This window comes from Octopus bimaculoides, chromosome 13, assembly GCF_046866305.1.
Source record: "Octopus bimaculoides isolate indiv1 chromosome 13, ASM4686630v1, whole genome shotgun sequence".
Taxonomy (NCBI): Eukaryota; Metazoa; Mollusca; class Cephalopoda; order Octopoda; family Octopodidae; genus Octopus; species Octopus bimaculoides.
This window is the reverse complement of record NC_142940.1, coordinates 55,849,761-55,992,260: the sequence shown is the minus strand read 5'-3', so window position 1 is coordinate 55,992,260 and position 142,500 is coordinate 55,849,761. Positions and strand designations below refer to the sequence as shown.

The 142,500-nt window shown below is 36.6% G+C and overlaps 5 protein-coding genes and 1 pseudogene across 9 annotated transcripts in view; 5 read left to right on the top strand and 1 right to left on the bottom strand.

Moving 5' to 3' along the window:
* The window catches only part of LOC128249303 (uncharacterized), a 16,830-nt gene extending 4,439 nt beyond the window's left edge, over positions 1-12,391 (top strand). The window contains exons 4-6 of the mRNA XM_052972494.2: positions 1-1,019; positions 8,326-8,425; positions 10,029-12,391. The exon at positions 1-1,019 is cut by the window's left edge and continues 756 nt beyond it. Of these exons, the coding sequence (XP_052828454.2) occupies positions 597-1,019; positions 8,326-8,425; positions 10,029-10,063 (558 nt within the window). The 5' untranslated portion in view covers positions 1-596 and the 3' untranslated portion in view covers positions 10,064-12,391. The remainder of the gene's footprint in view (positions 1,020-8,325; positions 8,426-10,028) is intronic.
* A 27,796-nt stretch (positions 12,392-40,187) lies between these two features.
* On the bottom strand, positions 40,188-42,225 carry LOC106881554 (14-3-3 protein epsilon pseudogene; annotated as a pseudogene). Its single transcript, XR_016244089.1, has one exon. The product of XR_016244089.1 is annotated as a 14-3-3 protein epsilon pseudogene (transcript).
* Positions 42,226-42,307: 82 nt separating this feature from the next.
* Positions 42,308-80,944, top strand: LOC106881553 (uncharacterized). Of its 2 annotated transcripts, XM_014931986.3 has the most exons (8): positions 42,308-43,412; positions 52,291-52,476; positions 53,610-53,696; positions 54,766-54,894; positions 55,834-55,988; positions 56,471-56,859; positions 57,850-58,093; positions 78,673-80,944. In XM_014931986.3, the coding sequence occupies exons 1-8, from the start codon at positions 42,408-42,410 to the stop codon at positions 79,076-79,078; spliced, it is 2,601 nt and encodes an 866-aa protein (XP_014787472.1). In that variant the 5' UTR covers positions 42,308-42,407; the 3' UTR covers positions 79,079-80,944. The 2 variants fall into 2 exon arrangements, with proteins under 2 accessions (XP_014787472.1, XP_089218163.1); XM_089362037.1 differs by lacking the exon at positions 52,291-52,476 and having other exon boundaries at positions 42,345-43,412.
* A 19,681-nt stretch (positions 80,945-100,625) lies between these two features.
* LOC106881559 (cyclin-I) lies at positions 100,626-126,355 on the top strand. Of its 3 annotated transcripts, XM_089362044.1 has the most exons (8): positions 112,842-113,031; positions 116,076-116,458; positions 117,977-118,129; positions 120,498-120,626; positions 122,241-122,315; positions 122,451-122,591; positions 122,733-122,963; positions 123,512-125,036. In XM_089362044.1, exons 3-8 carry the CDS (start codon positions 118,016-118,018, stop codon positions 123,806-123,808), a joined length of 987 nt encoding a protein of 328 aa, XP_089218170.1. In that variant the 5' UTR covers positions 112,842-113,031; positions 116,076-116,458; positions 117,977-118,015; the 3' UTR covers positions 123,809-125,036. The 3 variants fall into 3 exon arrangements, with proteins under 3 accessions (XP_014787489.1, XP_089218170.1, XP_014787491.1); XM_014932003.3 differs by lacking the exons at positions 112,842-113,031; positions 116,076-116,458 and adding an exon at positions 100,626-100,871 and having other exon boundaries at positions 123,512-126,355; XM_014932005.3 differs by lacking the exon at positions 116,076-116,458.
* An 8,654-nt stretch (positions 126,356-135,009) lies between these two features.
* Positions 135,010-142,500, top strand: part of LOC106881556 (NTF2-related export protein 2) — a 42,317-nt gene continuing 34,826 nt past the window's right edge. The window contains exons 1-2 of the mRNA XM_014931997.3: positions 135,010-135,053; positions 140,466-140,552. Coding sequence (XP_014787483.1) covers positions 135,030-135,053; positions 140,466-140,552 — 111 coding nt within the window. The 5' untranslated portion in view covers positions 135,010-135,029. The remainder of the gene's footprint in view (positions 135,054-140,465; positions 140,553-142,500) is intronic.
* The window catches only part of LOC149132918 (uncharacterized), an 18,374-nt gene continuing 10,883 nt past the window's right edge, over positions 135,010-142,500 (top strand). Inside the window, exons 1-2 of the mRNA XM_014931996.3 lie at positions 135,010-135,053; positions 140,466-140,552. The gene's annotated coding sequence lies outside the window, so the exon portion shown is untranslated. The remainder of the gene's footprint in view (positions 135,054-140,465; positions 140,553-142,500) is intronic.

Genomic DNA, 142,500 nt, shown 5'->3' with positions numbered 1-142,500 from the left:
ATCAAAGTGACACTGGGGTAAAATATACAAAGCCCAATATACCCATCATGACTACCCATCTGGCAAGAGTACACCAGGCAAGAGTACACTGGCAAGAGTACACCAGGCACATGCATCACAACCATATGTGCGCAATATGGTGATCTCATATCAAGATAAACAGCACATGAACTTGCAGGTGAGGCCCAGTTAGAATTTTCTTCACGTCGAGTAGCCCATCCCGCTCAAAAGGTCCCTGAATAAGGGTTGTTTAAGGTCGATGAACAAAACACCCTTGTTTCAAAAGGTGAATCATTCAAACCCTAAAGAATTCCTCTCAACACATGGCTCCCCTACTACTTCTGCTCGTGATCAGAGATGCACACATCATCAGCCACTAAGGGACATGCTCAACTGGTCAAGCAACTGACAAGCAAATCTGTGGTATTGAGCAGAATATTTAGAGTGTGCAGTATGGTCCTTAGCTAAGCAGTGTCTCAGTGGGAAGATGGATATGCAGGGCATGTGTTATCATTCAGCTTCATGCTGTAGGACTGGTTGATTTGAGGTGATGGGGAGGAGGGAAGTTATACAACAACAGTAATGATAATAGCACCATGAACAACAACAACAACAACAACATGACCACCACTACTAGCACCAGTGTTGCCTACAACAAAAACAACAACAGTAATGAGACCACCATAATCATGGCAACTGTAATCAACACCACCACCACCACCACCACCAATAACAACCACAACAACAACAACAACAACAGCAGCAGCAGTAGCAGCAGCAATAGTACCAGTACCACCATCAACAACAGCAACAGCAGTAAGACTACCACCACCAAGAACAACAACACCAGCAGCATCAGGAGCAAGACTACCATCCCCACTAACTCTAACTGCAGTAGCAAAATCAACATCACCACCACCACCACCAACAACAACAACAACAACAACAGTAGTAGCAGCAGTGGCAGCAGCAGCAAGTCTACCATCCCACCATTAACAACAACAACAACAACAACAACGGTTTATATATTTTCAATATTAGTTCTTTATTGATTTATCTGTGACCTTTTTCTTCATGTATTCCGGAAGAGTCTAAAATATACATCATTTACTCTTCTTTCGTTTAGCACATCAATAAATTTCCCCATTTTCACTTGATTCAAGCTGATTGGTTGTGACAATGGATGCCTTTCCCATGCAATGTCCTCATATTCCACCAAAAATGTTTAAAAATTTCTTTTTTATTATTTTTATTTTCTTTAAACTTAACAATTTAGCAGAAATTATTGTCAAGAACATGGTATGACAATATCCAAATACATAATCTTCAGCAGTTTAACAGTGTAAAATGGTGCTTTTTTTCACCTCCCACATTGGCCCAAGGAAATAAGTTTGTAGACTGTATTGCCGGTATTAACCTTATTCTTCGTTAGGTAAAACAGTGGCCCCAGAATTCAGGACAGTGGCTCTCGCAGAATATATTCCAGAGTTGCATACTCCACTGCAGACTTGTCTAATCTAGGACAGAATAGAGAAATAGATGTTAAAACATTGATGATAATAATGATGGATGATGATGATGATGATGATGATGAAAGGTATGAAAGGCAAAGTCAATTTTGGTTGGATTTGAATACAGAGAGTGGGCTAAATCATTGTATCCTCCCCAGTACATGACTGGTACTATATTTTATCGACCCCAAAGGGATGAATGACAAAATCAACTTTAGCTCTTACCTCGCATTTAGATAAAAGGAGTGCATGGCAGATATTGATGATGATGATGATGATGATGATGATGACGATGACAATGATAAAAATGGTGATCTCTTTATAGGTCGCAGGGACCCATATATACATTCGAATAAAATGTTAAATACAGGGTTACAAAAACATTTAATGCTGGACAAGACAAAGTTTTTAAAAAAACATGGATGGTTAGGATAATGTACAATGAGTACATTTAGAATTTGATACAGATTAAAACACAGAATAATATAAGATTACAGAAAAAACTCAATAATTAAAACTAGATACAATTTAAATTTAAAACATAAACTGAAACACAGATCGGGCAATTCACTCACACATGAGTAAGGAACCTACAACTGGCTTAAAACAGGACTTTCTACGACTCTGATCCTTTCTCTCTACCACCACTTTTCTGGTCTTGTCTACATAATTGCTCTTTTCAAAGATTCCTGTGAGCAATTTTGGGGTCAGGAAGATTCCTGTGAGCAATTTTGGGGTTAAGAAGATCCCTGTGAGCAATTTTGGGTGTGAGCCAAGAAAGGCTCACATCATGGTGATGGTAAAGTTCTTTGAAGAATTGTTGAAGAGATTTTTTTATTAACACCGAGTTTTTCTCAGGTTCCACAGCCTATTTCTTCTCCAATCCGTACTAAATTTGTCTGGAGAAGGTCATGTAGATCCTGTATATCTGCCATCAGTTCTTTGTTGAGTACAAAACTATGGATTTCCTCATGATGCAGAAGAGATAAGCTCTTCCTCATTCTCTTGGAAGAAACTTGGTGTGGGGGTGCAGCATTTTCTTTCTCTTGGGTTTTCTGGCTGTCTCTAGCAGTCTACCACTCTTGTTCATTTTCTATCTCTTCTTCATTGTCATTCACTAAAGGGGTGATGCTGCTGGTTGTAACTGGGGAAGAGAAGGCCTCGCAGCTTTCTAATTGGCTCTTGGACCTGAGAACAAGGTGTTTTCATTCAATGTTTCCAGATCTTCCCCCAGGGATGGCCCAGGAATAACAAGCCATACGGTCTGCTATTAATGTTGCTGTTTTTCCCTCTTTTAACTTTCCTATCTTTCCTGCACAAAAAGCCCTTAAATGATCTTTATTGCCATATATGTAGCCCTTAAGCTTTCTACTATGAAAGATCTGTCATAAAGCCTTTGTCTGACCACTCACTACAGACATAATTTCAGGAACATTTTGGAGTTTTATGGTGTCGTGCGAATTTGTATATCAACAGAGGCCCTTTTCAGCCTAAAAATCACCAAACTTCACATCAACACTGACCACCTGTCCATATTCTGCTTCAAAAGTAACCTTATGTTTCCTTATTCCAAGTAGTGCAATAAACTGACTCAGCTTATCTCCTCGCACTCTCATTAAAGTGCAAAGCACTAACTCATCTTATCTAAAGTGAATCAGTGCTTTTTCTATTTTCAGTTTTAAAAAACGACATATTTAAAAGCAACAAACAACATATTACCCTGCGTAGGAGATTTCCCCATATTGATAAGGGTGGGCTTCCACCATTTTTTGGAAAGCCCTTGTGCTTTTCTGATGGCTTCATATTGGAAAACACCTTTTTTATTTCAGATGGCATAATGCTACTATGCACTCCTTCCTTTATCTAAATGCCCTTTATCTAAAGTTTATCAATTGCAAGGCAAAAGCTAAAGTTGATATGCAGCTCAAATTTCTTTCATTAAGAAATAGACTCTGTCTGTGTGTGTGTGTGTGTGTGTGTGAGTATTGTTTTGTTGTTTTTGTTGCTTTAGCTAAATATATCACTAAAACTACTCTCAACAGCATTATTTTCTTGTAAAACAAGCATTTTGGAAGGAGAAAATATTGATAGTTCTCATCATCATCATCATCATCGTTTAGCGGACGTTAAACGATGATGATGATGATGATGATGAGAACTATCAATATTTTCTCCTTCCAAAATGCTTGTTTTACAGTGAAAACTACTGTCGTTAGTGTGTGTGTGTGTCTGCAATTTGTGTGTGGGAGTAAGTATGTGTATGTGCACATGTGTGTGTGTGTGCATGTGCACATGTGCGTGTATGCTCTTGTGTGTGTGTGCTTAAACTTTGTGAAAAAGCATTCGCCTTCTTGACTTTTGTTTTGGTGGGCATTATGTGTCATTTGTTATATATGAATGTAGAAAAGACAGAAGGCAAGAGGCCCATTGACAGCATTGGAATCGTGTCTAACCCTTTGGCATTCAGTTTACTCTGTCAAATGTATTGCTTGTTAATCATATCATTTTGAATTAATCATGCAATATCTTGTAGCTTTGAGACTTTGATGATGTGATTGGTTATTTTAGAATGACATTGTAGGTTAGGTGTGGGAGGCTGGATCTGGTTGGTTTGAACATAAAATAAGAATATTTGGGTCAGATATGGCCAGTTTAAATGTTAAAGGGTTAAATGTAAATTAACGCTCTCTCTATTATAGGCCCAAATCCTGAAGTTTGATGAGGAAGAGGCTAGTTGATTACATATTACACTGAATTCAGTGCTAGACTGATACTTATTTTAGTCAACCGTGACAGAATTTGAACTCAGAACACAAAGCCAGAATAAAAGCCACTAAGCATTTTGTCCAGGGTGCTAAGAATTCTGCCAGCTCACCACCTTTAAGTGTAAATTAATATTCTTTCTGCAATTGGCTCAAGGCCTGAAAAAATGCTTGGGGAGGAGGCTAGTCAGCTTCAATCCCAGTGCTTGACAAGTACTTATTTTATCAACCCCGTAAAGATGAAAGGTAAAGTCAACCTCGACAGAATTTGAACTCAGGACACAAAGCTGCCAATAAATGCTGCTAAACACTTTGTCCACCTAACGATTCTGCAAGCTTGTTGCCTTTAAATGTAAATTAATATCAACCCTTAAGCATTCAGATTTCTTTGTCACATGTGTTGTTCTGTTGGCACTCCGTCGCTTACGATGTCAAGGGTTCCAGTTGATCCGATCAACAGAACAGCCTGCTCGTGAAATTAACGTGCAAGTGGCTGAGCACTCCACAGACACGTGTACCCTTAACATAGTTCTCGGAGATATTCAGCGTGACACAGTGTGACAAGGCTGACCCTTTGAATTACAGGTACAACAGAAACAGGAAGTAAGAGTGAGAGAAAGTTGTGGTGAAAGAGTACAGCAGGGTTCGCCACCATCCCCTGCCGGAGCCTCGTGGAGCTTTTAGGTGTTTTCGCTCAATAAACACTCACAACACCCGGTCTGGGAATCGAAACCGCGATCCCATGACCGCAAGTCCGCTGCCCTAACCACTGGGCCATTGCGCCTCCACTTGTCACTTGTAGAGCTTATTTATTCACTTAATTTTGAAATAATCATGCATTATCTTTGAGATTTTGATAATATGATTGTTTATTTTTAGAATGACATTGTAGGGTAGGTGTAAAAGCCCAAACCTAGCCATTTTGAACACAAAACAGACAGAAGATTTGGGCCGGATGTGGCTGGTTTAAATGCTAAAGAGTTAAAAAGAAAATCCTTGTGCTTATAGACACAATAAAATACATGATTTCTCTCACACTGTGGTCTGTAATGTTTTATGACTACGAGATTTAGAATGCCTTGATTGAATCTTATAATGTATATATAACTAAAAAAAAAAAAAAGCAATTACAGAATGCCATTCTTAAGAATGGAAACGACATAATAATGAAACTTTATTACTCCACTCGCTATAATCTGCCTATTCTCGTTTTAGGAAACAAATTCAGCAGCAACTGCTTTCAGATTAATTTTGCCAACCCATTTTTTTTTTTTTTTTATGATCTGAAAATATAGCCAGATAATTTAATCTACTTTTATCATTATTGACTGAAGTTATGTCATTAATCATTTTGTTAGAGAAAATGCTCGTTCAACTGCAGCAGATATTTCAGGATTTACCAGTAAAAGTTGGCAGATTTTATAAATCTCTAATATTAAATGCTTGCTTTCAGATTTTTTTTTTTTTTTTTTCATTTATACATTCTATGAAGTCAGTTAGACAACTAACAAAAGCCTCTCTTATAAGATACCTGAAATGCAGGAAGTTGAACTATCAATGAATTAATGTCAATGTCGTCAGTGTATTTACTTCTGATGAATTATTCTCTTTATTGATTACCTTTCAAAGCGATGTCCTCAACCTTAAATATATCTTGCAACATGCTTGATCAAAGTGTTGGTTGACAGAAAAGTTATTGATCCTATGCATGGCAGAAATGATCCTACGCAGACGCAGGTGTGGCTGCAGTAAGAAGCTTGCTTCCCTACCACATGATTGTGGGTTCAGTCCCACTGCATGGCACATTGGGCAAGTGTCTTCTATTACAGTCTTGGGCCAACCAAAGCCTTATGAGCAGATTTGGTTGACAGAAATTGAAAAGGCGGCGAGCTAGCAGAAACGTTAGCATGTAGGGCGAAATGCTTAGTGGTATTTTGTCTGCATTACGTTCTGAGTTCAAATTCTGCCAAGGTCAACTTTGCCTTTCATCCTTTCAGGGTCGATAAATTAAGTACCAGTTACACACTGGGGTTGATTTAATTGACTTAATCCCTTTGTCTGTCCTTGTTTGTCCCCTCTATGTTTAGCCCCTTGTGGGCAATAAAGAAATAAGAAGGCAGGCATGTGTGTGTGTGTGTGTGTGTGTGTGTGTGGACACACACACATATGTTGAAGAAGAATAATGGACAAAATGTATTTGTATAAAGTCGCTGTTGTTGTTGTCGTCTACCATAGCAGCATTGATAAAACACTATAATATACTTATGACATCTGATGACACAGCCTGCCAACGACACAATGCAACAGGTCTAAAGCACTGATTTTTCTGAAAGATGATGACTTCAGTTCATGTATTTGGAAAGGTGTATTAGCTGATTTGTGTGAAGAATAGTGACATTTACACTCGTTTGTGGATACCAGCCTACCTGGTATTAAATGGTTGTTAATAAATGCCAACTGATAAATTAAGGAACTCTGTTTAAGTCACCAGTGTAATACAAATATAACATAAATATATCAACATAAGTTGTAATCTACTAAATTTTGAATCTATTATGGTTTTTAAAATTTAATTTTGTTTTAAAATTTATATCTTAGGGGTAAAATATCTTAGTAAAATTGTCCTTTTGTGCATTTTTTTATCCAGATGAACATTTCTTCTCAAAATTGAAAAAATTATTTTTTCTGTTATTCCCTTTTTATTTTAAGTTACAGATCAATGGAAATCATTAAAGAGAAGAACATTTACAGTCTTGTGTTCACAGACAAAGAGATAGACAGATTTTTGTCTTTTAGCTAATATCTGATTAGATATAGTAAGGATATAATGTGTATATTTAGTATATACATACAGTATATGGGTTATTATACCTGCCAGTTGAGAGGAAGCAGTGTAGATAGTTACTTCACCAACCAGGTGCTGATGTAATACTGACCAATAAACTATACATAGATAACTAGCAGCTAAAAATAGTATACTCCTCCATCTATTTTGGGTCTGTCATAAACAGCTGCATCACCTTTCATGATTAGATATTGGTACATGTAATTAAAGCTTGACCTGGTTTACGGGTTGGATCTTACATTTCTTGCTTTTCCTGGCATAGATGGAGAAGATTGAAAGCCTTCTAATCAATGTTCTCACCCAGTCTCATAGTCTGCATAAAATAATTATAAATTCCCAAACAAATTCTGAGAAAAAACTGGTGGCTCCACATTTGAAGAACCATTCACAGTACCATAAAAAAGGTAAGCCACACTTTATAGTGTGCTGTAGCTAAGCCATTAAGGACATTGCGTTCATAATCATAAGATTGTGGTTTTGATTCTTGGACTAGATGATGTGTTGTGTTCTTGAGCAAAAAACATCATTTCACGTTGATCCAGTTCACTAAGTTGACAAAAGCGAGTAACCCTGTGATGGAGTGGCATCCCATCCAGGGGAAAATAAATAAATGCCACAGAAACCAGAAAACTGACCCTATGAATCTATATTACTCAGGAATGATTTTTATCTTTATCCTAATGCTGGCCTTCTCCAGGACATGTGGAGTCAAAACCTGGGTTATGAAGAAGAAGTTTCAAGATCTCCTTGGTAATATGTACACTAGGTTTCTCATGTGGGCTCATAATAGCGCATAGAATGAGGATGAGATCAAAGATGATATTTATGAACATATCCTGGTTTAGTACACTGCATGGCATCATAATGAGAGTGACAGGAGATAAACAGGGTGTGATGAAAGAGAGGGTAAGGGAAGAGAGTTCAGATGAAGAGGAGGAGAGAGACAGAGTGATGGATGATAGTAAGAGAGAGAGAGAGAATGGGAGAGAGAGAAAGAAAGAAAATATTGGCTGTCAATGAGAGGGAGGAGGGACTAATAGGAAAGAGAGAGAGAGAGAAAGAAAGGAGAGTGAAAAAGTGTGTGTCTGGTGTGTAATAAAGAGCATAATGAGGAGGGGGGACCCAAATGAAGATATTATACATACCAACCCCCAATCAAAAGTTTATTTTCCATGCTTGCATGGTTCTCCTATTCTCTCCTGTACAGAATTCCACAGTGACTGATCAACACCTTTGTGAGGTTCAGCCTTTTGAGACCAGCCTTCATTTGAGCACCAGGCCCTTCATTATAAGGCTGACGCAGCTACGTGAGTCACATACCTGTACCGATATATGATTTATACATGATTTATACAGCCTTTATGTCTTGCACACCACATCTCATTTCTTTTATGTTCGTTTTTTCTCACGGCTCACTTTTACTTTTCATTACACAATTCTAACATTACACATCCGGTGGAGCATGTTCACCTCGTTTCCTCCCACTCTTCAAGAAACCATCTGCATTCAAGGCTTATGTGTTGCTACTATGTAACTTCATACCTCATACTCAAGTGACATACAATCTGTCCTTCACTTGGAGGACATAAGCCTTTGTTACCAGTAGAGGTAACAGTTAACTGAACGTGGTTTTTTCCAACATATTTTTAGTCTAGCGACTAAGCTTCAGGAGAGTGGGGGGGGGGGGTAGACATTCACTGCAATTAAGTCATCTAGGTAACAAAAGCTATGAAATACTTCTTGGGGAGCATTTTTGAGCATTTGAGGGAATTTATTTTTTATATAGGAACACTATATTATAATGTCCACCACACCCTGTTTTCATACAATACACAGTACTCCATTGTGTATTAAAATGTTCGTTTTTACCACACCCTGTGTCACAACTATTCACATTTTACCACTGCATAACAACATCCACCACACCCTCTACCACTTTATCTACATGACATATGTAAGAAATCTGCAGTTGGTGTATATATATATATATATATATATATATATATATATATATATATATATATACACACACACACATATAAAATATATACACATATATATAAATATATATATATATATATGTATGTATGTATGTATGTATGTATGTATGAGATATCAGGAGGTGCTGAAAAGTTCCTGGCTTTAAGGGTATCAGGAAAGCCTGGCTGGAGGCCCCACTTTACAAGTTCTTTTACAAGGCTTAGAAAAACTGAAGGACCGCTGCAATAAGCGTGTGACTCTGAAAGGGGAATATGTTGAATAAAATCATAATTGACTGATCCTCTGGTATATGTATATACGGCTTAGTGTGGGTGGGGCATCAATTGTGGATATGAGAGGGTGTTAAATACATACATACATACACACCCACACACATATATATATGTGTATGAATGTATATGTATATGTTTCTACTATATGTGCGTATATGTATGCACTTGCTATGTATATGCATTTATGTGTGTATTCAGTACATATCACACTTGCATATTGCTTCACTGAACAGATTACAAATGGAAATTTGCTCTGAAGTGTATAAATTTAGAGATTACGTCCATATTATTAAGAAAATTTTCTGCGAAGTAAAGTCTTGTTTGAAACTCACTTTTTAACTTGTCTATACAACTTCAGAGATGTAACAAGCTAGAAAATATTTCTATTTGTATAAGACTTCTGTAAATTTGTTTTTGTTTCATAATGAGGTGACATTCCTCTGCTGTACTCATTGTATTAAGGAGTGGGCAAAGGTTAAATGAGTTTACTTTCCATGAGAATGACTGAGATGTTGGTACTCCTCCTCCTACTACTACAACTACTTAATGATGTGGAGGAGGAGTTTTTAATGTCACAAAAGATAAATCCACCACCTCCACACATAAATGTAATGATAATAATTCTTTCTACTTATAGGTACAAGGCCTGAAATTTTGAGGGGAAGGTGTTAGTCAGTTACACTACCCCCAGTTCTCGATTGGTACTTTATGCACACTGAAAGGCAGAAAGATAAAGTTGGTGTTGACATCCTTTGGACTCGGAATATAAAGCTACATGAAACGTCACTAAGCATCTTGTCCAACATGCTATACTAATAATAATGTTTTCTTTATCAAGTCCAATGGTTGTTAAAAGAAACGACGAGGATGGTGCAGGACAATACAGTGTGGCATTACATAAAAAGCATGTAAAAAAAAAAAGGGGGGGGTAACAAAATTAAAGGAAAAAATGTTCAAAGAAAATTTATCTGAAAGGGGAAAAGAACAATACCAAGGACCACTTGTGAAAACCCCTCAAAGCCACTGTCTCTCTGATCACTCAAGCAATGCTTTCTCCTAGCTGTCCTTCTCCATTTGATAGTTACATGCTCAGAGCAGCCATGTTCACCTGCACCAAGCTCAACATTCTCATCAACCTTTCAACAAATTTGCTTGGAAGTAGAATTTTTCGCTTTCCACCTTCATCTTGAAAAAGTTGATGATGGCTTGACCATAAAAGAACAAGCTTGTCTTTAGCCCTCTCAGTTTTGTTCATCACACAATCTCTTTTATCAAAGCACCAGACAGATAAAAACCTGCCAAAAGCAGATGGCAGAACAATCTTCACAATGGACTCAGCAGATAGATGGATTCATCCTACATGAGATGGCAACTGATTGACATAACTCCACAAGTTAGCAATGCTTGAGGATTAGAAAAGTGCATGCAGAATGGCTTCATTTCTCTGTATGCATTTTGGATAGGCCCAGCTGATGATACCGCTGTCTCTGTAGAGTTTATCTCAAACTGGCAACCCCCAACTCCCTGTAGCACTGCTTGGCCAGGGATTTCAGGAAACTATTTGTGAGCCCAACCTGAAATTTCTCTGGAACAGACCAGCTAGTTGATTTTTATTATCACTGGCATACTTAAAATAATTGGGGAAGTAGGATATGGCCTAATCATATGTACAATCTGTATCAAGTTGTACAGGAAGATGTCATACACAACAACTGGCATAGCAGCATTATAGTCAATTTTATAGTTGCAAGGGTAAAGGAAATGCCTTGGATGGTCGTAATCATAGAGATACTAAAATGCTGGATCAGGTCATAAAAAGTTGTGGAATTATAAGAGTTATAATCCAATCAGTTATGAGGAGAATTAATCTAGATGAGATGTAGTTTAATTTTGTATCAAGGAGAAGTACTATGGCAGGGGGAGAAGTGTTTAGTGAAAAGCAAGCAATTTTTACTTGGTTTTTGTCAAATCCCTTGCTCTATAATCTGGTGGTTTCTGAAGAAGCTAAGAGTAAATGGATGGCTTGTGAGAGCCATGTACAGGGGCACTATCAGAATAATGAGAGTTAGTAACAGATACAGCAGCAAGTTTAGTGTGCAGGTAGAAGTTTACCAGAGCTCGGTTGCCTGTCCCCTCTAACCCTTATAGACCTCAAGGTCATAAAAAAGGAATCTAAGATTAGTTGCCCTAGGGAACTATTCATTTTTATTGTGGAGTCTGTAGTAGAACTAGAAAAATTCCAGGTGTAGATGATTCAAGACCTGGAATCAAAGACCCTTAAAGTTAACTTAGTAAAAGTGTAAGTTCTAGTAAGCAAGAAAACAGAGTGAACTTTACTCTCTTCAGAAAAATGACTCTGCTCAGTAGGAAGCAAAAAGTGTTGGTAGAAATTTCATACAGTGTGCCCAGTGGAAGCCATGGACACACAAGAGATATAGTGGAATTGCAGGAAGGTTAATAGATAAAGTAAACTTTGCATGTGGCAAATGTGCCATGACAATAAACATTAAGTGCACACGGGAAATAGATTCTCTCAAATGTCTAAGAGGTTCTCTAGAGGAAGTAGATAGTTTATCTGGGTGACCTAGTTTGTAGTGGAGAAGGATATTCCAAAAGTAATAGTTGCTAGAATAAGAAATAGGATGGTGGAAGTTCAAGGAGCTATTACCTACGCTGGTAACAAAAATTCCCTCTCTCTCTCTCTTTCTTTGAGTGAAAGATGGGTCCTACAATGCTTCTGTATAAAGAGCAATGTTACATGGTAGTGAGCCATGGACCCTGAATGTAGAGGACATGAAAAGATTAGAAACGAATGAAACTAGTCTGCTCCTATGAATGTGCAACATGAGTATGCTTGTATGACACTGTGCAAATGTATTAAGAGAATAACTGGGCATAAGAGGAATCAGGTGTAATGTGCAAGAGAGGCAGCTGCACTGATATGGTCATGTGATGTGTAACAATGATGACAACTGTATAAAGAAGTGTTAATTGCTTAAAGTGGATGGAATTTGTGGGAAAGGGGGACTGAGGAAGACATCAAAATGAAATAGCAAAGGCTGATCTCAAGATGTTGAGCCTCACAGAGATGACAAAGGACTGACATGATTGGCATTTTGCTGTGCTCAATAAAACCTGTTTGTTATAGAAAAAAGGAAGGCTCTAAAAGCAAAAGTTTATATTTATACATTCACTGGGCTCTGCTCTAGCACCTAATTTGTCGCCATCAAACCTTCTTTGCCTCTTATCTTCCTAACCCAGATGTACACACTCTCATAAGCAATGTTACACACAATGCAAAGATACTTTATATACAGATAAGAAGTAATAATAAATAGTCCTCATCCAATTAGAATCCAAGAAAGTTAGGGGTTATGAATCCAACCCATTAAGGGATAATATCTATCCAATATACTGCCGGAAGGATACCCAATTACTATTACACTAGTGTTTTTACCAAGTGCAATAAATGGGTGCAGGTAAAAGGAAATTTTACCCTTAATTTATATAGCAATAAGAAAATGTATTTCAAAGGGCCAGCTTCATCACATTCTGTGTCACACTGAACCTCCATGTGAACTACATTAAGAATATGCATGTCATGTTACTTTCATGAGCAAAGTGACCCATTGATTGGATTAACTGAAACCCTTCATCATCTTAATCAACAGAAAGCCAGTTTTTTTATTTAATAATATATATATATATATATATATATATATATATATATATATATATATATATATATGAATGTGTGTATTTGAGTGTGTGTGTGTGTAAGTACCAATGCTTGCTTAAATACATACAGGTTAATATATATCTCACACAATATCTATCTCTATACAACATGATTTAGCCTATCAAGGCCTAGGAAAGATATAACTTACTGTAAATATTTAAATGAAGATCGAAAGTATTTCTAGATAAAAAAAATTCCCCAATAAAAGGGAAACAAAATTGTTTTATTTTTGAGTCTCTACATGTTTCTCATACTTTCTTTTGTGATATATTCCATTCTGAATAAAGGTGTTGTCCTGTAGTTAGAGACATTGTATAGTCAAGTATAAACATGTAAATCACAGCACCTAATTGGGAAATATTGTATGATTTTGTATGTGAGTGTCAACTCCATGTTGCATTCAAACAGAAGGTTGTCATGGTGGAGATGTGTCCTTGTATGTGGGGGAATGTCTGAGTTTGTTTTGAGGAATTTGTCAAGAAGGTATTATAAAGCTCTGAGATTGCTTATCACTTTGATCCTTTGGCGATAGTGTTATATTATAAAACCAGACAGATTGAGGCCATACAGTTACAGCATGTAATATATTAATGTTTTGCTGGTGTGATTTTATTAAGAAGAGAAGTTTTGCTTCTAATAGCATAGTCAAGGGTGGTGAAAGAGTGGTGGTGTCCTTGGTCTTTGCAGGCCCCCTCAGGCTGGTAATACTGATGTGTAGGCTAATGCTTCCAGGAAAATACAAGGTAGGGAGGAAAATGACAACTAATCAAAATGCTTTCTAAAGTCACTCAAAGGACAAGGTGATATTAAACCAGACAAATAGTGTAGCAAGCTGGTTGAACTGTTACCATGCTGGGTAAAACGCTTAGCGGCATTTCATCCATCTTTACATTCTGGGTTCAAATTCTACTGCAGTCTACTTTGCCTTTCATCCTTTCAGGGTCAATAAAATAAGGACCAATTGATTATTGGAGGTCAATGTAATCAACTTACCTACTCCCTTAAAGTTGCTGTCCTTGTGCCAACATTTGAAACTGGTATTAAACCAGACAATGTATTAGGTCTCCCACATTTTGAGTGTTGTGTCTTACTCAAGCACAAATTCGTTTTTCTTTGCTACCATGAATGAGATAGGTTTTCAAAGTGAGCCCCAGAATACTGTTGGTATTTTTACTGATGTTTTTACACATCAGCAAACATGTGCCTCTCATTGTTATCTCTCTTTTTTATCCCTCCCTCCACCAGCTCTTCCACTCTTCTATCACAAGATTGTGGTTTCAATACCCTGACTGGCATTGCATTGTGTTCTTGAGTAACACACTTCTTTTTATGTTGCTCCATTGTACTCAACTGTAAATGAATAACCCTACAATGGACTGGCATCTGTTGAGGTGGGAGAGATATTGTGATTTTGGTTACTTATACACTATGGTAGTGGGTAGGTAGTGGGTAGTGATTTTCTTCACTACTTCAGGGAGTGACGACCCTGCCTGACACAAGTCCCGGGCTCAGCTGACAGTACCCGGTATGGGCCCCTATCCAGGGTTACGGAAAGGAGACAACCTTCAAAGAAATCCAGAGTGGAGCCCCGTAGGCAGTTTAGTGTTCAACTCGACACTCTTCCAGCAGCTCCTGCAACCAAGCTGGTGCCAAATGTAATGCTCTGCACTCCTTTGGACTACATCAGCAAGGTCGAGAGAGGGGTCCTGACGATTGGGCTACCCAGGATTTTCTTACATCCAGCCCAGGCCTGCGCAAAACTGGAGAGGACAGGAAATGTAAAAACCAGACTGGATTAGTTTATGCGCAACTCCATTGTCTCCCGAGACAAAAGGATGCCAACAATACACTATGGGATTTGGGAAACTGGTTCTATGAGTCCAAGGATTCAAGACAGTAGTGTCCAAGGGACTTTTACTTACTTTATAGTGTTCTGAGTTCAAATTCTACTGAGGTCAACTTTGCTTTTCATACCTTCAATGTTGATAAAATATATAACCAGTTGTGCATAGGTTGACATAAGCAAATCATGTGTAAGAGCATATAAAAACTGCACCCCTCTGCAAAGACATGTCAAGCCAGTGTGGCAGAATAGACTTATCAAACCAATTTGATCTCAAGCTCAAATTCATGACTTCCACATCAGACTGGTCGGTTTAAAGGCCATGCTGAGACCGTCTTGCAGTGGCCTGAAGAACAAAGCCAATCCAATTCAAAAATATCTTCATTGGACTCATAGAACCAGTTTCCCAATTCCCATCAGTTTAATCTCCAGCCCTCATTTGGCTGAATACGAATTACGAATTTTTATGTCTAATTTAAGGACAATTAAGTTCTTATTCGCTAAATTACTGACACATCCACATGCAAAAAATCATAATCTTGTGATATATTTTTTTTTAATGTTTCTAGGAAAATACATATTTCATGTGTATTTTAGCCGTGTAAATTATGTTATCAAATAAAAGGTTACCTATTTAAATCTAGTTTCCAACTTTTTTTTTTATTGTGAATTTCTTTGCAAAATTAGGCCAAAATAATCAGCATATGTAATATGTATAATATATATGTACGTATGTATGTATGTATGTATGTATACACTCTGATATGCGTGCGTGGGTAGGTGGGTGGATGTAAGAAAAAAGCAGTGACAGAATTTGAAATGAGAGCGAGAAAGAGAGAGAAAAGGGAAGGAGAGCTAATAATGAAATGCAGTAGAAAACTCTACTCCCCCTTCCCCTATCTCTGTCAGCAGCATGATAATGAGATATCCAAGGAAGATAACTTACAATGTTGTAACGTCTATGAAGTGCTTCCTAGCAAATTGAAACTTTGCTGTCATATTTCAAATGGGAGGCATAATATCTGGCGATATCTGACGTCGGTAATAGGGGGGAATGTGTGATAGTTAGTTATACATTTTCTCGTGAGTAATATAATAAACCACAACGACAACAATTAATAATGATACGTGTTTTAAATTTTAGTACGTGGCCATCCATTTCGGGGGAGGGGCTGAGTCGATTACATAGACTCCGCTGTTCAACTGGTACTTAAATTTTATCGGCCTGGAGAGGAGGAAAGGCAAAGTCGACATCGACAAAATTTGAACGTAATTACGGACAAAATAAATAAAAAATAAATACTAATAATGATGATGACAGAAAAAAAAAATAGTGATTTCTGATCGAAGTCAAGGTCATACACATTTATTATAGAGAAAGAGATTATGCGACATTAATACTTTCCCTAAATTTATTTTGTGTATTTTAAAGACGTGTTTTTGTTGTATGAAAGAAACCTCAGTATATAACTGGTATTTTAGTTGCTTGATTAACCCTCGGTCAACACGTACTGTAACAGGAACTGCAGTCAAATTTCTTCCTTTCCCCGTTACCTTAACGATTTTGAGAAAGTCGTGAATCACATGAATATTGTCTCCTTTGTTGTTCTTTAAAACCTAAGGCTTAAAGAAATTATTATTTTATTTTCAATTTAAAATAGAAAATAGTAATTTTTAAAAGAACTACAAAAATCTAGCCTTATTTTTTGGCTTAGGATAGTCATAGTCATGAGCGGGAAATGTGAATGATTGCTGTAGGCATATATATATAGAGAGAGAGAGAGAGAGAGACAGACAGAGAGATAGGTATATGTATATATATACATATAGATAGATAGGTATATGTATATATACATATATATAATCGTTTGAAGAAAACATAAATCCGGAGAAGCACACTCTTAGATGTAGAGCAGTATATGTCATTTATATTGTCTTCCTTCTTGAGAGATGAGAGTACGTTATGACATTATGATTTTTTTTTTAAAGGCCTGTTTCGTCTATATTGAATGCAAGTTAGGTGTGGTCGCACACCACAAAGTTTAAAGAAATATAGACATTAAAATTAAAGTATGGATTGACTATTATACACTGGTATCTGTAAAAACCGGTATTTTAAAACCACACACACATACCGCTGATTGCCATAACTCTCCCTTGTTTTAAGGCAATTATAACTTTTTAAATTTATGCCTATATATATATATATATATATATATATATATATATATATATATAGGCATACATACATACATTGTATATATATATATATATATATATATATATATACATATATACACATACATACATACATACATACACACACATACATACATAATACTCTTTTTTTATCTTTTACTCGTTTCACACACACACACGCTTTTAAATTTAATGTTTTACTCGAAACTCACGCGCTTATTCGCAGTGACTGCCGTCTGTAAGCGGCAGACAATAGTTATTTCAATGATCATCACTCCTCACACCTTAAAACAAATTGAGCGGAATTTTAATTCGTTTTCCTTATTTGGTTGGGAAGAGACTTGAAAAAAAAAATGACAGTTTATTCATATATTATTATAACTGTTCTGGTTGGGCGCCGGTGTTGATAGAGTCGGTGCGCGTCAATATTTCGCTTCCCGCTCAGAACTACAGAACATCCTTTATGATACTAATGTCTTTGGGAAAGGCATGAAAGCCACATCATGTCGTATATCATGCGTTTTCCCCACTCCCTGCTATGAATCGAATGTTGTGAGAAGTACATTTTTTAAAATGGCTTGAAAGAAATTTTAGAAAGAAATGTTTGAATTTGAGTCAGATTTGGCATTCTGTGGATTCACTTCCGTTATTGAAATTAAATATACCTGGGAAAGGCATAAATGTCTCAGAATCCTCTCTGCAGGAACCTAGATTTAATTAATTTCTACCAAATCAAAAATCATATATATAACATATGCGTTTGTGTGTATAGATATATAATGTATGGTGCGTGTAGATATATAATGTATATGTGTGTATATATATATATATATATATATACATATATGTGTGTGTGTACATAGTATATGTGGGTAATATATATATATATGTGTGTGTGTGTGTGTATGTATGTATGTTTCAATCCAAGACTGCGCTAATAGATATAATGATCTCAAATGTATTCCAATCATATCGACCCAGTTCCCCCCCCCCCTGATATTATGTATCCTGGACGACATGATCAAATATGTGCTTTTTTTTTTTTCCTTTCCTTGATAGAAGGATGTGCTTTGATGGAAATTTGGCTGCTGTATCTAGCATGTCAAGCAACCATAAAAGCGTCTTCGTGCGCCCGAACGTGTATGATACATACGATATATAATATACTGATAATATATTCATGTATATCCATGAGTGTATATGTATATATATATATATATAACATTATATATATAATATATATAATGTATATATATAATATATATATATATATATATATATATATATATATAATATATTATATATAATATAATATATATATATATATATATATATATATATATATATATATATATATATCATGTATATATATATATATATATCGTGTACTTCAGCGTAGTGGTGGAAGTAGCGGCACCACAGAGAACCGGATCGATGACATCAACCCACCCAACCGCTCATTGCAAGAATAGAAGAGGAAAAAAATACGGAATCAGGCAGCAACATAAAGAAGTAAGCGTGCAAATATTGGAAACAAAGATAAAAGCGAAAGTGACACACAACATGGCGCTTCTTGGCGGTTGGTTTATTAATCTGATTAGTGCAGTAGAATAGTATAATAAGCGGACATCTACTGTGTAATATATTAAATAGATAGGTGGACGGAAAGATAGATAGATCATTAAAAATTTGATATTAATAATATATCCTTCTCCATACACATACATATGTTTATAGTACAGTCATACATTTTTAATATATCGATCCATCCATAATCTTCGAAATAATATCCATTTACATACATACACACACTGTCAATTTCTTTTAAAAACACACATACATTACATATTTATAATATATATATATATATATATATATATACATACACACACACATACATATTACGTGTGTGTATATATACATATGTGTGTGTGTACGTATGCGTATTGAGGAAGAGTGCGGCTTCATATATTGGAACGAAACTCTAAACTCTTGAGTCACTAGAATCTCAAGTAATGTATGAACGTGTGTTTTGGTTATTTCTGTGAATGATAAAAATATCCCAAGGAAATGATCGACTGCAACAGGGTTCTTCCTTAAATTTTTTTGTTCTCTCACTCAGTTAGTTAAATTGACACAAATATACAAATATCTACAGGATAAGGGATGGGAGGGGATTAGCATTTATATATATTATATATATATATGTATGTATTATGCATACATATATGAGATTAGCTCATATATATAACCGCCGCCAACCCCCTTAATTATATTAAAGCAATGTATTTATTTTTTGTTAATTTAATAAATAATTGATATACAAAATGTCTACATAATGGGAATACTGGGAAAATGCGACAGGTTATCATACACACGCACATACATACATAATTGCATATGTACACACGTACATAATTACATGCATACACTTACATAATTACATACATAATTCATACATAATTACATACATACACATATATACACACACGCTTTCAACGATGTGTATCTCTCTATGCATTAATATACACTCTAGTACATATTTCTTTTACATACACGCTCTCATTTTTATACACACAATTAGAAATATATTCTTTAATAAACATACACATTATGAATTAAATGGTAAAGACGATTTCTTTATTCCTCTTCGTCATTTTAACATACAGAAATAACGAGATACTGTGGCGTTAATATGTCTCGCCAACACAAACACTCGATGGCTTGACTTATTAGAAAGAGCAGCCGAATCACCTTACGTCATACCCTGTCATCTTAAAACAAGGAAGGACGAATATGAAAGAAAAGGGGGAGGGTTACATAGTAGGCGACTGACCATATGTCTGGCCAGAGGTTAACAAATATTTAAACGTCAAAGTAAGAATCTGATGCAACAGATACATTCTAATCATCATCAATTTCATGGTTATCGTTGTGGTCATCGTCATCATTGTTATATTCTTCACTTTTTATGGCGAAGTCTTCAGATTGACAGATTGCTAGAGACAGCGAAAAGAGCGTGATGTTATGGGATTCATTCACTTTCCGTTGTTGGTAACAACGTCAACACTGAAGAACTTTCCACTCAGTTCAAGAATTATGCTTCTACTTGCACTTTACACACACACACACACACATACATATGTGTATATATACAACAAGGTATAAATAATGGTCATTACATATTTTTCTTTATTGCAATAAATTTGACTTACAGATGTTTCCAGTAATTATTATAGGTTTACTCAATCAGTTCATCGATCAGTTAAGAAAAAGTGTGGGCATGTGTGTATAAATATACATCTACATGTACGATCATACATACATACATACATCTATATGCATGCATTTGTATGTACAGATCTGGAATTAAAAGGAAAATTTTTAATCAGAATTCAACATGGCTAGACACAATGAAACAAGAATAGTGTACCAACATCAACAGAAAAACCTACATGATTAATGCTGAAACTGTCACCAAAGCATAATGGGAAGGCACCAGGACAGAGCCTCATTGTTCGTTACTGGTACAAGATGTTGACTTTTTATTAAAACTAATTTTTATATCTCAACCAAGTGCTTGAAAACAAAATGAATAACATCCTGTCGGGTGGCAGCAAACTCCTTAAGAAACACTTGCTTCCGACTGACCTCCCGAGTGAACCCAGAAGTGCCAGACTTGCATACTTCAACAAAGAGTAATACTCTGCATACCACAAAAAAGTGATGCAAGGGTGTTTCCCTTAAACTTAAGGAGATTGATAATATTATTATGAAGTGTAGTCTCTCTTGGACTTGTGACCATTACATCACATCAACATCTTGAAGACTATGTTTTTGAAATCTGAAATTAGGAAATAGCTACAAAATATCTAATGAACAAATGAGGCATTGAAATGTTTAAGCTCTTGTGATGCAAATGAAGATGTCAATCATGCCACTTTTCTGTGGAGGATATAACACATGCTATCAGCAGCTGCCCCAAAAATGTCATTGAGGTACTTTTGGCCATTATGTCATGATGTTGTTTCTAAGACTGGGCAAAACACATCATTCCATGTTGCTCGAATCCACTCAGCTGGTAAAAATGAGTGACCCTGCAACAGACTTGAGTCCTGTCCAGGGATGAATATATATGCCAGAGAAACCAAGAAACCAGCTCGATGTTCCTCATAGAGTAATGTGAACTAACTTAACTTTCAAAGCTACAGTTTTTCTTCAATGAATGCAAATTTACATTTATATCATTAACTATCAGTACACTTGGTTGTGTTAGTAAATGAATGTCAGTGCATGTGTGTGTGTGTGTGTGTGTATATATATATATATATGTATATATATATATATATATATATATATATATATATATATATATAAAATCTGACTGGAGTCTGGTGCAGCCTTCCAACTTACCAGCCCCGGTCAAACCAGCCAACCGATGCCAGCATGGACAATGGATGTTCTTTTAACATCTCCCTCTCACATACACGCACACACATAGCTATATAACTATCATCATCATCATTGGGTCAAGCTTACTCAGGTTGAATTTTTTGGGTTTTTCAAACACTGTGGTCAGTGAACGCCACAGCAGAACGCAGTCATTGTTTGACTCCATGATGAATGATGTAGGTATAACTGTCTAGGTAGTAGTAGTAGTAGTAGTAGTAGTAGTTGTTGTTGTGATAAGATCATGCTAAATCTTCTATAACTGAATGACATCTATGACGATCAGTTCTGTAGATGCTAGCTGTGGTTTACTTTCAGAACTAGGTGACCCTGGTCAATATCATCAATACGATTACATCTCCCAATATCTTGTGAGTTTCACCATTGATCATTGCTTAATTGATTCCTCATTCAGAACTGTTCTTTGGTCATACGGCTTCCCAATGCATCTGATGGTAATTCATGTTTAATCTGATCCAACACTTCAGGCCTTTCCAGCTTGGTTGGACTGGTTGGATGTAAAATTCTCATTGGTATAGTACTTTGGGTCCATAGGATATGCAAACCCTACTACAGCAATCAAGGCACCGGCTTGGGTAATTTAAAGCATCTACACACATACATACATGTATGTATGTCATGGAAAAAATAATTAGAATGTACTGTTACCTAATAAGAAGAGAGAAATCAACATCTTTAGAGTAAACAGGAATTTTAACCCTTAAGCATTCAGATTACCCTGTCAAATGTAATGCTTGTTTTCCCACATTGTTTGGAATTATTCACGCATTGTCTTGTAGGTTTGAGATTTTGATGATGTGTGTTTATTTCTTAGAATGATATTGTGTAAGACAGGTGTGATAGGCTAGAGCTGGCCTTGTTTTTAATTTCAGTCATGCATTATCTTGCAGCTTCAATATCTCCATGATGTAATAGTAAAATTTTAGAATGACATCACGTAAGGTAAGTGTGAGAGGCTAGATCTGGCCAGTTTGAACATAAATATATGCAGAACATTTGGGATAGACATGGCCAGTTTAAATGCTAGAGAGTTAAATTAAAAAGGAATTGGAAGGTTCAATGTTTCAAAATAATGTGTGCTTTTGTCCCATATGGCCAATCTTTAGACAGGTGAAGGATTAAAAGATAGATAGTCTATTAATAGGTTGTGGGTTTTGTCTTGGAGATGATTGGGTTGGGTGTACTAGGGAATAGGTGCATTCCTTAAATGTGTGTGTGTGTGTGTTCTATAATTTGTTTGTATTTGTTAATGTATGTTTGTATGTGCATTTGTGTCGTATGGAACTGAATATTATCTTAGATGACAAATTTTTGGTCATGGAAGAGATATATATAGATAAATTAGGTTTTTGAGCCAGTTTTGTGGTGGGTAACTAAGAATGGTAATTTGGCTATTAATAGGAAAGAGAGGAAAACATTCCTCTTATGCCAGATAGAATTCAAGGTGTGGCAGAATAAAAATTATTAATTTAATTATTTTTTGAAGATCAATAGAATGATTGAATGGTGTGTTGCTGTAGTGAGGTAAGTGGTTGGTTAATAAAGTAGTTTTATTGTGAGAGGGGGTTTGTGGTGGGGTGTGATGAACATCGTGTTTCACTGAAAAGCAGATGTTTTTTTGTTGTTGGGTGCACGTGTATAAGTGGTGGTAGTGGTTGGGGGAGTGGATATGAGTAATGGTTTCATATAGAAGAACTTTCATAAAACAAAAACAAAACAAAATGTGCATAAAGTATGCAGAGAGAAAGCACTTATCTCGATACAGATGCACAGGGAGTTACATAGTTTGCATTTAAGCACATACATAAATATATGAACGTAGTATGTAAGAGTATGTATGCATATGCATTCACATATTAAGTGCTCATATGCAAGTATAGAAACCATGTTGTGAGCACACACACACATGTATATATATATATATATATATATATATATATACACACACATTATATATGCATATATATACATGCATGCATGTTCATATATATTATTTATATGTATGCAGGTATGTATGCACACATCTATATACATACATATGAATATATATATATATATATATATATATATATATATATACTTGCTTGTTCCTGTTTGAATTGACTATATATAGATGTATATATATGCATATATATATATATATATATATATATATATATATATATATATATATACGTGGCACTCCGTCGCTTATGACGGTGAGGGTTCCAGTTGATCCGATCAACAGAACAGCCTGCTCGTGAAATTAATGTGCAAGTGGCTGAGCACTCCACAGACACGTGTACCCTGTAATCGCAAATTTTACAACTTGTGAAGTAGACACAGCAATGTCACTTGGTACACTACCTCATGAAGGTTACTGCTAGCTCTCACTGTGCATGCAACTGTATGCTGCCATCTGTTGGCGCTCTACAGAACTAGTCCAGGAATCTTTTGATACCACCTCATAAGAATGCACAGTAGGACAGTGGCAATTGTCTGTGTCTATGTACAACAGTCTGTCAGATGAAGAGAAGTACTGATTTTTAGAAGATTGTTTTATAGGCTACTTTGCTTATGAATGATAATGACTTCATTATCAGAATTGGCAATTTTAATGGAAATGTTGAGCTACAATATGATGGATTCCCTGACACACATAAAAGCTATCCTTATAGTACAGAGTATGAAGGGCAAACTAGGTTCCTATTGCTCACTGGTGTAAATTTCAGGAAAGCAGCAAGACACTTAATAACAGACCAATCAGGTGAACAGATAGGCCAGATAAGCTATATACTCACCAAGAAATGGAACAATCATGAATACTAAATCTCTTCCTGATGAATAATCTACCAGATAACAAGATAGAACAGTAGTTAGTGATTTTTCAGGTAAGAGCTAGGTAGACTTAAAGACACAAGAAAGTCTGATGAAAGAAGATATGGAAGCTGAAAGGGGACATCTATGAGTTATAAGTGCAAAGAAATAATAATTAATGCATTGGAAAAGTCATTAGAGATTCAAACAGAACATTTTGTGGCATTTGTTCTTACTCATTATGTTCTGAGCTCAAGTCCCACTGAGGTTAACTTTGCCTTTCATTCCTTTTGGATTCGATAAAAAGCCAGGTAGTGAATTAGTGGGGGCTCAAAGAATATCAGATTGAATGGGTTGCAATATTTGTGCCAGTACTTTGCATTCTGAGTTCAAATCCTGCTGCAGCTTACTTGCGTGGTAGACTTGTCACCTGGTTTAATACCACCACCACCTGGCACCTGCACATCTTAGGTGCCTTTAGCAGAATCTATTCTGTGGTGAGCTTTCAGGCCAGGTTCCTGCTTTGGAATGCCTCCTTCCCTCCCTCCATCCAGTCTCACAGACCCTACAGTAACCTCATAGATACTGCCTTCTTTACTGACTAAAAGATGAAAATAAAGAAAGAGTAGATGGAGACATTGAGGACAACTGGTAGTTCTTGTAAGACAACCTGCCAAAGGCTACAGATAGGATCTGAGGCCAAAGAGAAGGTAATGGTGCAACACTGTAGACAGAGTCAAAAGTTAAGAGACAAACCTGGAAAAAATGCATAGGAAAGAGTAAAGTGTGTAGCTAGAAGAGAAGCTACAGGTCAGGTATAAAGTAAAAGGCTTGCATCTGCTTGGTAATATGAAGATCAGAAGAGTGGAATATTCTGGATTGCAAGGTTGTATGTGAAAGAAAATCCAGATGTCATGAGAGAGAAGTGTGGATAGAAGGTTAAACAGCACACTTGCCCTCACTATACGAAAAGGAAATGCTATTATGAAATGTTTTTGAGAGGGGAGACTGCATACGAAACAGAAGTTGTACCTGAAATAGACCCAACAAAAGAATCAGTCACTGAAATTGACAATAGTCTGGTTGCAAGCCCAGTTTAGGATATGAAGGCAGGGGATACAACTGGGTGATCAGATAGAGTCACTGAAATGCTGAAAACATCTGGGGAAGTAGGTCACTCACAAAATCAATCAGGTGGTATAGGAATGTATCATAACCAATGATATATTTTGCACACATCATCACATATATATGTCTGTGTGTATGTTTGAGTGTACCCATGGTTGTAAGTAAGCATTACCATTATACAAGCAATGTTGTTAGTTTCCTGTCATCTGTGGAAAACATGTCTAGCCATGGCGAAATATTACCTTGCTTGGGAAATAGATGAGGGTTTTCCATAGGAAGGGCATGTGCCTGTAGAAAATTTGCCTCAACAAATTCCCTCTGCTTTATGCAAACATGGAAAAGTGGACATCAAATGATGATGATGATGATGATGATGACAATGATGACTACAACGACAAAGATGATGATAATGATGACAGTGCACCCCTTAAAAGGGGAGCTAGGGAAATGATCACTTCCTCCAAGCACATTTTTCAAAATTGGTGCCTCTTCAACAATTTTTTAAAAACTCGTTAGTCACTAATATCAGTAGTTGTGACTTTCATATATAACGACATTGTTACTGAAACTTGAAATTAATGAATGTAAAATACATTTACGCATATTACAACAAATTAAATATTTGGTGTAATATAAGAGAAATGTGTTAAAAATTGGTATGTGTGACAGCACCTTTTTTTTTCATGTGCTTGCTCACCCTAATTTTAGAACCTGGCCACACCTCTGCTCCCTATCTGAAAACCACTCTAGAGTGTGAACTAAGTGCATTTATCAAGCTATCATACTAAACAGATAGTTTTCCAGGGCTGAAGCGTTTTCTGTATGTGTAGAGAGAGTTGTAGCAATAATAATAAATATGAATGGAAATAGAGATGTTATGGAGACAGTCGAAGAATGAAGCTGTCACTATGGTGCTAGTTACCATGGGAGCACATGATGATAGGCTTTATGAGAACTAGTGGTGGTTTTGCACAAGCAAGAAACTACTCATTGTTGTTTCTGCCTATCTCCATATACATGTGCATTTTTGTAAAATATTATCAAAATGTTTTCTACAAGAAGTAATCAATATATTGTTTGATGAGTGTCGTTATTTTCTGGTATTATTCAGACAAATAAATGAATATTTGTCATTGTTAGGATCCCATCTCACCAGAAAATCAAATGAAGCTCATGAGAGCGGCTGGCTGTTCCAGCACTTCACCCTGTAAAAAAAGAGCTTGAGTGTGTGTGGGTGTGGGTGCATGCATGCATGTGTGTTTATATATATATATGTATATATATATATATTTATATATATATATATATACATACATATATATATTGCTTTTTTCAGTCATTAGACTGTGGCCATGCTGGAGCACTGCCTCGAGAGATTTAATCAAGCTAAGCAACCCCAGTACTCATTTTTTCTTTATATTTATGTAGGCATAGGCAATGGCATGGCTGGCTGGTAAGAAATTTGCTTCCCAACCACATGGCTCCTGGTTCAGTCCCAACGTGTAGCACCTTGGGCAAGTGTCTTCTGCTATAACCCTTAGCTGACCAAAGCCTTGTGAGTGGATTTGGTAGACGGAAACTGGAAAGAAGCCCATTGTATGTATGCACGCGTGTGTGTTTGTATATCTTTAGTCACAGCAAAAATGGTGAGTCAAGAAAAAAAAGGCAAAATCAAAATCTGATGACCAATGAAATTAAATGTTTGTAGATAAGTCACCCCAAAAAGAAACAAGGCAAGCATGTTTATAGATGTCATTTAATCAAACAAGGACAACATGTAGAGGGGTCGGTGAGGTAGAAAGAACTAAAGAGAATAAGAGTCTAAGGAAGGGCAATGAAATTCCTTTGGACATTGGTATTGAGGTGATAACAACAACAAAACCAATTGTGCATTAAGTTGACCAATAATTTTTGACATCTAACACAGGTAAGTTATTGGAGCATCCTTAACACAGGAGTAATAAACCAAACAAGGAGTAATAAATGCCATGTATAGAATTTAGGTGGCAAAAATATATATAAAAGCATAAATAAACGAAGACGAAAAAAATGAGAAATGAAACATAGTAAAATAGGATAATAAGATTAAAAATAAAGGAATTTCAGCTAAAAGCAAATAACTATGTCACGTAAAAAACCCCGCTCACATATATATATACAGGTGGGGTAGGCATATTGAATATACATGCCAGGGGCTTACTAATTTCAAATACCAGGATCTTTGGATCATACTAACCTATTACTATATATATACACACACACACACATACATATATATATATATATATATATATATGTTTATATATAAAACAATTATATATTTCTCTATGCATGCACGCACACTCACACACACACACACATATATATAATTTGCCCCATAGCAAAAGACTATGATGGAGATTTATTGTCTTTCTTTCCCTCTCCTTTTATCTTTATTTCTTGTACCCTCTTACTGTTCATATATATATATATATATATATATATATACATGCAAGTTAAGCTACTCTTTGATGTATATATATATATATATATATATATATATATACATATACACACACACGCACGCACACATCAAAGAATATTCTAATTTGCATGAAGCATTGCAGTGTATGGTATATGTAATTTATGATGTCAATGTTTGAAAAACCTATGAGCAATGCAGGTGAGAATTTAGACAAAACATACACAGCTATGTCAAAAAAATGGAAACAAAGGTAAAAGATATTGTGTTACCTTACGTAGTTATTTAATGATCCTATACTATTTTAAGATCATTAAACAATGTACATCAGGTAACACAATACCTTTTGTCTTTCTATTCATGTATCGACATTAACTAAAGTATTTTGTCTAACGCTTCACCTGCGTTGCTTGGTGTTTTGGTTTCAAATATTTATATTATATTCTTTTATTTGTTTCAGTCATTTGACAGTCGCCATGCTGGAGCACTGCCTTTAGTCGAGCACTTATTCTTTGTAAGCCTAATACTTATTCTATCGGTTCTTTTGCCGAACTGCAAAGTTACTGGGTCGTAAACACACCAACATCAGTTGTCAAGCAATGGTGGGGGGACAAACACAGACATACACACACACACATATATATATTTATATATATGATGGGCTTCGTTCAGTTTCTGTTTACCAAATCCACTCATATGGCCTTTGTCAGCCCAAAGCTATAGAAGACTTGCCCAAGGTGCCATGCAGTGGTACTGAACCTGGAACCATGTGGTTGGTAAGCAAGCTACCAACCACACAGCCACTCCTGTGTCAATATAATATGTATGTATATGTTTGCATGTGTGTGTGTGTGTGTGTGTGTGTGTGCATGTGTGTGTGTATGTATCCATCTATGTATCTATGTATGCTGGGTGTGATATTAAACTGCATGTAATGTTGAATGTGGCGACACCTTTTAATTACAATTACAGACTCTCAGGTCTGTTCTGACCTAGAATAGCAGTTAGTACCTGCTAGGGTTTTGTCTATGGATTAAATAGATTTCCCAGAGTCCAGGAGGCTCCCATTAATTTTTAGAAAACCGTGAGAAAGGTAGCTCAGACATAAAGCTTACTGTCAAAATAGTACCAGTTATTTTGTAATGCTTGTCACTGGAACCTATTATGGCAACCAAGAGTGTACAAGCTTTTGTCACTTAAATCCAATGACATACAGATGAATCACTATCATTTCTTTTCTTGATCTATTCTGTATAAATCAGAACAATCAGGCTGGATGTGAGTCGGCTACCATCTGACAAAATGAGGCAATCATTGGGTATCAAATTTAATATATATGCACTGTTGACAGGCAAGTTGCTGCAGATTTTGTCTGAGATAAAATTTTTTTATGGACATCCATTCTCACCACCCACAAAGTCCCTCAAAGGCATGTTCCGACACATCTTTGTCGTATCATTCTCCCTAACACTCTCCTTTCCCTTCCAACTGAGTAATCCATGTATCTCCTGTCTGTCGCTCTACCCTTTAAATCTCTCAAATGGCACACAACTCTATCCCCAATACTTCTCCCCACTACTGTTTATTTATTTTCTTTCACTGCCTTCAAATTATAAATATTACTGACAGAAAATGGTAATATCAAATATAACAACAGAATACAGTGAGTTGAGGAAAGTGATAAGGGATTAGCATGAAAGAGAAAAAGTTCTTTAGCTTTCTGTTTCAACAAACTGCAGAAGACGAGCAAGATTATGGATTAAACTCAAGACATCATTATATTGTTCACAGGAATTAGTGTAAATACACACACATACATTATATATATATGTATAATATTTTGAAAAATAGAAGTTGAAAATGCACTGAGAATAGTTAAAATATTTTTTATTAATATATTTAAAGCTTTAACTGGTTTCACAGACATGGCTTATGTTGCAGCTGTCTTGCTTCTGACTGGTGTTTGAAGCTTGCCTTATTTCTATAGGGAGTTCATGGCTCAAATTAGTATATGTTTCGAATAGGATTCAATTGGTAGAGGATAGCCACATGACTGGTTTTAGAAATTTTTGTAGGTACCCCCACTACATCCATGTATTAGTATCAAGTGATAATGTTTGGTGTTGTAAGTTAAGGTTGACACGGTTGACTGAACATGTCCAAACAATCAATACTCCGAATGTTTTCTGTTAAGTGCTTGTAGAGAATGAACACATGATTAAGTTTATAACCTTTTGTATGTTTCCCGCTATGTTTGTGCATTAGTGACAGTATATTTTGCGCCTAAAAAGAAGGCCGACGGTTGAGTGAACTTGTTTAGTTACAATCAAAGCACTCCAAATTTAATCCGTTTGTATGTAGTCCAGTGGCTAAAGTTTAGGTTGTTAGCTGTGTAGCTTCCTCATGATAAGTGACAGAATGAATTTTGTGTGTGGATAGTTATTTGTGTATGTACTCTGCTAAAGTTTTCTAAGTCTTGGTTTGTACTTTTGTATGAAAGTATTTTCTTTGTTTATCCATGCCTTAACTTATGACACCAAACATTGTCACTTGATACTAACACACAGACGTATCAGGGTACCTACAAAAATTTCTAAGACCAGTCATGTGACTATCCACTACCAATCGAATCCTATTGAAAATATATACTAATTTCAGCCTTGAACTCCCTATAAAAATAGGGAAAGCTTCAAACACTAGTCAGAAGCAAGACAGCCATGTTTTTCTATTTGAACTTTTTGAAAATCAGTATCAACTGTGAAACCGGTTAAGGCTTTAAATATATTAATAAAAATATATTTTAACTAATCTCAGTGCATATTCAACTATCTATCTATCTGTCTATCTGTCTGTCTGTCTGCCTGCCTGCCTGCCTGTCTGTCTATCTATCTATATATACACACATATATATATATATACATATGCACAAACATATTTCATGCGTTAGGAAGGGTGGATTCGCGCAGCAGTGGTTCGTATTTTCCTTGCATATAAATATACTCATACATATAAACATGTGATATGTTTACAGTTGAGGGCTTGAGATTATGGTCCCTCAAGCCCTCAACTGGAAACATATCGTATGTTTATATGTGTATTTATATGCTAGGAAAATATGAACCACTGCAAGAATCCGCCCTTCCTAACGCATGAAATATGTGTGTGTCTATGTATATGTGTGCGCACACACACACACATATAGATATATATATGTATATATATATATATATATATATTTCTCCTTTCATTTCTACAAAACTGTATTCCTCTCAAACCTTATTGCTTACTTGTATATATATATATATGTGTGTGTGTGTGTGTGTGTATGTATGTATGTTTGTCCCCCCACCATCGCTTGACAACCAATGCTGGTGTGTTTACGCCTCTGTAACTTAGCGGTTCAGCAAAAAAAAAAGCCTATAGAGTAAGTACTAGGCCTACAAAGAATAAGTCCTGCGGTTGATCTGCTTGACTAAAGGCGGTGTTCCAGCATGGCCACAGTCAAATGACTGAAATAAGTAAAACAATAAAAGAATATATACGTGCACATGTATGGCTCAGTGGTTAGAGTGTCAGGCTCACAATCATGAGGTAGTGAGTTCAATTCCTGACTGGGTTGTGTGTTGTGTTCTTGAGTAAGACACTTTATTTCATGTGGTTCCAGTTCACTCAGCTGTAGAAATGAGTTGCAACATCACTGATGCCAAGTTATATCTGCATTTGCCTTTCCCTTGGATAACATTATACTAGAAATTAGATTCTGGTATGCATGGGTGACTGCTGGTCTTCCATAGACAACCTTGCCCAGACTTGTGCTTTGGAGAGGAACTTTCTAGGAGCAAATTCACGGTCATTCACGACTGAAAGGGCACTTTTACATATATACATCATCATCAGTATTTTGCAGCCATGGTTTGGACAGCTCGTCACATTTTGAGTCGCTTCCTGATGGGAGTTATTGCTCCCAAGAACTTAATGCTAATACATGTCATTTGGTTTGGTTTCTTCCTAATGCTAAGCACTTGATTGAGTATACTGGGTGCATTTCCTAGTTGCCTCCGCACTAGAGAGGTTGGATAGGTTGACTTCATAACCACGAACATTTTCTGCTCATAGAGTCAACCACTTCCCAGTGTAAACAGTGTGTGTGGTGGTGGTGATGGTAGTAGTAGAGTACTTGTATACAGGAAATTCGAATTTGTAGAGTGGAACAATGGTGACAGTATTTGAGATGTGGAGATGGGGACTTAAACTGGTACTGTGGCAGTTATGACAATAAGGGTTTCAGTCAATCTGATTAATGGAATAGCTTGCTAGTGAAATTAATGTGCAAGTTGCTGAGCACTCCACAGTTCTCAGGGAGATTCAATGTAACTCAGAATGTGACAAGGCTGGCCCTTTTTAATTACTGGTACAACTCATTTTTGCCAGCTGAGTGGACTGGGGTAACATAAAATAAAGTATCTTGCTCAAGGCTACAGTCAAATGACTGAAAGAAGTAAAAGAATAAATGAATATATATGGATACTTCACTCAATCAAGGAAAACCCTCCCCCCACCACTGCTCCTTGATATCACTTTCCTTTCTTGCTGTTTGGAGCCATTTCACTTGTTCGTTGTTCTTCAATTTTTCATCAATTAATATTGCTGTATATTAATGTATATATCATTGAATATATATATTGGGTTGGTGCATAATTATTGCGGCTTTTTTTCAACAAAAACAATAACAATATTTAACAAAAACATTTGTAAATGACAGTCTGACTGTCCACCAAGCAAATGGGAAGCAGTAACTGAAATAGATGGTGAATATGCTCCAGAATAATCATTTAAAGATGATTTGTTGAAAAAAGCCTCAATGATTATGCACCAATATATATATATATATATATGTTTATGTGAGGTTACTCTTAGTGCTAGTGGTAAAATGTCATCTAGTTCAGCTTGTAGTATAGTAGGGCTGTTGGTGACTACAACACCAACCCTATGAATGCCACTTTGTAAGGAGAGTGGTTTTTATTGGATAGCTTAGAGAACTTAAAACTAACATGTCAAAGAGTAGACTGTAGAATCAACCGCCATCTAATAGCTGTGAGTGAGATTCCTTTAGGACATCTCTTTAGAAGGAGAACTCTCTTATAATACTTGCAACTTCATCTGCACCCAATGATGTAGACCAGTTATTATTTCTGAACAAAGGCATATATTGTAGTAAAGATTGTTTGCCAGCATAACATGGCAGTCCCAGTCTAGGACGAATGTTGCTGTAATTTAGCCCTAGGAGACAAAGTACTGTTGCTGAATATTTCACGTTGTGAGATTTAAAAATAGTAATTTTCCAAAGGCATATATTGTTTGGAGACTGGCCCTTGTCAAGGTGCGTCACTTAATGACCAGAATATTTGGTTACCGATCATGAGTTCGATTCTTGGTAACAAGACATTTTATTTCCCCTTACTCCAGTCCATTCAGAAGGCAAAAATGAGTTGTACCTGTAATTAAAAAGGGTCAGCCTTCTCACATTCTGTATCATGCTAAATCTGCCCGGGAGCTACATTAATGGTATGCATTTCTGTGGAGTGCTCAGCCACTTGCACATCAATTTCATGAGCTGGCCCTTCTGGTGATGAAATCAACTGGAACCCTCTTGTCATAACTGATGGACAGCAAGGCAAGGCTTTTCCTCTCTCAAAAAAGCTTCTTGCACAGCTATCACTTGATTTTAACATCAATATGTGTTGTATTCTAGTCTGGCCATAGCTGAGAAAGGTAAAACACTCAACAAGAAATTCCATGATAAACTGAAAGCATGTGTCAGTATGTGTTGCAAAGTCTCTGGACATCTATTGCAAGAAGCACCCATTGTTGTAACATCTGTGCAAAAGAATGTAAGTCTCTAGCAGGACTAAAAAACTACATCCAAGCTGCTCATGTTTAGGAAAACAATCAAGCAACAACATAGCTTGAAATTGAATTGCAGCCATCATGTGTAAATATTATATATACACACACATACACGTCTGTATATATGTGAGTCCAAATCAAGCAGGCAGAGTTCAGGTTACATGGTTCCCAGCCAGCAGAACCTCACAAGTAATAATTACAATGAGTAACTTATCAGGCTGAAGACACCCTAGTTAAATGAAGGTAACATTGTTGTTAAGGGACCTTAAGTTAACTTGCCGGAGTTAGGATCCCTTGATGACAATGTAACTTTCATTTAACTAGGGTATCTTTGGCCTGATGAGTAATAGAGTACCCCTTGTTGAGTAATTATTACTTCTGAGGTTCTGCTAGACAGAAAATAAATGTAACCTGGATTTTAACTGCTCCATCCCCTCAATTTGGACTTTTATTCGCATTCATAGCAACCCTAAACTATGAAAAAAACCTACAACCTTTTACGCCAATAAATTATTGTTCCTGAAAGCTGTTTTTTATACCTTCTACAGACTGCTCAAAGCTTACTAACTTCTTACACCTAAATCCTTGGATCTTACAATTGCATATCATTATATATATATATATATATATGGCAAATTCAGCTATTTCATCATAGATTGAAAATATGAACAGGTTTAATCAATTTGCAAACCTTATTGGGTTTCACCAGGTGTCTACATCAATTAGACCAATCCCAGAGAAACAAGCAGCCAATGTTTGTATTGAGTATATATATATATATATCATTTAGTTGTTTCAGTCATGCTAAGGTGGCCATAACTTTTTTACCAACTGACTTTAGATATTCAAATTCCACACGTTGATAGAATGCTTCTTCTACACACTCCGCATAATCTCCATAGCAAATGATATATTTGCTCCTTTGTTGAACCCAACTCTCACATTGTCTTTGAAAATATTCAGGCATGTACTGCTGTACCCATTTCTTTGCTGCTACTTGCACTTACAAATCTTTCACAATGGCTGGCTGTTTTTCCACTGGACCCCACAGATTTCAATCTGTGGGGTTCCAGACTGTATGGTGCACCACCGACAAGCACAACTTGCTGACTGATTTGTTGTTGCACATTGTGATAGTTAATGCAGATCATTTACAGCTTATTTGTTTTCTTCTTTGTAATGGCTTAGCCTCTTCCCGACCATCTTTTCTTTTTCTGGGGCTGCCATGTAACTTCCAGATAGCAAAGACACCTGTTCCTGTCCTATTAATCAAGCAACTCATCACCTGGCACATGGTCACTTCCTCTGTCAAATGGTGCTGTCTTATAAGTTACTTGGTAACCTAACCTCACTAGTGCTAATACTACCAAAAAGACAATTACCCAGTACACTCTGTAAAGTGATTGGTATCCAACAGGAAAAAAAAAAAAACTCTGCCAAAGCTGACACTGGAGTGCAACATAGCCTTCAGGTTTGGTGGAACCCTTTCCACACACATGGTTCCAGCTTCAGTCTTCTACTATATATAGCCTCAGGACAAAGTCATGTGAGTGGATTTGGTAGACAGAAACTGAAAGAAGCCGGTTTGTGTTTGTGTAGTTCCACATCACTGCTGGACAATTGTGCTGGGGTCAAATTCATTAGACTAAAACTTCAAGGGGGGGGGGGGGGTCCCGAACATGACTACAGTTTAATAAGTATATATATATACACACACACATAGGTGTAGATGTGTTAAGTTTGCCTCCCAACCATGACTTTGGGTTCAGTCCCTCCATGTGGCACCTTGGGCAAATATCTACTATAATCCTAGGCCAATGAAAACCTTATGACTTGGTAGATAGTAACTGAAAAAGGTTCACATATATAACCAGACACAGATACTTATACATTTATATATACACACACACGTGTATACTTATATATAAGTATATTATGCATATTTTTGGATATGTGTATATACACCTACATACATCATTATACATATTTACATACATCTTTAGATATTTATATCAATACATATATGCACACATCTATTAATACATAAATAGCTGTATATAAACACACCCATGTATATGTTCATACATATCTATGCACCTGCACATCTGAGGAATTACATATGCACAGACATGTACAGATACACAAGCTTATCACGGAAATCACTAAGTGAAGTAACCCAATATATTATATATACACCCATATATTACATGTATGCATATTATATAGTTATAGGTTATTTGAACAATACAGTAAAATTTGGGGGTCACCAATGTAGCCTGGGAAGGGGAGTCAAATTAATTCCATCAGGACAGCCACATATAAAACAGATGGTTGAAAGTAACGCAGGGTCAATATTTACATATGTGTTCCAGTGTCTTAATCATACTGCTAGTCCATTTGTGCAAGTTAGCCATTTCTTGAAATGATGTCTTGGATGTTACTCTCATATAACATCAACTCTTCTGGGGAAAAGTTTCTGTTCCTTCGAAACTCTTCAGCATTTAAACCAGCCATAACTGACCTAAATATTTTAGAGTGTTTTATGCTCGAACCAGCCAGATTTGGCCTCTCGTACATACCCTACAATGTCATTCTAAAAATAAACAATCACATCATCAAAACCTTGAAGCTATTAGATACTGCATGATCCAATTCAAAACTGAATAAATAAGCATTACATTTGACAGAGTAATCTGAATGGTAGAAGGGTTAAGTATCAAGAGATTGCAACACTTATTAACACCAGATAACTTGTTCATGCTTGCCCGTGGATTATGCTAGTAGGGTAGCGTATCTATGAGGTGTTGAACAAGCCTTTTTGGATCCAAAATTCTTCTTGGGTATTATTGACTTTGTTCCCTAGTTTTTTTTAATTAATTTTTTTATATATATATATGTTACGTCCTACGTTTATAGGAAAATTAACAACACATAGCAACTAATTTGAATACTGGTGGCTTATATAAGGTGTCAGTCTTCTGCGAAAGCCAGTGAACAGCCATCATGTAATATATACAAATTTTTAAAGAAATGTGTGGCCGTGTGGTAAGAGGTTTGCTTCACAATCACATGGTTCTGGGTTCAGTGCACTGCGAGTATCTTGGGCAAGTGTCTTCAATTATAGCCGTGAGGGTAGACGGAAACTGATTGAAGTCTGTCGTGTGTGTGTGTATGTATGTATGTGTGTGTATATATATATATCTGTGCGTTGTCCCCAACACTGTGTACAATCGGTGTTGGTTTATTTACGTCCCCGTAACATAGCGGTTCGGCAAAAGAGACCGATAGAAAAAAGTACCAGGCTTATAAAAATAGGACCTGGAGTCGATTCGTTCAACTAAAATTCTTGAAGGCAGTAGCCCTGCATGACCGCAGTCGAAAATGATTGAAGCAAGATATATATATATATAATAGTATACACAAAATTAAACATTTCTATACATACAATCTTAAGTACACATATACATAATTATACACAATCGCAAATACTCGTACACAGAGAAATACATATTTCTGACATTTAGGATTTAATGATTTTCAACACTGGTGCAAGGCGACAATTGTTTGCGTGTGTGGAGGGGGAAACAGACATTAAAATCGATCACAATGTTTGAACAGTGCTTATGGTATAAATGTTGGAAAGATGACGATAAAGTGAACCCCAGCAGGAATTGAACTCAGAGGTGACGTAAATAGCAATATTAAAAATACATTATTATTTAGCTACAATGACAAATTTAAACCACAGCCAAGCAGATATAAGACGGAGACGACTAAACATTCGATGATGTGACGGTCATACGTCTTTATAATTATTACTTAGATAATTTCTTGGCAAGTCCGATATTGTAACCTAATTTCCATTCTGAAATGACGTAAATTTGGTCTTGATTGATACCGTAAGACCTCAGAGAAGGCATTATCATCACCACATCCTGTCTTCACTAAACTACAAGGATTATAAATTATTTAAGCTCGATATGGTTAAGATTCTTATAGATGTCACCATCCACCAGTACATTCGGAACCTATGAGTGTATTTTGAGGTCCATTTAGCTACTATTTATAGCCGATCGGGAGACCACATAGACGCTTCCTAATTATTATTCAATTCTAAATTCATTTATGCTCGTTTTACTTGTTGCGCGTGCGTTCAGAAATCCAACGCATTCGCTGTCCCCACCCTAGAACAGACGCCTTTGTGCCTGGTATAAATAAAGAAAGCATTATTACATTTTTAGAGTTCAAATTCCATCGAAATCGACCTTGCCTATTTTTTTTCTTTCTCCATTCGATAATGACGATATCAGTGTTAAAAGATGGTTGTTCCAATGAAATATATCCACTCCCACTAAAAAACCCAGTTACCTCACCTAGTCAAAAGAAATCGTTTATTAAAGTAGCGCTAGTAAAAAAGGGATAACGAGGACTTAGATTTTTTTTTTAAACAAACGGGGTTAGTTCTTGGCTTCTTTCTCAGCAGTGATGTAGTTTGGAGCGACAATGGAAACCTAATTACTGATTCTCAACAGAAAGCTGCACCTTATTTCTTTGGAATTTCTAATTGCTGTTAGAATCTTCCAAAGCTTGGATTTAGTCCATCTCTCGTAGATATTGGAATCGTCTCGAAAAATAAGCGTATTATTTTATTCACTAGGTAAATCTGGAATCAATGCGGTATTGTAAGGGAAAATGAGCCACAGAAAGCCGCCACAACGACCAGTTCTATTCTTGGCCGAAACTATATCACTTCACGTGCACTACTAACAACCTTAAACAAAGAAGAAACGTCACAAAATCTTATTTTCCCCACCTGTAACTGAGCTCTTGGAAATTATAATTATTCTAGTTAAAACTGTTGATACGAGACATCGTAGGACCAAACAATGTATTTCGGTCCTATCTACGTCTTGATTTCCAACGGCAATAACGGACAACTGTCATCCGACCGAAGGCTAATAATTTATCAGTTATGTATTGAGGTCCATTTAATAGACTAATATATCACCCATCGCCACCATACTCCAATAATTGATCTCATGCCGAATACACCATCATCGTGTGTTATCAATTAACGGTGGTGGTGGCGATTACTAATCATCATCGTAATCATCATCACGTGTTGCTTTGCTTTACTGTAATTTCCGAGCGAGAAAATGACCAACAGAGAAGGGGAGGCGGACTAAACGATGAAATATACTATCATTATCATTACACACACACACACACACATTATACATATATGTGTGTGTGTGTGTGGATTTCCATGAATATATCCAAAAATAGTGGACGGGGAAGGAAGAAAGAAATGGTTAACGAAAAAGATCGTTAAGACGATCATTATAATTCCAATATATGTGAGGAATACATTTTGTAATTTCCAATACAATGACCGCACAATTAGAAATAAAAAAACGGGTAACCGTAAAAATGGCCACTATATATATATATATGTATGTATATATATATATATATATATACACACATACACATACATATTTAAATGCTAAATTATCCTCACATCACTGAATAGTATTAGCAGCAGTAGCAGCAGAATGAATACTACTGCTCCTACTATACTAGTATTACTACTAGCGAGGGAAAACAAAAATCCCACAGGTGATGGTGGTGACGATGACGAAAGTGGCGGCAGCATTAATTAAAATAACATCTCTACTCAACATATCTCGCTGGATTTGCTACTACAATCAACACACGCACATACACACTAGCGAGATCAACACCTATCCATTATATATAACACACGAAGCGGAACATTTAATTTTTAAAAAATGATCGCTTTAAATTAAATGATTCAACATATTGTAATATTTATATATATATATGTACTTTGTATAAATAATGCTTATTACACACATTATATATGAACATAAGTAAGGCATCTATCATTCGGATTGCATGCAATAGACATTCATTATGTAGTGTTGCTTCACATGGTGTGGGCGGCACAAGAACCTGAAAATTCTATCTTCATAATAAATCATTTTTTAAGTGTATTTCTCAACAGAATTATAAACAATAAGACAAAATTAACAAGGCAATTTCTCCCTTCAATTGAATTAAATAAAATAATCCTAAGATCTTGCCACGCCCTTTTTGACCCCCTCCCCTCCTTATTAGCTTAGTTCTTTAATTAAACAATCAAAAAAAATAATAAAATCTCACCTTATATTGTCAATCTGAAGTAAAAAAAGTGGCTTAGTTAACAAATAAGAAAAAATTACAAATAAAATACGGTTTGAAAATACCATTTTATGCAAGTAATAAATTCTAAGCACTAAAAAATATTCAATTATTTAAATTAATTTTTCTTGAACAATTGTTATAATAAACTAAATTATTGATCCTTACCGTTGTCTTAAAAATATTTAACAAATCGTTAAACAAGTATTGTTCGAAAAATTCTATTTAATCACTTTTAGTCTAAGTCAAGACTTAGTGTCTACCAGCAATCTTTGTCCTGCCTTGTAAAAATGTCCCTCAGTCGTCGTCCTTGTGGCTATTAAGACACCTATTAATTATTATTGCTAGTAATATCATAGTAATCACGACTTAATTTGACATTCAATAAAAATCAAATGAAATGGATGGTAGCAAATATGAGAGGAGGACATTACTGTGAATGTGTGTGTGTGTGTCTGTGTGTGTGTATATGTGGTTATGTTGGAAATGAAAAGAAGGAGAAATGATGAACGGCAGACACAACTAGGTAGTTTGGTCACTTTTATACCGATAATATTATATATATATATATATGTATATATATATATAGATGTATATATATATATGTATATATATATTCAATACAGAAACAATACAGCAAAAAAGATTTATATATATATATATATATATATATATAGACATATATATATAGATATATGACAGAGAAGAGAAAGATAAATGATGAAATTATGTTTCAAAGACGAGACTACATCGATCCTTGCGTTTTCTTCTTCTTTCTGGAAATTGAATTATCTTTTTTTTTGTTTTTTTTTCCTTCGACTTTTTAAAATTTTTTTTTTTGTCTTCTTTTCTCTGATATTTTGTGTTGTTGTTGTTGTTTTGTTACTGTTTCTGCTCGGTTTACTGCTGCAACAGCCGACTATTACGGTGTTAAGTGGGGTATAGAAGGTACGGCCCCAGCAGCAGCAAGGGACAGAGAGAGACAGAGACAGACAGACATAGTAGAGAAAGAAAGATGTTAAAGAGATGTAATGAGGAAAGAGAAGAAACAGCTAGACTACTACTTAATGTGTGTATATATATATGTGAGTGTCTGTGTGTGTATGTATATAATTAGTTCAAAGTAGACTACTAGTAGTAGTTATCGTAGTAGTAGTAGTAAGGGGGACCTTGGCTGTTGCTGTTCTTATAAAGCTGTTTCGTTTTTTTCTTTCTTTTTTTTTTTCTTAACAACGAAAGAAACTTTATGACAAATTTCTTTTTTTTTTTTTTTTTTCCTTAAGCTTCTGGCGCAGGATCACCTCCATCCTGTGGCTGTTCCCCTTTCGGGTCAGCCTTCTGGTCACATTCCTCGGTCTGCATGTCCGATGTCCACAAGGTGAGATTATCCCGAAGGAGCTGCATGATGAGCGTGGAATCTTTGTAGCTTTCTTCGCTGAGTGTGTCCAGCTCAGCGATAGCTTCATCGAAGGCGCTTTTAGCCAAGGCGCAGGCTCTCACGGGGTTACTAAGAGTTTCATAGTAGAACACAGAGAAATTGAGCGCCAAACCAAGTCGGATCGGATGCGTAGAGGTGAGCTCGCTTGAGGCAATTTCGCTTGCACGTTTGTAAGCTTTGAGACTTTCTTCGGCAGTTTCTTTTCTATCATCACCAACTGCGAATTCCGCCAGATAACGATGATAATCGCCTTTCATTTTAAAGTAAAATACATTCGACTCTCCAGAACTGGCTATTGGCAGCAATTGATTGTCGAGAACATCGAGAACATCCTTGCAGATTCGTTTCAGTTCAACTTCAATATTTTCCCGGTAACTGCAAATCAAACGGAGACGTTGTTCGTTGCCTTTCGAATCTTCCTTTTGCTCCAAGCTACTTATGATTCGCCAAGAGGCCCGCCGAGCTCCTATAACATTTTTATAAGCAACAGACAAAAGGTTACGTTCTTCTACCGACAGCTCTGTACCTTGGTTCGCAACACTTTTCATATTGCTCACCATTTCATCGTACCTTTCAGCTTGTTCAGCCAGTTTGGCCATATAAACTAGTTCCTCCCTGTCCGCCATTTCTGATCACTAATTTCAGGAATAAAAAAGCGCTGCGACCTTTTTTATCTTCATACTAGTCGCTCTTCACCAATTATCTCCCCTTACATCCGGTAACGTGAATTTACGCGCAAAATTCAGATTGTCCTAATTGTGCGACACTTTTCATTCGTCTTCACCCGTTGTGCATCATAATTCATTCTTTATTTATTCTAATATCATTTCGATGACTTCCTGTCAAAATATCGTTGCTTCAGAAGAGGGAATTATCCATAATTTTACCATTGATACATTTAGTTCTACTTTAAACGATGAAAGTTATCGTTTTGAATACTGCAAATCCACTTCTAACAGCTGCCAACAATTGTCATTATCAAGACATCGTCTTTGTAATTTATTCTTACCTTCCATCGGAGAATGGACGATAATTAGCACAGAAAATATTAAAGAGATCTCTACGGGTAAAACTATTACATGTGCATTTTTGCAGTGCTTAAAAGAGCAGCAAGTAACTTTTATTATCGTGTCTTACTGCTCTGATAAACTGCTTCCGTTAAGACGTTATGTTATTGACACTAAACAACCTGAATTGGCTGTCACATCTAAAATCAAGTCGATGTATCAGAATGTACAGCTTGTGGATGGGCCTAGTTTAATGTGGATTTCAGACTCCGAACTACAACTAGCTCTTTCATCTGATGGGAGTTACGAGTTAGAGTTGAAAACAGTCCGCCTGGATCGTTTGTCATACCCAGAACGTTCTTATAACAACTTTAAATTACTTTGTTGTTATGATTTAATTAACATGTCACTTATAATCGGTCATGTTTTCGACAAACACAAAAACAGAGAGAAATCAGAATATTTCGGTGTGATGTTCAATCAAAGCTTTAATTCGTTTCAAACAATCGACATTTCTCGAATCTTACCTTTGGCCCACTCAACGACCATTCAACACCTTTTTATCACTCACTGTTCAATATCAATTAAAGCTAAACAACAAGGATCGAACGAGTGGGCCGATACATTACAGGTTCGAATGTTTGTATTTACCGAAGAAAGATATTTGATGGAAGTTCACAACGGGAAGCTTTTGAGGTGTTTCAACATTCCTCAGCAACAAACCAGTTTTTCTAGTCTAACCACTCTTTACAAAGGTTATGAATGTTCCTCACCTATTCTACACACTTCAGATTACGAAGCCCACGTGGTAGCTGCACAACTTGACAAGGTATAATAAAAATTTATTTGCGACAAATATGTGGGTGTGTTTGTGTGCATGTATGATCCTATGCATAATTATAAAACCACATTCTGCAATTCTTTTTGTGACGAGTTTCGCATTTAGTAGCCAAGGCTAGAATAGCTATTTGGATCGATCAAATTATGAATCTACCTCAGATGGGTGACCACCATCAGAACGGATATAGAATGTCATGCGTTAACATTTATATCCCTGGAGAATCATATCGATTCTCTAAAGATGTGTTCTAGCAAATAACGACATGGCATATGTACAAGTGCACGAACACACGCACATACATGTGCATATACATATATAGACGTGTATGTAGATATAAATTTATGTGTATGCGTATATATATGCGTACGTAGATTTATATATGTGTATACGCATATATATATATATATATATATATATATATATATATATATATATATATATATATATATATATATAAATAAGCGCAGTGGTAGCTATGTGGTAAGAAACTTGCTTTCCAACCACATAGTTCCGGGTTCAGTCCCACTGCTTGATACCTGGGGCAAGTGTCTTCTACTATAGCCTCGGGCCAATCAAAGCCTTGTGAGTGGATTTGGTAGACGGAAACTGAAAGAAGCCCGTCGTATATATATATGTATGTGTTTGTGTGTTTGTCTCCCCTCCCCAATCATTTCTCGACACCGATGTTGGTGTGTTTATTTCCCTGTAACTTAGCAGTTCGGCAAAAGAGACCGATAGTATAAGTACTAGGCTTACAAAGAATAAGTCCTGGGTCGATTTGTTCAACTAAAGGCGGTGCTCCAGCATGGCTGCAGCCAAAGGATTGAAACAAATAAAAGAATATATATATAAAAAAACATTTAACGTCCACTTTCCTAACTGGCATGGGTTTGACAGGATCTGATGTGTTTCAAGTCTGCATCATGCAACAGCTTCGGCTTGGCTTTTACGGCTGGATGCCCTTCCGAATGTGTATCGCTTTACAGCACAGACTGGGTAATTTTTTCATCCTGCCTGCACCATTGAGGTCGTCATGCAGTTCGCAGGTCTGCAAGCCCTGGAGAAGGTGCAGGGGGGTGGGGGTTCAACTTCATGCTAGGGAACGAGGGGGGTGTACGCAGAGCATTTCCTGTAGAGGGATGTGCATGGCTGTTCATGTCTAGTAAGGGAAAACAGGAAGAATGAGAAAATGGTTAGTAGGCGCTGCAAGATATAGATAATGGAGATAAGGTGCTTAGGTAGCCCCCTGAAAGCAGAAGCTGTGTAGAAGTGGATGGTTTGCAGGATTGCATGGAAAGTGAATGAAAGGCAGGGAGGCAGGCTGTTGAAATGGGTTGGGTTGAAGGGTGGATGAAAGAAGAATCATGGGTTGTGGAAGGTAGAGGGTGGGAGAAGAGTGGGGAATACAAGCAACAGGGGTAGTGAAGATGATAGAGATGCTAGGGTGAGGAGGACAGGAGAGATATAATGTTGGCTAGTCTACGAGGGGGTGCTGAAAAGTTCTTGGCTTTAAGGGTATCACAAAAGTCTTGGTTGGAGGGCCAACTTTCTGAGTTCTTTTACAAGGCTTAGAAAAACTGAAGGACCACTGCAATAAGTGTGTGAATCTAAGAAGGGAATAGGGAATATGTTAAATAAAATCATAATTAACTGATCTTCCTGTGTTTTCTTTTGCACAAAGCCGGGAACTTTTCAGCACACCCTCATACAATCGGATGCACTTCCACCTATTTTCAAGCACGGTAACGATCTCCTCCTTTGTTGGACAACAATAGCTACGTGATGAACTGGGAACATACAATGCTGTTTGAATGAACCTTTTGTCTACAAAGACCATGCAACATATCAAAAAACCTGGACAGGCTTTCTGTGGTTACTGCAAAGCAAGGACATTATCTATATTGTTGCATAGAGTCAGCAAATTCATGTGAAGTTGAGAGAAATTATAAACTCATTCACAAAAATAAAATCAACACATGCATGTTTATATACATACATACACACACACACACATATATATATATATATATATATATATAAATTCAATAATAGGATGAATTCTTTTACAAGAATTTATCAAGTAGCTAGCGTGAAAAAAAACATAAGAGGAAAAAAATCCATCATTTATTCCCAAAATATATATTTATTTATATAAGGGCATTGCTATACAATAATGCCTCACGCTATGAGGGACTCTAAGGTCAGACTACCATAAAAAACACATTTTTACCAAACGAGGGAATGCAACTCTCCAAACCAGCCTCTTAAAAACAGCGTGAGGCATTATTGTATAGTAATGCCCTTATATAAATAAATATAAATATATATATATATATATATATATATGCACACATACATATTGTTGTGTCTTGGGAGAGTTATTACACCAATAATACTAGCACAAGCATTGGTATGGTGGCATGTCATATTGTTGGTGTAATGACTCTCTCAAGACCCAACAAAATTTGTTTCAACACACAAATTCACCTCAAGAATTTTGCAAACCAAATACAAAAACAAAGTATATATATATATATATATATATATATATATAATGGTAGTACCAGAATAGCCATAACCTTTGACTAAAAGTGATAATAGAAAAGCATATGCACATGTAAAATAGCCATCTCTGTATCATACTTAATGTATGCCCAGAGTTGATAGACCAGTATTTTTCCTAAGATTGCATTTCTTATGGACTTGATATGTTAAAAAACACAATATCAGAGAGAGGGACAAAAATTCATCCCAGCATTGACGAGCAAGAGCACCAGATTCACTTTGGCCTGTTTTAGACCTTTTCAATAGTGCTTAATTGCAGCCAGCCACAGGCTCAGACACTCATTTTTTATTTCTGGTGTGTATGTGTAAGATATCCATCCCTATATCATACTTAATGTATACCCATGAGAAACGAACCTCCACCAACTATTCTGCCTATATATATGTGCATACCTTTCAATGCTGTGTTTGCCATAAGGTCTGCAAATCTAATGCAGGTCTCAACAGACATTTTAAACTCCACAAAGATCAGAACTTAACTGCAGCTCTTGGTGGTCCAAATCAAATATGCAATTTATATGGGTGTCTTTTCAATACATTGGCTTAAAAAACCACATTAAACGCCATAATAGATCTAAGGTGTAGGTACAGAAGGTGGCCACACTCTACGTAAGGAGTAGACAACCACCATATGTATGTATATATATATATATATATATATATATATATATATATATATATATATATATGTGTGTGTGTGTATGCAAAGGTGGGCACTGTTAATCTGTTAACTTTCATAACCATTAATCAGTTAATTCTTTAAAAATGTAACGGAAGTTATCAATAAACTGTTATCTTTCTTTCTTTTCTTTCATTCATTTCAGTCATTTTGACTGTGGCCATGCTGGAGCAGTGCCTTTAGTCGAAGTCGTCCTCAGGACGTATTCCTTGTAAGTCTAGTATTTATTCTATCGGCCTCTTATGCCGAACCACTAAGCTACGGGAATGTAAATACACCAGCATCGGTTGTCAAGCGATGTAGGGACACACACACACACATATATATATATATATATATATATATATTTATATATATATATATATACGACAGGCTTCTTTCAGTTTCCGTCTACCAAATCCACTCACAAGGATTTGGTCAGCCCAAGGCTATAGAAGAAGACACTTGCCCAAGGTGCCATGCAGTGGGAATGAACCTGGAACCATGTGGTTTGTAAGCAAGCTTCTTACCACAGCCACTCCTATGCTACTCCTACGTTAATTTTTATTATAGAAAAAAACAAAAAAAAATCAGTTTTTGCTCTAAAAAACACCTTTAAAAAGCGCCAAAACTATAAAATCAGCCTTTTTTTAAGGGCTTTAGAACCCCAAAACTATAGTTTTCTTTTTACCTTAGAGTTAAAAAGTGTTGATTTTTTTAAGACCTAAAAAGGGCTGTTTGTTTGTTTGTCCATGGACAAGATATCTCAAGAATCATTGGATGGATTCGGATGAAACTTTCAGGGATGTTAACTGGCATGAACTGATTAGATTTTGGGATCAATCTGGTCCTGGACAAGGATTCTGGATTATTTTTCCAGATTTGGTCCTGGACAAGGATTCTGGATTATTTTTCCAGATTTTCTACTTAATTTTTGAGAGCGGTCAGGTTCATTTTTAGTATTCTTGTTTGTGAGAGCAATTAAGTTTATTTCAGATATTCTCATTTTAAAAATCATCTCTGGCTAATCGTTGAGAAGACGCTGTTGCCTTGACGGAGGTTTGTGCTCGGTGAGTGCTCTTGTTTCAAATTGTTATAATGCAGAGTTAAACGTCAGGGTTTATGAATGTTAAGGCATTAGTTAAGCATTATGAAACAATGGAGGTAGCAGAATGAACTCTTGAATACAAAAATAAAGACAATGATTCCAGCAAGTAAGTGGAAACCCTTGTTTGACCGTTTAGAGAGAAAGATTTTTATTAGTCTTGGAAAAAAAGATCAAATCAAACGTGTCATCAATCTATAGTGCCAGCAACTTACCTCAAAAGAACTGTTTGGCTATAATAATGATGAAGAAATCTCTTAGAGATATTGCGATGCATGGTGAATCATCAGAATTTATGAACATTGAAACAGTTAAGTATTATGGGTCAAAGAAGACAGCAGAATGAACTAAAACTCCAGCTCCTGTCAAATGACTTAGAAAGTTCTACTGTCTGCTTTGGTATAGTTTTTACAGTCCGATGTCCTTCCTAATGCCAACTACTTTACACAATGTACACAATGCTTTCTATGTGGCACCAGCATTAGTGAGGTCTCCAAGTAACTTGCAAGATGAAGCCCTGTCAGCTGATTGGGGAGTAGTATTGAGGAAAGTAGCTTTGAGTTTGCTGATGAAAATAGCAGATTATGAATAGAGGAACAGAAATGTGTGTGTTGCTGTAGAAGAGATACATGGCTCTCTCAGTTGGAGGGGGAGAGAGATAAGTTCAAGATGTGATAGGGTGTATACCTAAATTACAGGGAGATGTATATAATAAAAGGGACTAAAGATTCGATAGGAGCAGAGGGTAACTTTGCAAGGGAAAGTGGGAGATGAACACGGCCAGGGGAGGTGTTGGGAAGATGGGATGTGAGGGCAAAGGTTCTGCACATGTGTGTAAGTGCATATATTCTTTTACTTGTTTTAGTAATTTGACTGCAGTCATGCAGGAGCACCACCTTTAGTCAAAGAAATCGATCCTAGGACTTGTTCTTTGTACTTATTCTATCACTAAGTTATGGGAACATAAACATGCCAACATCGGTTGTCAAGCGATGGTGGGAGAACAAACAGACACACACAAATACACACACACATTTATATATATATATATATATATATATGATGGGCTTCTTTCAGTTTCCGTCTACCAAATCCACTCACAAGGCTTTGGTTGGCCTGAGGCTCTAGTAGAAGACATTTTCCCAAGGTGCCACACAGTGAGACTGAACCTAGAACCATGTAGTTGGGAAGCAAGCATCTTACCACAGCTGCACCTGTGCCTATGTATATATATAATCAAAGTAATTAGATGGAAGAATGAATTTAGCACATCTTTATTTCTAATTAGAATTTTTTCAGTATCTCTCCATTTCTAAAGCCATTGTCTGTGAACCATCATGCAATATGTGTAATTGATTGTATTGGGGGGATGCTTCATCAGACTTGCATCAAAAGTGTACTCATACAATGTGCAATGGTCAAGTGTTTTATGTTGCTTGTATAGGGAGGGAACAATAAGTAAAAAATACAAATAAAAATGGTAAAATAGCAAACAAAACCAAAACTATAATAATACTAAATATAAGAGGAAGAAGAAAAGAGGAGGAGGTATACATAAGGTACATGGCAGGCTGTGGCGATCATATAATAATAATAATATATGCGCACACACACGTGTACATATATGCATATATATTTATACATATGTATATATATCTATACATATACATGTATATGCATATATTTGTGTGTGTGTATGTATGTATATATTTATACATATGTATATATGTATGTTTTTGTATATATATATATATATATACACACACACAAACATATACATATACACACACACATATAAATATGTATATATTCTAACATTCTATTATCAGTTTCAACCAGAGGTCATGCCCATGCTAGGGCACCACCATGTGTGAGTACTTGCTTATCTTAGACTCACTTCCTGACCATTTCTCCAGAATCAGTCTTGGTAAAGTAGTGAGTTGAACACTGGTCACCTTCTTTGCATTTCTTGCTTGGATACTGTTTCATCCGATACATCTGATAAAAAATTTAATCCACATCTATACCTCAGGCCTCTGAGGCCTTTTGACAAGATATTGAAAGGTTGCAGACCTTTGAACCCTAAGTTGTTACAGTGTAGGTTCCTTTGGACAGAGAGGGCAGGATCTTTGGTGCTATGGAGTCGCATCCAGTCCAGTGACTGGTATGGCTTTCAACCCCAAAGTTGGCTGCTAGATGTTTCAAGATCCTTCACATATATTTCACTGCATGTCTTTTTACATTTTCTCTTCAGAGAGTGGAGCCTCAGCCCTTTTTTACCACTTCCTGTAGTTTATCTATTGCACTGAGGCAATCTTCTTGGTACAGTGACATTAGAATGTCTCATTCTGCTGTTAATTTGCCATTTTTGGGAGCAGTAATCCAAGTGACTGAACATCAATGTTCTCCATAGGAGCGGTTTCCTTTCCTCATGTTCTAAATGTGTCAGAATTCAACCAGTGTTTTACTTGCTACTTATTCTATCAGTTTCTTTTGCTAAACTGCTAAGTTATGGGGATGTAAATACACCAATACCAGTTGTCAAGCAGTGGTACTGACACACATACAACAAGGCTTCTTTCAGTTTCTGCCTACCAAATCCACACACAAGACTTTGGAAGTTTGCTTATATATATAAGGGTGGGCAACGAGTGCAGCAAAGAATTCAGGGTACAAATAGGGGTTCACCAAGGATCAGTGCTCAGGCCCCTCTTGTTCATCATAGTCATCCAGGCAATAATGGAGGAATTCAAGACAGGATGCCCCTGGGAGCTCCTCTATGCTGATGACCTTGCTCTTATAGCTGAATCACTACCTGAGCTAGAGAAGTTCCAGGTATGGAAACAAGATCTAGAATCAAAGGGCCTTAGAGTTAACCTAGCAAAAACCAAAGTCATAGTAAACAGAAAGGCAAACAAGTCACAAATCTCCTCAGGTAGATGGTCCTGCTCAATCTGTAGAAAAGGTGTAAGTAGAAACTCCATAAAATGCATCCAGTGTAAGCTTTGGACACACAAAAGGTGCAGCAATATCAAAGGAAGGTTAACAGAAATTAACTTTTGTATGTAGAAGATACACAGGCATAATAAATGCTGAACATGTGCAGAAAATAGACTCCATCAACTGCCAGGAGGTGCAAGGTAGAGGTAGTAGATAGCTTCTGGTAACTAAGCGACCAGGTTAGTAGTGGAGGTGGTTGTTCCAAGAGCGTAGCTGTGAGAATAAGCTTAGGCTGGGCAAAGTTCAGAGAGCTACCCCTGCAACATAAAGAAGAGACGAGACATGCAACATAAAGAATATTTCCCTTCATCAGTTGTTCCTGCTCCATCTACTCCGTGTTTCGAAGGCTATTCTTTATGTTGCATGTCTCTACTCCCTGGTGAGAAGGTAGGAGAGGTATGCAGTAATATATATCTGGAAGATCCTGGAAAGAATTGTGCCAAATTTTGGCATTGAAAGCTACACCAATGCCAGAACGGGACGACACTGCATTGTGCCAAAAATCCCAGTAACGCCATCGTGCTTCAGGACCAGTTACTGCAACAGCCTGATTTTCAGGGGCCCACAGCTTTTTAATATTCTCCCAAAAAGCCTATGGAACCTGCACAAAATAGATGTAGGCGTTTTTAAATCAAAGCTAAACCTCTTCCTGTCGAGAATCCCAGATGAACTTACCTCACGGCAAGAGGTGCAAATAAGGGTAGCTACATCAAACCCCATTTTTCACCAAGTACCACATATTAGAGGAGGCTCTCAGTAATAACAGTGTAGCAAAACAGCAGAGCATCAGATGACCACAGCTCTGAGCTGAAACTGCAGAAAAAAAAATTCTATATATATATATATGTTTATATAGATATATATATATGCAGCACAGAATTTTGTCAGTGAACAGGTCGCGGTCTCAAAGCGATGAAAATATTTTGACAAATTAAATTTAAATGTTGAAGTGAATCTAACGGATTTTGTGTGTTATTTTAAATGGCTTATAAACACCTTCCACGCTGCAATTATATGTATATATATATATATATATATATATATATATATGTATGTATGTATGTATATATATAGTTATGTATATATATTTATATGTATGTGTATATATATATGTTTATGTATTTCTATATATATATATTTATGTATTTTTATATATATATATATTTATGTATATATATATATTTATGTATATATATGTATGTATATATATATTTATATATATATATGTATTTATATATATATATATATTTATGTATATATATATTTATATATATGTATTTATATATATATAATAAATCTCTGAACAAGGTATAAACAGTAGCTGCACTGAGCAAATAACTTTAAAATTGTCATAGAATTTTACTTATATTAACACTGGCATCCACTCTAGTGACTTTTGGTTAGATATAACTCCTTATCTCTGACAAAACTGACTACTTGAGCAAGTCCTTGCTTTATTAGTTTTTTTTTATTACATTTACAATATTTCATGGAGTCATTTTATTATATCTAATATATTTCATTACCTAACTTTTCAGGTAAAATTTGTTATCAAAGATGTTAACAAGATTTTTGTGCAAGATTTTCTTCAGTGTGGAACACAGCAGGTATTGTTTCTGGGTCTTCATAGCAATGAGGAAACAGAGGGTTCAGAGTTGGTTAAATTCTGGCTGCTTACTGATTTGGAATGCCATCACTTTCAGGATGGTAATGCTGATGTGATGGTAAGACTTCCCTTTTTACTTTCTTCCCCTTCTTTTCTTTTTTGAGGGGCTGAGGGAGAGGGGAAGAAATATAGGGTCAGTGATGTCACGCGAAATTTATGGGCACATTCATCGTTATTACTGCTCAATGCTGAGTAGGCCGTTTTGATCACTGATCTCATGCTAAGCAATAAACAATATCAGTTGCATTATTTTGGAGACTTCCCCACTAATAGTCGATGATGACCACTCAATTACATTGATGTGATTGGCAGACACATATGACATGAAGTTGAGGATCTATGAAAGTTAATGGGGCACAGCTTGTGGGTGCAAGCAGCACATAAAATGGTGCCAAGTAAACGCACCCATGCTCGTGCTGCATAAAAAGCACCCAGTATACTCTGTAAAGTGGTTGGTATTAGGAATGGCATTCAGCCGCAGAAACCATGCGAAAAATAGTCATGTAGCCTGAGCAGCTTTTCTGCTGGCCAGCTCCTGTCAAACCATCCGACCCATGCCAGCATGGAAAATGGATGTTAAACGATGATAATGATGAAGATGTGTGTATATATATATATATTCATACATACAAAAATTTGTAGTAGTAACACCTTCAATAAAGCTGCATAGATACATATACCCTGGTTGAAGTTATAACGCAATTGAACCAGCAGGATGTAATTGAATGCCACATCTTAGGATATCTATGCACTAGAAACACGTGCCGGACAGAGATTTAAAGTGAATGTATTGTATATGATACTGTAATAAAATAATTTTCGAGTATGTATAATGACTCCATTCTCATTTTTAATGTCTTGTATATCTATCTGCCTGTCTGTTTGTCTGTATATATGATATATATCATCATCATCATTTAACATCTGCTTTCCATGCTGGCATGGGTTGAACAGTTTGACTGAAGACTGCACCATGCTCCAGTCTGATTTGGCAAAGTTCCTACAGCTGGATGCCTTTCCTAATGCCAAATATATATATATATATATATAAATTTTAGACTGTTGTGAATCATTCAGAAGATTAGCACACTTGTATGTATAAGTGTACACATGCATATATATTCATATGTAAACCAAAGAATCGTATAATTTTTTTTATCCTCCTTTCAACATTTTTTTGGTTATTTCCAGAAACTTGTACAGGATGAAAATACAGCATTTAATGATGGAGATTTTTGTCCACCTGCTGTTGGTGAGGTTCTCTTACAGCAAATACAGGCAAGTATTTTTTTTTATAGTTCGTGACACCACTTTTAATTCAAACTTGAGTGCTAGTCACATATCTGAGGCATTTCACTAAGTGATATTTCATTTTTTCATTCACTACTACAGTAATCTTTTCTTCAAGGCTGGCTGCACTTTGATCACTTCCATATACTCCCACTCAGGCACTCCTAATTCACTTGTTCTCGTTAACTCAGAATGAGACAATTGGGCATAACTGTTTGGATACTGATAAACTCGACACAGCTAACTGGACATTCAGTGTATTTTGTCAACAATACTTTTTGGCACTGGAGGCAACACCCTTCTCTCTCTCTCTCTCTCATGTGCACACATGGACATACATGCATTCACAGTAACCATTAATTAATTGAAGGAGATTGAAATAAACACTTTCCACCTCATGCGTAAAGAGAAATATATTCACACACAGAAACAAAGAATGAGAGAGAAAACAAAAGAAATATTAAAACATGTTATGTCAAGTAAATTAGCATCGAATCAGCGATGCCAAAACAGCTGTGCCAAAATGTCTCATACCCTCATTACCAATAATTGTATGTTTTACCTGCAACTATTAACTTGCAGCTGTTCAGGAGGGACATTTACTGCACTGATCTCAAAAAGCTCCAGGAACCCGCATAAGTCATGGGCACAGCCTTTTCCTCAAGGTCAACCCAATAACAAAAAAAAAGCAAAAACAAATTAGGTCCCTTTATATTATAGACTGGATATATCCTAGACCACACCCAATGAAAACCCACCTAATATACTTTCACACACCATAGGATTTTCTGAATGGCGTGCTTAACAAAAGTTTGCCTTGATTTCCTTTAGTAGTTTGGGCAGCCTGCTGAGTCATGTCTCGTGCAGCCCAATTCTCGGAAAAGATTGCTGACCCATGACTGCACTATATGTTCTCTTTTAACTTTCATCTGTTCTCCTCTCCTCTCCCCCTCTCTCTCACACACACACACCTGTTTTTGTTTTATTAGCTACAATGAAATGTCAGTCTTTAACCAAATTCCAACTAATGTTTTCTTTTGATATATATTTTCTTCAGCAAGATGTTCTGACCCTTGAAGAGAAAAAAAGGCTCATCGATGAACAAAATCAATTTATATCAGACGTATGTCACTTGTTGAATGGTGAAGGCAACAGAAATCTGCTCTCTCCAGATTCTGTGAATCCTGTAAGTATAGATTAGTTACCAATATCATCATGCACAGGGATCTTGAAAGCATTCTTCAACGTGGTAATATAGCAGCACCAAAATACAGTAATTGTATTCAATATGTATCAAGGAAGCACACAACACTGCATTACGTCCTGTTAATGAGCAACGTTCAGCTAATGTCTTCAAACACCCCAGACTTGCTATGTCTCTCAGTCTCTAACGATATGTCATGTCAGTCACTCACCCATATTGTTTTTCTCAGTGATGACTTATATACATAAGTTCATCATCATCACCGTCATCATTTACTGTCTGCTTTTCCGTGATTGCATGGGTCAGACAGTAAATTTGTTGAGGCAGATTTTCTACAGACAGATGCTCTTCTTGCCACCAATCCTTACCTATTTCAAAATAAGGTAATATTTCCACATGGCCAGACATGTTTTTCATGGAAGACTGGAAATGAACAACACCACTTGTATGACAGTGATGCTTGTTTACAGCCATCAAACGATGTCTAGACAAGGACACACACACGCATGCACAGAGAGAGAGAGAGAGAGGCTTCTTTCAGTTTCTGTCTCTGAAATCCTCTCACAAGGCTTTGGTAAGCCTGGAGTTATAGCCCAATGTGCCACACTGTGGGGCTGAACCCAAAACCTTGAACAAGTATCTTCTATTATAGCCAAAATTTTTGGGAAGGGGGCCAGTCGATTAGATCGACCCCAGTACACAACTGATACTTATCGACCCCGAAAGGATGAAAGGCAGAATTTGAAATGAGAATGTAAAGACAGACGAAATACTGTTAAGCATTTCGCCCGGCATGCTAACGATCCTTCCAGCTCACCGCCTGACTTCGAGATCCATATTAAACGATTTATTTATTATTAGTATTATTTTTCTTTATGGTTGTTGTTGTTAATATACATGACTTTGTTGTCTTTCTGTCAGTTTAGAATGATGACCTTCATCAAAGGATCTCCAAGTGTAGTTGAAACGAAGAGAACCAAACCTGCAGAAGTGGATGTTGAAATTGTTGATGTTTGGCAGAAAATCGTTGGAGAGCAGTGGATCGTTGGTGTGGATTTTAAACCTACAGTTTCTAGGTAGGAATAATTCTTTTTCTTTCATTTTTTAACCTCATATTTGGTGTTCCATGGCTAGAAGAAGTGATTATGATTCATCCCTTAAAGATAAAATATCAGGCAACTTCATTAATATAAGGTGAGATCTGAATGAGATTTAGCTGCTATTTCTACTAATTAAGTGGCTGCATAGAGACTGCCTTGTTGTTAACATAACGTTTCGGCTGATATACCCTCCAGCCTTGATCAGGAGTCTTGGGGAAATTTCGAACCTGGGTTCTCATTCCTAAGGTATTTTTTCGATGATATTATTATTATTATTATTATTCCGGTCATTGCCTGAAATCGAACTCGGAATCTTAGGGTTAGTAGTAAATAATGTAAATAATGTATTCAAATTAAGTACTCAAAATGCTGACCTCATGCCTAAATTATAAACCATTATTTAATGTCCTTTTTTGTTTATTTTATTTACTTTTGTGTTAATTTTTTTTTTTATATAGAAAGTTCCGAAATGTCTCCCTGTTGGTTATGTCAGATCAAGAACATAACGACATTTTGGCTTCTGGTAACTGTCTGTTGAATCACTTGCACACAACAGGAAAGAGATCTCCTACAATGACCACCACCACCACCACTAGTGATAAAGCTGATGTAAAACATCTCTCTGGTACCGAAACCATTACATGTGCCTTAGACACCTTACCAAAGATTGGAGTAAAACCAACATCAAAATTTCTTGTATTCTTGCATTGCTGTGATTCGAGCTATGAGACAGAGTCATCTGTGAGTTACTTAGTTCCATGTGGGGCTGTCAGTTTTGACCCGGAAACATTACTAAACACGATGTCACCTTACCAGCAGCTTCTTGCTCTGACAGAATCCATATCTTGTAAGAATGTGTTGATAATCATCATCATCATTGTTATCATTTATATGTCTAAATGTCTAAGATGAGTTATTGTTAATACAATTATAATTGTGTTATTTTTTTGGTGGGTCAGGAAGGACAATTAACCTCATCTTCAGAAATGAAGCATCTTTTAAATACTACACCTGTGCAAGACGGCAAGCTGGTAGATTAGTTAGAAGACTGGGAAAAACGCTTAACGGCATTCCATCCATTTTTATGTCCTGAATTCAATATCCGGTGAGGTCAAGTTTGCCTTCCATTCTTTTGAGGGTCAATAAAATAAGTACCAGTTGAGTACTGGGGCTGATGTAATCAATTTACCCTCTCCCTGAAATTGCTGGCATTGTGCCAAAATTTGAAGCCAGTATTGCATCCGTGTTTTTAAATGTATTAAGTAAGTGGTTGTTGTGAAGTTACTTCTAATTAGGACATCTATGGCAATTGTTTTTCTTTGGGTGCGTAGCCTTAAGTCAGCCTTGATTAAAGTAAATATGGATGTGGTTGTGTGGTTAAGAAGTTTGCTTTCCAACCATGTGGTTTTGGGTTCAGTCCCACTGTGTGGCACCTTAGATAAGTGTCTTCTACAATTGTCTCAGGCCAACCAAAGCCTCATGAGTGGAATTGGTAGACAGAAACTGAAAAACGCTTGCTCTGTGTGTGTGTGTGTGTGTCCTTGTTCTGACATTGTGATTGTTGTAAATGAATGTCACTCATTTCCAACATTCTGCAGAAACATGTCTTGTTATGGGGAAATGTTGCCTTGCTTGGAAATAGTAAGAGTTGGCAACAGGAAAGGCATCTAGCCATAGTAAAATCTGCCTCAGTAAAGTGAGGAAAAGTGGACTTTAAACACTGATAACAGCGATGATAAAATGGTGTTCCAACCACTGTCAGTAACAAGTAAGCCTTTTCTTCCAGATTTTCCTTCCTTCTTTTCTATTTTATAACCTTATTTTTTTCCTTTTTCAGCTGAAGACATGAAAAGGTCACTGATTGCCTTCAATTCTGTCCAAAACTGTTGGAAATTTCTCATAAAATCTCGTCTGACAAATCTAACTTCAATGAACGACTGGTTTCAGTCACAGCAAGAACTTTCATGGTCATTCCATCTTGAACGGTTTGCTTTTCTTTTACCTGAAGGACCATTTAACCAAGTTCAAATTGCAGTGTCTTACTCTCATCTTCATGAGTGTTCCATTCATATTTATGCTCAGTAAGTATCAGTTTCTTGCTAACATGTTGAGACATATTTTCAGTTTCTTGGAGCAAATCTCTTTACACACCAATGTCACATAAAAAACACCCTGCACCCGCAGTAAAGTGGTTGGCATTAGGACCAGCATCCAGCTGTAGAAACCAAGCCAAATCACGACTGGAACCTGGTGTAGCTCTCTCCTGCTTGCCAGCTTGGGTCAAACTGTCCAACCCATATCAGCATGGAAAAGAGACATTAAATGATGATCATGATTATGATGATTTGAATCATCCTTTTGGTTACTTCCCACTCAACAATGAGGGCTAGCCACAGCTGAGTGGTTTTCCCAATAATTTTCTCTTGATTTTTACATTTTGGATTGTAGATGGGTGGTGCAGGCCTGTTAGCTTTCGCAGGCCCTGTTAGTGTGGCTTACAGGTTAACGTCTGAAGGGAGTTCAAGGAGTAAAGGTAAGAGGTTACTCATAGCTTGTGCACTGTGGCTGAAGTCACTTTTTGGTTCCAAGAAAGAAGTTAAATCCTTGACATGCAGTTTTGGTTATATTGTAGACATGTAATTGTCATGAGATAAAATCAGACACAATGATACCAGCCAGTGCCCAGTGTTTGATTTGTGTGGAGGGCGAAGGTGTTGAAAGAGACAACATTGTTTTGTCCCCCAAAGAATTAGTGCACGTTTGGTATGTTATGAAAATGTGTGTGCATGTATAGAAATGTTATTAGGAAATAAAGGAGGATTCCATTTCTGAAGGAGCATGCTTGATTGAGTGTAACAGAGAGTAGACTCATTGTGATTAGCAGTCCGTAACCTTAATATCATAGCTATTTGTACATCACTTCAATAGACTAACCCACTTATACATTGGTTCTCTCTGTGCCACGAGGCACATAAGGCTGCAACATGATCTCTCCAACCAGCTCTGTTTTCTGCCAGAGTTCTGGCCTCATTCCAGCTTCTCCACACTTCTCATTTCCTTTCCTTGTCAATGGTCCTTTTGCCATGTGGTTTTAGAGTACCCTGCTGCTCTTTCCCTCTCAGGCTGTCACTTTTAGTGTCACCATACAATCATTTTCTCGATCCTATCTGAGGACGTATCCAGTCAAGTTCCAACATATGCATCTTATTTCATCATGATACTGTTGACACTTGTCACCTCATTTGTGATACTTAGCACTCTTTGCAACCACTTGATATTGAGTATTCTCCTTAAGAATGTGAATTAGAAGCTGTCCAGTTTTTCGTTCCATTTTTGTCACTGGTCTCTAAGCTCACTCCCAAAAATCTCTCCAGACTATTTGTTTTATACTAAACTCATTGAGGAAGATGGAAACATTTTATAAACATATTCACTTGCTATAGATTTTTACACACTACTTTTAATTTCAGCATCTTCATCTTATGTCTGTTGTCCATCCTAGCTTATATTGAACAGATCTTTATGGTCCAAGTCAATTCTTGGTCGAAATTACTGCCAACATCTCCATCCCTGATAGACCTATTGACAAGATGTTGGGGACCACATCTTGCATATACATTATCATTCTGGTGTGGTTTTCAACAGCTTAATGATCTTAACACCAACAACTTTACAGAGTGTACTGAACACATTCTGTCATGAAACTGCTTCTTGTGAAGTTGTCTTGTCTTTGGCAACACTAAAATGTCCTCTCAATTCTTCATGAGTGATGTAGGAAAGAGAAAGTAATAAGATGGAGATGGTTCTGGAAAAAAAAAAGAACAAATAGTACCGAAAGTGAGAATGATGTATGTCGAAACAAGTGGTGTATATAGCAATAAAGATGAGTGATAGTAAGAGAGAGAGAGATAGAGTGATGGCTATAAGTGTTCAAGGACAGAGGAAAGGCAGAGAGAAAGAGTGATGGTAGGAGGATTGAACATGGACAGATTCTACACTTTCCTTCATTACTTTAATCCATAATATAGGCAAAGCTGACAATGGAGCCCTGCTAAATATTGTGCTTAAATCTCCTTCAAATTATACCCTAATCTTAAAAAAACAGGAATACATTAGTTAACAGAGTCCTTGATACACACTGTCTGGAATAAAGATGGGGCAGTCATCGCTAAACCCGTTAATCGTAGGCTGCTTGGACAGACTCTGGTGCTAATTGGCCACAGCATATTGGTTTCAAATTTTGGATCAAGGCCAGCAATTTTGGAGAGGTGGTTAGTCAATTACATTGACCCCAGTGCTCAACTAGTACTTATTTTATCGACCCCCAAAAGGATGAAAGGCAAAGTTGACCTCGGTGGAATTTAAACTCAGAATGTAAAAATGGATGAAATGTTGCTAAGCGTTTTTTGTAGCATGCTCATGATTCTGCCAGCTAATAGTGACAAAATATTGAGCTGAAAGTTTGTGCATCACCTTATAATTTCCTTGGAGCTTCTTATTCTGAAGCATATGTTTATGGTGTTTTAACACCTGGTATTAGTATTGCCATGCCTTAGCAAAATCTTAAAATATATATCTGTATATATCAGTAATATATAGGTTCAGCCCCACTGTGTGGCACCTTGGGCAAGCGTCCTCTTCTATAGCCCTGGGCCAACCAAAGCCTTATAAATGGATCTGGTTGCTGGAAACTGAAAGAAGCCCAATTATATATGTATTTGTGTCTCCTTGTTTTGACATCACGTAATACGTCATACAAGGTGTGTCATTCATTTCCAGTATTGTGTGAGAACATGTCTGGCCATAGGAAAAATTGTTGCCTTCCTTGGAGACACGTGAGGATTGGCAACAAGAAAGATATCTGGCCATGAAAATCTGCCTCAAATAAACTACTTCCAACCCTTGCAAGCATGGAAAAGCAGATGTTAAATGGTGATGATCTCTATCTGTCTGTCTGTCTGTCTCTCTCTCTCTCTCTCACACACATTCAGACATAATCTATTTGTTTCAAAACTAATATGATGTAAGACATTAAAAGCCGTAGTATAGTTATTTCCTTCTTAAATTCCGGCTGAATGAGTTAAGTCTCAGCTTAAGACGGCATTGAACTGTGTCAGCCTTTGTTTACTTACCCGTTTCAGTTGCTAACTGGCTGATTTATGAGGCTGCAGGAAGGCGTTCAGTATTACATATAGGGAGGGCAAAATGCTGCCCTGGAGTATGATATCACAGTTGCTGTCTAATCTATTTCCATTTGTCATACATTATAGTAACAAATTAATTAATCTGGACACCTTCTAAGCCTCTGGATATTATCCGTCTTATTCTTTCTCTCCCTTTCTTTCACTTTCTTTTTCCCTCTTTCCTCATTCTCTTCACCTACTGTTATATAAATAGAGGGAGGCGGGGGTTTAGGTATTAATACCCTCTCCAGATCGTTCCAACGTGTCTGTGCAAGAATGTGAACCCAGAAATCTTTATTTATCTTTCCATTTAATCTTCACGACCAACAAACAATGGAATCTCTTTCTAACTGGTCGCCCAACCTGCTAGAAATAACAGCCAAATATCCCTCAAATCTGCCCGACTGTCTTTAAAAAAAAAAAAAGAATATGCTGAATAATGTAATCTCGGCTAGATTATGTCGATAAAGACGGGATGGCCACAACTGGAATGCCTTTTAATCATAGGTGTGCTGCATCACGTTTCAACAACCACAGCAACAACTACAGCATTTCTGACTCGTTTAAAAGCGATTAATTCACTTCAAATACAATTTACCTTTCACTAAATAAAATAAAAACGAAGATAAGATCTGAAAAGCTAATATAATGAGAAAGGAAAATGTCATAGCTAGAGTTGTGACTAGATTTTCATAGTAGGGGCGGCATAGATGAAAGGACAATGACGTCATAGCGATGTCGTCACGTCCATTGATGGTCGAGTCATGTGGAAAACTGCTCTCTCTTTCTCCCATAGCTAGTGTTATATATTATGTATTTAATGTATGCCGCGTGTACGGTTGTGCGTGTGTGTATATATATATATATATATATATATATACATATATGTATGTATGTAAATGTATATATGTATGTGTAATTATGCGTGTATATATCTAATACACATACACACACACACAGATAATTAATGTGTATGATAATGTTAATCATGTGAGAACTGTTCTAAGGGAGACAACTCGTTACACGGCCTAATGTCGACGTCACCTGTGGTAGAGGTGGGTGTGTGAATGAATGCGCGAATGTGGCTATGTTAATGAGGTTTGGTTGATAAGTATGTGCGTGAATATATGTACAATGGAGCCAGTACTCCGGCGTAGCGTTGGCATCGATAGAGGGATAAAACGTGCTAAGGAAGAATTTAAAAAAAAAAAAAAATGGGTGTGTGGAAAGGAAAATATGCGGTCGGAATTAGAAATTTGTAAAATGTGTATTCATGCGCGCATTCGTTTTGAAGCTTGTTTTTCTTTTTCTTCTTTTTTTTCCATTTTATTTTTAAGGTTCGATAGACAAGGACTCAAAAATAAAAGAAATGAAATATATAGGAAGGGGACGTGCTTGTGTTAGAGAGAGAGGGGGGGTAGAAAACGTACGTGTGCAATGTGTATCTTAGAATATTTTAGTATACTGTTCACAGCATATATAATACAGTTGAAAGCCTTCTAATCTACAGTTTTCGTCTCGAGAAACCATGTCTTATAGACGCATAGCGTTAAAAAAAAATGTCAGCAGAGAGAGAGAGAGAGACTGAGACCGTATGCGTGCATATTTTAATTCTTATTCTCGTTGAAAATGAAATTAGAATATTTTCTCTGTATCATGAAATAATTTGGAAAAATATAATCCTTTCCCTGCAAACAAGATATCTTTTTTTTTATTATGAAAATTTCTTTCTCACTCTGTCAGTCTATCTTTAATTCCTTCTCTCTCTCTCTCGTTCTCTTTGTCTGTTTCTCTCCCGTTCTCTCCCCCTCCCTCTGCATGTCTTTCTCAATGCCTTCTGCTTCGTTTCTCCAGCCACCCATGTCTACATCGATTACTTCCCCTTGTCTAACTACTACATTATACATGAATGAAAGCCGACACGAAACTCCAGAACCTTGAGTCACTTCTGTAGCAATTTCTTTTAATAAAAGTCTAATGACAGAAACAAATCAAAGATAAAAGATAGAGTTATATAGACTCCCTTTTACGTATTTAGTCGGGATCGCCTGTTTGTAAAACCAAACACACACTTGAATTTTTTTTGTGTTCTACGGTATTACCTATCGTATTATTATAGCATATTTACTATTCAATTTTCATATTTTTCAAATTTTACTGATGATTCTTGTTTTAAAATATCTCAGAATATTTTCGTTATATTTCTGTAACCTTGTCATACGTTTTCTTCATGTTCAAGGAGTAGTGGCGTGTAATGTGTATGTATATTAGGCTGTATCGCATGATAGAGGAATATTTAACCAATTATCGACTTCAACATTCGAGTCAAAATGAACTGAAATAATTCCAACTTGGGAAGAAAATGGATTCTGAACTCTCCATCTCCTGTGTTGCAATAATAATAATTATTATTATAATGATAATCTTGTTGTTTTGATATAAAAGATGGGCTATAGTAAATATTCTGCTCAATACCACAGATTTGCTTGTCACTTGCATGACCTTAACTAGTTGAGCATGTCCTTAACTAGTTGAGCATGTCCCTTAGTGCCTGACAATATGTGCATCTCTGATCACGAGCAGAAGTAGTGGGAGAGCATCATAGTCATGTGTTGAGAGGAATTCTTTGGGGTTTGGATAATTCACCTTTGAAAACATGGGTGTTTTATTCATCATCCTTAAACAACACTCATTCAAGACCTTTTGAGTGGGATGCACTACTCGACCTGAAGAAAATTCTGAGTCCCACCTGCGAGGTCATGCGCTGTTTATCTTGATATGAAATCACTATGTCGCGCACATGGTTGTGATGCATGTGCCTGGTGTACCCTTAGCAGACGGGTAGTCATGATGGGTATATTGGGCTTTGTATATTTTACCCGTGTCACTTTGATGGCATGCACTGCTATGATACTCTCCCACTACTTCTGCTCGTGATCAGAGATGCACATATTGTCAGCCACCAAGGGACATGCTCAACTGGTTAAGGTCAAACAACTGACAAGCAAATCTGTGGTATTAAGCAGAATATTTGCTGTAGCCCATCTTTTATACCAAGACAAAACAATGTACATGATAGCACTTCCAATCAGTTATGGTCAGAATCCATGAGAGCCACTGCTTGGTACTGCATTATTATTATTATTATTATCATTCAGTAGTTTTATTTTTATAACGTGCTTTCACTTCACTACCCGAGCGCAGCTCTGTGCGCCTTGGGTATGTGCTGTGGTTTGCTGTGGTGCTCTTATGTTTACTGTATTGAAAGTGTTTTGCGTAGAATGTGTGCAGTACCCAGTAGTGCAATTTTCTGTATGTTATATATATTTGTAAGTCCTGCTATTTTTGTTATGTATTTGTCTGAATATTTTTTTATTATACCTAAGGCACCTACTATGATAGGAATTGTTTCTGTTTTTAGATTCCACATTCGAGTTATCTCTATTTCCAGGTCTTTGTATTTTGAAAGTTTTTCCATTTCTTTTAGAGAAACGTTGTCATCTGCTGGTATTGATACATCAATTAGAAAGCATTTTTTTTCTTCATGATCTTTGACAACTATATCTGGTCTATTTGCCTTAATTTCTCTATCTGTGTGTATTGGCATATCCCAGAGTATGGTTGCTTTCTCGTTTTCTGTGACCTTTTCTGGCGTGTGTTTATACCATCTTTTTTCTGTTGCTATTCCATAATGTTGGCATAGCTTCCAGTGTATATAGGTCCCAGCTCTGTCGTGTCTGTGAATATATTCCTTCTTAGCCAGGACTGGGCAGCCAGAGATAATATGATTTATTGTTTCTTGTCGATCTCCACATATTCTACAGTTACTTGTTATATTTCTTTTCATTATGTGTTTTTGGTAATTTCTGGTGGGGAGGCTTTGGTCTTGTGCAGCAATTAAAAATCCTTCAGTCTCTGCTTTGAGTCCTGAGCTTCTCAGCCATTGCTGGGATTTTTCTCTGTCTATTTCTTTCGCATTTAGTTTAGCCCAGTATTTACCATGTAGGGGCTTTTCTTGCCATCGTTTTATCATGGTCCGTTGCTGTTCTAGTTTTAGTTTGGATTTCATTTGTTTTATAGCTTTTGTTGTTTCTTCTTCTTCTTCTTCGTATTTGTTAGGTAGATTGATTTCTTGTTTGTATTTGTCAGCTTCCTTAAATACTGAAAACAGTTTTTTGTTTTGCTCGTGTTTTGTGGCTATTTGTATTAGTTTCCCTTGCTTCTGGAGTAGGTATTTTTGCAGTCCTATGGTGGTTATTTTATAATAGTTTTCTAGCTGTATAAGACCCCTGCCACCTTCTGTGCGTTGTATATATAGCCTGTCTATGTCAGATTTTGGGTGGTGCATCCTATATCCTGTCATTATTTTTTTTTGTTTTCCTGTCTATTTTACATAGTTCGTTTAGTGTCCAGTTAAGGATGTTGTAGCTGTATTATTATTATTATTATTATTATTATTATTATTATTATTATTATTATTATTATTATTATTATCACTATTATTATGGTTTCAAATTTTGGCACACGGCCACCAATTTCAGGTTGAGGGGTAAGTTGATTGCATCAACTCCAATGAATAACTGGTACTTTATTTTATTGACCCCGAAAGGATGACTGGTAAAGTTGACCTTGGTGGAATTTGAACTCAGAATGTAAAGACGAGCAAAATGCCACTAAGCATTTTGCCTGGAATGATAACTATTCTGTCAGCTTGCAATAATAATGATGATGATGGTTCCAAATTTTCGCACAAGGCCAGCAATTTCAAGGGAGGCTTATTAAGTTGGTTACATCGACCTCAGTGCTCAACTGGTTACTCATTTTATAGTGTAATTATTTCTACTCTAGGCATAAGGCCTTGAAAAGTTTGGGAGAAGGGGGCTAGTCCATTACATCGACCCCAGTGCATAACTGGTACTTATTTTATAATATTATTTCTACTCTAGGCACTAAAAGCATAAACAGGCCAAATGTAACCTAATACCACAAAGTAGTTTGTTCTATGTTCTACCAGTTGTGTTATTTTGTACCCTTTCTTACTGATTCTTCCATTTTGTCTTCTGCTACTCTTCCAGTTTCATCCATTCAGAGCCCTGTTGTATTGATTCAACTGTTTTGTCTGTTGCTCTTCTGATTCAACCATTCATCAGTCTCTCTTCATAATGATAAGAGTAATTTCTAATTTTGGCACAAGGTCAGGGTGCCAGGAATTAGGACTCGTGTGTGTATTGTTAGTTGCAGGTAGAGATGGTTAGGAAGTTGGTTGTGAGGTTTCTCCTTGGAAACAAATGTTCTTTTCAGCTTGGGTGAGTTTGTCTATAGATATATAGGTGTATATAAAACGTGTATGTTTGTCAATAGATATATAGGTGTATATACATACACACACAGAGGATAAGTTGTACAAATGGGAAAATGAAACATAATACATAGTCTTTTTCTTCTTTTATTTATAGCCAAGAAGCCACATCAGTGACTCAAAGAGCCGAGAGTTCCATGCCAAAGCACTTATGAAGTTAGTTAAGTGCCTTTGTACGTGTGTGTGTGCGTGCATGTGCACTCTTATATTATTAGTATAAGCTTCTTTAATGTATAAAAATAACAAACACAAACTGAACTGAGTAGAATCATATTATAAAAAAAAAGAAAAATTGCTATCTGTATAGCAAGATACTTGTACTTGTTCCTTTATCATATTATTTTAACTTCCATTGAACACCTGGCATAAAACTACCTGTCCCTGTCTCTTAAATACTCCCCACCTCACCTTATTCAAAGGAGCTTTTTTTTTTCCCTTGTTTTTTTCCTTGCTTGCAGTAGATCTCCTTTATTATCGTTTGGTTTGGGTTTAAAAGTTCAAGATGGAATAAACCTTTCATATCCCACCAAACAGATAACAACACCTTATGTAGGTGAAGACCTTTTTTAGTCTGGGGTGGCAGTGTTTTTCCTTTCCCTACCCACTGTCTTCAGTGCTTGACATTTTTTAGAGAGAACCCATTTCTCGTCACCAGTCACTATTCAGTCCAAAAGGGTTCATTCGTAAGACGTGACACACAGAACCTGAGGACAGCTGATATCTTGAGTATTGAGGCAATGGTGCACAAGCACCGGTTACGTTGGACTGGACACCTTATTAGAATGAAGGATAGCAGGATTCCTAAGCAGATGCTCTATGGAGAACTTGTGAATGGAAGGAGACTCTTGCAGAAACCAAGGCTGCGCTTTAAGGACTGTGTCAAGTCCTCATTAAAGGCCTGTGATATGCAGGACACTGACTGGGAGAACAATGCCTGTCATCGCCATGGATGGAGGAAACAGGTTAAGGAGGGGATCGACACTTTTGAGAGAGCACGTATCCAGCATGAAGAACTTAAGCGAGCTGCGCGAAAGCGCACGGCTCATATAGTGAATGGGGAAAGCTTGGTCTGCAATGTTTGCAGTCGTGTATACTTATCAAGAGCAGGTCTCATTAGCCACCAACGGAGCCACAAATGCAAAATATAAGTTAGTCCTAGAGCGCACAATGTTCCTGAAGGTCGGCAATGGTCTTCCTCGGTCACGAGCGGATGGCCATCATGTATGTATGTATGTATTTTGAATTTATTAAAAAACAAAAGACAAAAACAGGTGTAGGAATAACAAACAAGTGAATTAGTTGGATGCTGGGAAAAATGGGAAAGTCTTTTACGTTTCGAGCCTACGCTCTTCAACAGAAAGGAATAAGAGGAAATGAATAGAGAGAGAATGAAAAAAGAACATGTAGAGTTCAGTGGTCCAACATGGTGAATGGTTTATATATATATATATATATATATATATATATATATATATATGTATGTATGTATATGTATATAAAAACAATGGGCTTCTTTCAGTTTCTGTCTACCAAATACTCTCACAATGTGTTTTTTGGCCCAGGAACTATAATAGAAGACACCCAAGGTACCACAAAGTTGACATGAACTTGGAACCATGTGGTTGGGAAGCAAACTTTTTTTTTACCACTCACCCACATCTGTGCCTATATATATATATATATATATATATATATATATATATATACATACATGTGTGTGTATGTGGTTTATTGTCATAGCAACATTTTTGCCTACATTTTTTTCACTACTTCTTACTTTTCCTTCTCTTCCTCTCTCTCTCTCTCTCTCTCTCTCTCTTTCTTTCTCTCTCTCTCTCTTTCTTTCTCTCTATCTCTCTCAAACACTCACAACTATTTTAAAATTACATCCTACCCACCACTGTCACCACCTTCCCCACTGTCTCTCCACTCCCCTCCATTCACCCCAATGCACATGTCCACCAAGTACCATGCCTCACCATTGCAGTGTACCCTAATCCTACACCACAACCACTACCACTACCTGCACTAGAAACACTAACACTACCACCCTGTTCACCATCATCACCATTATCACCACCACCATCTCCGTTACTATTACAACCACTACTACTACTACTACTACTACTACTACTACTACTATCACAACATCAACACCACCTACGACATTTCAACCACTACTATTACTACTACTACTGCTGCTGCTGTTGCTTATACTGCAACCACCTCTTCTGTCACCAGCACTACCATAACCATTGCCTGCATCAGCACCACTACCACTACTACAACCAGTACATCAATCTGGCATTACATTGTTTCCTACTCTTATCTCCCCCCATCACCTCCCACTCTAGTTCTGTGTGTGTGTTAGTAGTTCATGTCATACGCGTGCGCACGCACACACACACACACACACAACTTTACATGCAAATATACACTTAACCATACACACACACGCGCATACAAATGAGTAGAAACACTAACACTAATGAACACACATAAATACATGCATTCATACACATATTGCACACACACACACAAACACATACAAACACATTCCTACACACACACACACACACACAAACACATACACATACCTACACACATAACTACACACATTGCACACACACATACACATATACTGACATATAACTACACACATTGCACATATGCACACAAACACATACCTACACACACACACACACACACTCACAAATACACATATCTACACACACTGCACACACATATACATATATACACACATATACAGATACCGTCATGTAACTACACACATTGCACACTCACACACGTACACAAATACACATAACTAAATGCATTGCACACACACACACACACACACACACACACACACACACACACACACACATCGAATTCAACCCCTGAAGGAAGTACACCAAACCAAACCAACCACAACATATTACAAACAAGAGTCATGAGACACAACACACTACTTATTCACAGCCATCATTATGACACTTCACCATTCTACAATATGCCACACACACAGCGCTTATCACCATACAACACACTATAAACAGCACATGCGCACACGCACACATATAATGTATATGTAATACATATAATACATACATATATATGCATATATATATATATATATATATATATATATATATATATATATATATATATATATATATATAAATACATATACAAGAATAAGGGCAGGGAATCGTCAATTAATAATAGAATTAATAATTAACAATTTTGCCAAGTAGTTCAGTATGAAAAAACCTTTATCGGTAAAACCATTTATCATCATAAATATACAGGGATTAGCATTGAGTTGCTTCTCCAACATACTGAAAATTTAGAAATAGCAGTCAAAGAACTACTGGTTCTAAACTACAAATTTTTCTCTAAATGGATGGCCATCCATTTAGAGAAAAATTTGTAGTTTAGAACCAGTAGTTCTTTGACTGCTATTTCTAAATTTTCAGTATGTTGGAGAAGCAACTCAATGCTAATCCCTGTATATTTATGATTATATATATAAATAGATAGATAGATAAATAGATAGATAGATAGATAGAAAAATAGATATAGTATTAATATATATATATATATTTATGATACATATATATCTATAATACATACATACATACATACATGCATGCATATATACTGGGGTCAATTCATTCAGCTAAAAATTCTTCAAGGCATTGCCCCAGCATGGCCACAGTCTAATGACTGAAACAAGTAAAAGATAAAGGAGAAAAAAATTAATAATACATATACATATATAATACAACAAGCCTTACACAGCAGCCACAACACATAGAATATGACAACACAACACACTATATGATGATACATTTATGCTACTATCACAACGCCATGCCATATCATGTATTCATAATATCACGCCAGCATTCCATAATACAACATGGTATTAAAACCATACCGCATCACCATACATTATACACAGCAGTTATAATCCTTTCTGCCTTAGGCAGGAGGCCTGAAATTTTGGGGGAGGGTATAGTTGATTGCTTAACTGGTTCTTGTTTCACCAACCCCTGAAAGGATGAACGGCAAAGTTGACCTCACTGGAATTTGAACTTGGGATGAAATGTCACTTAGCATTTTGTCCGGCATTCTAACAATTCTGCCAACTCCCTGCCTTTACACGGTAGTTATAATGCCGTATGACTTTATATCACAACATCACATACCGTAACAAACCATACCACTAGACACTATACTCAACACTATAGAGTACTACAATATATTATACATAGCAGTCATGATACCATATTGTATTATACCATATCTTTTATCTCCTACATGCTTCAGTCATGTGACTGCAGCTATGCTGGGGCACCACCTTGAAGAATTTTAGTCAATCGAATCAACCCCTGTACTTATTTTGTTTTTGAGCCTGGTATTTTTTTTTATCACTTACTTTCTCCAAAAGTTACAGGGACATAAACACACCAACACCAGTTGTCAAGCAGTTCTGTGGGACAAACAGACATGCACACACACACACACACACACACACACACACACACACGCATATGTATACAATGTGCTTTTTTCAGTTTTTGTCTACCAAATCTACTCACAAGGCTTTGGTTGGCCTGAGACTATAGTAGAAGACGCTTGCCCAAGGTGCCATGCAGTGGGACTGAACCCAGAACCATTTGGTTGGGAAGCAGACTTGTTACCACACAGCCACACCATACCATACCATTCCATACACAATGTACTACATGCATCAGTTATAAACATCTCAACCATACCACAAGACACAAAGCCAATGAGGGGGGGGTCTCTGCATGGTTGCTTGTCTTGCTAGAAATAGCAGCCAAATCTCCTTCAAATCAAATTATGCTATCTTAAAGAAAAAAGATACATCAAATAATGTGTTCCAGGGTTTCATACATATAAGAAAACTTGAAGGTGGTCATGGGTGGAGTGTCTTTGATTTTTAGATTTGTATACTCAATCAGGACCAGCCTGAGGGTAACATCAATATTATTATTTTGTGGCTCAACCTGCTAGAAATAGCAACCATGCTTCTCAAATCAAGTCCTCATGTCTTCAAACAAAGGACATGTCAGAGAATGTAATCCTTGATTGACGGTCCGGACATCTTTGCTGATAATCTTTATTAGGTCTAATCTGGACTTTGGTTACAGTTCTGCTTCATCAGAGCTAACCTGGGGCTGCATACCACCACCACACTATCCTTGCACCACTTCAGCCTAACACTGCAACAGTAATACACCACTTTTCAACTAGACACAACCACTGTGCTTCCCAATCACATGGTTCCGGGTTCAGTCCCACTGCGTGGCAACTTGGGCAAGTTTCTTCTACTATAGCCTAGGGCTGACCAAAAGTTTGTGAGAGGATTTGGTTGACGGAAATTGAAAGAAGCCCATTGTATATATTTATTGCTATGTTTGTTTGTCTTTGTTTGTGCCCACCATTGCTTGACAACAGGTGTTGGTGTGTTTATGTTCCAGTAACTTAGCAGTTTGGCAAAAGACAGATAAAATAAGTACCAGACTACAAAAATAATGAGTACAGGGGTCAATTCATTCAAATAAAAATTCTCTTAGGCAGTGCCCCAGCATGGCCGCAGTCTAATGACTAAAATGAGTAAATGATAAAAGAAAAAAGAAAAGATAGTATATATACATAATATTAGTTTCAAATTTTAGCTCAAGGCCAGCAATTTCAGGGGAGGGGGTTAAGTCAATTACATCGACCCCAACTGGTACTTATTTTATTGACCCTGAAAGGGTAAAAGGTAAAGTCGACCTCGGTGGAATTTGAACTCAGAATGTGACGATGGAACAATTCTGCCAACTCACCACTTTGATATATATTTAATGTTGGTTTCGAATTTTGGCACAATGCCAGCAATTTCGATTGAAGGGGTTAAGTCGATTGCATCGACCCCCAGTGATCAACTGCTACTTATTTTATCGACCCCAAAATGCTGAAAAGCAAAGTCGACCTTGGTGGAATTTGAACTCAGAATGTGACGATGGAACAATTCTGCCTACTCACCACCTTGATATATATTTAATGTTGGTTTCGAATTTTGGCACAATGCCAGCAATTTCGATTGAGGGGGTTAAGTCGATTACATCGGCCCCTAATGATCAACTGTTACTTATTTTATCGACTCCAAAATGAATGCTGAAAAGCAAAGTCGACCTTGGTGGAATTTGAACTCAAAACATACACATGTTGCTAAGCATTTTTACTGGCATATTAATGATTCTGCCAGCTCACCGCTTTATATATGTATATATATACTTAATATTAATAAGTGTATATACCTAATATTGATTTCTTATATAAGCACAAGGCTCCTAATGTGAAGCAAGGAAATGGTTGATTACATTAACCCCTGGATGAAATGCAAAGTTGACCTTAGGGAGGGTCTGAATGTAAGGGGCCATAACTAAATACTGTAAGACATTTTTCAGATGCTCTACCGATTCTGCCAGATGATTATCCTTATTACACTGTTAGATACTACTACTACTTGATAGCAGCATCACTATACAACTAGCACCAACACCTTATCACTGGTCTATACTATAAAACTACATTACTAGGCACTGCCATATCAAGGAGCCTGTACGTGGTCATTCGACTTGCTAGAAATAGCAGTCACATTTCCTACAAATCACACCTTACTTCCTCTTAAGAAATAAGAGAATGAGACATAGGAGAATGTAGTCATAGACAATATCCCTAAAATGTCAGGATGGCTACAGCTAGAAAGCTTTTGATCATAGGCTCACTTTATCACAGATATAGCTGACCTGGGGCTAAAGAATCACTACTATAGCACCGCCACCACCACCATAGTATAAGATATTTGACATTCCAGTTTAAAGCTGTTCTAGCTAACACACTCCCTCCCTCTGCTACAAAATGCCTGTGTCCTATTACTTCAATTTTTCTCATATTTCTCCTCCTCCCCCTACCTCTTTCTATCTTCCATTCTTACTTCTTTTTTCCTCTCGTCTTTCTCTCTCTCTCTCTTTCTCTTCTGTCTATCTTTCGGGGTTTTTGTCCTTCTCCATCTATGCCGCCATCAACTATAATAACAACAATTGCGTCCTTGTTAATGGGTGAAATAGGCGGCAGCGGCAGTTATTTAGGCCCCAGAGTGACAATGATTGTGATGGTGGTGTAGATGGTGGGTTATAGAAGCTTATAGCTATATAGGTCCCACAGGGTCAGATGTGGTGGTGTATTGTTTGGGGGAGAAGGGAAATGAGTGAAGTTATAGCCATGGGCAAACTACAGTTTTGGGGTACCCTCAGGTCTTTTAGAATGGCACATCAGTGAAAGATTATTTTGAATTCTATTAGTGGCGCAGCCAGCCTGATGGTGAGTCATATCTCATGCGGCCCTCTTTTTGAAAAAAAGTTGCTGGTTCCCAGTTTAAAGACTTATGCTAGATAAGCCACCCCACACCTTCGTCCCGTGGTGGCAGTGATGTGTTTCATGAGAATATGGTTCTTAACCTTTTTTTGGACACTCACACCTGTTTGAGATTTCAAAATCATTCTCACGCCTTTTGATCTAAAGGCTAAAAAAAAAAAAAATCAAAATTAAGAAGTCAAACTGACAAATCAAATATTTTTTGTTTTAATGTCAAAAGCAAAATTTTAAATTAAAAAATTTTCAAAATTAAAATGTCAGTACCAAGGTATTACTAATGAAACCATTTGATACTGCTGTAAAATTACTCAGCATAGTGTGTAGCTCAGAGGTCAGGGAGTCTCTTGAGTCTCTCATGGTTGAGCCACTATTTTTCTGCATTGAAAGGTCACAGCTCCACTACTATGGACATTATAATCATCATCATCATTTAGTGTCCTTTTTCCATGCTGGCTGGAAATATGGTTTGACTGGGGCTGGTAAGCCTGAGAGATGTTCCAGGCTTTAATCTGTTTTGGCTTGGTTTCTATGGCTGGATGCCTTTCCTAATGCCAACCACTCCATAGAGTGTATTGGGTGCTTTTTTACATGTCACCAGCAAGAATCATTCCAAGCTGATCCATAGTCTTAGTTGTTCATGCTTGGGAATCCAGCCAGAAAGTGTTAGGACAGTTGTTTCTAACAAGGCCCTGTGGAAGAGGTGCCTGAGGAAACTATCCTCATGACCTCGCAGGAATGGTGGACAATGAAGATGGATGGATGAAATACTGCTATGGCTTTTACTCAATTGTGAGATGTGGGCTATTTTGGTGCTGGGATTAATTCATTTGTCATAATCATTGTCCAGCCAGTTTCTAAATTTTGTCTTCTTATGAAATAAGAATAAAAACTACTTCTCAAAGATATTTAGTCACAAGTGGAAGAATTACTTAAAGGATTTTTCTGTGAGATTTTGAAATTTTTCAATCAGTGATGCTCAAAGTTTTTTCTAGTAACTTTACTTAAAAATCAATTTCTTTGTTGAGCATAGGCATGGCTGTGTGGTTAAGAAGCATGCTTTGCAACCATGTGGTTTCAGGTTCAGTCCCACTGCACAGCACTTTGATCCATTGTCTTCTACTATAGTCTTTGGACTGACCAAAACTTTGAGTGAATGATGATATCATTTGTCACTGGTACTTGTTGCACCTTCTTGTGCTATGCCTTTAGGCATTATTGATCCTTGATCTCAGTACCCAAGTCTGAAGATTTATAACGCCCACGAGCATATGGCGTAGTGGTTAAGAGCGGGCTACTAACCCAAGATTCCGAGTTTGATTCCAGGCAGTGACCTGAATAATAATAATAATAATAATGATAATAATAACAATAATAACAATAACAATAATAACAACAACAACGACAACGAAAAATACCTCAGGAATGAGAATCCAGGTTTCGAAATTTCCCCAAGACACCTGACGAAGGCTGGAGGGTATATCAGCCGAAACGTTGTGTTAACAACAAAGATGAGGACAAATATCCGTCAGATGTAAATAATGTTCATAATTATTTTGGGGAAAGACACTGCAATGGTTTCCTATTGCTTTTCCGCCAGCTTATTTATATTTCACCCGGCTTGTTTCCTGCTCTTCTGAGTCTACCTTTCAGGCCCAGGCCCTACTTAACCATTCAGCATTCAGATTACTCTGTCAAATGTAACGCTTATTTGTTCACGTTGTGAATTGATCGTGCATCGTCTCATAGCTTTGAGATTTTGATGATGTGGGTAATTCTAGAATGATGTTGTATGGTAGGTGTGAGAGGTTGGATCTGGCCAATTTAAACAAAATGGGTGGAATGTCTTGTCTAGATATGGTCAATTTAAATCTTGAGAGGCTAAACCTTAGGCATAGGACTGGTTTATATGACATCAGGGCACACTAGGTGTCTATGTAATACATGTCTAGGAGCCAGCTTTAGGACAACCTTCTGCTATTTGACCTATAACTGGGTACTACAACCCTGGGTTTGAACAAACCTGGGACCATGGTTGCAATGGTGTAAGTAGGAATATAGAGGCTTATAGCTATTTAACCCTTTAGCATTTAGATTTCTCTGTCAAATGTAATGCTTGTTTATTCACATCGCTTTGAATTAATCATGTATTATTTTGTAGTGTATATTTAGGGTGACATTGTTGGGTAAGTGTGATAGGATGGATCTAGCCAGTTTGAACATAAAACAGGTAGAATATTGGATTTGATATGGCTGGCTTAATCCTTTAGCATTGAAATTACTCTGTCAAATGTAATTCTTATTTATTCACATTGTTTTGAATTAATCATACATTATGTTGCAGTTTCAAGATTTCAGTGGTGTGTTTGTATTTTTCTAGAATGACATTGTAGGGTAGGTGTGAGAGGCTGGATCTTGTCAGTTTTAATAACATAAAACAGATAGAATATTTTTGCTTGATATGGCCAGTTTAAATGCTAAAGGGTTAAAAAAATGTCAGTGGGAGTCTTGGAGGTGAGGATGGACTTCAAAGCGATGTATAGACATTTGGAGTTATCTCATCTCCATAGAGGTAGTGGGGGTATTGTGATGTGAAAATAACATCACAGAGGCTTACAGCTTTCCAGGTTTCATGATGATGGTGGTGAAGATATTATAGAGGCTTAAAGCAGCTATGTTAGGAACGACCAGTGCAACTTTCCGAAAGATGCAAATAAACATAGTTTCTCACAGCTGACAGTGATGTATAGGAAAATTATCAACAGTGAAATTTTTCTTAGAAGGCGGTTTGTTTATTCAGAAAACACCAATAAGATTTATTGCTTTTGGTGCAAAAAGAAAAATCTGGAATTAATGGCTGCAAGCATGTTCATGAATATTTACAATCACATAAACATTCCATACATCATCTGAAATTTCTGAAAAAAAAAAAAAAAAAGTGGGCTGAGATTTCGTTATGGCTGCTGATGTTAAGATGCAAGAGTGACTGTGCAGTAAGAAGTTTGCTTCCCAACTACATAGTTTTAGGTTCAGTCCCACTGCATGGCATCATTGGCAAGTGTCTCCAATTATAGCCTTAGGCTGATAAGTCTTGTGAATGGATTTGGTAGACAGAAACTAAGAGAAGCCCATCATATATATGGTGTGTGTGTGTGTTTCCTTGTTTTGACATCATGTGATAGTTATAAAATGATTGTCACAGTATCTTCAAGTAATACTATTATTCATTTCCAGTATTCTGTGAGAACATGCAGAAATATCCCCTTGCTTGAAAACAGGAAGAGCATCTGGCTGTAGAAAATCTGCTTTAATAAATTCCATCCGACCCATGCTAGCATGGAAAAGCAGATGTTAAAATGATGATGGTGCATGATGAAGTTAAGGAGATGCAGTTACATGTACAAAAATAATGAGAGCATCAGTTGTAGTGTAAAGTTTTCAGATGTCTAAAGAGCATCAATTTATTTTGCTGATAAGAATTTGGCTTTCAGAAAATCTTCAAACACATTATTTACACCACACAACACAATGGGCATTTTAGATCTTGTTCAGCTACACGGAATATTTGATCTGACAATGAATAAACATTTATGTTGGATTGTGTATAAAGAAACTCACATATACTTGTAACCAAAAACAAAAAAAAAGTTCAGAACAAAATAATCAATTTGTTGGTAAAAGCTGTTCAAGAAAATATCTGAAACTGAGCTAAAGAAATCAAATATTTTTAACCTTATTTGAGACTGTATGCCAGATATAGGTCATTTGGAGTAGTTTTTACTTCCAATACTATTTTTAGATATAGAAAATATTTCAATAAAGGAACAGTTTGTTGGCTGTAAACCAGATATAGATACTGCAAAGGATTATATGAAAGTATATTTGATTTTCAGAGAGAGAGAGAGAGAGAGAGAGATAGGGGAGAGTAAGTTTGACTTAACTAACTGTAGAGGTCAAGGATAAGTTAATGATTTAACCCATTAGCATTTAATCCAGCCATATCCAGCCCAAATATTCTCTGTTTTATGTTAAAACTGACCAGATCCTATCTCTCACACCTACCCTACAATATCATTCTAAATATATACAAACACAACATTGAAATCTTGAAGCTACAAGATAATGTGTGAATAAATAAACCATACATTTGACAAAGAAATCTGAATGCTAAAGGCTTCAATATGAAAGGAAAGACCAAAAGAGTTCTGGTATGGATCACAAAGAAGCCATTTGTATCTGTTAAAAACATTAACAATTTTGACCAGTGTATATAAGAATAGCCAGTTGTGCTGTCATAGTCAACATGTGGTGTTGACTGACTGGATGATATCTGTTGAGTGGTAATGTAGTGTGTGTGTGAGTGTGTATGTCAACTGAGTAGAATGTTCTGTATGTCTGTGAGATAGTATAGTGTATTCTTCCATTTCTTGTCTTTCTCTCTTTGTTTCTCTCTCACACTCTCTCTTTGTTTCTCACACACACACACACTCTTTCTCACACACACACTCTCTCTTTCTATCTCTTTGTTTATTTCTCTCTCTTCTACTTTCGCCATTTCTGCTGTTTCTCACAACATTCATTTCCTAAGCTCTCTCTCTCTCTCTCTCTCATATTCTTACCACTTCTTTCTTGTCTTACTTTCAATTATTTCTGTCCATTGCAGCGAGGAGTCCTCCATCCTGCCTGTCCTTCACTTCCTCTACAGCAGACTACCTGACGATGTCCTCATCCTTCCTCAAACTGACCGACATAAACATCAAGTTGTCACCTTCTTACAGACTCTTCATCACCAACTTCAGGCCATGTGTGAGGTCCTGTTGAAATTCAACCAGGACAACAACGATGACTTCAACAAGGAGTCTTCCTCTCAAGGAGGTCATCATGCGTATGAATCGCGAGAGATGATGCCAAATGCTTTGAAGAAGATGAGGTATGAGTGGGAGGCTAAGAGGAGGAAACTTCACAGCAGATGGACTCTCAGTGGTGACCAACTGAAAGATTTTGCTGCAGCATGGCATGCCTTTCAAAAGAGATCTGCAATTACATCAGACATATTTTCAAAAACATAAGGTGAGGGTGATTGTTGCAGGGTGATATTCAGGTAGGGCTGTGGCACATCAAACAAATGTTTAATAGGATTCAGTTATGTCTCTTTTTTAAATTCTAATTTTTCAAATTGTGCCATGGTTAGATTTTGTCTTTCACCTTCTAGGGTTGATAAAATAATATACCAGTCAAGTCCTGCATTTAGTTTAAATCAACTAACTCCTCTTGGATTGCTGGTTTTGTGCCTAACATTATTATTATTGTTATTATTAAGGCTGTGAGCTGGCAGAATCGTCAGCATGCTGGGCAAAATGATTTTGTCCATCTTCACATTCTGAGTTTGGATTCCACCGAGGTCAACTTTGTTTTTCTTCCTTTTGGGGGTCGATAAAATAAGTACCAGTTGAGTACTGGAGCCAATGTAATCTCAACTACCCCCTCCCCCAAAATTTCAGGCCTTGTGCCTATAGTAGAAAGAATTATCATTATTATGGTATTATAAGGTGTCAAGCTGGCAGAATTGTTAGCACACTGGGCAAAGTGCTGAGCAGCATTTCATCCGTCTTTATGTTCTGAGTTCAAATTCTGTGAAGGTCAACTTTACCTTTCATCCTTTTTGGTTGCATGGCGTTTAGTTAAGGACCTCCTCTCTCTCTAGTCCTTGGGATCAGCCTGGTATCTCCTCTTGCTGAGGTAGACTTTGCCTTTCATCCTTTCAGGGTGGATAAAATAAATACCAGTTGACCACTGGAACTGATGCAATCGATTTACCTTCTTCCCCAAACTTGCTGGCCTTGTGCTGGAGTTTGAAATCAATATTGTACCAAGATTATAATGAAGACTGTTTGATATAAAGGATTGCCTCTATACAAGTCTATAGGGGTAGCTAGAGTATGTGGATATCTCCATGGCATTTACAGGGCATGGAAGGGATATTATAGAAATGGTTTTGTATTCGCTCTGTCTTAATTCAGACTAAATGGGATCCTGACTTCCCTACATTTACTTGTGTCTTTCTTATTCTCTGATTGTGCAGGTAAGGGTTCTAGTCCATAGCGCAGCCAGGGAGTGTTGATATGTCTATGAAACTATGTAATGTGGTAGGGAGTTTTATAGAAATAAACTAGTATCTCTCTTTATATTCCTAGTCTGTTAGGAGAGGGGGGCCTTTTTAGGGTATAATAGCAAATGGGCAATTAGCTGACCAAGGCACTCTCTGCTGGGACCTGAGGTGTCCTTCCCCAACAGACATATGCAGAAATATCTATCATATGATAGCTGTGCAGAATATGGTTGATGATGATGATGATGCCACCAATGAGCAGACAACTCATTTTTAAGATAGATCCTAAGCTCTGTCTTAGAAAGGAGGCTTTACTTACATATCTGGCACAATGCCACCTCATTCAATTCTACACCATTTCAATCAAGGGGTCTTGTTTTGAGAGTTTATTTGGTGACCTCATTAGTGCCAGTTACATGAGAAAGCACTCTGGACACTCTATAAAGTGGATGGCATTAGAAAGAGCATTTAGCTGTAGAAACCATGTCAAAATAGACATTGGAGCTCAATGTGGTCCTCCTGCTTGTTGGATCTTATCAAATGGTCCAACCCATGCCTGCATGGAATACAGGTGCTAAACGATGACGATGACAACAACAACCAGTCATTACTGTGCTTCAAAAGATACCTCAACATAACACCTATTTACTTCACCTCTATGTTGTTTAACTTAATGAAGGAGAAATGAAGAAAAGATTTTCACCTAAACTGTAAATAGTCATTCCAAGATCAAAGGAAATGAGATATTTTTGGAAATTGCTTTACTTTGTAAATTGTAAAATATTACAGAAACAGAAATATAAATTTATATTGTTATTCGTTTTAACCTTGTTTTATTACATTTATTTCTCAACGATTATTTATATATATTTTGGAAATGGGCTGTGCGTGAGAAGACCCGGCAAGCCAAGTAAGATCGTTGCCAGTGCCCCTGGACTGGTTCTTGTGCGGGTGGCACATGAGATGCACCATTTTGAGCGTGGCCGTTGCCAGTACCGCCTGACTGGCTCCTGTAGGATTTTCGAGCGAGATCGTTGCCAGTGCCCCTGGACTGGCTTGTGCGGGTGGCACATAAAAGACACCATTTCGAGCGTGGCCGTTTTCGTGCGGGTGACACGTAAAAGCACCCACTACACTCTCTGAGTGGTTGGCGTTAGGAAGGGCATCCAGCTGTAGAAACTCTGCCAAATCAGACTGGAGCCTGGTGTTGCCATCCGGTTTCACCAGTCCTCAGTCAAATCGTCCAACCCATGCTAGCATGGAAAGCGGACGTTAAACGATGATCATGATGATGATGATGTATATGAGTGTGTATGTATTATCTTTTACTTGTTTCAGTCATTTGATTGTGGCCATGCTGGGGCACTGCCTTGAAGAACTTTTAGTTGAATGAATCAACCTCAGTACTTATCTTTTTTTTTAAGCCTGGTATTTATTCTATCATTCTCTTTTGCTGCACTGCTAAGTTCTATGTGTGTGTATGTATATATATATATATATATATATATATATATATATATATATATATATATATAGCAATAATAATGATAATCCTTGGATGGAATTAATAAATATTTTAATGCATCGCTACGCAAATATTTATAAATTCCATCCAAGGATTGTTATTATTATTATTATTATTATTATTATTATTATTATTATTATTATTATTATTATTATTACTATATTTATCCTACATTGTATTGGCACAGCTTGGTGTGATCTCCCCAAAAACTGGTATTGCCAGTTGGCATCATTAGCCTGTTGCCAGCATAATGGAATAGGGGCTTGTAGATGCACATTCAAAATGTTTCCCGTAAACAAACTCTTAAAGGATCTATCTATCTATCTATCTATCTATCTATATATATATATATATATATATATACATATATATATATAGTTTAAGTCATTGAATTGCATCACACACACACACACACACATGATGGATTTCCTCCTAGTGCCTGTCTACCAGTTACCACTACAATGTATTGATGAACCTAAGGCTGTAATAGAAGACCTAACCACATACTAAAAGATGCAAAATTCTTTACCCCAGAAACATGCTTTGTAGTATAAACATAAGGACAGGGTGGGGGTTGATAGAATAAAAGAATTTTGGTATTAGAGATTTGGTGTATATAAATGGAAGGACTATTGGTAATTCATAATAAGATGATGGGGGGGGGTAGTAAGGTGTGATGTAAACCGTGGAATTGGAATAATGTCAATTACAAAGCTACTGACAACCAGGAGAAATATTTGGGCTCTGTTCCACATAACCAGTGGAATTTCCACTTTACTGTTGGTCTAATAAAGGCATAGTACTTTGTTGATATGTCAAGGCCATTTTTTGCATGTGAACATTGCCTCCTAGTATGTCTATCTCCCTATCTAATTTGTGTGTGTGTATATATATATATATATATATATATATATATATATCAAGTGTAAATGGTTAGAACTTAAGTACCTTCACAAGTACAGGTAAACCAGAAAAATATTGGCAAGATCTGTTTATCTGTCTACCTATCTATTTACCCCCCCACCCCACCCCCACCCACCCACACACACACACAAATAGTTTTGTTCTAGGCTGAGTTTAAGGGAGTTACTCCTCCAGCTTTGGTCAGGGAGTATAACTTGAGTAGCTGCCCAAACACAAGACTTGAGTAGTAACTTGCTCGACTTCTGCTTTGCATAAATCTTATTTCATTTTACTTTACCATGTTGAATACATTTTTCCTGTCTAGTTGCAAACAGGAATATTATTCTTGAGTGTGTCTGGGGGTACTTAAATGGTGAATGTATAAAACCCGATGGCTCTGAGAGCAGAAGCCATTATCAGAAAAAGGTGGCAGATCACACGTGGACCAGAAGACAGGATCATGTTTGTCAGTGCTTGAATGCCAATTCTTTTTATGTCCATTTTTCCATGCTAATTAGGCTTGGACACATATATATATACTATCGAAGCATTGTTTTAAAGTTAGATGCCTTTCCTGTCACTGATCATTACCTGTGTTTTTAAATTAGGGATTTTTTAAATTCCATGTGATGTTGAAACTGTAGAACTAGAGGACAATTTTCTGTCAATGAATGTCAATAAACACAACCATTTTTACTTCAAAAATTTCATGTAAAGGGGTGGAATGTAGACATTGACAAGGCACATATGCAGGGGCATATGCACACATATGTATGTGTATACAATGGGAACTCCTACAGTTTCTATCTATTATTTCCATTCACAAGGCATTGGTCAGCTCAAATCTGACCAAGATGCCATACTGTGAAAGAACATGTGACCACTTGGTTACAAAGTGAACTCCATACCCACATAGCCATATTCTTGAGTATATTGAGTATATTCTTGAGTATATTGTTGAGCAATATATATTATTAGTTATGCCATATAACTGGTTTTGCACCAACTGTTGCACTAGACAGTATTACTAATTGGAAACTCATAGCCTCTTTTATACTGAAGATGTATAGAGGCCATGGATTATTCACTGTTGCTTAAGCAAAAAAAAAAAAAAAAAAGCAGAAGGAAACAAAAAAATTATAACATTTTCCAGGGGGGGGGGGATACAGAGAGTTACTTCCCCTGGATTAATGTTAGCCATGGTTGAAGCACTTGTGTACATGTCAACCCCCAGTTCAACAATGGGCATGACTGTGTTATGAAAACCAATTTCTGCTCATAAGAACAGCATCTGAATTTCATTCAGCTGTGTGTTAGAGTCAAAAAGAATATTAATGAGTACCCCAAAACCCTAAGCAGATGCAGAATGTTCATATAGAGTTTAAAGAGAGTGTCCAGTGATTGGGTAGTGCAACACAGAAACTGTGGTCTGTGAAGCAGAAGTGATGTAATCCAACAACAATGGAGCAACACAAAGCCCCTTTAAAGCTAGGTTGAATAATCACATATCCTCTTTTCAAATTCAAGGGAGGTGCAGTGTTACAACATTCACCAAGTATATATGGCAGTTAAAAGAGGAAGCAATCCTATACAAAATTAAGTGGAAACTTTTAGAACTATTTGGACTATCTATATCTGAATGGAAGCAACCCACATCGATACCCTTGCTCATTTTGGCACTCTGTGAAGAATGGGCTCCCATTCCCTAGGAAATCTTCCACCACCTGACTGAAAGTATGCCTGTGAGAGTGGAGGCTGTTGTCGAGGCTAAGGGTGGATCAACATTGTACCTGTGTTCCTGATGGAGGGTAGTCCAAACTTGTACTTAATCATCATTGGGGTTTTTGGACACTTTTGATCACATAGTGTGTATACATATGTGTGTGTGTGTACATATGTGTATAAATTGTGGCCAAGCTGGAGCACTGCCTTCTTTGATATAATTGATTGCACAGAATCTAGTATTTATTTTATCGACCTCATGCGAATGAAGACAAATAAATATGGGGATTTACACATAGCAAACCAGAAACCAATCATACTTTATCTATTGTTTGTTGACTAAGCTTTTTCACATGCTTCTTCAGGCATAAAATCAAGTTAGTTGTTGTTTGAAGATATTGTTATATATGTTCAAACTCCACTCCAACACAACTCATGTACAACAATAAAAGTAGGTTCCCAAGAGAGAGAGAAAGAAAGAAAGAACCTCTGTAGGAAAAGTGATGAAACAGAAAAAGAAAATTAATCAATTAAAAACTATCAGCAGCAGCATCACCATCACCTACAGTCAATAGCAGTAACAATGCTCAAACTGAGAAAGCAACATATATAGGTACGGGTTTGGCTGTGTGGTGACAAGTTTGCTTCCTGACCATGAGGTTCTTGGTTCAGTCCCATCATAGATGGGCAGATTTACTATCTTACTGTAATGGGCATTATATCCGTCTGTTCCCACTTCACGGCCAGACTGGATCCTATCAAACTGTCCAATCCATACCAGCATGGAACATGGTCGTTTAATGGTGATGATGATGATGATGACATACACATATGCATACATACATACTCACTTGTTATCATCACCATCATCATTGTCGTTTAATGTCCATCTTCCATGCTAGCATGGGCGGGACAGTACAAGAGCCGGCCAGGCTGAGGCCTGCGACAGACTTCTGTGACATACTCATATTTTATATATTCACACATGCATACATACACATACACAAATTATATATTCACATACATATTTGTGTGTGTGTGTGTGCATACAGATATACATACTGACACACACACACACACAACTTTATACCACAGTTACTTTGAAAGAGACACACCCATATTGAATATATTTACTGGAACAAATAGAGCAAGAAATTTATTTTAGTTTGAAACCACCCCACCCCACCACACACCCATTCCATTTCAAAATTGCAGCAACTGTCTTCTGACATGTTTTGATTTGTTGAGACATGTTACACTGTCCTCCCCCACATTAGTCACCACATCACACTGTCAGCTGAACAGGAAGCAAAGCTGACCACATACATATTGTACATACTTCTCACAGCACTCCCACCACCGCCTTCTCCATTCATACAAATCACTTCTCAGAAATATTTCCAAGTCATGTTTTCAGTAGCTTGAGTGAGATCTTTTTTGTTCATTTTTCTAAACTATAGTAATGTATAAAATGGGATGTTTGCATTGATATATTTAAAAAAAAAGAATTTAGTCTGTGTATAATCTGGTGTCAGCTTGGTATTAATATGAAATTTAATAGTCAAAAAGAAATTTACGAGTTAAAAAGAAAACAGTAAATAAAAGTGTATTAGGCTGTGAAGGAAAACATTTAATTTTTGAAGCATTAAAAACTTAACTCAGAATGATTTATCCTCTTAATAATTGTTTTATGTTTTCCTACTTGCTATTTCCGCAAGTATGGTGAAATTTATGCTTTGCTGATGAAGTCATAACAAGACTGAAACATGTCTACAGTCATCTCCCATACCTGTTGAAATAAATAAACTATTACTTATTGACTAATAATATTCTTTTCTTACCACCTAATTATTTCTTCTTAACACTGTAGACAGAAACTGAAATAAGTCTATCGTATATATATTTGTGGGGGGGTGTACATGTTTATGTGTCTGTGTTTGTCCCCCCCAACATCGCCAATGTTGGTGTGTTTACATATCTGTAACTTAGAGGTTCGGCAAAAGAGACTGATAGAATAAGCACTAGGCTTACAAAGAATAAGTCCTGGTGTCGATTTATTTCGACTAAAGGCAGTGCTCCAGCATGGCCGCAGTGAAATAACTGAAACAAATAAAAGAATAAAAGAACATATAGCTAGATAGATAATTTCATAATTTCTTACCCTCAATCTTCTTGTCATCATCATCATCATCATCATCATCACCATCATCACAATCACTGAATTGTCAGTTAGACTGTTGACATACTTTCTACCCAACCGTATTCTAAAAATATTTCTCTCTCTATATCTGCAACAATAGATTGAGTCATGTGCTGCAAGGAGAACTGTATAATTACTGTCAGTTAATGTTTGTCAACTCATCACTATATTCTGCATTTAATTCAAGAAACATGTGACAGGTGTAGCAAGTCTGAAGAGAGCCTAAAGTAGATTCAAGATTGAAGTCGCTGAGTTCCAAAATGCGTTATTCTTCATTAACCCTTTTTTGGTACCAATTCACCCGAAACTGTTTCTGCTTCTATGATACAAACTCCCTGTTTTAAATGGTCTAAATCAAAACCCTCCATCAAAATTCCATGCTGTCATTTATCTTTTACTTGTTTCATTCATGAGATTGCGACCGTGCTGGGGCACTGCCTTGAAGAATTTTTAGTTGAATGAATTCACCCCAACACTTAATTACTTTAAGCCTGGTATTATTCTATTGGTCTCCTTTACCAAACTACTAATTTACAGAGTGTAAACATAGGCGCAGGAGTGGCTGTGTGGTAAGTAGCTTGCTTACCAACCACATGGTTCCGGGTTCAGTACCACTGCGTGGCACCTTGGGCAAGTGCCTTCTACTGTGGCCTCGGGCCGACCAAAGCCTTGTGAGTGGATTTGGTAGATGGAAACTGAAAGAAGCCCGTCGTATATGTGTGTGTTTGTGTGTCTGTGTTTGTCCCCCCACCATCGCTTGACAACCATTGGTGGTGTGTTTACGTCCCCCGTAACTTAGCGGTTCGGCAAAAGAGACCGATAGAATAAGTACTAGGCTTACAAAGAATAACTCCCGGGGTCGATTTGCTCGACTAAAGGTGGTGCTCCAGCATGGCCGCAGTCAAATGACTGAAACAAGTAAAAGAATAAAAGAACACCAACACTGCTTATCAAGCAGTGATAGGGGACACACAGACATAAAGACACACACACATAAATGTATATGTGTATATCATCATCATCATCATCATCATTTAACGTCCGCTTTCCATGTTAGCATGGGTTGGACGATTTGACTGGGGACTGGTGAACCATTCCAACAAGGAAAATCCATTAACAGGTAAATCATCAGGTGTTTGAAACAATTTCACCAAACTTTCTCACATAAAGTTATAAAGGTGGGCTTTGACTCAGATAACAGAAGTTTTGAAATATAGCAAAAATGGTTTTCTATTGTAGAACCAAATGCAACCTCAGGTGGCTTTCCATCTGGCAAGTTAAACCCGAATCCATTAAATATGATAGTTAAGTTAATAATTTTTTCTACAATAGGCACAAGGCCTGGAATTTTAGGGAACAGGACTAATTGATTATGTTGACCTTGGTGGAATTTGAACTCAGAATGTAAAGCTTGAAGAAATACAGCTATGCGTTTTGCCTGGCATGCTAAAGATTCTGCCAGTTCTTTAATCCTCTGGCATCCAGACTTCTCTTTCAAATGTAATGCTTGTTTATTCACTTTGTTTTGAATTAATCACGCATCATCTTGCAGCTTTGAGATTTTCACAATGTCCATCCATCATTTTGAATCAGGGTTTTGTCCCCGTTAACAGGGATGGCCAGATCTATCTCAATGCTATAGCAACAGCCCTCTTGCCATCTTGCCCAGTTTTGGTTATTTTTAGGTGTAAGAGGCTGCATCTGGTTGGTTTGAACATAAAGCAGGAAGAATATTTAGGCTGAATATGGCTGGTTTGAATGCTAAAAGGTTAAATCACAGTTAATAATACAATATCGAGTAAGTATATAGATAAAGTTGTTATTTGAACATGGCAGTAATCAACAACAATCAAAACACGTTGTCATTTCAAAGTAGCAATTACTTTAATCAGATATATCTATTAATTAACTCTCTAGTAGCCAATGAGAGAATTTCTACACTGGCATTTGACTTGTTAGAAAGAGTAGCCAGATTTCCCTAAAAAAAGAAAATCACACTCTGCTATTTTAAATAGGAAAGGAAACAAATTCTGTAATGCAGTCTGAAATACCCCTAACAATGTCGGATGATACATGACAAGAATACCTCTGGTGACCCCTCTGCTTGAGGCTAAGCAACAAATTATCCTCCTCTCCTCCTCCTCCTCCTCCTCCATGCTTTTTGGTTTGGATGGAGTTTATTTGAGGCAGATTATCAATGGCCAGATTCTCTTCTTTCTGCCAACTATCATCCCTGTTTCCGAGCAAGGTAGTACAATACTTACCTGTGACTAGACATGTTCTTGCAGAAATGAATAACACTGCTTGTATGACAGTGATACCCAGTTACAACTGCCATGTGATGTCAAGAAAAGGAGACACAAGGCTTGCATACATACATACATACATACATACATACAACAGGCTTCTTTCAGTTTCCATCTACCAAATTCTCCCACAAGGTTTTGATAAGCTCAGGGCAATAGTAGAAGACACTTGCCCACGGTGTCATGCAGTGAGACTGAACCCCAATGAAGCACAGTATATTGCTGTTCAACTTAACATGTGTTATCTTTTAAGTTCAACATCCTGAGATCTAATCATACCACTTCTTCAGTTATAAATGTCACCACCACTACCAGCACCACCACCACTACCAGTACCACCACTACCACCACCATCATCATTATCATTTTATGGCCTATTTCCCATGCTGAGATTGGTTGGACAGTTTGTCACAGTCCAGATTAATTCTTATTTGATATTATTGCCCTCCTCATTCATATCTTCTATTCTTGGCATGATTTCATAGTTGAATGCCCTTCAGAAGTGTGTGTATATGTGTTTATATATATATATATATATATCTATATGTGGGAGAGAGAGAGAGATAGTGTGTGTTGTATTTCTTCCTTCCTTGTTTTCTGTCTTTCTTTCTTTCTTTCTTTCTTTCTTCATTTCTTTCTTTCTTATCTATTTAAAATTTTTTTCCCTCATTATCTTCTATCTTTTACTCATTTCACTCATTAGACTGCAGCCATGCAAGAATTTTTTTTAGTCAAACAAATCAAACCTAGTGCCTATTGTTTTTTTTTTTTTGTTTTTTTTTTGTAAGCCTGGTGCTTATTCTATCAGTCTCTTTCGCCAGACAAGTAAATTACACTGACCTAAATTCACTAACACCAGTTCTCTAGTGGTGCTGGGGAATATACAAACACACACACACACACGATGGGCTTCTTTCAGTTTCCATCAACCAAATCCATTCTCAAGGCTTTGGTCAGCCCAATGCTATAGTAGAAGACACTTACCTAAGGTGTCATGTAGTGGAACTGAACCTAGAATCCTGTGACCGGGAATCAAGCTTCTTACCATAATGCCATACCTACTGCATAATTCAAGCTGCTCACTAACGAAGTAGCAAAGCTCGTTTTTCTCAAATCAAGATAGCTCTTAATTAGTTCATGTATGCATATATTTGTGAATGTCAGGCATGTGTGTGTGTGTGTGTGTGTGTGTGGATGTACATTCGTAGAGAACAATCTCAAACGAATTTATGCTCAAATTGACAACATTTGAAGCAAATTTATGCTCAAATGATTTTATTGCCCTCTTGTCTTCATTTTTATAATCTAAGGGAGTTCAAATATCATTTTCAAAGTTTTTGTATTCATTTAAAGTGAAAATAATTATAAAAAATTACCCTTGAGAAAAAGAGATATTTTTTTTGTTTTTTGCCCATTTGGCAGACATTTATAGAACATTTTCCTGCTATTTAAAGGTTAATGTTTAAAAATAGGCTTCCCAACTATGTGGTCTCAGCTTCAGTCCCACTGAGTGGCATCTTGGGTAGGTGTCTTCAACTATACATTCTGGGTGACCAAAGCCTTGTGAATGAATTTTGGAAAAGGAAACTGGAAAAAAACCTGTCATGTGTGTGTTTGTGTGTATACACCCTTGTCTTGACATCACATGATGGTTGCAAATGAGCAACACCATCATATAATCAATATTGTTTGTCTCTGTTCTTTCATGAAAGATATGTCTGACCAAGGGGAAATATTACCTTACCTGGAAACAGGTGAAGGTTGGCAACAGGAAGAGCATCCAGGTGAGAAAATAATTATGTCTGGTCAATTAGCCTGGACCATTCTGTCTGTTGACTGGAAAATTCCAGAGGATAGTAACATTTTTATCTTCAATGACTGGCTCAGTATGATGTTCATACCAGTAAGCAGGAGTGCTGACATTGTAGTGTTTTTTTATTATTATTATTATTATTATTATTATTATTATTATTATTATTATTTCAAAATCTAAAAATTTCCTGTTTTGCTCTAATTTTTTTTTCTGTTCTTGTCTATATGACTCAGAGACCTGTAGAAGTATTACTGTACCAATTATATAGTCTACTTGTTCAACCTAGCCTCCGTTATCAAATTTTGCCACCTAAACAAGAGACAATACACTAGTCAAGGCAACAATGGCACCCTTATGTGGTTTCCCAGCCTGCTAGAACTAGCAACCAAATCTCCTTCAGCTACAATCTCTCAGGGCAGATAAGTAACAACTTGACTTAATGAGATTTCCTGTCAAGTAATGTTACTCCTAATCTCCCTCAAATTACATCCATCCATCCATTTTCCCAACCCACTATTCCTGGTAGGATGTTGGGCACGAGTCCTCAGACACCCCTTCCCTAGGGTCCTATCAGAAGCAGCCATCATTACACTTTACCGATGGATTCCCAAGCATGACCAACTGAGACTATGAATATTATCCAATTATCTCATTCTTGGTCTTCCTCTTGGTCTCCAGCCACTTGGCTCAGTTTGAAGAATCTATCTTCCGATCCTTTCTTGCAGCATTCTAACCACATATCCATAGAACTGCAGCTGTAATCTCTCAATGCAGCAAAGTAGCAGCTTGACACGAAGAGTTTTCCTGTCAAGTAATATTACTCCAAATTATTTGTACATTCAACCATTTTAAAAAAAGAAAGTCACATTGCATAATGTGGTCTGGAAAAATTAGGAGGGTTGGTTATATCTGCAACATTCATAATCATTGCAACGGCAATACATTGATATTACCAGTATAGGCACACGAGTGGCTGTGTGGTAAGCAGCTTGCTTACCAGCCACATGGTTCTGGGTTTAGTCCCACTACGTGGCACCTTGGACAAGTGTCTTCTGCTACAGCTTCAGGCCAACCAAAGCCTTGTGAGTGGATTTGGTAGACAGAAACTGAAAGAAGCCTGTCATGTTTGTGTGTCTGTGTTTGTCCCCCTTCCATTGCTTGACACCGATGCTGGTGTGTCTACGAACCCGTAACTTAGCGGTTCAGCAGAAGAGACTGATTAAATAAGTACTAGGCTTACAAAGAATAAATTATGGAGTCACTTAGTTTGACTAAAGGCGGTGCTCCAGCTTGGTCACAGTCAAATGACTGAAACAGATAAAAGAGTAAAAGAGTATGCATAGCTGTAAAACAGGTCTTACTTTATTTTATAATTCATTAGTTTAGCAGTTCAGAAATAATCAATTAGTAAGATAAGATTGGTGTTAACATATTTGGTGAAGTGAACCAAGAAATTTTAATTGCACATGTAGTGAGGTGAGAAAATCATTGGTTTCAGTAAGAAAGACATACTCCACAACAACACTGCATTTGCCCTCATTGTATTTTAAAAAATTAATTTAGGTGTAGGAGTGGCTGTGTAGTAAGTAGCTTGCTTATGAACCACATGGTTCCAGGTTCTGTCCCACTGCGTGGCACCTTGGGCAAATGCCTTCTACTATAGCCTCAGGCTGACCAAAGCCTTGTGAGTGGATTTGGTAGACAGAAACTGAAAGAAGCCCGTCGTATATATGTATATATATATATTTTTATATATATATATGTGTGTGTGTGTGTGTGTTTGTGTTTGTGTGTCTGTGTTTGTCACCCCAACATCGCTTGACAACCGATGGTGGTGTGTTTACGGCCCCGTAACTTAGCGGTTTGGTAAAAGAGACCGATAGAATAAGTACCGGGCTTCCAAAGAATAAGTCCTGGGGTCGATTTGCTCGACTAAAAGGTGGTGCTCCAGCATGGCCGCAGTCAAATGACTGAAACAAGTAAAAGAGTAAAAAGAGATTTAGGGATCATCTCCCTTGTTTTTCTTAATGAGAATTTATCAAGCTAATCTTCTTTCTCCTCACCTTAGGTTTGATTTTATGTAAAATTCTTGACGTGTTACTCTAAGTATTTTAGCACTGATTTTAATATTTGGTTTTACTGCAGAACATGCCCCTAGGTAAAAAAAAAAAAAATTGTTATTTGCTCTGTGAACAGTAAGACTTGAAACAATGATTTGCATATTCTTAATATATTTTAGCAGATACAAATGCAAATATGCTGATCATTGTTGTGTATGTCACTGGAGAATAACATCTCCCATTTACAACAATGTGTTCACGACACACTCAGCTCATTGGTGCAAGGGATTCTGGGACCAAAACTGTTTTGCCATGTATCTTCAACCAGAAGTACCCAGATCTTTGAGCCTAAACTAATGAGTCTAATGCTAAAATGCTTATAGATTGAGAGCAGAGATATGTTCTCATCTTGTACCTAGTCACTATGACCAGTGGCTTTGTTTATAATTTCAGTGAACAAACTGTTTGCTGATCAGTACTGGTTTCTTGGTATTTTCCCCTTTATTAATTGATTATACTGTCACCTGTCAAGACATTGTTTCTATTGCAAATTGATGCTTGTAATGTCTAATGCGATTTACATATGAATATTAGCAGTTAAAAAATATTTATCCAACATCATTCTTGTATTTAAATTGCTTGTATCAACACTACATTTTTAATAGTCAATTCAACAGCTAACATCAGAGCTCATGTGTTCTTATCAACACTATAGTTTAGTCAATTTATGCTTTTGTATCGGTGCTTCATTTTAGTAAGTTTATAGGTGCAGGTAGGCATGGCTATGTCATAAGAAGTTTGCTTCTTAACCACATGGTTTCAGTTTCAGCCCCACTTCATGGAACCTTGGGCAAGTGTCTTCTCTTATAGTCTCGGGCTAACCAAAGCCTTGTGAGTGAATTTGGTAGACAGAAACTGAAAGAAAGGCGAGCTGGTGAAGCAAGCTTCGTAACCACACAACTAGACTTGCGCCCACAGATGTTAAAAAGAGAGAGTGAGCTGACTTGTCGTTCTGTCTACGAAACAACCCTTTCCCTAACATTTGACGATTTTCGTGGAGTTCATTTTCTCATAAATACTTTGAACAACCGAGTTGGGAGGTACCGAGCGAATTATTTTTAGTTCTTGAGTCCTACTTCTATAATTATCTTTTACCGTAATTGCATCAGATTTTCAGAACTTTATCACTTATGATATTAGCCTAAATATAAAATAGACAGCATTTTTTTTTATCTCTAACATTGAAAATAAAAGTTTTATACTCTAACCTTTCAAACACAATTCCTGACAAATAATATTTTAGAGGTTAAAAAAAAAACAACAAGAAAAAACCTTGAATCGGAGGAAACTAATTTGTTAAATTCGTGGGTCAAGATGTTTCGGTTTGGGCTTTTCTCAGAAGAAAGAAGAATTCGAAACCTAACCTCCCATCACACGAACTTGGGTGGCATTTTCTTTTTCACAAATAGAATTCTGTTATTTCTCTATCAGTAAATATCATAAAAAGAGTTTTTCCGTTACACTCAACAGATCAGTGAATTTAGTGAAAAGTTTACTTATGAATAACTGAGCCACAAAAACTATTTAGAAAGTTATTTTACTTCCACACAAACACATATTTACTCCCATAACGCACTTATAATCATGCACGTACACACATTCACTCACATGTACTTATACATACACACACATTCACCTACACTCATACATATACACACATTCACTCACATATACAAGTTTGCTCACGTACAAATTCACTCACACACATTCACTCACATGTACGCACATACTCCCATTCACACACACACACAGACTTTCTTTCTCTGTCTGTCCCTCCTCACATACACACCGAAAACCATCTCATTTCATCATTTCTTTCCTTTTGGCTTTTCCTATCTATTTATCAACTTATCTACCTACTTCCTTAAAACTCATTGAAGTTATTTATAGCAATGACGAAGATAGAGAGGAGGGGGAACTGGTTAAATTTCACGGTTACGTCTTTAATAAAATAAAGTTTGAGTGATTTTCTAGGAAACTTGAATTAATTTAAATAATAAGCTAAAGTTTCCCTAAAATTCACTTGAACTATATTCAAAATTTTTTTTCTTTTAATTATTAAAATGTTCATGAAGTGTAAGACGAAAAATATCTTTAAAAATAAGTGTAACTCGTATATGTCTATAAGGGAAATAGGATTGCTGTGGGAGAGGGTTAAAAGAGAAACTAAGAAACATGATTGTAATTGTAACGATTTTTTTATATGCAAGAAGTACATATATATAAAAGGTTCTAATGAGAATGAATAGGAAGTGAAATTGAGTTGGTCATAAATTCCTTAAGGACGTTAACAATGGATTAAACTCGATTCAACTGAGAACGAAACTGTTTCGCTTAGTTGATCCAATTCATCGAAAAGTTAATGTTTTTCGTTTAGCCTAGGTCAAACCAGTCGACCTGTGATCAAAAGTATTCTAAGTTATGACCACACCATCGTTTACTTTTATTTTTATTTTTTTCAGGATTTGTTTGAACCCCAGACTTCCTTATTGTCTTTTTTTTTCTTTTTCAGACGGTAGTATAGCTTGAGGGAAATTTAGTTGCTATTTCAATGACGACTCTTGGTTTATTCAATACCGTGGTACGAAATTGGATATTTTAAAGAGAGGGGATTAACGACATAAGACGTTCGTTGGAGACTATTTGAAATTTGAATTTAGGTCGTTACTATGTTCGTTACACAATGACAGCAGCCGCTGCTGTGCTACTTTATCTGATGTGAAAAAATAATCATTTATATAATTCTCTTGACATTTCTCCTACCCCGCAAAGAAAACTAAACTCAAGTTACATTAGACACTCGTAACTAGATGGGTTAGGGGTCAGTTTTGACAGGTCCGGACGAATCCAACTCTAATCCCCGCAGCCCCATACGAATATAATTTTAAACGTTTTGTAAAATAACACGGTTAATGGTGGACCCATTTAATCATCGAAACTCTGCCGTCGAAATCCTGGCTACGCCTATATATTCTTACATGCTTTATCGACTACAGAAGTTAAAATCCTTAGTCGCCTTTACAGGATTTAATTTACTGATTCTTAAAGTAATAAGGAATCTGTTGAAGCCCTTGCCAGTTCTGATAATTTTATGCTGAATGTTCTGCTATTTTCACATAATTTTACTACCGTTTCATACTTATGAAGGTCCACTTTGTCTTTCACTCGGGGATTTGATATCACTAATATATTAGGTGTTAGTCTTGACTCTTCGCAAATTTTGTTATTGTATTTACGAAGGCACGATGTCTATAAATCTAATGTCTTGTGTCTACCATCAGGCAAATCGGGTATTTTACTCGGTCGGGACCTCACTAGATATTCTGCGCTCTTAACCAGTCCTGTTCTCCCTGTTATACATACAATGTGATCTCCCCCCCTGCCCGCGTCACAATGTGGCCATCCTTATTCCAGTCTTTTAATGTGACTTTCTTCGCCCAATCTTATTATGTGCTTGCTCTTCACCATTTCCTTTTCTCCCAGTTCTACAATGTACTTCCCTCTTCCAGTCCTATAATGTGACCTTCTTACCTCAGCCCTACACTGTGTTTCCCTTCTCTCGGTCCTCTTTTAACAGCTTCTCTTATAATTCATCCTGCGATCAACCCATTTTTCACCAAATGAAAGTGCAATTGAAAAACTACAATTAACTTGTGCACAAGAAACCTATTGTATGTATTGTTATGTATATCAGCAAATAAATCTGTTATCTGACAAAATTTAAAATCAACAGAGGTATTTGCTGTATCACTACTATTTATATTGGCTCAGCTAATCAGCAAAGAAACTTCTCTGTGGTTGCTTGATATACGAGAAATAGCAACTAAATTCCTGCAACCTATAGTCTAACAAGTTAGAAATGAGAGGACACATTGAATAATATAGGTTGCGGTGAGCCTGGTAGAGCAGAACTAGATAGCTTTTAGGGAGATTTATCTTGTGTGTGCTGTGTGGGAATGGTTACAAACAGTGCTGGATTTAGGACAAATGAGGCCCCTTACTTGGACAGTCAGGGTTACATGCTCAGAAAATTCAATGTAAAAAATTGGTGGGGAGGGGGAAGGAAGATGAACTCTCCCTGGTCAATGAGGTCCTGTGCTTAAGCACACCTAAGCACAATAGTAAATCCGATACTGGATGCAAAACATACAGCAAAATTGAGTGCTTTCTTTGTATGAGTGTTACAGAACTGTCGGGATTGAAAGATGGAGAATTCGGCAAAGACAGAGATGAACATCCTCATACGCTTGAACTACGATATAAAATAATATTTACTAAGTTAAGATGATGTTATCAGAAATCGTGGTAGTGTGCATTTGACAAGAGGATAACGTGCTAAGATTTAACCATGAGAAATTGATGGGCATGTTTCAATTTCTTGGGTCGAAGGTCTGGTTAAGTTCGAATTTGGTTTGGTTCCTCCTAAAATGGGGGATGAATTAACGTTTTAGAGTTTAAAATTTACCCAAAGAGGAAGCTATTTCTGCAAAATTGGGTTTGACTTGACCTACTTATTATAATAATTAAGAATATATAATTAAAGCCGAACCTATTTTTCTATTTTTTAATGAAAAGGGTAGGAACTATTGTTTAGAAAGTTTCGGGTAAGGATGTGCATTTGCTCTGAGGCCCAGGGTCTCTGAAAGTGCTGGAGGAAAAGGTGGATGTTTACATCAGACCAGAAACTGAGATAAGGCTAGTATCGTTGCTAGTTTAGAAGCAACCAGAGGTGGTTTCTAAATTAGCATTTATGTGTAAGTGGAGAGGCAGAAGGAATGGACTCTGTTAAGGACTCCCAAAGACCCAGTAAAATTAAACTGACTGACAAATTAAGTCTGCCTCCCAAATGTTTGAAATGATTCTGCGATCATGAAACGCAGTAAATATAACGAAATTGTCTTTTACGGACTCGTTCAGTGTTGGCGTATTGTTTGCCTGTGGCCTTATGACGAACAGCTGCTATCATTATATCCAATCCAGCTGTTGATTAAATCCATCGTGAAGCTTGTCACGTCGCCTTGATTTGCCAAGGGCGATGACAGAACTGGTGATATGATGGTGTAACACTTCGATGGCTGAAATTAGGTTTTTATTCACTTGCACAACTCATATTCTCATCACTTTTCTAGCTATCACATGATGAGAGTATAAAAAGAAAACTTGTATAATACATTTTATAAATATGGGTAAATTATAGGAATTTAACATGCAAGTGGAGACATAACATTTGCTTTGAACTGAGGGCATCCTCGTCGTTCTTACAAGGCTACAGTGCTTCTTTTCTTTTGAGATTTATTATTATTATTATTATTATTATTATTATTATTATCTTCCTTAGCGGCATTTCGTCCGTCTTTACGTTCTGAGTTCAAATTCCGCCGAGGTCGACTTCACCTTTCATCCTATTGGGGTCGATAAAATAAGTACCAGTTGAACACTGGAGTCGATATAATCGATTCATACTCTCCCTCCAAATTGCTGCCCTTGTGGCAAAATTTGAAACCGTTATTATTAAGGGGGCGAGCTGGCAGAATCGTTAGCACACCGGGCGAAATGCTTAGTGGTATTTCGTCTGCCGTTACGTTCTGAGTTCAAATTCCGCCGAGGTCGACTTTGCCTTTTATCCTTTCGGGATCGATAAATAAAGTACCAGTTACGCACTGGGGTCGAGGTAATCGACAATCCCTTTGTCTGTCCTGGTTTGTCTCCTCTATGTTTAGCCCCTTGTGGGCAATAAAGAAACAAGAATCATTAGCGCGCTGAACGAAATGCTTAGCGGTATTTCACCCGTCGCTACGTTCTGAGTTCAAATTCCGTTGAGGTCGACTCTGCCTTTCATCCTTTCGGGGTCGGTGAAATAAGTACCAGTTACGCACTAGGGTCGATGAAATCGACTATCCCCTCCCCCAAATCGCAGGCCTTGTGCCTATAGTAGAAAGGATTATTATTATTATTATTTGAGGTAGTACCTATCATATTTGGTGGAATTCATCAGATTGGTGTGGTTAATAGTTTAAACAATAATGTTTAACTATCACGAGCAGGTATTTTGCTAATGTCGCTTTATATCCAAAACTCAAAAATGAATACCAATTAGGTACTGTGGTCGATCAAAACCGATAGTTGTCTGCACCAAAAAAGGCACCGATTTTAGAAGTAATTACTATTGCACTTTTAGTAGCTATTCCTTAATGGAAATTGACGTCATTATCACTGAGAGAGAGAGAGAAATTGTGTTGGAATCGACTTCACCTTTTCAAGATTTGATAAATAAATTTCCAGTGAAATCTAGAGAGGTCGATTAAATCGACATAGCCCTCTTTTTAAATCTATGTATGGTCATATGCAAATGTAAAGAATCATCATTATCGTCATATTCGTGTTATCACACATTGCACGCTTTCTTTATTCAATCTCCTCTGGATACAAACGCATAACATGCATAACATTATGTCTGCACATTAGTGACACAAACATACATTTTCTCAACATCAACCACTCACATACACATAGAACCCCCCACCATTCTGATTAACCCGTCACTACAACAGGGGGGTTATAACGTTATGAAGCTGTCATAGACGAAGGTCACTAATTGCTAACTTCTCCCTTCGAAAATGTAGTCATAGGACATAATGTATGTATGTATAAGATGTGCGTGTATATGAAACAACTTGAAATGTTAATGTCGATAAAGAAGAAGAATTCTTCTACGTCTAAGTCTCTCTCTATGTCTACCTCTTTCGCATTCACTCACTCACTCACTTTCTCTGCCTCTCTCTCTCTCTCTTTGATGCAGTACTTCATATAAAGTAGTGCGTTAAATAGTTTAAAAACATTATCACAAATGTTACAGATATAATTACAGTTTTTAAAGACTGAAACCATTATTAACTGTTTGATTTAACCAGGCATTAAAAGAACAGTTAATAACTATAAATAGTTGATAATTTACAGAATCCAACATCGTTTCGACATATTCTATTGACATTTCATCATAGAAAATAGTCCGTTGTTAGTGGCTTCTTATAAATCTTGTTACTAAATAAAGTGCAAAGCATTAGAATAGCATTTTAATTGAGATTTTATAAATATAAACAAAAAGATTATTTGATGATGGTTTAGAAAGTTATTAATTAGTTGAGCTTTTTACGCTAACCGTGAAGGTAGCGGAAGATTCAGCATTGGTTCCATAACACTCAGGTCATGTATCGCATCAAATTATCGAAAATAGTTCGTTATAACTTTTTTTCAGTATATTTTCTCTATTAAAATAATAGCATCGATCATTTATTTTACTGTTCTTATGTATGAAATATTTGTTTTAAAACAAGTATCATGTTTTGAAAAATCGAAATTCTTAATTAACATGTAAATTGACAAGTACAAGATGTACGAATTCAAATATCATTGAAGTATCTCTCCGCCGTTCCCCGTTACCAACTCCACCACAAACACAAACATATATATATATATATATATATATCACTATGTATACACCTACACACACACACACAAACACGCACGCGCACGCACGCACACACACACACACAACATACCTGTTATATAAACAGCATGATGACATAGACATAAACATGCATATACATTAATATACCTGTGATAAACAATTTACTAAACCACACGCACGCACACATAAAAGTATGTCACACACACATTGCGTGTGTGTGTGTTTAGGGTCTATGTGTGTATTTATGTTTATATATGTATTATGTGTGTATATGTATGTATGTGTATGTATGTGTGTGTGTGTATATATATATGTGTGTAAATGTATGTGTGTGTGTGTATATGTATGTATGTGTGTATCTGTGTGTGTATGTATATGTATATGTGTATCTCTATATAGATATCTGTATATACATATCTCTATATATATCGGTTCACCTTGCCGCCCGTCACTTTCTCTCACGACAGCCAACGGGGAAGGAACCGTTGAGAGGAAAGTCGGTCCCCACTCGACAATTATGCAGCAACAATTGCACTAACAAGGGCACAATTATAATATTAAGGGCTGCGGTTTATATATATTTATATATAAAATATATATATATATATATATATATATATACTAAACCTCAGCTCTTTTATGTGCTTTGCCCACACCTTGGTTGCAAAAAAAGGCCAACTGGATGAGGTTTTCGAGGTGAGTCACCCAAAATATTGATACCTTATATACATAAGTAAACATAACTAAACGGGGAAATCGGGGGTTGGGTTATATATCGATCATAATTTTCTGAATGGCATTAACGCATGGCACAGTAAAGGTAAGCAAGATGGGAATCGAACCTGGCACTTGGTTGTTTGAGTGAAAAGTGTGTAAAAGTTTTTGTCTATTAATAAAGTTGTTTGCCTATATATGGCTTTATTGATTGCTTTGTTGTTGTTGAACATCGATTATCGATTTTTACTTCCGCAAACTTTACTATTTTCTTTCAGTTTCTCATATGAATTACATATATCAATAATAATAATTAATCATAATTATAATGCAATGCGAAATGTAATCCAATGAAGGAAATGTTCACCTACAGTAAGTAGTAGGGAGTATTTTTCGGTCAAGGCTAGACCGATACCAGAAATAAATATTTGTAATTTATTGCAAATCACAGTAATTTTTGTATGTCTGTAGAAATAAATAAACAATTAATTAACAAACTGGAAGGTAAACGGTCAGAGAATAAATTACTTCTGGAAAATCCCCTGTGAAAGTGAAAACGATACGCTATAGTCCAAGATCGCCTCCTACATTAACATGAAGGTTTTAAATAATCTTTTACAATATTATATAAATAATATTAATAAATATATATGCGTGTGTGTGTATGTATGTATAGGCGTACCATGTACCACATCAAGACTTGAGATTTTTGCTTTTTAGAACAAACTTTCGCGATCTTTCTTAGACGTGTACATCTGTCAGTCAGTGTGTCTGCTATTCAATCTTTTTTTTACTTCTATGACATTGTGTGTATGTGTGTATATATATATATATATATATATATATATATATATATGTATATATATATATGCTGGATGGACCCAGGAACATTCGAGATTACGTAAACTACAAATGAAGAAATATGAAAAATGTTTAAGAGATTAAACTTGAAGGCATTCACTTCCACTGTAACAAAGCTGTTTCCCTATATTAATATAAATACGTTTATACGCATACATTATATATATATACTTACATGTAGTGTGTATTATGTATATATGTATGTACATATATATGCATATGTGTGTGTATACATATTGTATATGTCTTTATATGTGTGTGTGTATATATATATAATGTATGTATGTATAATTTACTTTTTCGTTTATCTGTTCCAATGTTAGCAAATATTAGACAGAAGGTAATTAAAGCAGGAATTTTGCAGCCAGATGCTTTACCTAATGCCAACTCTAATATTTTTCATGTAAAAGATATTTGATTTTAACGGAATTTGAATGCACCAAGCTAATGGACGATTTGTGGGGAGGAAATATCATCAAACATCACTGTTTATAGCTAACCATAGGTTGTGAGCATTCATGGGTGTATACATACATAATACATAATACAAATATATATATTTAGGCTTGGTTCTGAGCTAACCAAAGCCTTGTAAATGGATTTGGTAAATGTAAACTGAAAGAATATTTATATTTATGTGTTTGTGTGTACCCTTGTCTAGAGATTATGGTAATGATTGTAAACGAGCATCACTGTCATATAAGCAATCTTTTTTGTTTTCACTATTCCATGGAAAGCATGTCTGGCCATGGGAAATATTACCTTATTTGGAAACTGATGGAGGTTGGCAACAGTAAGGGCATCTGGCTGCAGAGAATCTGCCTCAACAAAATTTCATCTTATCTGGTGGATGTTAAATGATGAGGATATATATATATACATACACTATATATATATATATATATATATATATATATATATATATATATATATATATATATATACACACACATACATACACACATATACAGCGAGAGAGAGAGAAAATTGTATCAAGCAAGATAACATCCTTGCTCCAACTCCCTTTTCATTGTATTTTGCTGTTACTCCCACTGAGATATATGTGAGGTACCAATCTTCAACTCACGTTAATTTGCTGCTAATACAAAAGTTTTTCAATCTCTTATTTGTGAATTCTTTTATGCAGATGATTGTGACTTAGTTGCTCATACAGCTGAAGATATAAAAATTTTCATGGATCATATTTGTGCATCTTGCAAAGCATTCAGACTCAGCATTAACCTGGACAAGACTGTAGTAATGTTCCAGTCTGTGCCAGGAAACACATTGTGAAAAGCATGTATCTCAGTTGAAAGAACAGTGCTGAAAATGGTAGACAAGTTTGTTTACATGGTCAACACACATAGCCATTCTTGCTCCTTGAATGATGAAATATCTTTAAAGCTTCAGAAGGCAATGATTGTTTCAGGTCTCTAGAACCTTGTGTCATAGCATCACAAGGTGAATAAAAGTTTCTGTGTACCATACATGTGTACTGATGTCGTTTCTTTACTCATATAAGACACAGACCTTTTACAGGCATCATGTAAATGTCCTCAATCACTTCTATCAGCGGTGTCTGAGACACATTCTGAATGTTAGCTGGTACTTGCAGACTCCAGACACACAGGTCCTGAGGTGATGGTGCACAAGTATTGTTTACATTGGACTGGACACCTTGTTCAGATAATTGATTGGAGGATCCTTAAGCTGTTATTGTATGGCAAACATGTTTGTGAAAGTGCCCCCCCCCCCCCCCCCGAAGAAACCAAGACAATGATTTAAGGACTGTCAAGTCGTTATTGAAGGCATCTGAAATATGAGAGGTCAGTGAAGCAATACTTGTCATCATCGCCAATGCAGGAAACGAATAAACGGAGGAGTAGATGGTTCTGGAAAAAAAAAACAAGCATTTTTCATTCAGAATTCAAGTGAGCTCTTTGAAAACACACCACTGGAGTAACTTGACCTGCAATATCTGTGGACATGTATGTTTATCAAGGGCTGGGCTCTCTAGTCACCAGTAAAGTTACAAATGTATCAATTTTCTCTGAGTGCCCAGTTTTCTTCATGGTTTGTGATAATCTTCCTTGGTCACTACTGGATAGCCATCATATATATATAATACAGAATGGGACAAGAACGCAAAACATCCAGACAGTTAGGTGACACAAGAAAGGGACAAAACATCCAGATAGAAGATACAAAGAAAACAAGGACAGGTCATTTGGAGTTTTCTTTCCTCAGTTGAGATCCAGATTATCCTTGCAATTTCAGCTAGTTATTCTCGATATTGCTCCAATCTGGCCAGCCCCAAGGAAAAACTAAGCTGAAAGCATTAGATTCCTTGGAAGAAAGCAGCGAATGTATACGAAAACAAGGATGGAAAAAAACGGAGAATGTTACACAAATAGCAGGACAACAACAGGTGTCTTCCGACTAAAGACATCTGTTGTCTTGTTATTATTTTTATTGTATTTGCTTCCCAACCACATGGTTTCAGGTTCAATCCTCTGTGGTACCTTGGGAAAATGTTTTCTACAGTAGCCCTGGCCCAATCACAAAGCATTGGTAGTGGATTTGGTTGATGGAAAATGAAAGAGGCTCATCTCACGACATGCACATATGACTGTATGTTTCTTGATATCTCCATCACTTCAAACAAAAGTCACCTGTCTACCTCTGTCCACTACAAGCCACTGACATGCACGCCTGTGTCCACTATTCTTCTCACACAGAACACACTAAATCTACCATTCCATTCTCTCAATTTTTTTCAACTGCAGCATTAATTTGAATTTCAAATCCTGATGTGAAAGAATACAACAGTTCTTATTGAATTCAAGTTACCCTCAATTAGTTGTAGACCCTGCACTTTGGTGAGCCAAAGCCATTGTCTGTGGTGCCACAGTTCTCCTACCCACTTCATGCACACCTGCAGACTGTTCATACAACCTTTGTGTCACTCATTATATAGGTGAAACAATGCTATTATGTATGCCAGGCCAACCCATCACCACCTACTTCAACACAACAGGCCATTCCATCACTCACTTATGTGTGTGGCGTCATCATCATACACCATAGATCCGTGTGTTTGTGTATGTCTCTCCTTATCTTGACATTGCGTGAGTGTCGCTGTCATATAAGCAGTGTCATTCATTTCCAATGTTCTGCAAAAACATGTCTGGGCACGAGGAGTAAATATTACCTTGCTTGGAAATAGGTTAGGGTTGGTGATAGGAAGGGCATCAGGCTGTAGAAAATTTGCCAAATTAAACTCCGTCCAATCCATCAAAGCATAGAAAGGTGGACATTGAAACAATAATGATATTTATTATGCCTCTCAGTTTTTATCAGTACTACCATCTTTAACATTAATTCTGTATGTGTGCATTTGTTATTTCTGTGATTAGGTCTTCTCCAGCACCATGTATTACCTATGAATACAGTCCTTTGTCGACTTTCTGGTTGAGATGCAGCATTTCAAGATCAGGCTTCACCATTTCATCCCAAATGTCCTATGTTTGTTTCTTTCACAAGTTCCATACACTTTAAATGCACATCATTTCTATGCACAGCTTTCATCTTTCATTCACTTCACATGCCCATACTAATGCAGTTTCCTCATTAACCCTTTAGCATTTAAACCGGCCATATCCAGCCAAAATATTCTACCTTTTTGAACTTCAATTTGCCTGATCCACCTCTCATACTTACCCTACAATAGAATAATATTGTAATCATTGAAATCTCAAAGTTATAAGGTAATACATGACTAATTCTTATCAATGAGAATAAATAAGCATTACATGTGACAGAGAAATCTGAATATCAGGGGTTAATACTCTTATTCATATACACTAACAAATTAACCACTCAAGCATTGTTACTTAATTTCTTTCTAATCTATGCAAATCATTTTGCATTTGAGGCTCACATTTCTCCACCATGCATCACACTACATACAACATGCATCATACAATCTGTGAGAGAGGTAGTTTATTACCAGAAGAGTTAATTGCTCTTTAAATTCATTTCCACCTTATTCTTACTCAAGCTACTACTCTGTCAAATGTAATGCATACAGAACACCTGCCCTGACTGCTAATTAGATTGCTTAAGTAGTTAAAACTATGAATCTTTAGAGCCTTCAGTGCTTCCTGCCCCTAAGAACTTGCTGCCTATGAAGTCTACTTTCTCTGTTAGCTTGCCTGTGGTCCCATTGTAGCTCTTGTGCATGAATGAGTCATATGGAATGGAATTCCTAGCTACACCTTTTCTGTATTTTGAGCAAGGCTAGTTCCCTGATGATAACGGAGCCTTATCTTCTCTGCTACTTATTAATATTTCAATCCTTACTTTGAGGCTGCTCGATTCTAGGTTTTTCTTGCTTGTCTGGAATTTTTTCTCTAAATCTGTTAATCATGATTAAGTTATAAAAACTGGATCATCCGCATATTTGCGTTTTCACTCCATCCAGTATCAATCTGTACAATACAGGTCTTCACTTTATCAAATGCAATGAAGGAGACCATAATCAGACAGAAATGTAATTGGGTCTTGAGTTTATGCTGTTAGTCATTCTAAACTCTCATCTATTAACATTTGAAACACCTGAGTAGACGATAACAGTCATACTTTATTGACGAAGATAAGAATTTAATTAAAGTATTTGCTTGCTCCAACTTCAATTTCATCACACTGGATTTTTTTTTATATATACAGTATCTAGCCGGTACTTCCTATCAACTGCTTTACTTTCATGTTACAAAATAGTTTCATTTTGTAGGATACAATTATATGACCTGGAAAGTACCTACTTATGGAAAAATTTACACTTTCACTTTCATGTGACTTTGGACGAAATGTCTTGTTTTCAACAATTTTATCTTAACTCTTCAGCATTCAAATTACCCTGTGAAATGTAATGCTTATTTATTCACGTTGTTTTGAATTAATTATGTATTGTCTCCTAGCTAAGAGAATTCAGTGATGTGATTGTTTATTTTTAGAATGACATTGTAAGGTGCATATGAGAAGCCAGTTTGGGCTGATTTGAACATAAAACAGGTAGAATATTTAAGCTGGAAATGATCAGTTAAAATGTTTGAGGCTTAATATGTTACTTAGATGTCTTTTTCAGTATGGTGTTGGCTTAAATGAGCTTAAAAACCATGGGGTTACAAAGCAACATTCTTACCTACACAGTTACATCTGTAACTATGCTGAATGAGATATATCTGAAATAAAGGTATGTTTAAGAAACTTGCTTCCTAACTATGGGGTCTTGAGTTCAATCCCACTGTGGGTCATCTGCGGCAAATGTCTTCCGCTATAGCCTCAGACTGACCAAAGCTTTGTGAGTGAATTTGGTAGACTGAAATTAAAAAAAGCCCATTGGATATATGTATATCCCCACTATCTCTCTATATATACAGACACACACACATACATACATATGTATCCACACATATACATACATGTGTGTATAAGTGTGTTTGTCCCCCACCATTGCTTGACAACCAGTGTTGGTTTATTTATGTCCTGATAACTTAATGGTTCAGCAAAAACACACATGCTTGTGTGTGTGTGTGCATGTATATATATGTGTACGTGTGTGTGTGTGTGTATATATATATATATATATATATATATATATACATGTATGAAGGCCTTTCAGTTTTTGTCTACCAAATCCACTCACAAAGCACAAGGCTTGGGCTAGACTAGGGCTGTAGTAAAAGACAAAAACAGTTGTTGAAGATTCCATACAGTGAGAGTGAAGCTGAAAGCACATGACTGGGAATTGAACATTTTAGCCATACAACCATACCTCCACCCACCTTATACGTGCCTATATACATCATTTATATATTTCAAGTGGCACCAGCATGGATGTTTTTCACATGATGCCACTTGAAAAGTACCCATGCTTGCACCATGGGGAAAGCACTCCGCGTACTCTATAAAGTGGTTGGCATTAAGAAGGACATCCAGCTACAGAAACCATACAAAACACAGACAACTGGAGCCTGGTGCAGCCGTCTGGTTTGCTAGCATGGAAAACAGATGTTAAATGATGGTGGTGGTGTGTGTGTGTTGGCATGCAATGATGATGACATATGTTGCACAACATATATATTATATATATTATGAATGTTGCACAGCTGCTGCACCAGTAGATAATGTACAACAATTCAATATGTATTTGTCATAAATATGACATTATATGTAAAATGAATTAATATATATATATATATGTGTGTGTGTGTATGTGTATACACACATGTATGTATATGTGTGTGTGTGTGTATACATATATATATAGTGTGTGTGTATACATATATATGTAGTGCGTGTGTATCATCATCATTTAATGTCCATTATCCATGCTGGCATGGGTTGGACGGTTTGACCAGGGCTGGCAAGGCTGGAAGGCTGCACCAGACTCTAGTATGGTTTGTCGTGGTATTACAGCTGGTATGTATATATACATATATAAATTTAAGTGTTTATTATATTGTTGTGGTTTTCTCGAATAATAGTAAATGGGAGAAAATGTTACACCTATGTACCAAATTCTAGTCTTTATTCTCATGAAGAAACTTGCATTTTTTTGTTACATATATATATATATGTGGAATGTGTTATTATTCAAATGAACTCTGCTGAAAAAGAAAGAAAGTCTAACTGGAATATAAAAAGAAGTTTATTAAAAAAATGTGAGAATTTTTGGTGAATGTTGTCACACAAGGCACATTGAACAATAGTTTTGACTTCCACTTAACTCAATGAATTTTTTTCTTTATATTTTCCTTGACTGCAATTGCATACACACATATTTATATACATTTCCATATAAAGAAGCACATGTACCGGTGCCATATAAAAAGCACCCATACTGGCATCACATAAACTATAAACTATTTGGTGTTAGGAAGAGCATCCAGCTGTAGAAACCATGCCAAAACAGATGACCGGAACCTGGTGCAGCCCTCTGGCTTGCTAGCTCCAGTCAGGCTGCATGGAAAACAGACATTAAATTGTGATGATGATGGAAGAGGAGAATAGTTCTCTTCAATACTGGGCAGGATTTGAACTGGTATTTTAAAAAGAACTAAATTTTCCACTGCTTTTACTTTGAACTCCACTGTTTCCTCCAGTGACTTATTTGCCAGAGTCCCTCGAAAAGATGGGAGATTACAAAAACAACAGTTTGATGTTACAGTGCATAATGATGATAATGATATTAATAAAATTTTTCACTTTAAGCCCACTGTAATTTCATGGCTATGTAGGGACCCAATCATCTTCTATAGTCTCAAGGATGCATAGGCACTAGGACACACTGTGGGGTCAGGCATGTAATAGGCACCAGGCAAAAACACTATGGGCTCTGATGTGTATAGGCTCTAAGCAAAAAACAGCTCAGTTATAGAGACTCCTGGTGATATAGTATAGGCTTAGGAATGTACAGGTACCAAGCCACATACTATATGTTCAGTTGCATGAAGGCACTGAGCCAAACACTGTTATATTGGCATCAAACCACACCATACGTTCAAAGGTTTATATGTACCTGACCATACTGTATGAGTTCAGTGTTATGTAAGCACCAGGTCATTCACACACTGAGCTTCAGTTGTATGTTTTAAGCACCAGGTCATTCACACACTATGAGGTTGTTTGGCTCAACCATCAGGGGAAAAAAATTCATATCGGTTAATGTACTCTGGCAATACAAGATTGCATGATCATAGCTAGGATGCCTTCAATTATAGATGACCTGGGGCTAAACAGCAACTGCTTTCTTTTTTATGGATTCTAACAAGAATTGAACTTAGATCGTCAACGTATGTAACTAAATATTGCAAAGTTTATCATCAGAACTCAACTGTTTCTTCCAGTCTATGATGGTAGTGTTGATGATGATGGTTCCTAGACCACATGAGATGGGGAAATGCGTTATTTGCTGATTGCATCGATATTTTCAGTATGGACCTGAAAATTGAAGTTCTTTTAAAAATTTACTTTTGTGTTCTTTTTTTTCCTTCTTTCTTTCTTTTAAATTTTATTTTATTTTTAGCAGAGGAAATGTGGTGACCTTCATGGCTTTTCCAAAGGGCAGCTAATGAGTGAAGTAGTTTTGTAACTGATAATTGAAACCAGATCATTGACTTGACTAGTCGAATTATTTACTTAAGTTATTTGATGATGATGATAATGACGATGGTGGTGGTGGTGGGATGGTGGTGATGTTGTTTATCTACCACAACAGGTTGTTGACATCATTCACTGGTGTAGTTGCTGCTGGCAGTGTTTTTTTTTTTTTTTCTTGTTGCACTGTGTAATTATTGTTTTGTAGAGACAATAATGATGATGATGATGATGATAGCATGCTACATTGTTAATCAGTTCGTGACTTGTATAGTGTCCAATGAAGTTTATTTTATTTTTAACAAAAAACTTTAATTGACTTTTTTTTATGTCATTGACCTTTTTTGAGATATTTTTCTTTAGCCCACTTCTTTGTAATTTATGCAAATTATACAGGTTAACAATCTTATGAATCTTTTTCTTTCTCCACTGGCCAAAACAGGTTTGTGAAGATTCTGCTTTGCCAATGAAGTCTAATAAGATAGAAATATGCATGCTAAGAATAATCAAATTTTTTCCCCTATGAACATAAAAATTCAATATTTTGTGAAATTCATTCTTAATTCATTTTTCAAATTATCTCCCCTCTTTAGAGACACTAACATTTGCTGTTCAGCATTAGTTTTCCTTCTCCAACTAAATGTAATATTTCAATATACTAAGAACCTTTATGCTTTGTGAGTGAAATTTAGTAGATGGTAGCTGAAAAACACCCATTGTTTGTTTGTGTGTGTGTGTGCTTCCCCCTGATGTGAGTGTGCTCATTGTGAGCAAAATTCACCATCATACAAATAGTGTTTGCTTGTATTCCTCTGTCAAGTTGTGTCTTGCCATCACACTGTTCATTGACTAGGAGAAATGTTATGTCCGTTGAAAATCATTGAAGATTGGCAACAGAAAGAGCATCCCGCCAGAAGAAACCTGCCTCAATAAAGTTTTGTCTGGCCTATACAATCATGGAAAAGCAGATTAAAATAATGAAAATGCTATAAATATAAAATTTAAGGGTGTTAGAATGGCAGAATCAAAATGCCTTGTGGTGTTTGTCCTAACTCTGTATGTTCTGAGTTCAAATTCTGACAAGGTCCATTTTCTCTTGTCAGTAGTTGTCAGTATTGAAACAAGTGCAATAATAAGCATGAAACTAATAGTAACATTCTGACCAGTTATATAGCATAACCAGTAATTTACTACTCAATGATATATAAAAAGAAAAATATATTACCTATATTATTGAATGTACTTTTTTCTGATTTATGGACAACACACACATCCAGCCAATAAAAACGCCACCAAAACAGATGCAATAGCCTGGGGGTAGTCTTCTATATATATTTGTGTGTATGTGTGTAAAATGAGTTCAAGAATGGGGTGATTGTATTACATTTATTCCTTCATTACGATCGTTTCAATAACATATAGTTCAGATACATCATGAATATAAATAACGATTACGTAATATTACAACACATTACGTGTGATCTACGTTCATCTCACCAGGCAAAAGTAAAAACAAAGCAAAAACTATACAAATAACTTTTGGAAAATTATGATATATATATATATATATATATATATATATATATATATATATATTTGTTAAGATCATAAATTTATGTATGTATATCTTTAATAATTAAAGATAAGTTTTTTGAAATGATGACAATCACGCCGCACCTTTTCAATAAATAGAGAACGCTCTTATGAACTATCGTCACAAGTTTTGAGTTCGTTGACGTTTTTTAGCTTTTTATTTCCTTTTCCCATTCCACATTAGATTCGCGTATTTTAACCCTCTTTATATTTAATGTGGAGAATTTGAACTCAAAACTGATCTGTTGCTCTTGATTGGTACTTTATATATCAACCCCATGAGGACGAAAAGTATAGCTGACTGACTAGAAAGGGATCTGAACCAGGAAAGGATCAGAAAACCGTAAAAATTAGCTTAATGCATTCTCGCCGACGCCCGAACGACCGTGTGTGTGTGTATGCATAGATTCGTTAATTCCAATCACACAAAAAAAAAAAAAAAAAAAATCCTGTTTTGACGATCTCCCTAACCTCTCCCGTCTGGAAATACCTTATAAGGAAATTGTTCAATCCTCTAGATTTTATTTGTAATAAAAGGAAACAATAGAAGGATTGTATTATAATCATTATATTCTCATGAAAACCAATTTCTGTTTACAAACTAAATTCGCTGTGAGGTGGGTGGGGAAGTGAAACATTTGTTTTCATTCTGTTCCTATATATATATATATATATATATATATATATATATATATATATATATATGTGTGTGTGTGTGTGTGGAGGGGGGCGGGGTAGGTTAGAGTTTTTAGGTGGAAAATAGCAAAAATTAACCGTTGAAAGGAGCCAGCACTGGCGATATAACCGAATTTATTATATATAGGGTTTAACCGTTAGAGTAAGTTTCGAGGGGTGAGGCTTGAAGTCATTTAATTTCTCTCTCTCTCTCTCTCTCTCTCTCTCTCTCTCTCTCTCTCTCTCTCTCTACGTATGTATATGCGTTAGGTTAGGGGTTTTAGGTTAAAAATAACAAACATTAACGGCTAAAAAGGGGATCAATAGTGGTGATAGAGCCAAAGTTATATGTAGGGTTTAATCGTTTGAATAAATTTCTAGAGGTGAAGTTAGTCAATCCCTATTCTTTATCTTTATATATATATATATATATATATATATATACGCTAGCGCACCACAACCACTTCTGTCTTTAAGTATATATTTTGAAGTCAACAATTACTGTTGTTGTTGACGTTTGAATGTTTGATAATATTGTTGTGATCTCATTTTGTCACAGTGACTAGCACCGTTCTGATTAGTCAGTTGCCTATCAACCCGGCCGTCTGATTGGTTGATGTCTCCCACTGGGCTAATGTAAACACTGATTGTGTATGTTGTGTCAGTTGCTTGCCCAGATATTCCTCAACTTCAACGGTAAACCCAAGGTACGCGCCCACTTCTTGGGATCTGACGACGAATTCTTTTTTTCCCCCTCAAAGAATCCTTCAACATTCGATGCAAACCAGTGTCGATTCATTAGGTTTTCTGCATAACCTACGATGCGATTGGTGTTTGTTTCTTATAATATGAGGTAATTACCCGATTTAGTATTGTTGTTTATTTGATTTTTTCTCTGGGTTTAATCATTGAATTAGTAGGGCTGAGATTGAAAGTACGTCTAAAAGATTTGAATTTGTTGGCTGAGATGGAAACTATTTAGGAGAATGTGTTTTCTCTGCTAAGCGTTACATGCACCGCACATATATTTTTAAATATAAGTTTAAAATTTGTAACATGCATAATTGATATATATATATATATATATATATATATATATATATATATATATATATATATATGTAGTATTTTTATGCAAGTATATAATATATTTATATACTACATGATTTTGCATGCATATCTGTGTGCCTATTAAATTTGAATGTACGTAAAAATAGAAAAGCATAAGTGCCCTGCAAGAGTCGTCCCCTAATCCTTTATTGTCTAAAAAAATTAGATGACCACCGTTTAAGGGCTTTTAAAATCCGTTCCTTTTTGTTTCCCTACAGACCGTTACTGTTCTGTTTAGTACTTCCTTTGAAACTGTCAAATATATTTATCTTTTCGTTTATGCTTAATTCAGGTTGAAACCTTCTAAATTTCAGTTTAGGTAGTTTGCTGTTGGTATTATTATTATTATTATTATTATCATCACATCGTGCAAATTCCAGTTTCATAAACTATTTCACAAACATTTCTGCTATTCGTTTATTTATAGTTTCTGTTTACTTTTGAAATTGTTCACATTTGAAAAAAAAATGTAAATAAATAAAAGCAATCTCCACCCTTTATCATATTCTCTCTCTGTCTCTCTCTGTCTCTCTCTCTCTCTCTCTCTCTCTCTCTCTCCACTGCATTCAAAAGTGTCTTGTCACAAGGTAGGAGTTAGACAATCAGAGAGAGAGAGGGGGGGGGGATGAGCTACGATTCCTTTTGTCACCGACTTTTCCAGTTTTCTGTCTGTCAGTGGGGTCAGCTACAACCACTGTTTATTGTCTATCAAGGTCTTTTAACCAGCTACTAGTTTAGTATTGCCATATTAGATTACTGATTACTGTTATTATTATTATTATTATTATTATAAATATTACTTGTTATATTACTACTAGTTGAGCAATTTAAATATAGTCTTGCACTGACTTTTCTTAATATATTTTTTGTCCTTGAAAGAAATGCAGGGATGTCACTGCATGATATTACATTTCCTTTATATACTTTATATTATATATGTTTGTGTGTATATATATATATATATATATGTGTGTGTGTATATCTGACAGTTACTGAAGCAGTATCTAACTCACTCACCTCTTCTTACCCACATCCCCAGCAAGCACTGACCTCAATTCTCATTTCCTACCCTGCCATAATGTAATGTTTTCCAACTTTTCACCGTTAGCATAACGCGCCCACCCTTCGCTCTCTCTCTCTTTTAATTCTCTTCTCTTCCTCCCTTTCTCCTATCTCTCTCTCTCTCTCTCCCCTCCCACTGCTCTCTTGTTGCAACTGTTACTGCTGCTCACTATCTTGATGATTGCGACTGTTATGTGCTTGCGCTTGTATGTATGTACAAGTGTATGTAGGAGTGCTGTTAATCCGAATGTGAGTGTTATAGTAGCACTGTTGGTGGGTGTGTATATGTTACAGTAGTGCCAATAATGTGTTGTAGTTCTGCTGGTGGTGTGTGTATGCTATAGCAATGATGTTGATATGAGTATAGAAGTAGTGTTGTTGCTGGTATGTTTGTAATAGTTGATGATGGTGGATGTGTGTGTGTGTTTTGTAGTAGGCTGCCGTACAATAAATATTTTTGCTGTGTAATGATTATATTACAATGGTTATCACGTATTCTACCATACATGTTAAATTCCTGTATTTTCTGTTTTAATAACGTGGGCTGGGGACTTCCCAGATTCAAATTTGGCTTCAACACTCATTTTCATTTCAACAATATAACCACTGATGCATATTATGTTACTATCTATGTATCTGTCTGTCTGTTTGTCTCCTTATCTGTGTGTGTGTTCATGTATGTATATATATATTTATATGTACATGTATGTATAAATATAAACATGTAATATAATATCTATATATATATGTGTATATATGTGTGTGTATTTAATCTGGTTATCTAGCGTGTTTCAATTATATAAACTATCCCCCCCCCCATATAAAACAATAAAACATTGGCCTTGTGACAATATTAGAAGTTATTATTTACTGGTATTCAATCCAAGGTCATCTATGTTACAATATCTGTGTGAAATCTAAGATAAACTGTTTAAAAATAATGAAGTACTGATAATATCTATGTACAACACACACACATAAATGTATACATTGTTATATATAATGTGTGTGTATGATTGTGTAAGCATGTGTATAAATATGTATACATTGTGTGTGTGTGTATATCATTTAACATCTGTTGTCCATGCTGGCATGGGTTGGACGGTTTGACCAGAGGTGGTAGGTGGAAGGCTGCACCAGACTCCAGTCTGATTTGGCATGGTTTTCTACGGTTGGATGCCCTTCCTAACGCCAAGCACTTCAAGAGTGTAATGGGTGCATTTATGTGCCACCGTCACGAGTGCCATTTGCGTGACATCGGTATCTGCCACGACTGTGATTTTGCTTATATATATATATATATATATATATACTACACTCTCTGAGTGGTTGTCGTTAGGAAGGGCATCCAACTGTAGAAACTCTGCCAAATTAGATTGGAGCCTGGTGTAGCCATCCGGTTGCACCAGTCCTCAGTCAAATCGTCCAACCCATGCTAGCATGGAAAGCGGACGTTAAACGATGATGATGATATATATATATATATATATATATATATATATATATATATATATATATATATGGTGGGGGTCCAACCTGACACCTCATCACAACCATTTTTTAGCTTTTTCCATCTCCATCCCATTTTCTCTCACCCACTCTTTGGTAATGTGAGTCGCCATGTTGCTCCTCTATAGCAAGAAACTTGTTCTGATCTGTGACCCCTTTTCTCATACTTTAAGCTCTCAGTCTCCTAGTATAAAGCTGTCTCCCTCTTTCTTATAGCCCCAGTCAATTGAAGGACGTCTTAGTCTTGCAAGCTGCACAGTGATCTCACTAGTGTTGGTTCCACAATAGAAGTACGCCCAGTACACTCTGTATTGTGGTTGGTGTGAGGAAGAGCATCCAGCTGTAAAAACTATGCTAAATCATTGGAGTTCAGCACAGTCCTTGGACCTATTGAGTATGCTCAGACTGTCCAACCCATGCAAGCGTGGATGGGAAATGATGATGATGATATAGTTATAAGTATCATAACCGGTAATACTACAAAGTATAGTCAACCGTTAACCAACCACTTCACTGGAAGTAAACTGGATGGTGATACTCTACATGGAATTCTAAATCCACCTGGTGTAGTAATTAGGAACTACTATATTTTTGTGTGTGTATGTATTTTTACAATAAATTTGTATTAATAATGCATGTCTGTATGTTATATATATATATATGTGCATGGAAAAATGGACATTAGAACAACAACAATGATGATGGTGTGTATGTATATATATATATATATATATATATATATATATATACATACTCTTACTTATTTCAGTCATTTGACTGCGGCCATGCTGCAGTACTGCCTTTAGTCAAACAAATCCACCCTATGACTTATTCTTTGTAAGCCTAGTACTTATTCTATTGATCTCTTTTGTCGAACCACCAAGTTATGGGAATGTAAGCAAACCAATATTGGTTGTCAAAGCGATGGTGGACACACACTCACACACACATATGCAATGGGCTTCTTTCAGTTTCCATCTACCAAATCCACTCACAAGGCTTTGGTTGGCCTGAGGATATAGTAGATAACACTTGCCCAAGGTGCCATGCAGTGAGGCTGAACTCAGAACCATGTGGTTGGGAAGCAAGCTTCTTACCACATACTATTAGCTCATTACAGTTTCTATCTACCAAACCTACTTGTGAGGCTTTTGGTCACCTTTTAATGTCCCTTTTCGCCAGCATCCTCTTTCTTTTCTTTTTTTTATCTTTGACAAGTTGAAAATCACTTTCTTCATTAATTCACTATCTAGTTGTCTCTGTTCTCTATACATTCAATCATAAAGCTTTGTTTTGGTTGGTTTGTTCGTTTGTTTTTTTTTACCCTGGGGCATTACTGACAAGGGATACCAAATTTTTCCAGTGCTGAAATGGTAGTAACTCTGGGTCAAAACCTTGCTAACAAGTGTGTTATTAACCCTAGTGTCCTTGAATTTAATTGTCATTGCATGGGGAAGTCAATGTTAAAATGATGGTGATGATCTGATTATTATTATTATTATTTTCACACACACATAAGTAAAATTACAAATAATAAAGATGGAGCACTTGTTACAATGTTAAAAGGGAGGTAGGCTCTACATTAAGTTACGCTTATTTGAGCCATTCATTTCTGTTGATGGTCCTTTGTGCTTGAAATATATAAAGGTTGCTTAACCTTCTTTTTTCGCATTGTAAGAAAGCTGTCTTCATTTGTCATCTTATTTCTGTATAACGACACTTCAAGTAAACTAAAACCACTGCTTATGTGTGTGTGTGGATACACACACACACACATACATGTTACATATATACATACACTGTGTGCCCATACACGTACTGCATTTACCCTTTAGCATCTTAACTTGCCATATTTGGCCCAAATATTCAACCCGTTTTTACGTTCAGATGCAGCCTCTCACAACTACCCTATGATGTCGTTCTAAAAACTAGTATCACGTCATCGAAATTTTGAAGCTGTGAGATTATGCGTGGCTAATTAGAAGCGATGTGAATAAATAAACATTACATTTGACAGAGTAATCTGAATGTTAAAGAGTTAAATATGTCAACACCTGACCTTAACAGAGCATCTTCTCATTCTGTTTATTCCTTTTTTTGTCTTACCATCTCTCCAGCAGGTAGTCATTTCTTTAAAAGATACATAGGCGTACATAATGAAGTTTAACTTGGGTATTGGTGATGCTCAGGTGTTGCAGATGCTCTCCGAATCCATCAACAAGGAGAGGCAACAATGGAAAGCAAAATTCTTCCGACGACATGGTGATACGGTAAGTTGAATTATTATGCGTAGTTTTTTTTTCTTTACATTGATTAGCAACGAGGAATTATGTGGTTTTATCTTTCATTTTGATTAAGAACTTTCAATTGTGTAATTAGAGAAGGCCTTAAGAGAATTAAGTTTATTTGATTACAAGGGATGTAATGAAACCCAAATTTCAATTCATCACAGAACAAAACAGTGTTTACAACAAAGATGTATTTCTTTAACTAGGCATTTATGAGTTGAATACTTTTAGAGAGGGAGATCAAAAGATAGCAGAAATGTCAGTATTACGGCAGTATTTAGTGCTGGATTAGGTAGCGAGCTGGGTAAAATGCTTAGCGGTATTTTGCCTGTCTTTATGTTCTGAGTTCAAATCCTGCCGAGGTCGACTTTGCTTTCCATCTTTTCGGGGTCGATAAATTAAGTACCAGTTACATACTGAGATCGATGTAATCGGCTGGCCCCCTCCCCCAAAATTTAGTGCTGGATTATTAGATTCTAAGTTTAGCTGAGCCACTTCACCTTTGTCTTTCTGGGGTCAGTAAATAAGATAATTGTCAAATACTGGAGGGTTGATTTGACTATACTTTCCCTGTAAAGCATGTGACGTGTGTCCTTGTGTGTATGTTTGAAACTGTTTTTACAGAAAGAAGGCTTGTAACTGGCAGAGTTGGTATGGCATCAGACAAAAATGCACTTTGCTCTTGGTTCAAATGCTGTTGCTTAGGTTTTAACTTTCCTGAGTTAAATACAAGGAACTCTGGCAGCGCATTGTAACTTTGAGCAAGAACATTATTTCACATTGCTCCTCAGCTAGCAAAAATGAGTTGTACCTGTAATTCAAAGGGCCAGCCTGGTCACATTTGGTGTGTCATGCTGAATCTCCTTGAGAACTACATGAAGGGTATGTGTGTCTGTGGAGTGCTCAGCCACTTGCAAGCTAATTTCATGAGCAGACTGTTCCATTGATTGGATCGACTGGAGCATTCATCATCATAACCTATGGAGTGCCAGTTTAGGGAGATTTGACTTTTGTTTCTAGCAAATCAAGCAGCTACATAGAGGCTTCTCTTGCCAGCTTGTCTAGAGGCGTAGTGTGAAATGATCACCATATAAACTTTCATTAGAAAGAAATATTTTAAAAAATTGAATTTGATACTAGAAATGCTAGTAAATTATTATTTTATTAATTTCATATAGGTCATGTAATTTAATCAAATATAGTTATTTCTGGTTTAAGTTTTGGAAATTGGATAGTGTGCATGTGTGTGTGTGTGACTGTTCCCCCTGCCACCTCTCAGCTTTTAACTTGTACATACTTTGGGAAAAATGCCTTGCATCTGCTTAAGCGTTTCATGAGAAGTGGAGACAACATTACATGATGTTCTTCTCTCTCCCCTCTTCTTAACATTTGGTTCTTCAGATATACTTTGGGTATCTAATCTATTATATATCCTTCTACCTACCTGCTTAAAGAGGAATTACTATGTTTTATATTTTATTCATGTGTGTCGATATACATACACACACACACATGCGCACACACACAGATATCACATCACATCATGGTATTGACCACACTACGAGATGTTGTAATACATCGCTGGTTACAATGTGGTTCGCATTGTTTTAGCTTTCGAATGGTGCCATCCTGCTGGCTAGGAGAGCAAGTCAAGGTGCTCCCTGATTAGAAGGCTAGTCTGTTGCAAGGTTGCCCATTTACAGCTGAGTGGAATGGGGCAACGTGAAGTAAAGTGTTTTGCTCAAGAACACAACATGCTACCTGGTCCAGGCATCGACCCCAAAATCTTACGATCATGAGTGCTACACTGTAACCAATAGGCTATGTGCCTTTATATATATATACACATACATAAATATAGTGAGTTATAAGTGATATCCAACAATGGGTCATTGCTCACATTACCTTTTTAGTAAAGGATATGCTCAAGTGATTTATTATTATTGTCTTCTTTTGACACATGGGAGAATTTGATAATCTTCTTCTTGGAGTGAGGAGTGGTTTAGAATGAAGAACTCTACTCTTGGTTAAACCAAACATTCCCTGAATTGATTTCTGTTACCAACTTTAGCTACTTCAATCCATCGATGCCTTTGGCAAAGACTTTACATTACAACATTTACATTCTCTCTTCATTAAATATTATAAATCTTTCCAACCTTCCCATTAAGGTTAAGGTTGTATTAAGAATAAAACCTCTTTCAAATAAACATAGAAATTTGTCTAACAAATATAATTAATGCGCTACTTCTGATACTAGTTAATTATATTGATATGTGGATTTTCTTGTACATGCAGCACTTCTACTTTTAAGCTTATTAATTAATTATCTGCCTCCTCTTAATTTCAGTGTGTTACAGGCTCTCAGAGAGACTGGGCTGCTTCATGGTTGGTTAGTGTTAACAGAAACTTCCACTTCACTCCGGAAACTGTCTCTTTGACACTGAACATATTGGATCGATTCCTTAATTCTGTTAAGGTATGTTGTAATCCTTTTGACTTCGTTGTTTTGTGATTATTATCCAGGCAGTAGCAAACCATTTGAGACATGGTTCATCATGAGGCTAGTCACACTGCTGAATCAATTTGCAGTAATTTTTTTCATTAGGTATCCCATTTAGAAAGTCTCTAATGCTGCAGGTTGCCCATGACTGTTGTAATCTATTAAGCTGCTTTCTTTCCATTTCTCCTTCTCATCCATCTTGTTTTAGAAACATTCAGTCATTTGATTGAATAGTTCTTCAAACTTGGACAGACATTTGTAAAGAATTCTAACTACAGTTGATTGAGTTAGCAACTTCGTCAAGGACAGCAGAGGTGACTGTATTTCATCAAAATTAGACAAAATTCCATTATGGTTGCTTTTTTGTGTCAATAACCAAGACATTTTGCTCTCGTTGGCCCAGTTCATCCAGTTCAAATTGGATCTACTTCATCATTTGAAGGAGTGGAGGCTTAGTTATCATCTTTTCATGTATCTAGAGAAAAGTAACAAGGAACTACTCTTAAAACTCAAGGTATCCCGCTTGAGCTCAGTTTCTTTATGGTACTCTCAATTAATACAAAGTGATAAAAACTCACAACAGTTGTGTATTATTTTCAATCATTAAGCTTTGTCTACCTTAGACCTGATTTTGTCTAATTGATGAAGCAACTTCCATTAGAAATCTCTTCAAGGTTTGTGCTCTGCCCTGGAATTGTTGGCTGCAAGACTACATCAAGGGCCCCGCTCAAGTTTCTTTTCATTCATAGGGCCACCTCCATAGAAATCTGTTCCTTCAATTTAAAGGTCATATTGGTTACCTTCTTGATAATAGTTAGACAACCTTACATTATTAAATAATGAGTCACACTGGTTAAAGTTAGTAATTGATATTTTCTAAGTTTAGCTTATCGGAATGTCGTTTGGGTTTTTCCAGATTCTCTTGGTTAGTTAACAGGATGTAGTTGATCGACTCAATATGGCTGTACCAGACACTGACCTACTTATCTGGCAGTTGGTGTTACACCTTATTGTTATGGTTTCCCTTTCATCACTTGTTTCAATCATTGAACTGTGGCCATACTGGAGCACCACCTTGAAGGGTTTAGCCGAACAAACTGACTCCTGTACTTATTTTTTTTTAAGCCTAGTACTTCTGTTTCTTTCTGCCAAACCATTAAGTTATGGGGATGTAAACACACCAACACTGGTTGTCAGGCAGTGGTGGAGAACAAACACGTACAACTGACAAGCTTCTTTCAGTTTCCATCTGCCAAATTCACTCACAAGGTTTTGGTCAGTCCAGGGCTTTAGTAGAAGACACTTGCTCAAGATGCTATGCAGTGGAACTGAACCTGGAATCATGTGGTTGAGGAGCAAGCTTCTTACCATGAAGCCACAAGTTCTTTTGACAAGACATGTTTCTGTTGTATTTAAATAGAGAATAGATATTGGTGACCGAATCAGTCAGTATATTACTCATACTTAGTGTACTGAGTTAACAGATCCAGTTTAATAATTGATTGTCTTAGGTCATTGTTTCTACTTTAATCTGTTAACTTAAAATTTCTGTTGAAAAATCAATTTGCTAATTAAGCAATATTTTTGCAGGTACCACCAAAATATCTTCACTGTGTTGCAGTATCCTGCTTCTTTCTGGCAGCAAAAACCATTGAAGAAGATGAGGTCAGTTTAATATTTATTTCCATTCTAAGAAATGTCTTTCTATTTGTTTGAATTTAATTTCAGCATTACCTAATGCTGTATTCACAGCTCACTCGAATCACACCTCTTTATTTATTATTTTTTTTTTCCTTGCAGGTTATTCCTAGTACTCGAGAGTTGGCTGCTGAAAGTCAATGTGGTTGTAGTGTATCTGAAATTTTGCGAATGGAGAGAGAGATTCTCGGTAAACTGGACTGGAATTTGAGGAATGTTAGCCACATTGATTTTCTTCACACTGTAAGTATATTTCTGTAAAATATTTATTACAAAGGATATTTCCTAAGAGATGGGGATATATCAAGAATTTACTGCATATTTTGATTGACTTTGTCAAAACCCATCAGAAATATAAGATTATTATTTTTATTTTATTTTCAGATTCATGCATTGTTGCTTTCTATGTACCCACAGTATCTATATCTTGGTAATATGACACCTTCTCACCAGCTGGCATCCTTGACTTCCAAGGTTTTTCGATGCTTATGTAATCATAGGTTTATGGTCTTCCGCCCATCAGTTTTGGTTCTTGCAGTGTTCAGCCTTGAACTAGAGTCTCATATCTTTCACTCGTGGCTCCAGTTGACAATGATGCTGCAAAAAATTACAGAGGTAAGTTTTGGTTTTTCCAGTAAGTCATTAATATGTGATAACGTTCCTGAAAACTATTGAGAAATACAGCATTTCTTGCCATAAATAGGATTCTAGTCTATTTCAAGAATTGCTAATAGTTACAAAACACTCATTACATTATGCTCCCACTACTGCCATTGATAATTTCTACCTTATGTAACTGGCATGATAATGTGTTAAGAGCAAAGTGTCTTTATCAAAAGCACATACTATGTTTGTTGAACCTTGGAGCAGATGATTGAGGCTGTAATAGGCTGCTGATTACCAGGTCATGAGTTCAAACCTTATGTTTGACTAATCAGTTGTTACTTAACCCCAGGCTGGTCTTGATGGGCCAATCTATGATCAAGAGCATTCTAGCTTTGGCTACCTCTCTGTTTTCATTATCCAGTGTATCCATCATTTTGAGGGGATGTGACTGCTGTTCTTAGCAATTTGGGTGACCTCAGAGAAATTTAGATATCTAATTGATATTTTTGTGCAGATATCATTTTATGTTAAATGTATGTATTTTTTATCTTTGCTAGGTTCCAACTGATCAACTCATTAACTGCCGAGAGGAATGCAGTCGCTATCTTAGCACCAAATTCCATCTTCCTAAGCCTCCTGTAATTTATGGACACAAAAAACGAGTTTGTGTGAAACGCCGGCTTGAGCAAATTGAAGTTGATGAAATTTATGACTGCATTAAGCACCTGTATAATGAAGAGTATTTCTCTCCACCAACCAATACAGAAAAGGTTTTACCACTGAGTTGTAGCCAAAATATACTTCAAAAACGAGAGGAAGAGTGTGTGAAGCTGCAACCAGTTACTGCAAATTAAGCTCAGAATTTTATTTGGTATTGTCTTTTATTTTGTCAAAGGAAATCTGAGTATACTTGTCTTTTATTCTGGGACAAAGATTTATAATTACAATTTTTTTCCAGTTATTCTTTTTATTAAACAGATAGTTTTTTAACTTTAAAGATAAAACAAAAAAGTTACAAAGTATCCTCCCAAAAAAAGATTAAACTTTTAAAAAAGGCAGCTTAAAAAATATAAAAATATTTAAAACTCCCAAAAATATTACAACTAATAGACTTTCTCTAAATTGTTGTTTTAACTAAATTTTCAAATGTCTGTAAAAATGTCCAAGAGCTCTTTTTTTCTGTTAATTGAGGGATTTCAGTATTTAAAAAAAACAAAAAAACAAATACTTCACAGAAAAAAAAAACTTTTTTGATACATTTATTTGTTTCTTAAAAAGTAGACACCTCAACTCTCCTAATGAAAAATCAACTAGTTTACTGTTTTGTAAACCATTTAAATTCTGCATATTTAAATCTATTAAAAGCAGTTTAAATTGTCCAAATGAATAATTCTAGTAAAATTGTCATTGAACACAATCTTACAGATCAATAATCTGGTAGTTTAGTAACAGCATTACAGATAAGATTAGTTTCCATTGCAATTCATGGAGTGACTTAACAGCAACCTCTGCTGCCCTCTTTTTTTTCTTTCTTTTTTTTTTTGCGCTCTAAGTTTTATGAAACGCAATTTGGATTGTCTCTGTTACTTGGCAACACAGCAGCAGATATGAATGAACAAACTACCAAGTCTAAAAAAAAAAAATCTGGTGGGCTACAACAGTTTGAGCATTTGCTAAATACATTGTGCACAAAATGCCGACTGTTACGTTTTTCTCTCACTTCTCCTGATAGTACTTGTAGCAGGAAAAACCAATCTCTCTCAAGTGTTGTGGATAAACTATGACAATCTATTGATAGGGTGTGAGCTGTCCTTAATCACCCAGGACACTTGTAACAACCAAAGTTTTATTGTGCTTTGTCAATGAAAGACTGTTCAGGCTTTTATTAGGGCCTGACATGTCCCTTAATCATAATTAAATGACGTAACGTAATATCAACCCATAGGAAGAAAACAATCCTATGCACTTATCACTAAAGAAAGCCTATTTAATTATGATTTGACTCAGTTCAATTTAACTTGATACACAGAAACCTCTGGAGTGCTTTACTCCTGAAGATCTAACAAAATTAAAAAATAAAAACCCTTTTTACATTCCTATATATTTATATATATATATATTATATCTATATTTATAGAAAAAAAAGCAAACACATTTGTTTGGCAGTCTTACTTTTTCCCCCGCAGGAATGGTTGAGTCTAGCTAAATATTACTTTAGTCCATAGTGGACTGTCCACATGTATATAATAATGTATAAAATTTTAAAACCAAATTACACTTTGTATAAAGATCTGTATGAGCAGGCGAGTGGAAACCTTTTTTTAAAACACATTCGCAAAGTCTACCGATGAACAATTAAAAAAGTGACATTGAGTGAGTGAACGAAACCAAAAACTAAAAATTACTCACTGCACCTCACCACAGAATACATGGCTACCATCTCACATTTCTCTATGAGATTCAAAATCTGGTGTTGTTGATTTTTTTTTTCCTTTCCCTTTTTTTTTTTTTCTACTTAAGTATATATGACCATGGCAGCATGAAAGACTAAAATACATGTATTTATGAATAAAAGGGCTGTTTCTGTCTGCTTTTTTTTTTCCCCCACAAAAAAAGTGATTCATTACTGACAGATCAATATCTCTAGCTGAGAGAAAGAAGTACAAGTGAAACTTGTGTTGTTGACTGTGGAGTGCAATCTCGTCTTTGCTATTGTTGTTCAGTCAACAGATAATGACGACAACAACAACAACAATAATACTGCTAGCAATATTGTCTGGTGCAAGTAAACAACAACATTACACACTCAACCATTTTACAAAAATTAGCAGCAGAAAATGCCATATTGGCATTTAAGAGTTGTTATCATCAAAATTATGTCTTACGCTATCTCTATGGTGCTTCTCTCTTTCTCTCCCTCTTTTCTAGAATCTTGCATCCTTGCTCCATGTAATTTTATTCCATAATATTTATTTGTTCCACCATTTTCTTTTTTATTGGTTCTTTATTTTTATTATTATCATCATTATTATTATTATTATTATTATTATTATCATCATCATCATTTTAATGGTTTTATTTTTCAAAGTAATTTTATTATTATTATTATTATTATTATTATTATTATTATTATTTTTATTATCATTATTATTATTTAAAAATCTTACTGAAATCCCTTTAAAAATTTACCATTTTGTCTAATGATATGAAATGTCATCCTTAAAGTATGGTTGTATGTTTATGGACTGTATACAATTGTAAGTGTATACACCAATATATGTGGCTGTGTCATTGTGTATATGTATGTATGTAGATGACTGCACACAAGTGTATATTTGCATGTTTGAAGAGAAAAAGAAAACTATTTTACTGTGCAGAAATAAATCGAAATATTTATACAACTTTTATTTGTATGTTTTTATTTTATTTGTGTTGTTACGATAACGAGATATGACTTCTTTAGTCATTGAGAAGATGACTGATCTACATTGATCTCTCCAAAAAACAAAAAACAACTGCTGGGCAAAATGATTATACAAGTTAGACCTGGCTTCATATTGACTCAGGCTGAATTAAAGGTGATAGCGAATGGAGGTGCTTTAGACTTAGCTTTGGAAGCAGGATAAATACATCCATTCATTTGTCATTAATGGTTCTGTCAGTCATGCAACATCAAGAAGTATAAGAACAGCTGTATGCAGTTAGGATTGATTCACATCTGAGTCTCCTTTCACTGTAGCCAAGCAATTCCGTATTAACTCTGAACTAAAAGGAAAAAATAACGAAACTACAAGATGGTTATATTAATCAAACGTTTTCCCTGCTGAAGAATATCACATTAACTTGTCTTATTGCCATATTTCTGTTGAAATATGCTGGTTTTGTTTCGGTAAATTTTGAAAATGATGAATTTACTAAGCTGGTGTTTGGAGCAAATTAACAGGAAATTTATATGGATGGCTTTAATTTAGATATCTTTAAAATAGGAAGTTTATATTCTAGAATCAGGTTCAGTCTGAAGCAGGCTGGTATCAAAAGGATTAAGCTGAAGGCAAAAGGGCTTGAAGTAAAAGACAAATAGAAGATAGTTAAAAGATTGATCTGTCTGGCAATATGTTTTAAATGGTGCAAAAAATGATAACTATTATGTTAGAGGGGACGCAAGAAGAGTATAAAATGGGGGACGACTAAGTGTTCAAAGGGGGAAACCTATCTCAGGCCATTAACCAGTGCTGTGAACTTAGCAAGACCGTGGATGGGGGGAAAAGATAGCAATATGAAAGTGCAACTGTGAGGTTGTTGTGTAAGAAATACAGTGAAGGATTATCCCTAAGAGGAATTGGTTGTTAAAGTTAGCTTCAGTATAATTAGGTTGAGGGAAAATTGCTGAGATGTTGAGTCTTATAAAGGAGAGGAGAAAGGACCAGGATATGTGGCACATTGCTGTATGCAAGAAGACTCACCTGCCACAACAGAACCTGTCCCCTAAAACCAAGGTGCTATGTGAAAAGCACTGGTCATGGTGCCATATAAAAAGCACCCAGTACACTCTGTAAAGTAGTTGACATTCAGAAGGGCATCTAACTGTACAAACCAAGCTGAAGACAGACTATGGAACCAGGTACAGTCCTCGGCCTTGGCCAGCTCCTATGAAACCGTCCAACTCATGCCAGCATAGAAAACATGTTAAATGATGATGATGTTGAAGGTATGTTAGCTAATCAAATAATATAGGAATGTGTCATCCTCAGTACATCCTACTACAAAGACAAATGTAATGTATGGAGAGAGGAACAAAGATCAATTGCTGTAGCCTCAAAGTGATGAACCATTTATCAATTCAGTTGAAATTGTTTTATCCAAAGTTAATTCAAGACAAAGTTAGTTTGCATCTGGCTGTAGAGAATCAATAAACACTGTTCGACCTATAGTAGCATGGAAATGGAGACGTTAAAAGGATGACAATGACGATGATTCAGTTGTCTGGCAACGATTCACACACCAACACATCACAGTATACAATTTATTTCCTTATATATGGATATACTACCATCACAACCATAATAATGACATCTGCTTCTCGGAGCTAGCAAGTAATATGTCACTTCTATCTAAATCTAACTTAAAGTAATGGATTGCAGAATTGTTTGAACATTGTACAAAATGTCCGGCAGTATAATGTTGCAACACTTACCATTCTGGGTTCAAACTGTTCCGAAATCAATTCTGCTTTTCTTCCTTCTGGAGTTGATAAAAGGAAGTATGTACCAGACAAATGCTAGGGTTGATTTAATATCCCTCAAAAGCAATCTGGATGTGAATAAAATTATGACAGAAGATCTGATGTATTCAAGCTTCTCACCACCTTATATTACATCATCATCATCATCATCGTTTAACGTCCGCTTTCCATGCTAGCATGGGTTGGACGATTTGACTGAGGACTGGTGAAACCGGATGGCAACACCAGGCTCCAGTCTGATTTGGCAGAGTTTCTACAGCTGGATGCCCTTCCTGACGCCAACCACTCAGAGAGTGTAGTGGGTGCTTTTACGTGTCACCCGCACGAAAACGGCCACGCTCGAAATGGTGTCTTTTATGTGCCACCCGCACAAGCCAGTCCAGGGGCACTGGCAACGATCTCGCTCGAAAATCCTACAGGAGCCAGTCAGGCGGTACTGGCAACGGCCATGCTCAAAATGGTGCATCTCATGTGCCACCCGCACAAGAACCAGTCCAGGGGCACTGGCAACGATCTTACTTGGCATGCCGGGTCTTCTCACGCACAGCCCATTTCCAAAGGTCTCGGTCAGTAGTCATCGCCTCGGTGAGGCCCAATGTACGAAGGTCTTGCCTCACCACCTCAGCCCAGGTCTTCCTGGGCCTACCTCTTCCACGGGTTCCCTCAACTGTTAGGGTGTGGCACTTTTTCACGCAGCTATCCTCCTCCATTCTCACCACATGTCCATACCAGCGCAATCGTCTCTCTTGCACGCCACAACTGATGCTTCTAATGTTCAGCTTTTCTCTCAAGATACTTACACTCTGACGGGTATTCACATTGACATTACACATCCAACGGAGCATACTGGCTCCATTCCTTGCGAGATTACGTATGTCCTCAGCAGTTACAGCCCATGTTTCACTGCCATGTAGCATGGTTGTTCGTACGCATGCGTCATACAGTCTGCCTTTTACTCTGAGTGAGAGTCCCTTTGTCGCCAGCAGGGGTAAGAGCTCTCTAAACTTTGCCCAGGCTATTCTTATTCTAGCAGCTACACTTTCAGCGCACCCACCCCCACTACTAACTTGGTCGCCCAGATAGCGGAAGCTATCGACTACCTCTAGTTTTTCACCCTGGAATGAGATAGAAGTTGTTTCCTGTTTGTTTGCAGTCTTTATTGCACCTGAACATCTGCCACAAACAAAAACTAACTTGCTAGTTAACCTGCCTTTGATGTTGCTGCACCTCTTATGTGTCCATAGCTTGCACCGGGTACATCTTATAGAGTTACTACCTACTCCTTTTCTACATACTGAGCAGGGCCATCTACCTGAAGGGGTTTGTGTTTTATCTACCTTCCTACTTATTAGGATTTTGGTTTTAGCTAGGTTGACTCTAAGGCCCTTCAATTCTAGACCTTGCTTCCACACCTGAAACTTCTCCTCTAGTTCTGATAGTGACTCCGCAATTAGGGCAAGGTCATCAGCATAGAGGAGCTCCCAGGGGCAACCTGTCTTGAACTCCTCTGTGATTGCCTGGAGGACTATGGTAAATAAGAGGGGGCTGAGGACGGAACCTTGGTGGACCCCTACCTCTACCCGGAATTCATTGCTGTACTCATTTCCAACCCTCACCTTACTGGCAGCATCTCTGTACATGGCTCGCACGGCTCTCACTAACCATTCTTCTATCCCAAGTTTCCTCATTGACCACCAGATAAGGGATCGGGGGACCCTGTCAAAGGCTTTCTCCATGTCAACGAAAGCCAGGTACAGAGGTTTATCCTTAGCTAGGTATTTCTCCTGCAACTGTCTCACTAGAAATAAGGCATCAGTAGTGCTTTTACCTGGCACGAACCCAAACTGCATCTCATCTAAATTGATTCGCTCCCTAATTAGTTGGGCTATGACCCTCTCTGTAACTTTCATAACCTGATCTAACAGCTTGATGCCTCTGTAATTATTTGTATCTAAAGCGTCACCTTTACCTTTGTAGCAGTTGACTATGATGCTGCTACACCAGTCATTGGGTATGACTCCTTCGTGTATCACCTGGTTCGTAATACGGGTGACTAGGCTATAGCCAAAACATTTTTTGCAACTTTTTTATTATCGACAGCCAATTATTTTAATGTACTAAAAGATTACTATATAAACTATTACACTTGTGAGACGGGTGTAATAGTTGATCTGCAGATTTTCAGAACAGCTCACAAGTTCATGGAGGAAAGTACCTGTAAAAATTTTACCGGTAAATGACATGGAAATGGTTGGTGAGCTGGCAGAAATGTTACCCCGCCAGGCGAAATGCTTAGCAGTATTTCGTCTGCCGTTACATTCTGAGTTCAAATTCTGCCGAGGTCGACTTTGCCTTTCATCCTTTTGGGGTCGATAAATTAAGTACCAGTTACGCACTGGGGTCAATGTAATCGACTTAATCCCTTTGTCTGTCCTTGTTTGTCCCCTCTATGTTTAGCCCTTTGTGGACAATAAAGAAATAAGGAAATGGTTGGCAAAAATGTAAAAAATTAAATGTTTTGGGTATCAAAATTCTTTCACAGAAGGAAACAATCACCCAATTCTTTGTCTTTTTTCTTCTCCATGAAGTAGTTTATAGTTATACCGAAAGTTTGACGATCAACTATTCAACCCGTCTCACGAATATAATAGTTTACTAATCCTTTGGTAAATAAACTAAAATCCCAAATTAACTGGCAGTAATAGGAAAGTGACCATTTTCCCTGAGATACTTCTTCCTCACCAGAACTGCCACCTACTTAGTGCTCTCCATACTACGTGATCATTTCAAGATGTCCAGAAGCTCAATTCCTTTAGGGAATTACTTTACATGTAGAAGGCAATGTACATCGATTTACTAGAAACTGATCTATTAACTAAGATGAGATGGATTGTGTTCATAGGTTTATTTATTAACCTTACTGAATTATACATTTACTACCACTCACTCACAAAATAGTCATCAGATTCCGACAGAAATGGTGGTGATGGTGGTGGGGGACCTTAATGCTCTATCCATGTAATAAAGGTCTACGATCAGGTAGAAGCACCCTTACCTATGACAAAAAATATATCGAAAACGATATCTACGTATATGGTATTAGATATAATAAAAAATGATTCTGAAAACCTAGCATTCAGTAACGAGACTGTTAACTATAATTACAAAATATTACTCTATCGTATTTTTCAGAATTCAAATTTACTCTTTTACTTGTTTCAGTCATTTGACTGCGGCCATGCTGGAGCACATTTATCTTTAAGTTTTATTTACAACATGCAAATATGTCTAGAACAGGTGGCAAAATTGATGAACACCTAAGCATCCTCCCATTTTCAATATAAGTTCTTCGTAGCATTTCAGTCGAGGTAAAAAAAGAAAAATTCTTTGATAGATCAGCCTGACAATAAAAGGGAGGTAACTGATGACTACAAGTATTTGTTGCTCACCAGAATAGTTATGTCAGATTTTATCTCCACACTCATTGCACAGATGTGTACTACGCTTCTACACACACACTCACACACAAATACACACATCTTTTATCGTTTACACCTTGAAGGTTTTATCGAACAAATCGATCCCGATACTTTTTTTAAAGCCTTGTACTTATTCTAACCGCCTCGTTTGCTGAACCACTAAGTCATAGGGACGTAAAGGCTGGCTGTCAAATGGGAGGAAAAATTCAGCCTTTACATACTCCCTCAGCAACACCAATCTCAAGAAGTCTTCTAGTGGATGTAATCTGGGCATTATTGTAAACAACGATCTGCATTGGACAAACCACATCTCTAAGATTGTCAAAAAGGCTGAGTGGGTGCTAGCATCACTTTGTAAGATCTTTGTCAGCCACTCTCCAGCTATCTATTTAAACTTGTATATAACAATGGTATGTCCACATTTGGAATTTGCATCACCAGTCTGGAACCCCTATCTTGCTCAGCATATAAATCTCCTGGAAGCTGTTCAGAAATGTGCAATAAAGCGAATACATCTACCATACTTTGAATCTGAACGTCTTGCTTCTCTGGGCAGGGATACATTGAAGCTCAGGCGTCTGGCAACTGACTTGATTGACACCCACAAGATTATCCACCATATTTCCACAGGCACCTTTTTGAATTCCATATGACAAACACTTGCGGACATGCTTGTAAAATCAAAAAGTAACACAGCACCCATGACTTTCAGAAACACTTTTTCATGCTCAGAATTGCTGAAGCATGGAATAAACCACCCGTATCAGTTGTTAGCTGTTGAGACACTATATCCTTCAAAACTTCCATGCGTCCTGAAATCCGCCAACAGTACACCTGATAGCCATTTTTTTTTCTTTTTAGTTGTAGTGCACCTGAGCATTGTATACAACAATTTCCTTCATCATTATATATATGTGTGTGTGTTGACTTTCTGTGCAACATTTTATGGTTGTTACTCAACGTAATGTCACACACCCACTTCTGTTCCCACTCAGTGGTACCCTACACAGTGTTCAATATTTGGTGCAAGATTTTCTCTCTTTTCTATCTATTTCTCTGTCCTTCTCCTCTCCCCTCTATCTACCTCTCTACCTATTTGATGCCTTTCTCTCTTTACTGCCTTCCATCTCTGTCAACTACCTACTGTCTATCTTTATTCCCTTATTTTTCCGCACTCTCTCTTTCTTCCTATTTGCTCTTCCCTAACCTTCTCTATTCTCTTTCTTCACTTTTTTGGTACCAGAAAACAATCCAATGTTTTATCACTCATCCTTTTTCTACATGACCAGTGCATAGGTAAGACATCATCGTTTAATGTCCGTTTTCCATGCTGGCATGGGTTGAATGGTTCAACTGGGGTCTGGGAAGCCAGGAGGCTGCACCAGGCTCCAGTCTGATCTGGCAGTGTTTCTACAGCTGGATGCCCTTCCTAACGCCAACCACTCTGAGAGTGTAGTAGGTGCTTTTTTTACGTGCCACCAGCACAGGGACCAATCTCCTGCCTAGTACTCATTTCAGATCCCCAGTTTACACTTTCACTTTTCATTCTTTCCTTTCCTTCTATCTTCCTTCCCTTCGACCCCATCTCTCTATCTTTCTCCTGAGCCTTCTCATTGTACCTTTGAAACACAAGCACCACTATTTCCTTCTTTTTTTTGTTAGTTTTTGTCACGTAGTGTCCCACATTTTGAAATACTTGCAATTTGTATTTTTACTGCTTACGTTAGCTCTGCTTGATACATTTCCAAAATTAAACATTTTAATATGCAAAATATACTTCACATTATTACATATACTATACTTTAATGCAAAAAATATTGTGTTTATTGACTATCTTCAAAATGATTGCACCATCAATGGAAAATTTCAATGCCAACTTGCTAAGGCAGTTATGAAAGGCTATCAAGACCAAACACCCAGAAAAACTGATGAATGGGGTCTTGTTTCATTAGGACAATGCTTCAGCACACAAGTCCTTGGTTTCAATGGCTGCTGTGCATGACTGGCTTTGAACTGGTTGATCACCCTTCCTATATTAATGATTTGGTTCCATCTGGTTATCATCTGTTTCCCAACATAAAAAAACATTCAGCTGGGCTCCAGTATCACTGTGATGATAACGCCTTATCTGCAGCTGATGACCATTTGTGACCAACAGAATAGCTTCTTCACCAGTGTGATCCAAGCACTGCAACTACTGATGGAAGTGTGTGGACAGTAAGAGGAACTATGTTAAAAAACGGACTTCATTTGGTCACATTCCATGAGAGTGTTTTGCTCAGACTGAACATTTCAGTTGACCCTTATAATAATAAAAATTATTATTATACTTACATTTGTTTTAATGGAAAAAAATCCACATTTCTCATAAAAAAATTAGGACCTGGGTTTGCACCCCCTTAGCAAATTGTGTTGCTGAGCCACTGGTGACCACCACATCAGTGTGAGGAACCCTATCAAAGATTTTCTTCAGATTTATGAATGTTAGATATAGGAGATTATTTCTAATCATGTATTGCTCTTGTAATACATGGAATATGGCAACTAGTGCCTCTTCCTGGGACAAAACTAAATTGCCTCTCATCCACACTAAAACATTCTCTAGTCAGTTTTACAATAGCCCTTTTTGTAATTTTCACAATTTGGTGTCACTCTAACCCCACCCCCTCTCTTGTCCATCTCCCTTGCCATTGTTATAGTTTACAATGGTACTGCAGCCCCAGTCATTGGGAATGACACCTTCCAGAATTATTTGATTTACTATTCCAGTGACTATCTTGTACGTACGTATGTAGCCTCATCCCATCTTTTATTGTTAGATATAGCTTAGATTAATTTAAGTAAGGTGTACTTTCTCCTTTAAGACAGTGTGGTGTGAGTTAAAAAAGATTTGTCTGCTGTATCTAGCAGTTTGATCGACCATACATATATGCGCGAATTCTGTGTCTACCATATAGTTCGTAACTTAGTTTCTTAATGGAGAAAAACATGTGGTAAATAGCACCCCCGTATGATACTTATTTATAGATAGGTGACCTGACCATTTGAAAGTTATTTGTCTTTGGTTCTAAGACTGGATAACAGTCAATGACTAGTTGCAATGTCATACCTAATGACACAGTGTCAAGATACAGGCTGCCCGTTATCACTGCGAACAACAACTCTCCCAGATTTACAATAAAAATTAAAGAAACAACTAAGCTAAAACATGATTTTACATCTCTACAGGTATTTATTTTTTTCTCCTCACAAAACAATTAAAACAATAAAAAACGAGAATTTTCGGTCATTAGGTATACACCGGAAGTGAGTCGTGAGTCATCATTCTACTTCCGGTGTCATGCTACATACAATATGGCGCTCGGGTCAGCTGGAGAGGTGAGACAATTTCAACATCTAAAATTCTCGGCCAAAAATAGGTCGAAATCTATTTTGTTTCATCCCAATCTTGGAATATAGCCTTTGCTTTTTATAAACTATCAACTTTTCCCCCAATCGTTGTTTACTTATCATTTTTTTGTAGGATTTCTCGATGAAATAACAGTCAAACTTACTTGACTGAAAATGAAACACTGTGTTTTTGTTTAGATTTTATGTTTCATTACTTCAGCTTTTAAACTGATATATATTTGCAATATGTTTACATGTTTGTCTTATTTTGTTGCGACTGTATTTTAACAGCGGGAATTCAAACTATGCCAGCGAACGAATAGACACGCGAACGGACAAGCAACACTTTACAGTCGCCTTGAAATTAACGATTAGTAAATAACAATGTATTTCAAAAGTCTGTCTTGTTTATGTCCATAATCAAGTGTATGACTGTAAATGATGAAATTCCATTATATAAGTTCGCTATAATACTTTTCATATTACGATAGTCTCTTTATATTAATAACAATAACTTATTCGTGGTTGGTTTCAGTTTGATGTCAAAAACTTGATGTTACTGACTGGACTGGTAGTATAGTTATTCGCAGCAACCATATAGAAGCTATTTGTTTGTCTTCGGAGGAATGAAAGAGGATGTTTATTTTAGTAGGATTTAAAGACTGATTTGTTCATATTATAGTTTGCAAAGATGTCTTTTTTCTTTCTGTAATCGAATTTTTGTTTTGTTTTAACTTTTGACGATATGGATCATCTACATAGAGACTTATGGTAATATGGTTATTTATGATATAAATAAGAAATATTTTAACTACTGCATTTTTTTTTTGCTAAGTTTAAAACAACAACAGCAACAATAGGTCATTGAAATATGGGTTCACAAATATTTAACGGAGGAGTATGAATATAGTTGATTTAATCGACCCAGTACATTTACTTTATCGATCCCGACGAGGTTTGAACACACAAGGTAAAGAGACAGCCTAATGCGGCGTATCTGGTATTGAATTTCTGTCACCCACCAAGACATAACACCACAGATTTTGGGATATTGGCTGCTTAGCTTGAACCCTAGTATTTTTAGCTGGTATTTGTTTTATCGATCCTGGAAGTCGACGTCGATAGTATCTAAAGTTAGAATATAAAGGGATGTAACTAAATAGCGTGAGGATACTTTTCAGAATTCCACATTTGTTTGGAGAGGATGGTGTTGTCGATTAGATTGATGCTATATGTTACCGGTATTCTCACGGAAGGTAAAATTGCCCACAACTGCATTGCAAATATTTATCATTTTGGCCACTGCGAATTTCTACTGCACCGCAAGGTGCAGTAGAAATTCACATGAAACTGTTGAAAACACACACGTGTATATATATGAAGTAAGTAATTTATAATTTCATAATGAAAAAACCTCTTAAATATTAAGTAACTTCAGTAATGAGTTACAATAGTGTAAAATGATATTGACTTAGTGAATTGTTGCCAGCTTCAATGACAAGATGTTTATAGATATAGAATTGATTTTGCAATTCTCAAACAAGCACCTCTGTACATAACTAATATTTTGTGTATTCAGGCCAACAAGTAATTATCTCTTTATGGTCACTTTACCTGTTAGTAATTGCTACCAAATCTTACCATACAGACTTAAAAAGGATAATGTAGTCGCCTTTGAGCATAGGTCTGCTCAATCAAAAATGACCTGGCCCTAAACAACAACTGATAATTATTATATTGACTCGAGAAAGACAAAGCCATCATTTGAATTTGAACTGAAAACATTTCTTATGTTGATTTCTAGTGCTAGTTCTCACAAGCTCTAATTTTTTTGTAGTGACCACACACACACACACACACACACACAAAGATATATAACATTGCCAAACTTGAAATTTTCTAATGCTTAAGACTAAGATAGGATAGTCATGTTTGGAACATCCTTGATCAGAGAGTTAAACATTGTCTCTTCTGTCATTACTGCAACAGTTTTGCTTCTCTAAAATAGAAACTTGTGTACCATTCCTGTTGAAACTGAATCCATCTTTCCTCCTTGCATCATTCAGCTTCCAGAACACACATTGGACACTTTACTCAGTCATCTTTCTCTTTGCAATTTATCTCTGTTCTTGTTTCCATCATCATGTTCACTTTTCCATTTTTACATGAGCAGACAAAATTCACGAGGCAGATTTTCTACAGCTGGATGACCTTGTCAAAAGCTCTCACTTGTTCTCAAATCAGATCATTTAAGAGATGTTTCCATGAACGATTTGAAACAAACAATGCTATTTGTATGAGAGTGATGCTTGTTTGCAACTATCACCTGATGTCAAGATAAGGAGACACAAACTCAGTTTCTATTTTGCAAATCTACTCACAAGGCTTTGGTCAACCTGGGGCTAGTACAAGACATATGCCCATGGTGCTGCACAGTGGGATTGAACCTGAAATCACGTGGCTGTGAAGTGAACTTTTTAACCACACAACCATCCTACACCTATATCCTGTCTATACCTACAGGCCATGCTCTACAGAAATTTGAACTACTTTAGCATTGGTGTGGCAAGAAGTTTGCTTCCCAACCACATGGTCCCACAGTATGACATCTTAGGCAAGTGACTTCTATAACTCTGGGTTGACCAAAGCCTTGTGTGTGGATTTGACAGGAAGAAACTGAAGGCGGCGAGCTGGCAGAAACGTTAGCACGCCGGGCGAAATGCCTAGTGGTATTTCGTCTGGTCATAGAAAATCTGCCTCAACAAATTCCATCTGACCCATGCAAGCATGGAAAATGGACATAGATATGATGATGGTATCCAGCTGACAGAACATGCATGGTCTTTCACTTAGTCTAGAAGTGAATGAATAATATGATGTTTTGATTTTCAGCTTTCCTTGAAACCACAGTTGTAAGTAAAGTGAAATCATCCTGGTTTGAGATTGAAATCAGGTCACAGGACTTGTTCGGTGTTTCTTTTTTGTATTCTACAGAGATTAATAAAATATATCTTTTACTTGTTTCAGTCGGGACACTGCCTCGAAGAATTTTAGTCAAATGAATCAACCTCACTTTTTATTTTTTCATAAATCCTGGTCCTTATTCTATTGGTCTCTTTTGCTGAGCTGCTAAGTTACAGAGACATAAACACACCAACACCAGCTGTCAGGTGGTAGTTGGGGACAATCACACACACATATACCACTTATTACACTTTCGGAGTGGTTGGCATTAGGAAGGACATCCGGCTGAAGAAACCATGCCAAATCAGACTGGAGTCTGGTACAACTCTTCAGCTTGCCAGCTCTGGTCAAACCGTCCAACCCATGCCAACATGGACAATGGCCGCCGCCAATGATATATATATATATAATATACTATGGGCTTCTTTCAGTTTCTGTCTACCAAATCCATTCACAAGGCTTTGGTCAACCTGAGGCTATGGTAGAAAACACTTGTCTAAGGTGCCACGCAGTGGGACTGAACCCTAAATCATGTGGTTGGGAAGCAAGCTTCTTACCACACAACCACGCCAGCTCAATTATCTTAAAAGTATTGATATTAGTCAAAGAGAGAATATAGTCAATAGCTTGTAATATATTTTGTTGTACTCTGGAAAAATGAACTTAGAATAATGAGCTATCTCTCAATGTCTTGTTCTCTGTGCTTTCTAACTCATGAATCCTGCCAAGAAAATAGTTATTTGATGCAAAATTTGCTGACTGCATGCTTATAAATTCAAACCATATTACGACAACCGTATTCAACAGTATTACATATTTTATACCTTGGCTAAGCATATAACATTGATTGCTTCAGTGTGTCTGGCTGTCAAACAGGTTCTTCCAACTTATACATCCAGTTGGAAAAAAAAAAAAAAACTCAAATACATGTTTCAACAATATGCTAGTGTCTGAATTTGACAAAAAAAAAAAAAAAAAAGAAGATATAAAACAATATGCTACAATATACTATATACTAGCAACAATATGCTAGTGTCTGAATTTGACCAAAAAAAAAAAAAAAAAGATATGAAACACTAAAGGAAAGAGAAGAGAATCAAATAGTTTTTGATAATTTACTCTTGGCCTCTGACCCTGAGTAGCAGCAATTTACTTTCTTTGAAGTCATAACTGTAGTGACATTAGGTAGTTAATAATAGTGTTTAGTGATAGTGTGAGTTCTGTTGAAGCAGTGGCTGATGTTATTCACTCCATTACTTGATACTATCAAGTCTCTCTTTCTCCTAATTAAAAGAAGTTGACTAATAAGATTAAATAGATTTACAGCCGTGAGCTGTTGCTCAAATGGCTTGCAGCAAGTTAGAGAAAGCTTATGACTTAATTATTAGTGTTGAAGGTGGTTGTAGTGAGAATATAGAAAGAAGGCTGTGAAATGGATACTGAAATCTGTTACCTTGACTGGTAACAGTTTCCATCTCCAATCAGACTGAAGAATGGTGTCATATTTGATATGTTTCTAAATGTTTCATTGACTAACTCCATATCATAAACTTACCAACTGACCAAGGCTATTTGGTCATAAATAGGTTCTCTCCTTGTACAAGTGCCCGACTTTATGATAAGTATGTTTAACCCTTTCTATGTCAACCTGCCACTGGTTCTAACACGCAGGCTTCCTGTTTAACCATTTAGCATTTAAACTGGCCACATCCGGCCAAAATATTTTACCTGTTTTATGTTCAAACTGGCCGGTCTGGCCTCTCATAGCAACCCTACAATATCATTTCAAAAATTAACGGTTACCTCATCAAAATCTCAAAGCTACAAGATAATGCATGATTAATTCAAAACAATGTGAATTAATGAGCATTACACTTGAGAGAATCATCATCATCATCATCGTTTAACGTCCGCTTTCCATGCTAGTATGGGTTGGACTTGAATACTAAAGGGTTAAAGTGATCTAAATTAAAACATCCCATTAAAATTTTATGTTAATTGCTAAAATTGCCAAACACCATTTTAATAGTGGTTAAGTTATTTTAATCAAATTCTTCATTATTTTACAAAATTGATTGAAACCAAGTTAGTGTGTCTCAACAGAAATATGTTGGCAGCTTGAAATAAAGTGTTTTGTTCAAGAACACAGTGCATCACCTGGTCCTGGAATCGAAACCACAATCTGACAGTTGTGAGTCCAACACGTTAACCACTAAGCCATGTGCACCCACCTGCATCTATTAAGTTCATACCTAATTTTATGTTAGACCATACTATTCCAACAGCCAGCGATTTTATGATACATCTCTCATCAATTCTTGATTATTTTCGAAATAATTTTGGAGTGTAGAAAATATCAATAACAAAATGATGGGAAAGTTGTCAAATGTTTTATGTGAAAATTAACATTTCTAATGTTTTGTTTTAACTTTACAGGAACTGAAAACCAAAATTGACCAAGCCTGCACTGCTGGTGAAGAATTTCATAAACTCTACTATGAAACTTTCGATAAAAGGAGGCATGTAAGTAGACATAGAGTATATAGTTGTATGCTTATACACATGTGTAGGTATGTGTGCATATACATGTATTTTTGTATGTATGATGTATGTAGCGAATATTTCTTCCAAGTCCCTAAGGAGTGCTATGTTACCAGTTCTGAAATTAAGACTAACAAAGAATTAACTTCCCTCCCTCACTTTATATTTGTTATGAATGCTATTTCCTAACATGTTTTATTGAGTTAATGAATATTGGGTGTGTCATGGAAAATTATATACAACTAATATAATGCTTGTGTGTGTGTGTGTGTGTATATATATGTGTGTGTGAGTTTATGTGTTAAGTTATAAAAACAATTTACATTAAACTGAAAAATTACTCTCTACTTTTAGTAGAGTACATATTTATTAAACTTTTAGGGATGGCAGTGATTTTGAAGTTTCAGCCTGCTATCTGACAAAGGCACGTGACCTAGTGGTTAGGCTGTTGCACTCACAGTAAGAGTACATGTATCTGTGGAGTACTCAGTCACTTTGCTTGCTAATTTGATGATGAGGTTTTCTACTTAAACAATTGGTCACGCAAACCTCAAAAATTGATGTTACTGTTCATTATATGTAATGTATGTTATACCCCCTCCTCACCCCCCCATGTACACTTATAATATTTATGTGCAGGTGTGACTATAATAATAATGATGAAATTATTGTATGCAGTGCTCAGGTGCACTACAACTTGTCAAAGGTGCGTATAAAGCATATGCAATAATGTACAAATGTGTGGAAAGTGAACAGTGTATGAGTCAGATACATGCTTGCGTGTGTATGGAGGGGAGAAAATCAGGTGTAGTGTTGGTGAATCTCAGGAAGCATGGAAGTTTTGAAGGATGCAGAGCTCCGACAACTAACAACTGATGCTGGCAGTTTGTTCCATACTTGAGCAACTCTTAGCGTGAAAAAGGGTTTCCGAAAGTCATGGGAGCTGTGCTGTTTTCTGACTTTGTAAACATGTCCACAGGTGTTAGACAGGTGGAGTTTGAAAAGGTGCTCAGAGTTATTGTTAGTAAGATGGTTAATAATTTTATGGGTGTCTACCAAGTCAGTTGCCAGACGTCGGAGTTTCAATGTATCCATGCTTAGAGAAGTAAGGCGTTCAGAATATGGCAAATGCCTGACGGAGGGTATTCTCTTGGTTGCACGTCGCTGAACGGTTTCCAGACGATTAATATCCTGGGCAAGATAGGGGTTCCAGACCGGTGCTGCAAATTCCAGGTGAGGCCACACCATAGCTATATAAAGCCTCAGATAGATAGCCAGAGAGCGGCTCACAAAGGACTTGGTGAGTGTTGCCAAGACACCCTCAGCCTTCTTGGCAATTTTAGCAAAATCGTTCTCGACAATAATGCCCAGGTCACATTTACAAGAAGACTTTTTGAGATTAGTGTTGTGGCGGGAGTAAGTAGAAACTGGGTTTTTTCCTCCTAAAATGCATGGTGGTACATTTGTCCATGTAATAATGTTTTTATGTCTGTATTTCCATGTTGGCATGAATTGCATTGGACACTTTGAGCTATTGTTTTATATCTGGATGCGTTTTCTGCTATCAGCCATTTTAGTCTTATTACACACAAATATAGGTGTATGTCTTTATGTACGTATGTAATCTGTAACAGTGTGAGATCACAAACACCTATTTTCCATTTTTAGTGAAATAAGCCATTTTTAGTAAAGAAGTAGCTTTTAGGACCAAAAGACAGAAAAAACAAAAATTTTTTAAACTTTTGTATATCTCATTTATTTTCAGCTTTTTTTTTTTTTTAGTTAATAGATTTCATGTTTTACTGCAAAAATTTAGGACCTGATCAAATGCTTACAGGCATCTTTTGTTGGTCTAATATGTGACCTTTCAAGATGGCAGGATTTTGCTTTTGAAATGTAATGTGACCACAAACAGTCTGTGAGATCACAT

What these genes read in the sequence shown, in the direction of transcription:
- LOC106881553 (XM_014931986.3), top strand. Translation starts at nt 42,408, where the DNA reads ATGACTTCCTGTCAAAATATCGTTGCTTCAGAAGAGGGAATTATCCAT. An exon ending in TAGCTGCACAACTTGACAAG is followed by an intron (nt 43,413 to 52,290) that starts GTATAATAAAAA and finishes CTAACTTTTCAG; the next exon opens with GTAAAATTTGTTATCAAAGA. An exon ending in TCCATTCATATTTATGCTCA is followed by an intron (nt 58,094 to 78,672) that starts GTAAGTATCAGT and finishes TGTCCATTGCAG; the next exon opens with CGAGGAGTCCTCCATCCTGC.
- LOC106881559 (XM_014932003.3), top strand. Translation starts at nt 118,016, where the DNA reads ATGAAGTTTAACTTGGGTATTGGTGATGCTCAGGTGTTGCAGATGCTC. An exon ending in ACATTGATTTTCTTCACACT is followed by an intron (nt 122,592 to 122,732) that starts GTAAGTATATTT and finishes TTTTATTTTCAG; the next exon opens with ATTCATGCATTGTTGCTTTC. An exon ending in TGCTGCAAAAAATTACAGAG is followed by an intron (nt 122,964 to 123,511) that starts GTAAGTTTTGGT and finishes TATCTTTGCTAG; the next exon opens with GTTCCAACTGATCAACTCAT.